This window comes from Convolutriloba macropyga, chromosome 1 (genome assembly GCF_964194025.1).
Source record: "Convolutriloba macropyga chromosome 1, txConMacr16.3, whole genome shotgun sequence".
Classification (NCBI taxonomy): Eukaryota; Metazoa; Xenacoelomorpha; order Acoela; family Convolutidae; genus Convolutriloba; species Convolutriloba macropyga.
Window position 1 is genome coordinate 88,921,819 of NC_134468.1, and position 144,179 is coordinate 89,065,997.

The 144,179-nt window shown below is 34.6% G+C and overlaps 3 protein-coding genes across 5 annotated transcripts; 2 read left to right on the forward strand and 1 right to left on the reverse strand.

The window, feature by feature from the left end:
- The first annotated feature begins 16,769 nt into the window (after positions 1-16,769).
- LOC142344116 (uncharacterized) lies at positions 16,770-45,716 on the forward strand. The gene is made up of 3 exons (XM_075395621.1): positions 16,770-17,177; positions 41,507-41,815; positions 43,330-45,716. Exons 1-3 carry the CDS (start codon positions 16,913-16,915, stop codon positions 45,063-45,065), a joined length of 2,310 nt encoding a protein of 769 aa, XP_075251736.1. The 5' UTR covers positions 16,770-16,912; the 3' UTR covers positions 45,066-45,716.
- Positions 45,717-49,385: 3,669 nt separating this feature from the next.
- Positions 49,386-74,731, forward strand: LOC142352954 (uncharacterized). The gene is made up of 3 exons (XM_075405116.1): positions 49,386-49,458; positions 51,071-51,273; positions 74,048-74,731. The coding sequence occupies exons 2-3, from the start codon at positions 51,087-51,089 to the stop codon at positions 74,449-74,451; spliced, it is 591 nt and encodes a 196-aa protein (XP_075261231.1). The 5' UTR covers positions 49,386-49,458; positions 51,071-51,086; the 3' UTR covers positions 74,452-74,731.
- A 12,878-nt stretch (positions 74,732-87,609) lies between these two features.
- Positions 87,610-142,148, reverse strand: LOC142352964 (uncharacterized). 3 transcript variants are annotated; one of them, XM_075405144.1, is made up of 4 exons: positions 142,022-142,148; positions 109,615-110,146; positions 108,367-108,664; positions 87,610-88,148 (listed from the first exon to the last, which is right to left on the reverse strand). In XM_075405144.1, the coding sequence occupies exons 2-4, from the start codon at positions 109,886-109,888 to the stop codon at positions 87,728-87,730; spliced, it is 993 nt and encodes a 330-aa protein (XP_075261259.1). In that variant the 5' UTR covers positions 109,889-110,146; positions 142,022-142,148; the 3' UTR covers positions 87,610-87,727. The 3 variants fall into 3 exon arrangements, with proteins under 3 accessions (XP_075261259.1, XP_075261243.1, XP_075261251.1); XM_075405128.1 differs by having other exon boundaries at positions 142,017-142,148; XM_075405136.1 differs by lacking the exon at positions 142,022-142,148 and adding an exon at positions 110,975-111,091.
- Positions 142,149-144,179: the final 2,031 nt, after the last annotated feature.

A 144,179-nucleotide genomic window follows, 5' to 3' on the forward strand; every position in this document is an offset into this window, starting at 1 on the left:
AATTTCTTTCGGCGAAGCCTTTTCACGTATCAGTGGAGCCGGTTGGCATGCCACGGACGGAGTCCATTCACACAAAACAAACTGTTCTAGTTCTGGCTTTAGGTCTAGCTCTATTTCCAATTCTAGTTCTCATTCCAATTCCAATTCTAGTTCTAGCTCTGATTCCAATTCTACCTCTAATTCTACTTCTAGTTCTAGTTCTAGTTCTATCCCCAGCTCTAGCCCTAAGTTTAGTCCCACATATAGTTTTAATAATAACAATATCAAATTCGATATAACAATTATAAAACAAATAACATCTTTTGATAAAAAAGAAATCAGTATGTGAGGAATGCAATTCAAGAAAGGTTAATTGCGAATATTGTTCTTCTAATTTTAGCTGTAGCGGATGAAAGAGTCATATAAAAGATATAGATCTGGCCGGAGCATTAATAAAGAAATAAAAGAAGAGCCAGAGTATTATAAACATTTTATTATATTTTCCAAATTAAAAGTCAACGGTATAGACATAGATAAATTATTAGAAGAATAAATTGTTAAACTCAACTGTGAAGTAGGCTCCCTGATTAGCCCTCTCATTAGTAATATTATAGGTCATATCATTTATAATATTATAAGCCTTGTCATTAGTAAAATTATAAGCCAGAAATATAATTATAATAAAATTTTTGAAAAAAATAAGAGATCAGCGCATGTCCGCATGCTTGCGCATAATTCTGGGTGGGAGACTATGCGCAACTATGCGTGTGCGCATGGTGTGCGCAATCATGTGGGTTGGGGTTTGTTTTTGATTTTTGTTTTGTTTTCGTTTGTGAGTATAGTAGTGGATAAAACATGGGTTACAGTCGGCAGATCGATTTGGCCCATTTCCCCTCATTCGTGAGGGGGAATGGGCCAAATCGGGCCCCGTTTTATCCACTACTTTACTTTACAGGTAACTCTCTGTACTCAAACGACGAGCAGAAGACAAACCATGAACTGAATTCTTTTATGAAAGCAAGTTCTTCATGAAAACTCATAAAATTAGAATTTCAGAAGTTTTTGTGCAATGAAAAATTATCCGAAAACCAAACAGCAAGATAGGCTACTGATTACCTGGCAAAAGAAAATTAAGTTGAAAAATTGCAATCACAACGAAACATTTTGTATTTTGAGGTAAAATAGTGCCTTAACTACTTTCACAGACATTTAATTCATCAACATTAGTAGTTACTTGCGTAACTGCAATATGGCAAAAAAATCAGGCCACAAAAAATTTCAGGTCATTTACGAGCCAAAGAATCTGATCCAAACACAAAAAGTGTTCAACACTGAAAACAGGTGGGGGAAAAATTTAGAGAACTTTTTAAAAATGCATCTGGCTCTACGGCTAACCTTTATTATTTTAGGGAGTATGAGCTCCAATAGATATTTGTTTAGCTTCTAAAGCTTGACAGGCACCTTGAAATAGATAATGGAATTTGAAAACAGATAAAACTTTCACATAAAAAATGGAAAAGCATTAAGGAAATTAATGAAAAGTTGCTCAAAATTGTATGTTTCTAACCACAATAGTTTATCTGGATTAGAAAAATATCAAAAGTTATGCAACCTCTCAAGTTTCGGCCTGAAAAGCGATGCATTGGTCAACAAACTACAAAAAAAAATAAGTTACTTCTTTCATTTTAAAAATTAGCAAAAACTTATTTAGCCGAGAAATTAGTTAAAAGTTGCAAAAGTTATTGATATCCAAATCAAACAAAAATGTTTTCTATAATTTGTAATAAATCCCACCTAAGCCATTTTTTGGCATGATAAAACTTTTTTTGCTTTGTGAGAATGAAAACATCTGAAAATTATAAAAGTTTTCACAAAAATAGAGGAATATGCTTTGTTTCTGGTTTCAAAAATGGCACAAAAACATATATTCCGCATAGCATAATACCAATTACACTATGGCTTTAATAACCACAATCTCCAAACTGATTGTTTCAAACTGAAAAACTGAAGACAATTGAGAAAAAAGTAAAAAAAAATTGAATTAAGAGCTCAGAAACCGCGAAAACTGAGCTTGTCTCATTGATATTAGTCTTTACAGCTTTTTTTACACAATAGGCATCCGGAAAGTTACCTCAGCTAGCCAAGGTCCTCCAATTTGTCTGCTCAGTTTTACCCAATTAAATCGTTTAAAGCGCGGGATCATGGAAAAAGTTGTGAGACAAAAATCTTACGAAATAAACATAGCAGGACGTGTCCTGAAATACAATCAATGAATTCAATGAAAAACTTATGAATGCTGTACTTCACCAGTGCACCAATTGAGTGTCAGACAAGCAGATAAAATTAGCAATTCAAATTCAAAGAAATAGAGAAATAATAGCTTTCAAAGTGCATAAAACTTCAACATAAGCGTGTTGGAAGCAAAAGTCTTGAAACCCAATATCCAAAAAAAGGTGCTGATGTCAATATTTTAAAACAAAATTTTCAATATTAAGGTTCGTGCATAGACACGGCACACTGCTCAATAGAAAATTCACTACTTGAGGTCGGAATATTCGAAAGTGACAAATCATTCCCAACATTTCCAAATGAAAAGGAAAATAACTACAATTCTGTCTAACTCTTTGTCTCAACTACTATTCTATCTCACCATTTGTTTCTTTTGAAGTTGGCACAAAATTAAAATACGGGCGAGCAGAGATCTTACGGCATAAAAAGAGGGAACAGAGGCAATATAGACAATCACCTTTAATTTTAAAAAAAGCAAAACTAAAAGTTTGTTTTCGTTCAGGCCTTGACGCTAATGTCCATAAAACGCAAAACTGCAGTCATTATGCATAACTGTTTTTAAATTCAACGTTACCCAAACAACATTTTTTTCAAGCGCCTTATGATAGAATGTTAAACAAAAATTTCCCTAAAGCTGAAAAGGAAGCAATTTTAATTGGAAAGTATCTAACATTTTTGAAACATTTATATTAAAATCATGTCAATATCACTACATGTATTCAGTAACCCATTGTCGAGATTAAAACAAAACTGGTCTTTTTCGAAAAAAATGCAAATAGTTGGAGTTTTTATGTGTTGAAATAAAGCTCATTTATCTCCAAAAGCAATCTGGCAAAGAGCGTCAAACTCATCAGAGCCTCAGCTTCATTAGCCCCAGAGGAATAAAATTTTCTAAAAATGACAAAAAGAAGTTTGAGAAAACCAAATTTGAAAAATTTTGCGGAACAGACGCTAAAAGTTTGAACATTAAAATCTCTAACGCCAGTTTTTAGTCTCTACAGATTATTAAACAAACCCCTTCAAGTCCTAAAACAGTTTGGTGGCCCTCAATTACTAAACATCGCAAAAATTTTTAAAAAAAATAAAATTTGCATTACTGAATTGTATACCATGCAAAAAACAGACATATAGAAAAATTAAGTCTTGCAAGGGATTTTTATGGTGTTTGAAAACCGGGCTTTTGTTTTTTACTTAACTGGCAAAAAATCAGACAAAGACAAAAAACAGCAGGACCTGATCTAAAATACAATACAATAGTCCAAAGAGAAACTCTTAATTACTGTACCTCACCAGTGAACCAATAGAACAATGTCAGACAAGCAGATAAAGTTAGTAATTCAAATTCGGAGAAATGCAGAAATAATAGTATTCAAAGTGCATAAAACTTTATGATAAGCGTGTTGAAAGCCACTGTGTTGAAATCGAATAAGCAAAAGAGGTTTTTGCCATAATATTTTAATTCAGAAATTATAATGTTAAAGTTCATGCATAGACACGGCACAATGCTCAATTGAAAATTGACTACTTGAGATCGAAACATTAGAAAGTGACAAAACGTTCCCAAAATTTCAAAAAGAAAAAAGAAATTGATCACAATTTTGTCTAACTCTGCATACTTGTGTATTCAAATCTAATTGTTTCCTTTAAAGTTTGCTTAACATTTCAAATACAGGCGAGCAAAGATCTTGCGCTCGTTTCAGAGGCAATCTGAAACACTCTAGACAAAAACTTTTAATATGTAATAAAAAAGCACACAATAAAATTTTTGCTGAGGTTTTGACGCTATTGTCCATAAAACCCGAAGTCTCAGCAACTATACATAACAGTGGTCTATTCAAAATTACCCAAACAACATCGTTTTGAATGCTTTATGAAAAAAAAATTTTATAAATTTTTTTTATAAAGCTAAAGTTTTCAATTTTTACTGAGAAGAATCAAATATTTTTGAAAACTTTATCTTGAAAAGCATGTCAATGTCACTACATGTAACCAGCAATCCATTGTCGAGCTTAAAAGTTTTCAATGGTCACCAAAGGTTACAAAACGAAAACCCTTCAAAGACTTTGATAAAAAATTATTTTTCGTCGAAACAAAAATGCAAAAATTTAGACAACACTTGAGACCATTTATACTTCCCCACATAATAAAATATGACGTCCTTTTGCTAAGGGAAAATCTTTTTAAATACTTGTTCGACTCAAAGGACTCTTTATTGAACAGAGAGAAATGGAACAGCCCTCTGAACATAGAAGCCGTTCATTGAAGTCTGTCTCTTTCTGTGCTTAATATGCATAAACAGCCCCTTTGATGATAAAACACAATCACCCACCAAAACAAAGACGACGGATCAAAATGCCGTCTTGTAGGGCCAATTGCTTGAAATATCAGCAGAAACTAAATTAGAATACTAGTACAATCCTGAAATCTAACTTTCCGAAAGACATTCAGACGTTTCAGTGGGTCTCTGATGTCGCAAAAAAATTGTTGTCTTTGACAGTCTGAGTTGCCAGATGTTACTCGGATGCGCATATCACTTTTGCTGATAATCTTAGCATCTCAATTGAGATGAAGACAGTCAGATTCTTAGTGGAAACCAGTTCTAGAAAAATTCGTGGAAGAATAGTCTCAAAAAGTAATATTTTGCCAAAGACCACAGAATCACTGGACTGGTTTAAACTCTCATTCAAACTATAAAAACACGACTAGCAAGTACCAAGAAAACCTCTGAAAATTTAATGTTAGAACTCGTTTAGAATTAGAGTAACAAAGATCAAACTCTTGTCAAGACCGATTTTGAAAGCAAGCAAAACTGGGGCGACTTCACTCAACTAAGCACTCATTACAAACAAACCATAAGTATTCCTGTGGCTATCGGGAGTTTGACTAAATCTTTAATCAAGTTTTGCTTGCTAAACTTGATTAAAGATTTAAACTTGATTAAAGACTAAATCTTTAATCAGTTTCAACCTTTAATCAAGTTGAAACTGACACTCACAACAAAAAAAAGCGTTGAAAAAAGATATCAGAAGCAATATAGATCGAGTGTTCTAAATGTTGCTTGTAAGTAGAGCAGTTCGCAGTCAAAGCAGAGCACAAAGCGTTACTGGACCTTTTGGTGAACATGTTGAATGAGTTTGTTTAATCCCAATTCTTTTATAGAGAACATTTGTCCGGCACTATAATGGTATCGTTGTAATGAGTTTCGCGAGCTGAAGCGGAATTTGAATCTGCCTCACTCTGTTAATTCAGAGCCTTTAATTGAGTAAAGAGAGCTAATAATATTCACTGTGAATCAGAGTGCCACGTGAATTGAATTGAACAACTGCATTGATAGATACTATTTGTTCTATACAGTTTAAGACTAATTCATTACTAAGGTTTAAACTAGACAATTTATTCAAAATTTAAATTAAATCAAATTGAACAACTGCATTGATCGATACTATTTGTTCTATACAGTTTAAGACTAATTCATTACTAAGGTTTAAACTAGACAATTTATTCAAAACTTAAATTAAATCAAATTGAACAACTGCATTGATAGATACTATTTGTTCTATACAGTTTAAGACTAATTCATTACTAAGGTTTAAAGTAGAAAATTTATTCAAAATTTAGATTAAATCAAATTGAACAACTGCATTGATAGAGACTATTTGTTCTATACAGTTTAAGACTAATTCATTACTAAGGTTTTAACTAGACAATTTATTCAAAATTTAAATTAAATCAAATTCAACAACTGCATTGATAGATACTATTTGTTCTATACAGTTTAAGACTAATTCCTTACTAAGGTTTAAACTAGACAATTTATTCAAATTTATTTCAAATCAAATTGAACAACTGCATTGATAGAAACTATTTGTTCTATACAGTTTAAGAATAATTCATTACTAAATTTTAAACTAGACAATTTATTCAAAATTTAAATTAAATCAAATTGAACAACTGCATTGATAGATACTATTTGTTCTATACAGTATAAGACTAATTCATTACTAAGGTTTAAACTAGAAAATTTATTCAAAATTTAAATTAAATCAAATTGAACAACTGCATTGATAGATACTATTTGTTCTATACAGTTTAAGAGTAATTCATTACTAAGGTTTAAACTAGACAATTTATTCAAAATTTAATTCAAATCAAATTGAACAACTGCATTGATAGATACTATTTGTTCTATACAGTTTAAGACTAATTCAATACTAAGGTTTAAACTAGACAATTTATTCAAAATTTAAGTTAAATCAAATTGAACAACTGCAATGATAGATACTATTTGTTCTATACAGTTTAAGACTAATTCATTACTAAGGTTTAAACTAGACAATTTATTCAAAATTTAATTCAAATCAAATCGAACAACTGCATTGATAGATACTATTTGTTCTATACAGTTTAAGACTAATTCATTACTAAGGTTTAAACTAGACAATTTATTCAAAATTATTTCAAATCAAATTGAACAACTGCATTGATAGATACTATTTGTTCTATACAGTTTAAGACTAATTCATTACTAAGTTTTAAACTAGAAAATTTATTCAAAATTTAAATTAAATCAAATTGAACAACTGCATTGATATATACTATTTGTTCTATACAGTTTAAGACTAATTCATTACTAAGGTTTAAACTAGACAATTTATTCAAAATTTAATTCAAATCAAAATGAACAACTGCATTGATAGATACTATTTGTTCTATACAGTTTAAGACTAATTCAATACTAAGGTTTAAACTAGACAATTTATTCAAAATTTAAGTTAAATCAAATTGAACAACTGCATTGATAGATACTATTTGTTCTATACAGTTTAAGACTAATTCATTACTAAGGTTTAAACTAGACAATTTATTCAAAATTTAATTCAAATCAAATCGAACAACTGCATTGATAGTTACTATTTGTTCTATACAGTTTAAGACTAATTCATTACTAAGGTTTAAACTAGACAATTTATTCAAAATTATTTCAAATCAAATTGAACAACTGCATTGATAGATACTATTTGTTCTATACAGTTTAAGACTAATTCATTACTAAGTTTTAAACTAGACAATTTATTCAAAATTTAAATTAAATCAAATTGAACAACTGCATTGATAGATACTATTTGTTCTATACAGTTTAAGACTAATTCATTACTAAGGTTTAAACTAGACAATTTATTCAAATTTATTTCAAATCAAATTGAACAACTGCATTGATAGATACTATTTGTTCTATACAGTTTAAGACTAATTCATTACTAAATTTTAAACTAGACAATTTATTCAAAATTTAAATTAAATCAAATTGAACAACTGCATTGATAGATACTATTTGTTCTATACAGTTTAAGACTAATTCATTACTAAGGTTTAAACTAGACAATTTATTCAAAATTTTATTCAAATCAAATCGAACAACTGCATTGATAGATACTATTTGTTCTATACAGTTTAAGACTAATTCATTACTAAGGTTTAAACTAGACAATTTATTCAAAATTATTTCAAATCAAATTGAACAACTGCATTGATAGATACTATTTGTTCTATACAGTTTAAGACTAATTCATTACTAAGTTTTAAACTGGACATATTATTCAAAATTTAAATTAAATCAAATTGAACAACTGCTTTGATAGATACTATTTGTTCTATACAGTTTAAGACTAATTCATTACTAAGGTCTAAACTAGAAAATTTATTCAAAATTTAAATTAAATCAAATTGAACAACTGCATTGATAGATACTATTTGTTCTATACAGTTTAAGACTAATTCATTACTAAGGTTTAAACTAGACAATTTATTCAAAATTTAATTCAAATCAAATTGAACAACTGCATTGATAGATACTATTGGTTCTATACAAATTAAGACTAATTCAATACTAAGGTTTAAACTAGACAATTTATTCAAAATTTAAGTTAAATCAAATTGAACAACTGCATTGATAGATACTATTTGTTCTATACAGTTTAAGACTAATTCATTACTAAGGTTTAAACTAGACAATTTATTCAAAATTTAATTCAAATCAAATCGAACGACTGCATTGATAGATACTATTTATTCTATACATTTTAAGACTAATTCATTACTACGGTTTAAACTAGACAATTTATTCAAAATTTAAATTAAATCAAATTGAACAACTGCATTGTTAGATACTATTTGTTCTATACATTTTAAGACCAATTCATTACTAAGGTTTAAACTAGACAATTTATTCAAAATTTAAATTAAATCAAATTGAACAACTGCATTGATAGATACTATTTGTTCTATACAGTTTAAGACTAATTCATTACTAAGGTTTAAACTAGACAATTTATTCAAAATTTAAATTAAATCAAATTGAACAACTGCATTGATAGATACTATTTGTTCTATACAGTTTAAGGCTAATTCATTACTAAGGTTTAAACTAGACAATTTATTCAAAATTTAAATTAAATCAAATTGAACAACTGCATTGATAAGATACTATTTGTTCTATACTGTTTAAGACTAATTCATTACTAAGGTTTAAACTAGACAGTTTATTCAAAATTTAATTCAAATCAAACTGAACAACTGCATTGATAGATACTATTTGTTCTATACAGTTTAAGACCAATTCATTACTAAGGTTTAAACTAGACAATTTATTCAAAATTTAAATTAAATCAAATTGAGCAACTGCATTGATAGATACTATTTGTTCTATGCATTTTAAGACTAATTCATTACTACGGTTTAAACTAGACAATTTATTCAAAATTTAAATTAAATCAAATTGAACAACTGCATTGATAGATACTATTTGTTCTATACAGTTTAAGACTAGTTCATTACTAAGGTTTAAACTAGACAATTTATTCAAAATTTAAATTAAATCAAATTGAAGAACTGCATTGATAGATACTATTTGTTCTATACAGTTTAAGACTAACTCATTACTAAGGTTTAAACTAGACAATTTATTCAAAATTTTAATTAAATCAAATTGAACATCTGCATTGATAGATACTATTTGTTCTATACAGTTTAAGACTAATTCATTACTAAGGTTTAAACTAGACAATTTATTCAAAATTTAAATTGAATCAAATTGAACAACTGCATTGATAGATACTATTTGTTCTATACGGTTTAAGACTAATTCATTAATAAGGTTTAAACTAGAAAATTTATTCAAAATTTAAATTAAATCAAATTGAACAACTGCATTGATAGATACTATTTGTTCTATACAGTTTAAGACTAATTCATTACAAAGGTTTAAACTAGACAATTTATTCAAAATTTAATTCATATCAAATTGAACAACTGCATTGATAGATACTATTTGTTCTATACATTTTAAGACTAATTCATTACTAAGGTTTAAACTAGACAATTTTTTCAAAATTTAAATTAAATCAAATTGAACAACTGCATTGATAGATAATATTTGTTCTATACAGTTTAAGACTAATTCATTACTAAGGTTTAAACTAGACAAATTATTCAAAATTTAAATTTAATCAAATTGAACAACTGCATTGATAGATACTATTTGTTCTATACAGTTTAAGGCTAATTCATTACCAAGGTTTAAACTAGACAATTTATTCAAAATTTAAATTAAATCAAATTGAACAACTGCATTGATAGATACTATTTGTTCTATACAGTTTAAGACTAGTTCATTACTAAGGTTTAAACTAGACAATTTATTCAAAATTTAAATTAAATCAAATTGAACAACTGCATTGATAGATACTATTTGTTCTATACAGTTTAAGACTAATTCATTACTAAGGTTTAAACTAGACAATTTATTCAAAATTTAAATTAAATCAAATTGAACAACTGCATTGATAGATACTATTTGTTCTATACGGTTTAAGACTAATTCATTAATAAGGTTTAAACTAGAAAATTTATTCAAAATTTAAATTAAATCAAATTGAACAACTGCATTGATAGATACTATTTGTTCTATACAGTTTAAGATTAATTCATTACTAAGGTTTAAACTAGACAATTTTTTTCAAAATTTAATTCATATCAAATTGAACAACTGCATTGATAGATACTATTTGTTCTATACATTTTAAGACTAATTCATTACTAAGGTTTAAACTAGACAATTTTTTCAAAATTTAAATTAAATCAAATTGAACAACTGCATTGATAGATAATATTTGTTCTATACAGTTTAAGACTAATTCATTACTAAGGTTTAAACTAGACAATTTATTCAAAATTTAAATTAAATCAAATTGAACAACTGCATTGATAGATACTATTTGTTCTATACAGTTTCATACTAATTCACTACTAAGGTTTAAACTAGACAAATTATTCAAAATTTAATTTAAATCAAATTGAACAACTGCATTGATAGATACTATTTGTTCTATACAGTTTAAGACTAATTCATTACTAAGGTTTAACTAGACATTTCATTCAAAATTTAAATTAAATCAAATTGAACAACTGCATTGATAGATACTATTTGTTCTATACAGTTTAATACTAATTCACTACTAAGGTTTAAACTAGACAAATTATTCAAAATTTAAATTAAATCAAATTGAACAACTGCATTGATAGATACTACTTGTTCTATACAGTTTAAGGCTAATTCATTACCAAGGCTTAAACTAGACAATTTATTCAAAATTTAAATTAAATCAAATTGAACAACTGCATTGATAGATACTATTTGTTCTATACAGTTTAAGACTAGTTCATTACTAAGGTTTAAACAAGACAATTTATTCAAAATTTAATTCAAATCAAATTGAACAACTTCATTGATCGATACTATTTGTTCTATACAGTTTAAGACTAATTCATTACTAAGGTTTAAATTAGACAATTTATTCAAAATTTAAATTAAATCAAATTGAACAACTGCATTGATAGATACTATTTGTTCTATACAGTTTAAGACTAATTCATTACTAAGGTTTAAACTAGACAATTCATTCAAAATTTAATTCAAATCAAATTGAACAACTTCATTGATTGATACTATTTGTTCTATACAGTTTAAGACTAATTCATTACTAAGGTTTAAATTAGACAATTTATTCAAAATTTAAATTAAATCAAATTGAACAACTGCATTGATAGATACTATTTGTTCTATACAGTTTAAGGCTAATTCAATACCAAGGTTTAAACTAGACAATTTATTCAAAATTTAAATTAAATCAAATTGAACAACTGCATTGATAGATACTATTTGTTCTATACAGTTTAAGACTAGTTCACTACTAAGGTTTAAACTAGACAAATTATTCAAAATTTAAATTAAATCAACTTGAACAACTGCATTGATAGATACTATTTGTTCTATACAGTTTAAGGCTAATTCATTACCAAGGTTTAAACTAGACAATTTATTCAAAATTTAAATTAAATCAAATTGAACAACTGCATTGATAGATACTGTTTGTTCTATACAGTTTAAGACTAATTCATTACTAAGGTTTAAACTAGACAATTCATTCAAAATTTAATTCAAATCAAATTGAACAACTTCATTGATCGATACTATTTGTTCTATACAGTTTAAGACTAATTCATTACTAAGGTTTAAATTAGACAATTTATTCAAAATTTAAATTAAATCAAATTGAACAACTGCATTGATAGATACTATTTGTTCTATACAGTTTAGGACTAATTCATTACTAAGGTTTAAACAAGAGAATTTATTCAAAATTTAATTCAAATCAAATTGAACAACTGCATTGATAGATACTATTTGTTCTATACAGTTTAAGACTAATTTATTATCAAGGTTTAAACTAGACAATTCATTCAAAATTTAATTCAAATCAAATTGAACAACTTCATTGATTGATACTATTTGTTCTATACAGTTTAAGACTAATTCATTACTAAGGTTTAAATTAGACAATTTATTCAAAATTTAAATTAAATCAAATTGAACAACTGCATTGATAGATACTATTTGTTCTATACAGTTTAAGGCTAATTCAATACCAAGGTTTAAACTAGACAATTTATTCAAAATTTAAATTAAATCAAATTGAACAACTGCATTGATAGATACTATTTGTTCTATACAGTTTAAGACTAGTTCACTACTAAGGTTTAAACTAGACAAATTATTCAAAATTTAAATTAAATCAACTTGAACAACTGCATTGATAGATACTATTTGTTCTATACAGTTTAAGGCTAATTCATTACCAAGGTTTAAACTAGACAATTTATTCAAAATTTAAATTAAATCAAATTGAACAACTGCATTGATAGATACTGTTTGTTCTATACAGTTTAAGACTAATTCATTACTAAGGTTTAAACTAGACAATTCATTCAAAATTTAATTCAAATCAAATTGAACAACTTCATTGATCGATACTATTTGTTCTATACAGTTTAAGACTAATTCATTACTAAGGTTTAAATTAGACAATTTATTCAAAATTTAAATTAAATCAAATTGAACAACTGCATTGATAGATACTATTTGTTCTATACAGTTTAGGACTAATTCATTACTAAGGTTTAAACAAGAGAATTTATTCAAAATTTAATTCAAATCAAATTGAACAACTGCATTGATAGATACTATTTGTTCTATACAGTTTAAGACTAATTTATTATCAAGGTTTAAACTAGACAATTTATTCAAAATTTAAATTAAATCAAATTGAACAACTGCATTGATAGATACTATTTGTTCAATACAGTTTAAGACTAATTCATTACTAAGGTTTAAACTAGACAGTTTATTCAAAGTTTAAATTAAATCAAATTGAACAACTGCATTGATAGATACTATTTGTTCTATATATTTTAAGACTAATTCATTACTAAGGTTTAAACTAGACAATTTATTCAAAATTTAAATTAAATCAAATTGAACAACTGCATTGATAGATACTATTTGTTCTATACAGTTTAACACTAATTCATAACTAAGGTTTAAACTAGACAATTTATTCAAAATTTAAATGAAATCGAATTGAACAACTGCATTGATAGATACTATTTGTTCTATACAGTTTAAGACTAATTCATTACTAAGGTTTAAACTAGACAATTTATTCAAAAATTAATTCAAATCAAATTGAACAACTGCATTGATAGATACTATTTGTTCTATACATTTTAAGACTAATTCATTACTAAGGTTTAAACTAGACAATTTATTCAAAATTTAAATTAAATCAAATTGAACAACTGCATTCATAGATACTATTTGTTCTATACAGTTTAAGACTAATTCATTACTAAGGTTTAAACTAGACAATTTATTCAAAATTTAAATTAAATCAAATTGAACAACTGCATTGATAGATACTATTTGTTCTATACAGTTTAAGACTAATTCATTACTAAGGTTTAAACTAGACAATTTATCCAAAATTTAAATTAAATCAAATTGAACAACTGCATTGATAAATACTATTTGTTCTATACAGTTTAAGACTATTTCATTACTATGGTTTAAACTAGAAAATATATTCAAAATTTAAATTAAATCAAATTGAACAACTGCATTGATAGTAACTATTTGTTCTATACAGTTTAAGACTAATTGATTACTAAGGTTTTAACCAGACAATTTATTCAAAATTTAAATTAAATCAAATTGAACAACTGCATTGGTAGATACTATTTGTTCTATACATTTTAAGACTAATTCATTACTAAGGTTTAAACTAGACAATTTATTCAAAATTTAAATTAAATCAAATTGAACAACTGCATTGATAGATACTATTTGTTCTATACAGTTTAACACTAATTCATAACTAAGGTTTAAACTAGACAATTTATTCAAAATTTAAATGAAATCAAATCGAACAACTGCATTGATAGTTACTATTTGTTCTATACAGTTTAAGACTAATTCATTACTAAGGTTTAAACTAGACAATTTATTCAAAATTATTTCAAATCAAATTGAACAACTGCATTGATAGATACTATTTGTTCTATACATTTTAAGACTAATTCATTACTAAGGTTTAAACTAGACAATTTATTCAAAATTTAAATTAAATCAAATTGAACAACTGCATTGATAGATACTATTTGTTCTATACAGTTTAACACTAATTCATAACTAAGGTTTAAACTAGACAATTTATTCAAAATTTAAATGAAATCGAATTGAACAACTGCATTGATAGATACTATTTGTTCTATACAGTTTAAGACTAATTCATTACTAAGGTTTAAACTAGACAATTTATTCAAAAATTAATTCAAATCAAATTGAACAACTGCATTGATAGATACTATTTGTTCTATACATTTTAAGACTAATTCATTACTAAGGTTTAAACTAGACAATTTATTCAAAATTTAAATTAAATCAAATTGAACAACTGCATTCATAGATACTATTTGTTCTATACAGTTTAAGACTAATTCATTACTAAGGTTTAAACTAGACAATTTATTCAAAATTTAAATTAAATCAAATTGAACAACTGCATTGATAGATACTATTTGTTCTATACAGTTTAAGACTAATTCATTACTAAGGTTTAAACTAGACAATTTATCCAAAATTTAAATTAAATCAAATTGAACAACTGCATTGATAAATACTATTTGTTCTATACAGTTTAAGACTATTTCATTACTATGGTTTAAACTAGAAAATATATTCAAAATTTAAATTAAATCAAATTGAACAACTGCATTGATAGTAACTATTTGTTCTATACAGTTTAAGACTAATTGATTACTAAGGTTTTAACCAGACAATTTATTCAAAATTTAAATTAAATCAAATTGAACAACTGCATTGGTAGATACTATTTGTTCTATACAGTTTAAGACTAATTCATTACTAAGGTTTAAACTAGACAATTTATTCAAAATTTAATTCAAATCAAATTGAACAACTGCATTGATAGATACTATTTTTTCTATACAGTTTAAGACTAATTCATTAGTAAGGTTTTAACCAGACAATTTATTCAAAATTTAAATTAAATCAAATTGAACAACTGCATTGGTAGATACTGTTTGTTCTATACAGTTTAAGACTAATTCATTACTAAGGTTTAAACTAGACAATTTATTCAAAATTTAATTCAAATCAAATTGAACAACTGCATTGATAGATACTATTTGTTCTATACAGTTTAAGACTAATTCATTAGTAAGGTTTAAACTAGACAATTTATTCAAAAGTTATATCAAATCAAATTGAACAACTGAGAAAGAATGGCTCCAAATTAAAATCTTTAGGTCCGAGAGATACGACATCTTTATGAAATGTCTTGCAAACTAAAACCTTAAGAATGACTACAGCCGACTTCCAATAGTTATCTTGCATAATCGCCATCTTGCCAGATTTGCCAGAGTCTTGCAGAGTGAAACGTTTTCTGGCAACATTCTCTTCCAAAGTCTAGCACGATCTTGTTTTCTCTCCTTTTGCGAGAAACTTTCAAGAGAACCATCCACCTACCAAATATACCAATAAATGAAATAGGATCGCAATTGGAGGAGTTATTTATTTTACATCACTCTTTCGCGTTATGGTAAAGATATACAACCAATAAATCATCAATCTATTCTTTTCTGCGCAAACTGAAGCATCAGATTTTTTCAAGAAGTTACCATTGTTCTGCATGATAAAAATTTCGAAATGAGAAAATGTAAAAAAAATATCAACTGCTTAAATTTTTTCACTAGAAATGTAATGTTATATTGGAAAATTCAAAAAACAAATGAACAAGTTGGTAAGAGTTCTCAATTTTGGTTTTCAATTGGTAAAATTATTTTTACAACTTAGTATTATTTGAATTAGTATAACTTAGTATAAATTGATTTTGGCTCCAAACTATTGCTTAAAACTCGTTCAAGTATCAATTGAAAAAAGTCTGCCCTAAGTTGATTGACTTAATGCCTTTTATTACAGCCAATGAGACAAGCTTGCCAGATCTTTCAAGATGACCATCGTCTTGCATGATCTTGCAGGATAGCCGTTTTACAATAATCGTGCACGATCTTGCAAAAAAGTCTTTTTGGTAGTTTAGTATAAACAATTGTGTAGGAATGCAGCCTTGCTGTCTGGTAGTTATTCCCGATTGCTACTTTTAATAGCAGGGATAAAGATGCTATTTTGTTCATATGCATGGATAGGAGGAAATCACTGTAATATTGTATAGATGTCTCTAGTGAACAAGGTAGTTTAATTAGCTTTCAGTATCCACCAACCACGCAGGGATTCACAACCAGAAAAATGCACGACTTTGATTTTTGACCCACTTCACATTTAAAAATCATTTCAGGACATCATGTAGCTTCTCGAATAAGAGAAACGATACACTAAAAACAGTCTCACTAGACGAACCATCAGCTCGTGTAACACATAGCAGAGCTGCTTGTAAAGCGCTGTTCTTTTTTGCTGATTTTATTTTTAGATTCTTTCGTAGCAACCACTTAATTAAAATTGTTGTTGTAGTCATATGACTATGACGACAAAATTGAAACTGCACATTTTTAACCACAAGGCATTATGTGAACACAGCTGTGAAACGCTCGTATCACTATGCTTAATTTTTCGTCTTATTAATTACAAAACAAAATACATCAAATTTATCAATCAAACGTGATTTGAGAAAAGAGTTTTGTTGCCTTCAACAGTTTTCAAGCTCTTAATACAAACATGGACGACAATCGCTCTCTCGGCGGACATTCTCAGCATTCAAATGGATCCTTCAGTCGGATCCACAGGGTCCGAAGTTCAGTCAGAAGCAACCAAACACTTGTCTCGGCCCAAGAATTGTTCTATGAGGAACAAAATCCAGACCAAGTTTCCATCGGGACGATAATCCCGGAAGGGAGTGACGACATGGTAGGAAGAGGTGGATTCCCTGACACTGTGGTGATACCAGCTATCAATCCCGACACCAGTTTCACACTTTCCACAGGTATTTAGTGCAGGTGAACCCTTATTGTGGGTTTTGTTCCCTGTAGGAATTCGTTTAACATAAGTAACCCGGGCCGAGGTTAGTAGTGGATAAAACAAGGGATTCAACCACCAGTAAATTTTGTCCCTTTCTCTTAACGCTAATCGCGCATGTCGAATCGGGCAAAATTTTACTGTTTGTTGAATCCCTTGTTTTATCCACTACTATATATTAGCTCTATATTCACTTCTTTTCAATTTTAAATCTATCATTTCTTGTCTCACTTAGTGCAAACCACTAGTACAGAGTTAAGCTGGTAATTAACTGTTATCAGACGGATAGTTTGGGTTCTATCCCCACCGACTCCGGTGGACGTCCCCAGATACTAGTATAAAACTAATCAGTGAAACTGCTTCGCAGATGAGACCGTGTGAAAAGCACGTAAAACCAACTTGCGAAAAAACTTGAACAAAAATTGAAAGAAATAATAAAATAATAAAAATTTTCATATATCCCCTAATCAATATTTAATCAATTTAAAACTAAAACTTTCTGTCTCACTTGGTGTAGTGGTTAAATCATCGAGTCTAGTTAAGTTGCTTTAGCAAACGGAAGGTTTGGGGTTCCTTCCTCACTGACTCCAGTGAACGTCCCCCGACTCTGATGAATTGCATTAAACTAAGTGACATAAAAAAAAACAAATTCACAGTTCTTAAAAAGGATGATCCCTGCTGTGAGACTGTATATGGGACACACTGTGATGGGTATACAGTCAAAAACACTGAGATCGGTGGAAACACAGTGATTAGTGTTTTTCTATGTCTTCTTGAATATTATACTTATAAACATGCTCTCTGAATTGATTTCTAGTGTGACCATATCTATATCTATGAAGATAAATAAATAGTCTACATTTCCTATTTCTAAATCTATATAATGATATATGTTTATAAACGTTACACATACTACATGTTAGATATTGATCAGGATCAGAATAATGATATCCCAAATGTTCTATATAAACTTTAACTTTAACCATATTTTTACATACATAACAAGAATATTCTAATTCTTTACAATTATTACAACATTCTTTCCAAGGTTTATTTATACACTTATCGCATTTCATTTTCATTTTTCGAAAAATTATTTTTTGATTATTTCCCTAAAAAAATACATCATGTCTCAATCAAATAATACTAGTGTCATAAACTTCTGAGATGTCTGTAATCTATCCTTTGAACCAAAGAAGGCTTTATACATGCATCAATCATACGATCTCAAACATAAGGAACTATTGGAGAAAAAGTTTGAGTATGAAGAAGATGAAATCTCGGAGAGGGTGTATAATTTGGATGAAGATGATTATATTATTATAACTAGGGCTAAAACTAAAACAGAAACTAAATCAGAAACTGAAACTGAAAACAATATCTCTTCTAAGATTAGGTTTATATGTAAAGAATGTCATGAAGAATTTAGAAGTAAAGTTGCTCTAACTACTCATTCATATAGTCACAATCGCATGTATCTAGAAAACACAGAAGACTTCGATATAAACTCAAGTCAGAACATGAGAGAATTTTATATTACTGATGAAGGTGGGAATTACATTGAAGATATAGATGAAGCAACTAATTACTCTTTGGAAGAAATTAAAAACTGTTACCAGTTTTGTAAAAATAAGAGTTTTAAATATAAGATCACGGCTGAATGTGATTATAAGAAGAGAACCAAAGAAGAAGTTAAAACTACTAAAATATTTTTCAATACTGATTATATTAATAATAAAGCAATCCGCGAAGCGGTTTCACCGATATATGAATATGGTGCCTTCAATCGGTGGCTAGATTTCGAAAAGAAAATATATGAAGATTATGGTTATGATTTTGAGTTTCTTGGAATAAAAAGTATTCAGTTAAGCATTGAACCAACTAAAGCATCTATTTGTAGTTATATAGATTTACCTCCAGATCTCAAAAACTCTAAATCGATATTAAATATACATAGTTATAAATACAATTGCTTACAACTAACTATAACTGCTTGGCTACATCCCGCCTCACACCATGCAACTCGAGAAAGTAAATATGTAGATAAACTAATTGAACCAAGACAACAACATGAGGATGATTTTGCTTATATCATAAGAATACAGAAATTGTATAATATTAATATTTGGGTATACACACTTTGTGGTAATGGTAAAATAGAATTGTTTAAACAAGTGGATGATTTTAATAAAGATAGAAAAGATGTAAGAATACTAGTTTGGAGTATTGGTCAAATAAAACACTGTGTCCTAATAAAAAATATAGAAACCCTCTTAGAACGACCAAATAAAAACAACATTAAATATTATTATTGTGATAGGTGTACCTATTGGTTTAACTCACAAATTAAATATGATAAACACGAATGCAACAACTCATTCAAACCAGAGATTGTTTGTCCTATGAAAAAACATATTACTTTTATAAATGAACACAAACGTCAGAATATAAAAAATATTATAACTGCCGATATAGAATGTTGCATTGTTGATCCACGAAGCGGATTCACCGATGTCACAACTAATGATTTAAAATATGTAATAGCTGAACATATTCCAATAGCTGTGGGTTACACCTGGCGAGGTAACTTCAAACACTACTTCGGTCTAGGCTGCATCAAAAGATTTGCTAGAGATCTATTAGAAATAGAAACTGAGAATAAATTCAAACTTAATGAAAAAATTATATTCACAGAAGAAGATAGATTATATCATGAAACTAATAACACTTGTCATATCTGCAGCAAAACATGTATTAATAAAGTAAGAGATCATTGTCATGAAACTGGTAAATATAGAGGAACAGCATGTAAAATATGTAATCTAAGATACAAACAACAAACTTCATTCCAGTAATATTCCATAATGGCTCTGGCTATGACTTCAACCTACTATACAGTGAACTCTTTAAACAGAATAATGATAAAAGAAAAGTAGATAACATACCACTAGCTGCTGGTAAATCTAAGATGTTTAGCATTGGTTGTCTCAAATTCTTAGACAGTTATAACTTCTTAGCTATGCCTCTAGATCAAATGGCAAAGATATACGGATGTAAAACTAAAACATTATATCCATATGAATACATTGGTTTGGATGATTATGACAGCGAAGCTGCCAATGGTAGCAAAGCTACCTACCAAGAAGTTATAGGTAATCTAAAAATAGAAGACTTTAAATCCTCTCTACATAATAAATTACCAAAACAAGAAGAAGTAGATAGCTTTAATAATGAAAACAGTAATAAAACTGGTAAAGATCTAACTATAGAGTATTTACAAAATGATTTGGAAATATTAGACTATTGCATGAATGGATATGTTAAACTAAGTATGAAAGAATTCAAGCTCAATCCACTACATTACGTAAGTCTCCCAGGTTCTAGTTTTGATTGTTGGTTAATGTCAAGCGGTGTAACATTAGATACATTACAAGATAAACAAATGCTAGATGATTTTGTTGGAGCAAAGAGAGGTGGTATATGTGGAATAATGGGAGATAGATATATAAATAATCAGGGAACCTGCTTCGCAGATAGTAATACTAATAATAATGCTAATATTAATGATAATACTAATACTAATCCTAACACTAATACTAGTACTAGTACTAATACTAATACTAATCAGGGAAGCTGCTTCGCAGATACTAATGATAAAGTTATTAATAGAAATATATGGTACATAGACGCAAACAACCTATATGGTTATGCAATGATGCAAAAGTTACCTTATAAGGATTTTGAGTTTACTTCTACTACTACTCTAGATCCGCTAAGCAGGTTCCTCGATGAAATATTGAATACTCCAGATGATAGTGATCATGGTTACTATATAGTTTGTGATATTGATTATATTAATGAATGTAAAGAGAGAACAGAACAGTTAGCACTAATGCCTAATAAGAGAAAGATAAATGGTAATGAATTGGGATACCGACAAAGAGAGAAAAGTAAAGCAAGATCAGGGAAACTGCTTCACAGATCAGAGAAATTAATCTTAGACCAAAACAACAAAACAGAATATATGGTTCATAATAGGATGTTAAACTTCTATGTTAAGATGGGTGTAAAGTAATTAAAATTCTTATAGTAATTAAATTTAAACAAGATTACATAAGTAGAGACTATATTGAAAAAAAAACCAATAAAAGAGCAACAGCTAAAACTGAAGTGGAAAAGGATGTAAGAAATTTAATGAACAACTCACTATATGGAAGAATGTGCTTGAATCCTCTACACTTCCTTCAAAAAAGTTCTTACACGATGAAGAAAAGATAATGAAAAGTATAAGTTAACCAGCATTTAAAAATATAACTAGTAATAAGGATTAAAGCCAAAATGATTATTTAAAAAAAAATAGAATATGATTCTCCAGTATATGTGGGTGTGACTATATTAGAATTAAGTAAATTACACATGTATGATAAATTCTTTCATATTCTTCAAACATCTCTCAAAGATTTACAGCTCCATTATATGGATACTGATAGTTTCATATTAAACTTTAGTGAGGGTAAGGTCCCTGATGAACACATGGATCTGTCCCATCTAGAAGCACCAATCAAGACTGATAATAAAATCCCCGGCAAATTCAAACATGAATTGGGAAGTAGATTGATAGAAGAGTCTATGGCCCTGTCATCAAAGAAATACAGCTTCAAAGATTACCCGAATAAAACTAAAGAGAAAGGAATATAGAATTGTAACAATGCTAAATATGAAGAGTGTTATAATGCAATAATGTATAACACACAGATAACTGTAGATGAATTTAGAATACAGAAAGTTGGTTATAAACATGACAGCAACAAAAACAAGGAAGATTAGTCTAAACATATTTGATGATAAACGATTTTATGTAAATAATATTAAAAGCTATCCTTATGATGAGAATCTATATCTATTCAAAAAAGATCTAGTAAATAAAATTAATGTTGCATTGTTAGATTTAGACAAAGACCAACTAACTAAAAGTATTCTAGAACAAACCATTAAAGATGATAGAGAGTTAACTAAGGCCTCAATTAATCTATATAATACATAGAGTAATTAAATTTAAACAAGACTACATATGTAGAGATTATATACAAAACAATACAAATAAAAGAGCAAGAGCTAAAACTGAAGCAGAAAAGGATGTAAGGAAATTAATTAATAACTCATTATATGGAAGAATGTGCATGAATCCTCTACACTTTTTTCAAAGTAAGTTCTTGCATGATGAAGAAAAGATAATGAAAAGTGTAAGTAAACCAACATTTAAGAATATAACTAGATATAGAGATTATAGCCAAATAGAATATATAAAGAAAAAAATAGAATACGATTCTCCAGTATGTGTAGGTGTTACTATCTTAGAATTAAGTAAATTACACATGTATGATGTATTCTATAATTTTTTACAACCATCCCTCAAAGATCTAACACTTCACTATATGGATACGGACAGTTTCGTATTAAGTTATAGTGAAGGTAAAGTTAGTGATGAGCATATGGACTTAAGTAATCTAGACATACCTATAAAAACTAATAATAAAGTCCCCAGCAAGTTTAAGCACGAGCTGGGAAGTAGGATTATTGAGGAATTTATAGCATTGCCCCCAAAACATAGAGCTTCAAAAATTATCCTAAAAACACTAAAGAAAAAGGAATAAAGAAGCATAATAATGCTAGGCACATAGATTATTATGATGCATTAATGAATAACACACAGAGAACAGTAGATGAATGTAGAATACAAAAAAATGGTGATGACAAGACAACAACAAAAACAAGTAAGATAAGTCTAAACACATTTGATGATAAAAGATTTTATGTAAATAATATTAAAGGCTATCCTCATGACGAGAATCTATATCTATTCAAAAGAGATTTAATAAAAATGATCCACCAAGCATCAGTGAACGAGCAAAGCTCGCGGTTTACAAAACTGCTTGGCAGATCATTAGATGGAGAGAAAGACCTACTGGTTAATAATATTCTAGAACTAACCATTAATGATGATAGAAAGTTAATTGAAGTTGCTATTATATTATATAACGAGCTTTGCTAATTTTTATAACAAATAATTATAGACCTAATTCATTCATTACATCCATATGGTTGGTATTTAGTATATTATAAACCATTATCTGAGCCATATATTTTTCCATGGTGTCTCCCATGATTGTATACTTATGTAGTGTAGCTCCAGCTATTATATTTTTATTATATTCTAGAAATTTTATTATCTTCCCAGCCCCATCTACATATTTAGAATAAGTTGAAATTATTAAATCATCATGATTTGGTTCCTTAATATGATCAATAAACTCATCTATTGTATTACAACGTCTTTTACAAGCTAAACATCTTTTTAGATTAAGAGAGAAGCTGTTTTCATTATCCATTTTTTACTCTTATTATAATTTTTCAATACATTTAAAATGACTAAACTAGATAAACTTATAGAATTAAACAATCTAGAAAAACAAAACAGAAGAAATAGATTAGAAGATAAATTAAAACAACAAGAATATTATGGTTAAATAGAAGAGTTATTTGATCCTCTAACCAAAACTATCAGTGAAAACAATGAACGGAATCTAGCATTAAGTGAACAAATATTAAGAGCAATAGATTGGCAAAATCAAGAGTTAGATAAACAAACTAAGATGATTGGTGAAACTGCTTCGCAGATCGAGCAAGCTGGTTCCCAGTTTAATGAAACTGCTTCCAAGATGGGCGAAACTGCTTCGCAGATTGGTGAAACGTTAAAAGGGACCATAAAGCAAACTCAAGATATAGCACCAGTTTATGTTGATACAAAAACAGCCAAACTTCTTCAAGACATGGGGGCTCAAACTAATCCTCAATTAAAATTAGACCTCGCAGATTTACCTAGTAGGAGATATAAAATGAATGGTGTTGATATAACTCTAGAGCAGGGTGCATTTTTAGTTAGGGATAATGTATATGAGTTTTCAGAAGGATTTACTGATTTTCTTACTAAAACAAATGTAACATATGATGATAAGGTTGAGGAAGATGAAAACAAAATTAAAAGGTTTTTAAAGGATATTAGATATGATTTAGGAAAATGGGATAAGAAAAGCGATAGATATAGAACAATAAAACGTATAATGGAGGTAAGAGATGATATATTTGGCAGGGGATTAAATGACAACCCAAATAATTTAGTAGAAAGACTAGAATTATTAAAACTAGAAACAAAAGCTGGTCATGATGGATTATATGATGAAATGCTAGATATATCTAAGCAACTATTATCTATGAATATTATTAATCAAGACCAACTAGATAATTTTGTTTTTAACTATGGTAAATGAATGATGGAAAAACAACAACAACTACTAGCTAAAGAAGTATTCAGTCCTCAAATAACAAAGTTTAAAAGACAAAGAATAATACCACTATATAAAGATGAAACATGGTCGGCTAATTTAATTGATAAGTCATCTCTAAGTAAATACAATAATAATTATAAGTTTATATTAACAGTTATAGATATATTCACAAAATATGCATGGGCTATTCCTTTAAAGAATAAATCTGGTTTATCTATAACTAATGGTTTTAAAACAATCCTATCAGAAGGACGAAAACCAGAAAAGTTATGGGTAGATAGAGGTAGTGATTTTTACAATAAAACATTTAAATCTCTACTTAAAGAATATGGAACCGGCAAAGCCGCTTCAGGGATAGAGCTATATTCTACTTATAGTGATTTAAAGGCTGTGTTTATAGAGAGATTTAGTAGAACATTATTACACATAATAAATAAACCAATGTTCATCAACGGTGATGGTAATTGGGTAAATATATTAAATGATGCTGTTGTAACATATAACAATAACATTCACTCAACAATTAATATGACACCAGTTGACGCTTCTAATAATCCTGATAAAGTTAAGTACTATATCAGCGAAACTGCTTCGCAGATTATTTCTACCAAAGCAACACCAAAATTTAAAGTTGGTGATTATGTTAGAAATGCAGATAAACGTAATATCTTCTCTAAATGTTACACTTCTAATTGGAATAGAGAATTGTTTAAAGTGAATGAAGTTCTAAAAGCACACCCACCAACATATAAAATAGAAGATATTAATGGAGAGATAATAGAAGGCAAATATTATGAACAGGAACTATTAAAATCTGAGTTTGATTTTGAATCTAATAATAAAGTTTTAGAATCAATAAATATAGACCTACGGTCCTAAGCCGGCAAGCCGGATTTATTTCTTAATATAAATAATGACAAGAAATAGATTTAACCGAGCGAAACGTCATATAGGGAATGGAAACAACTTAACACTAAGTAAGGCTCGTGGGTTTCTCCTAGAAGATAATGATAATATTGATATGAAGGATACCTATAAAATTACAAATGTACATCCTCCGATAGATGAAAAAGATGTTGTTAATAAAGAGTATTGTGACAATAACTTATTATCCTCTTCTAATAAAATAGACATTTTGAGTAGAAACATAACTGAACTAAGAAAGGGTGACTTTGATAAAGTTACAACTAAAACATTACAATTAAATGAAACACAAGTTAATGAAGAACTAATTATTGAGTTTATTGAATCAACAAATGAAGTCAGAAATACTGTTAAGTTTTGTAATAAAGTTGCTGCAGATACTATCTCTAAATATAATCAATTAAAGCAAGAATTTGATAATAATATGTTTAATCAGAATATAACTAACATACACTTAGATGAAATGTTTACTAACGGTCTGAGAGAAATGAAAGAATACAATAAATCTCTTAGAGGTGTTATAGTACAATATATAATTGCTATACTTTTACAAAGTAAGTTACTTGATAATAAAGAGAAAGATAGACTTGAGATGCATTATAGTATTAATCAAGAAGATATAATGAAAGAAATAAAAAGAATTTTTACTAATGAAAATAAGCAAAGCAATGACCAATCCAACAGCACCGAGTGAGAGATTACTATATCCATTTTTGTCATCAGCATCAGAAACATTGATGCGCGAAGCTGCTGCTGTCAATGAACAGCAGATAAACGAAAAGATTCAAGCTAATAATAAATTTAACAACAATATTAACATTATAAAAGATATTAGAAATTATTATGAAACTGAAACTAATAACTATAATAAGAAGTTAAGTAGATATAAAAATTATATTAACGTAGCTGAGAATTATATTAACAACATCAGTTTCATTAAAAGGTATAGGATTAGCTTATTCTATACCAACAGCTTTTGCTACAGCAACTGTTTGTGGTTCATTATCAAAAACAATTCATACTAAAATTAGAAATAAAATTATAAAGTGCTCACAAATGTATATTTTAAGTAAACAGTTTAGTGACAAGTTTAATAAACTATATACTAAATCAATTAACGATAATAAAATAGTTAATGATGAGTATAATGAATTAGTTATGGTATATGAAGAATATAAGAGGGATAAGAAAAGTAAATTGAGTTAGATTTTTTAAAACTAAAAGTATTAGTGTTTGGTTTAATAGCATGTTTACTAATAATAACATTTATATTAATATTTACTATTAGATATATCTATTCATAGTTATACCCATAGCTATAATCATAGTAATAGTTTTATTTAAACTCTAATATAATTATACTTAAACTCTAATATCATCAATAGTAACAACTGCAACATCAACATCAGTTGCAATAACGGGTATAGGTTTTGCCTTATTCTATACCTACAACTTTTGCTACAGCAACTGTTTGTGGTTCATTATCAAGAACAACTGATACTAAAATAAGAATTAAAATTATGAAGTATTCACAAATGTCTATTTTAAGTAAACAGTTTAGTGACAAGTTTAATAAACTATATACTAAATCAATGAATGATAATAAAATAGATAATGATGAGTATAATGAATTTGTTAAGTTTTATGAGGATTATAAGAAGAACAAGAGAAACAAGCATGAGTATTTTTTTAGATTAAAGATATTAGTGCTTAGTAATAACAATGTTTTTAGTAATAATAACTTTAGTATTAATATTTATCCGGGAAGCGGTTACACCGATCGATAAATATATAATCATAATTTTAGTTAAATTCATAATCATAAACATAATATAATCATAATATAATCATAATCATATCTATAATCATAATCATAATCATAATCATAAACATAATCATAATCATAAACATAAATATAAACATAATCATAATCATAATCAAATAATTATCTTTTCTTTGTACCTAAGTATAACCCTCTACCTTTTTGTACTACTTTATACATTCACCAGTAGTTGCAAATTTAATTAAATCGGGTGTAGCCACTAGAGCTGCTTTAGGGTTTCTAGATGCAGCTGCACTTCCTATTTTACTTGCTATTTCTAATGCTTTTACTGGATTATTAGCAACTTTCTTTCCAAAGTTAACTGTAGCCCTACCAATACTTTTAAAGAAATCTTTAAGTCCTTCTCCTTCTATTGTTGCATCAGATACTCTCATTGATTTATTCCTTCTATATAAAACACAATTACCTTTTAACATCTTAGTTCCTTTTGAAGTAATAGCTCCTCTTATATTAACAGTACTACTATAATGTCTGCCTCCAACACAGTATGAATTAGTTTTGAACTTATTTAAAAGACTCATTTCTATATATAAAAAACAATGGAAGTTAAAAAGTATAATCCCTTTGTTATTATTAAGCCTAAACCCAAGCCTAAGCCCAAGGTTAGACCTGAGCCTAAGGTTAAGCTTGAAGCTGGAGGCTTAGCTCTAGAGAATAAAAAGAAATTAGATATTATTTATGCTAAAGGTTTTGTTAATACTAATAAGAAATAGTTAGGTATTAACAAGAGTAACAATTAGAGCTGACTAGCTATAAGTATAAGTATAAGTATATGGTTATGTATAAGTAAAAGTATATAATTATAACAATAGCTATATTATACTATAATTATAAATTACCGCTAGAGTTATATCTAAAATTATAATTATCGCTAGAGTTATATCTTTGACTTAAATTATAACTATCACATAAAATCAACCATCTTATTACCATCACTATTCACACTAATAACCTTCCTAGTTAATACTAATGCATGAAATATAACATCTGCAACTGCAGCACTAAATTTAAAATTAAGTTGTATTGGTTGTGGACCTATATGATCCCTTTGATATCTAGTATCGAATACATATATTCTATAATTACTTTTGAATATTCTCTGATTTACATATGGTTTTATATTATGTGGTAGCCCATTATAATCTTTATTAAAGCTAACATTCTCTTTAAAAGCCTCATTATAATTATTGGTACCATAATTAATATTCATTCTATCCTCGGGATAAAACTCACTACCAATCTTACAATAACATTCAGTAACATTCATTACATCAAATGTACTTGCATCATGAGTTTGTTCATTAACATTATTATTTTCAAAACCAACTATAATATATTGTGGTCTTTCCATACCACTTTCCATACCAAGATCAAACAAGAAGTTAGTAGCATTGGGTACATTCTTATAAAATGTCTTTCTTTCATAATAACTAAAGTCTACATTATTCTTTTTATTTAATCCTTTCTGCACAAAAATTCTATGATCATAACTAGGATCAATACGAGGCACACACCATGATATATCTCTAATTTCTATATTACCATCATTAGCAACTGCACCAGGATTAGCGTTAACTCTATATAGAGCTCTATCATTATTACTTCGTTTTAAAATTAGTTTAAATCCTAAACCATATATAATTTTTTCTAAATCATTTACGAAACCAAATAGATCACTCATCTTAACCATCATATACATATGTCCTCGTTGTGCAGCAATATGGTCACTTTTAAGTTGACTATCTCTATTGGCCTGATTTTTAACAAAACCACTCTCATATTCATCACCAGTACTAGTTAATAACTTATACATCAATAGATTAGGATGACAATGATCTATATATTCAATAGTCCTACCACCACTAGTTTCAAGCTTAATTGAACTAAACAATGCCATCATACCATAATTAACTAATCTAATATTAGCATCATTAGCAAATACACCACCAGCATCATCTGATACAACAAACTCTATCTCTAGATATGAATCACGCAAATTTAAGTGATTCTCTTCTCTATTGAGTATGATATTAATGTTAGTATTAACCGTATTCATTGTTGACAGATTATTAGGTTTATATTTTATAATCTCACTTTTGTGTATATCATTATTATAACTATAAGTTGTATCCAAATTAAAATCCACTTTTATTAGATAAAAAATGACTGATTAACGAAGTGCTTTCACCGATAGTTTAATGTTAAGAGAACTACAAAATATACACGAAGCTTTAACTAAAACTAAAGAAGAGCATACACTTAACTTTAGAATGATAAAACCAACAGAAAAGTTTAACTTTAGTGAACCCATACTTAATACAACAAAATTAGGTTTAATTAGATTATCTGTTTATAATTCGGTGTTTAATGTGAATAGGAGAAATAATCAATCCTTATATGCTAGTACTGTTATAGAAGATGATGAAGCTTTACCTCGGGCTCTTAGCTCTGACCCTAACCTTAACCCTATCTCTACCTCAAGCCCAAACATTACATTTATACTTAATCACAATTATAAAGGAATCCCGTTGCTATATTCAACTATTACACCGGGAGCATAAGAAATAGCTGATATAGCAGAATTAATAAAAGAAGAAGCTGATGGTAATGTTATAATAGAACCTGATAAGAATACGATGAAATGTTTAATGGAAATAAAACAAGGAGCACTCAGCTTTGATATAGAAAACTCACTAGCCTCATTACTAGGATTTAGAAAAATAATTTATAAAAAAGGTAGATATAAATCTCAGAAAATTATTGATATTAAGGGTTTTAGTACTATTAATATTCATTATAATGTGATATCTGGAGCTAAAGATAATGGTAAAGATACAGACATACTATATACTTTTAATCTAACTGAACCACCAGGTTACTTGATAAATATTATACCAACTAATATCTTGTATCAAAATGTAACTAAAGATAGAATAGAATATATAGAATTTCATATTAAAGATGAGCATGGAAGACCTATAGACTTTAATGGTGATGTATTAGGTTTTACTTTACATTTGATTTAGAATTATACTTATACTTACACTCAGACTTATCTGTGAAGCAGGTTCCCTGATACTTAAACTTATACTTATCTGCGAAGCAGGTTCCCGATACTTATACTTATACTTATCTGCGAAACAGGTTCCCGATACTTAGACTTGTACTTAGACTTACACTTATCTGCGAAGCGGGTTCCCTGATACTTAAACTTAACTGCAAAACTCTCCGATCCCAATTAATTCTTAGTTTACCATTAATATTTTTATTTTTAGTTATATCAATGACAATATAATTATAAGGCTCTTTCCATACCTTATTACATATATTAGCAAAATCATTATAACTAAGTTCAGCATTATTAAATAAATCTTGATATATAGATATGAGGACTTTACCTGTTTGTTCAAATAAAATAAATAGATTACAGTTCTCTCTAACACTCTGCCTATCCAGAGAGAACAGGTTTTGATTAAGATATATCATATTGCAATTATTATGTCTACCTCTACAAAAGTATTCATTAATAACTGGTTCTTTGGCTCTAACATCATCGAATATCATTAGTTTCTTTAAGTCTTTCGGTAGTTTATCGGGAGATGGTAAATCTTTTATATCTTTAATAAATTCAACATCTGCTTTTGGGTTTATTCTTTCTATAGCATGGTACTGATCACCAGTAGGTCCAATGATGTATAGCTTATCAAAGTATATACTAGCTAGAATTAGTTTTTTCAATAAGAATGTCTTACCACATTCACTAGGACCAGATATTATACATCTAAAGTTATCTGGGAATGCGGCTTCAGTAATTATATCATCATCATTTAACCATGAATATAGATCATCATTTATATTAGTAGCAATAGGATTTGTTCGGATTATATTATTTCTTGGGGGTGATATATTCCCCTGATCGGTGAAACCGCTTCTCGAATTATAACTAATTCATAGATTAGGACTACTTCTCTGGTTATAACTACTTCTCCGATAGACAATCTCATCATTGTCATTATCATTAACAATATCATTATCCTTAACATTATCATTATCATAAGCATTATCATTAACATTAAAATTATCATTATCATTAACATAATCATTATCATTAACATTATCATTAACATTATCATTATCATTAACATTATCATTGACATTGACATTATCATTATTAGTAAAGCTACTTCGTAGATCATTATCATTATCATCATCATTACCATTATCATTATTAGCAAAGCTACTTCGTAGATCATAATCATTATCATTATCTTTATCATTATCATTAACCTCATCATTATCTTTACTACAACTTAAACAAAAACACTCATTATATATTCCTGGATATTTACATTGATTAACTAGAATATTCAAAGCACTTTTAATTCTAAATCCTCTATCAATAAGATAGATCATATATAAACAATAAGCCCCACAATAAGATTCATCATATTGTTGTATTCTCTCATTAGAGCCTAGACCAACATATTCTTCTAGGAATAATGGTGAAAATTCTACACCAAAACTATCAAAGTAATATGTTGGACCATCTTCTCTTCTTATAACTAAAACCCAATGTGTACCTTCAATTGGATATAGATTTACAAAAATGTTAGAGTTAGGTTAACTTACCATTTCTGGTTTATCATCTCTCATTACAATTTCAATTGGTGTTAGACTTATATCTTTACCTATATCTTTTATTCTGATATCGCTCATTGCATTATTATCAATATTAAATGTATTATTGAATTCCTCAAAAGTTAGGATGAGCATTTTTATATAATAAATTTATTAAATCTAAGTCTAATTATAAGTCTAAGTCTAAATCTAAATCATATCTATATTTATTATATAAAAAAGGAAACAGGTAGTGCAGTTTTTATTTTTATTATTATAATTGGAATTTGTTATATAATATATGATTCAAGACCAAGTAAATATACAAAACTAGAAGAAAGCTTTGGTGGATTTATGAATAGGAGTCTAGTAAGATTTGAATATGAAAGGTCACCACTACATACTATTGTTTATGGTGGAACTGGAACGGGTAAAACATATTTTATTAGACAATACTTAAAGTTATACTTAGACCATCGTCAAGTTCAAGATCAAAACCAAAACCAAAACCAAGACCGAAACCAAAACCAAAACCAAAACCATATCCAAAACCAAAACCAAGACCAAGCTAAAAATATAGTTATAGTTTGTAAAGATGACAAAGACTGGATAGATCCTGAGTCTAATAAGTTTTATACTGGGTTTAATAAATGTGATATAAATATGATCACAAAAAATAATATGCATAAATTTCAAAATTGTGCAATAGTACTTGATGATATGGGTGATAGGTTAAATAAGGATATAGGTTATTATTTTACTGAAGGTAGACATTGTAATATTTAAATGATTGTAATGTGTCATAAACCAGCTCAAATAATTAATACAGCAAGAATGAGTTGTGATACTATTTATTTAACAACTTATAATGGACCTGACCTATTTAAAAACTTTAATGAGATAGATATATAAATGTGAACATGACTTTAGTAAAATAATTAGTGAGTTAAATAGTAACTATTATAATTAAACAGATGGAATGTCAGATGAACTTCGTTATGGTATAATTAAATATAATAAAAACGAAAATACTTTTATTATTATTAGTAGTAATAGAACAATGATATATGATTCAAGAGTTGGTTTCCTTGATTTAAAAGCTCTTAGTTTAAAAGATAAATTAGAAAGTGAAGATAAAATTAAACTTATAGCATATATGAAACCACTCATGATAAATGCTACAGATAAAAATGTTACTAATCATGATAATTATCAGTTTTATTTTAATTAACTTCTTACTTTAAATAATATTAAAAATCAGAATGATGTTCTAACTAAAGAAATGATTATGGGAAATGGTATGAAAATTTTATCAAATATTGGTGGAATTATAGGCACAGGTTTAATTTTATTTAGTTATATTTATCCTGATTCAATATCAAGACATGCTGGAACTGTAGCAATGGGAGCAAGTACAATGTTGAGTAGAGTACATACATTAGTTAATGTTGGATATGGAGAAGAGTTGGAAGGTGAAACACGAAATACAATCTGCGAAGCAGGTTCCCTGATACAAGAGGAATATATAAACCAGTGTAACTATGACTTCCTCAATGAAGAGATGGGAACTTTGAAAAGAAAGGGAGGAAGGTTTTTAAACAAACTATATATAAATAATGAAGAATTTAGAGAAGAGATTATAAATTTTGTTAAAGATAAAAAAGAATTAGACCTTGATTTGATTTTAGATAAGAGATGTAAAACTAATACACTCAATACTTTAGGAAATAAATATTTAGCAGAGTGTATCACATCTAAAGATAATACTAAAGATTTAATTGAAATCATGGCTAAATATTACCCTGTGAAGGATTAGGTAAATATTATCTGCGAAGCAGTTTCACTGATAGTTTACCCTATTATAAATGCTTTTACAATGTTTAGGCTGTAACTATAAATGTGGAAACATTGCTGTTTTAAAGTATCATAATGAATCATTTCAAAAAGATAAAACTGATAAATGTATGTGTGGTAATATAATATTAAGCGGTACTTGTGCTAATGATTTTTCTCCATGGGGTTGTTCTTTAAAAAATGAATCTAGTTCTAGTTCTAATTCTAGTTCTAACCCCAGTTCTAATTCTTATTCTAATTCTAATTCTAGTTCTAACCCTAGTTCTAGTTCTAGTTCTAACCCTAATTCTAACTCTAATTCTAACCCTATTTCTAGCTCTAGTTCTACTTCTGGTTCTGGTTCTGGTTCTAACCCCAGTTCTAGCTCTAGTTCTGGTTCTGGTTCTGGTTCTGGTTCTAACCCCAGTTCTAGCTCTAGTTCTGGTTCTGGTTCTATCTATGACTATAACTCTAACTCAGATCCTAACCCCAACCCTAACCCTAACCTTATCCCCAACCCTAACCCCAACCTTAACCCCAGCTCAGAAGTATTAACTAGATGTTGTAAAAAGTGTAATTATATAAAACCACTAAATAATTTTGATGAGGGTAAGTATACAGCTAAAGTTAATTGTCCATATTGTACATCTGTTGTGAGATATGATGGGATACGGGCTCATGTAAAGAAACAACATCCAGATATAGAATTGACTAGAGGATTTAGTAGAAATCTGCAAAGCAGTTTCCCTGATATAACTGATCGGTGTAACCGCTTCGTGGATAAAACAATTAATCCTAGTTGGCAAAGTCCTAGACCTGTAAGTCCTTTAGTTATTAACCAAACAGAAGAAAGTTATTCATGTAAATACTATAATTTTGTATCATTTCTTATTAATAATGGAATAAATATAGAAAAAATAAAAGAAAATATAAATTTACTGAAAAGTATAGATGATTTGAAATAAAAAGTACAAAAAAATAAAAAAATATCAAAAAAGAAGGAATCACTCTTTAAGAGCGAAAAAGAGCGATCTTTTCTAATGGGGGATCACTCCGAATAAGAGTGAATAACTCTTTAAGAGTGAAATGTAATTTTTGCTTTGATTTTTTGATTTTTGCTTTATTTTTGGTTCCCATTTTTTAATTTTTATCAAATTTAGAGCTAACATATAGTAGTGGATAAAGCAAGGGATTCAACAAACAGTAAAATTTGGCCTGATTCGACATGCGCGATTAGCGTTAGGAGAAAGGGACAAATTTTGCTGGTGGTTGAATCCCTTGTTTTATCCACTACTGAGGTTTCAATGCTAAAAAACACAAAATTATGTATGATTGGCGTTGAATGCGTTGAATTTATGTAAGATCTTCGCTCAAGTGTAGATCTTACATAAATTCAACGCATTCAACGCCAATCTTACATAATTTGCGTTAAAACTTGACGTAGATTTTGCATTTTCAGCGCTTATTTTTAGCGTAGATCTTACATAAATTCAACGCATTCAACGCCAATCTTACATAATTTGCGTTGAAACTTGGCGTAGATTTTGCATTTTCAGCGCTGATTTTTAGCGTAATCTTACATACATTCAACGCATTCAACGCCAATCTTACATATTTTGCGTTTAAATTTGGCGTAGATCTTACATATTTAGCGTTGAATTTTAGAGTAGATCTTACATATTTAGCGTTCAAGTTAGCGTAGATCTTACATAAATTCAACGCATTCAACGCCAATCTTACATAATTTTGCGTAGAATTTTGGCGTAGATCTTAAATATTTAGCATTGAATTTTGGCGTAGATCTTATAAAGTTAGCGTTGAATTTTAGAGTAGATCTTACATATTTAGCGTTGAAGTTAGCGTAGATCTTACATAAATTCAACGCATTCAACGCCAATCTTGCATAATTTGCGTTAAAACTTGGCGTAGATTTTGCATTTTCAGCGCTGATTTTTAGCGTAATCTTACATAAGTTCAACGCATTCAACGCCAATCTTACATATTTTGCGTTGAATTTTCGCATAGATCATACATATTTAGCGTAGAATTTAGCGTAGATCTTAAATATTTAGCATTGAATTTTAGCGTAGATCTTACATATTTTGCATTGAATTTAGCGTGGATCTTACATAAATTCAACGCAATCAACGCCAATCTTACATCATTTGCGTTGAAACTTGGCGTAGATTTTGCATTTTCAGCGCTGACTTTTAGCGTAATCTTACATAAATTCAACGCCTTCAACGCCAATCCTACATATTTTGCGTTTAAATTTGGCGTAGATCTTATATATTTAGCGTTGAATTTTAGAGTAGACCTTACATATTTAGCGTTGAAGTTAGCGTGGATCTTACATAAATTCAACGCATTCAACGCCAATCTTACATAATTTTGCGTAGAATTTTGGCGTAGATCTTACATATTCAGCATTGAATTTTGGCGTAGATCTTACATAGTTAGCGTTGAATTTTAGAGTAGATCTTACATATTTAGCGTTGAAGTTAGCGTAGATCTTACATAAATTCAACGCATTCAACGCCAATCTTACATAATTTGCGTTAAAACTTGACGTAGATTTTGCATTTTCAGCGCTTATTTTTAGCGTAATCTTACATAAGTTCAACGCATTCAACGCCAATCTTACATATTTTGCGTTGAATTTTCGCATAGATCTTACATATTTAGCGTAGAATTTAGCGTAGATCTTAAATATTTAGCGTTGAATTTTAGCGTAGATCTTACATATTTTGCATTGAATTTAGCGTAGATCTTACATAAATTCAACATAATCAACGCGAATCTTACATATTTTGCGTTGAATTTTGGCGTAGATTTTGCCTTTTTAGCGTTGATTTTTAGCGTTTATCTTACTTAACTTCAACCCATTCAACGCCAATCTTACATATTTTGCGTTGAATTTTTGCGTAGATCTTACATATTTATCGTTGATTTTTGTCGTAGATCTTCCAAATTTGGCGTTGAATTTGGCGTAAACCTTACACAAATTCAACGCATTCAACGCCTATCTTACACATTTTGCGCTGAATTTTTGCATAGATCTTACATATTTAGCGTAGAGTTTTAGCGCAGATCTTTCATAATTTGCGTTGAATTTAGCGTAGATCTTAGATAAATTCAACGCAATCAACGCCGAGCTTACATATTTTGCGTTCAATTTTGGCGTAGATTTTGACTTTTTAGCGTAGATCTTACTCAAATTCAACGCATTCAACGCCAATCTGGCATATTTTGCGTTGAATTTTTGCGTAGATCTTACATATTTATCGTTGAAATTTAGCGTAGATCTTACACATTTGGCGTTGAATTTAGCGTAGATCTTACACAAATTCAACGCATTCAATGCCTATCTTATATATTTTGCCTTGAATTTTAGAGTAGATCTTACATTTTTAGCGTTGATTTTAACCGTAGCTCTTACAAAAAATCAACGCATTCAACGCCAATCTTACTTGTTTTGCGTTAAGTTTTGGCGTACCTCTTACATATTTAGCTTTGAATTTTTACATTCCATTTCAGACCACTTTACGATTTCAATAGTTTTGCAAATTATTTTTTTCAAAAAGTCAGTTTTTTCATTGTTTCGACCCCTATACTTCACAGGTGAGAAAAGTGAAGCCAGCAAAAAATCATTTTTTAGTGCTCTTTCATAGTGCACAATCCATTTCAGATCATTTTACGATTTTAAAGTTTTCTCAAGTTTTTTTTCGAGAAATCAATATTTTTCACTGTTTCGACCCCGATACTGCAAAGGTGAGAAACATGAAGTCAGCAAAAAAATAACCTTTGAGTTCTTTCTTACGGTGCAAAAACCATTGCAGACGATTTAAGGAATTCAAATTTTTTCAAAGTTTGAAAAAGAATTTTAACTTTTCCCAGTACGCCTCACAAGGTAAATGCGTTGAAAACGTTGAATGTATGTAAGATCTCGGCTAAATTCAACGCAAATCGTGTAAGATCTACGCTAAATTCAGCGCCAAATTTGTACGATCCATGCTGATTTCAACGAAAACTATGTAAGATCTCTGCTAAATTCAACGAAATGTATGCAAATTCTACGCTAAATTCAACACAAAATATGAAAGACCTAAGATAAAATCATGCGCAAAATATGTAAGATCAACGCTAAATTCAACGCAAAATATGTAAAATCTACGCCTTATAAGGATTCCGGCTCTTAATGAAACCAAGGTACTGTGGCACAATGGTAGAAGAGGCGACAAGCAAGCAGGAGGTCAGTTGTTCGAGCCCCATACGCAATCGGAGGTTAATAGTTCAAGTGAAGGCTTTGATTTTTTGCAAGATCAACGCTAAATTCAACGCAATATTATGTAAGAAAATTGCGGTGATTCTTCCAACATGTCAGTGCTAGATGCCGCTGATCTTACATAATTTTGGCCAAATTCATCGGCCCGGGAAATGTAAAAAAAAATTCGCCTGACCCACCTAGTTCTGTGTGAAAACTGTGAAATTTACTTTTCGGACAAAATTTAAAAGCATGTGTCTAATTTAATGGTAATATCATCATTTACGGATTAAAAAGTTGGTAGCAATAAGTTGGTAGCATTAAAGAATGAGTTGGTAGCAAGCTGAATTCACTGGCAAACCAAATTCAACTTGAAGTTGTAAACTTTTTTCCAGATCTATTTTTCTGTGGATTGTTTAGGATACTTCAGTTACCTTTAAAATTTAAACTCTCCGTTGACGTTCGGTTGGCCACTCAATGAAATCAAAATGACGTGTAAAAAATATAGAAAAATCAGCAGTATATTTTAGCTTCAAACATTTAAAAAAGCTCAAATCAGGAGAAATAATCGAGAAAGTAAAATATCATATTGTTCTGGTAATTGTTTGAACAAATTGATGTTATAAATTGTAGCTCTTCCTCGTTGTAACCAAAACAATTTAAAGAAGACCTCTCCATAAGGAGACATTCAAAATTATAACAGGAAGGCACCCACTTGAGAAAGGAACGAAACGAAAAGTCCCTACTCCTTACTTCAGACTTTAATTGACTTTGAGGCTTGCGATATAAAAATGATATCATTCTACTTAGAAATCCGACTTGATGTAAATTTTTTTGAACTTTTTTATGTGTTAACGTGAACACCAAATGACAAAAACATGTTGAGTTTTCTCTGAGGTAGAAATAGTAATTTTAGAATTGCCGAAAAAAAAACTGGCGAAAATGAAGTCCCTCAGTTAATAAAGGATTCCATGATACTATTAAAAGCCCAATTAATCACAAAAGATGAATTTGTACCAAAAAGATTATAAAAGATACAGTCATTCGCGAAAAACGAAGAAGATTATTTGCGTCAACATAGCAACCGTCTTCTTAATTTCAGCTTGATTAACAACAAAACGTACTTTGTTGAGTTGTCTAGACTTGAAGAGTTGTCAAATGACAAAATCACTTGATTCAGGTAATTAAATACACAAACCTTCAATATCTTGAAACGAAAAGGTGAAAAATTTCAAACTTATAATTTTCCCCGAGCTGACAAGTGAATAAACAATTGAGTTGTTTTGAATTAAAGTTGTTTGGAATTAGAAATTGCGAATTACTGCCTTTGTTTGTTCTAGAGAGTTTTTTCAACTGATTGATCTTCTTTGTGACAAATTTGCATCAACTTTATCAACGAAACGTGATTTGTGAAAAAAGTTTTGTTGACTTCAACGAGCTTGAAATGTGAACATGGTCAAATATCGATCTGTTGGTGATTTTTTGGCATTAAAGTTGAACAATTAGTCGTACCCAGGGTCTCCGAGTTTTCAGAAGCACGCAAACACAAAATTCGGCCCATGAACTGTCCTATGAGCAGAACAGGTCAATTTTCGATCCGATCAATCATCACTCTAGGGATTGTCTACAGTTTATCAAGTGGTTTTCCCAAGACTGTGGCGACAACTCTCACTCCCGCCAGCTTCACAGTCTGAAAAAGTATTTAGTGAAGATCAGACTTTATTGTTGATCATCATAAAATGCGGCAAAAAGATGAAGAGATCAACAGTTTGATTTTGCTTCAAACAAAAATCTGATTTCAAGAAAAAAACTTAAAATCAAATTTTTCTTAAAATTGTTTGATCAAATTGATGCTAGCATTTTCAGCCCTTCCTTATTGTAATCTTGCTCCATTTAGTTGCTAGTATGACTTTAAATATACTTGGATTTTTAGGAGAGCGTCAACAGACCATAACAGCAGGAAGGCAACCAACCACTTGAGAAAATAACAAAAGAACGTTTCTCATTTTCAGCTCTTTAATTCAGATCTTAAATAACTTTGATGCTGATCTTTTAAAAATTGACATCATTTTGATTGGCGGTCGGATTTGATTGAACTCCAATTTGATTGAATTTAGATTGAACCTTGTGATAACCTCAAAAGCAAATAATATTTGTTTAAATTGCTGCGAAATACTGACCAAGAGAAAGTCTATCAGTTAACTAAGGGTTCTATGCAACTAATGTTTGTCAAATAAACTATGTATGTTGAATTTGTACCAAGATCATTAGTAAAAAAAACTGTCAAATTACGAAACTGTCGAATTACGGAATCATTTAAGTGAGATAACTAAACAACACAAATCTTCAGTATTTAGAAAGAAAAAGTAGATAACTGCAAACTGAAACATTTTTTCGAGTTGAAAAGTGATCGGAGAGTTTTTTTTCTTGGTGAACTTTAGTTTTTTGAAATCAAAAATTGTTCAAATCTGTACAGGTGGGTTGAACATAACTTTAAACATATTTCTTACAGAAAAACTTCGGATAATCGATAACTGAAATTGTTGATGACATCTTGACATTCGGTAAAATTTCATTGAGAAAATTTCTCAATTGGCTGATCAGTCTAACTAAAGGATAACCAACAGATGGGTTTTTCTCCAATCCGAGAAACAAATAGATATGAAAAAGGTCACTAACTTCTTTTTTCTACTTCTAGAGTGTATACTCATTCAATGTTTTCTCCTTGCAAACTACTGTCTGTGTTTGCAGTTTTTCTTTTCGCGCGATTGATTTTATTGAACATCCAATTTCTTAGGAAAACTTTTAATCTTAAAATAATTGAAAATCGAGGTAACTCTGATAAAAATGTACCCGGGTCGAGGTTTGGCTGTGAAATTTTGTAAGAAATGCAGTGAAATGCGGTGAAAATTAATAATTTTTGTAAGAAATGTGGTTAAATGAGGTGAAATATTTATTTTCACCGCATTCACTGCAATTACCGCATTTCTTACAAAAATTTACCCAAAAACTTCTATCCGGGTATATAGAATGACTGTTGAGACTTTTTCAGTTTTCTTACTAGAAAAGACATCTTGCAAATTGAAACACTTTGTGCTGCGCACAGTCTCGCTTGAACGCTGTTTTTTGTCCCGGTGTTCTCGAAATTTTACATATTGAGATATGCAACACATACAGAGCAGAAGTCATCAAATACACCGCTTCCTTTCTGACGCTTCAATAATTACTCTTTCAGGTCATCAGCAAAAAAGTGGAATCGAACAATACATGCAATGTATTATATTTTACAATGACAAATTGATTCATAGTTTAGAAATTAAGTTTTATGTATCAAAGTTATTATACACACCCAAAAATTAATAATCCCAGCTATTTAAAAGATGGTTTGATTAAAAACAAACTGTCTATTAGTTACCAAAACGGACGCAGTCAATTCATTATTGGTTTGAAAACCTAAGGACATATTCCAGGACCACATGCAGTTGTTAGAGAGACGGAGGCAATTGATAGTCGAACACCTCTTGGATCTCTTCAAGCTCCTTTCTTTGCTGAGGAAAACCGTCTAAGAACTACAAACAGGACCAGTCATCAAAGTGATCTCACGCCAGAACTCCAATACGAACAGACAGCCTCCTTTTCTCCAAACATACCAGAAAACCACGCCAGTTCCCAGGCTGAAATTGTACATCAAGATTCTTCGTTGTTGCTTCAAGGACCAAGTAGCGATTCGCATCCTATCATATTTGGTGGGGAACCTGAAGAAATTGAATTGATTACAGGTAATGCATTATAAAACGAACTCTAGGTTATCATATTCACTTATCAAAATTCACAGCCTTATCAAAATGCAAATATGAAAAGTGGTATCATTGGATTAAAACCCCTTGAAAACATGAATCGGTCGCTCAATTTTTTTTTTCGTTTCTAAAGGAGACAGAGACATTAAGATTTAAAGTTTTCAAAACTTCTTCACCGTTTTTCATTTTTCAGCTTTTAATTAAAAGAAAACAATAATCTTTTCTACGCCGAATATTAAACAGTTTCTTGCTCTCTACTAAAATCAAATAATTTCAAATTGCTCGAATACAATATAATATTTTCATCAACTTCAACGTCTGCAGAAAAAAATGCCTAAAATCCCAAGGTCTTTTTACAATGTTTATCCAAAAAACTCTGTTTTTCTGTAAACGTATTTGCGAACAAGTTAAGATGTGCCTATGATTGGCATTGTTCCCTGTAATGTTCAGGAAATCGATTCACCTTATCAAAAAAACATTCATCGGACTGTTAATACTATCTTTTTTAATCAAGAATTAAAGCGTTGCTTATTTGCTGAAAAACATTAGTTAAAAAGTTTCTCAATGATACATCATTTTAACTCAAATTAACAAAAATTGCTCGGATTGAAAAGAACCAGTTTCAGTTTTTGTTGAAAACCCAACTAAAACGTATTGAGCAAAAAGAGCCCAAAAATTTCAAATTTTTTGAAAACTTGTTCACTGCTCTTGACAACAGATTGAAGATATCGAGCTGAACTTTAGGCCTTCAGATAAGCAGTTGTTAGGTACCCAATCAATTCATTTGTAGTCATATCTGTGCAATATTCCGTCATCAGGTATTATTGAATATGTAGTGTTGGTGATGCTGCAGCCGGACGTCACAGAATCAACACAATCAGCTTGTTTCACTGACACAAGTTTTGGTGGTGTTTCAAAAAAGATCCTTGAGTTATTTTTGCTTTGGTACGGTATGCCTGGCCTACCTTTTTGCCCACTGTTGCTCATTAGCATCAGTTGCAACTTGGCCAAAGGCGGATCTTTACGCGCTGTCAAAGTAAAAACGGCTTACGGTACGTACGTCCGCCACGTTACCTGTCTCGCACGTGTTTTGGCTGATTAGCCGTTTTTTCTCACTGTTGAAGGTTGATAATACAAAAGAAACTCTTCCACCAAAGAAGTGGGAACTTGACTTTGTACAGATAAAACGTGTAAAACAGTAATTCTACGATAAAAGAGGCTTAACCTGACTTTATATTTCTGAATTCACACTACTAGACAGAGAGTACAAGTAATTTCCCTTGAAATGTGTCCTTGAAATGTGTCCTGTTTGGCTTTAGAAAAACGACGAAAAAATAAGAATTTTTTCAGTGCTTTTCTTATCAGTGCCTTTTGGATTTTTGTGTAACGGGAAGTTGTAACGTACGAAAGTCTGAACATGAATGGACGAAAAAGTTGAAATAAAAATCGAACTAAGTCTGTGTGTGTCCAAACATCCTTTAGTTTCAACTTTTTAGGAGATTTGGAAACACGTGAGCTCTCTTCAACGAATAACTGCAGAGAACACGGAAAACCTCTCAAATACTTTTGCTCTAGCTGCAACATTTCAATATGCAAAACTTGTTGGAGAAACGATCACGGAGACATTAATCATCACCAGATTAAGTTATTCGAGTTCGTTTTGGAGCCTGAAAAGCACATTTGTGATCGAATCAAAGACTACAGGGAACAAACCACTCAATGTGTGAATAAGTTTAATAGTGTTTTTGAACAGTTTGTGAAAGAGGTTTGTAATCTGGAAGAGAGACAAATACAAGTGATGAAATCAAGGAATAATGAAGAGTTGATGAATAAAAGGCAAGTGGTTAGAGAAATGGTTGCCACACAAACTAAAACAGTCATTGCAATCCAGGCAGAATTAAATGAAGAATGCGAACGCATCAGAGAAAAAGTGACAAACTTGTTACCATCAAACGGTGATAAAGAAAAAAAAGAGAATATACGCGGGCAAACAGATTCGAGTGAAACGCTGAAGGAGAGAAGTGAAACTGTGACGTCACAGATAATGATAGGAAGGAGGAGGAGGAGGAATCTTAAATCAGTGAAGGCAAAATTCAAGTGTGAAGAGAGCTTTGACTGTAGGAGAGCAGTTTACAATTGGAGCACACAGCAAGTCATATGTTTTGGGAGGGCTCCAAATGCAGTTCTAATATTAGATATGAAGAGTGAGAAGAACAGTTTGACAGTTGGAGGTAGAGTGGAATGGGAAGGCGAGAGGGGGGATGAGAGTTTGTTGTGTTCTATAGCAATGACAAGTGACAACACTCTCTATGCTTCTGTACTCAATAGGAGAAATAAGAGATGGAGAGTGAGTGTGTTGAGACAAGAGAGTGACTGGAGGGAGGAGAGGGAGATAGACACAAGTCTCATCAGCAGGGAACAACATCAACAGAGAGCAGACAGCAGGGGTTTTCGTTATTATTATAATTCTTTTCATTGGGCATTGAGAGGATGTGGTAACAGAATGGCCATTGTGACCATGTCGGTTAGTGGAAATGATAGAAAATGTAGATGGGAGTGTGTTTACATCTACAGAGAAGAGAAATGTATTCACAGGGTGAGACTGGATATTGAAAGAGATTCTATGACATCGAGTGTGTGCTACATTGGGAGTCATTTGCTTTTGAGGACAAGAGGGAATAGAGTTGCAGTTGTAGCATTGGAAGCAGGTAATAATATTAGAGGGAAAGAGGAGAAGGAGAGACAGAAGACGAGTAGAGAGACTATGAATGGAGATGAAGAGAACTACTGCGATAATTCTAATCTGCAGAATAAGAGGAGAGAGAAGGAAAAGGATTGTGAAAGTGGGGAAATAGAAGAGAGTAAAGCAAGTGACATTAAATACATCACACTACAAGATAACAATCTTATTTGTGGATTAGTTTGGGTAAGAGGGAACAAAGATAATGATGAAAATGAAATGGAACAAGGAGGATCAATGATGCATACGACGACTAATTGCGATGGATATCTGTTTGTGGGTGATGGTAATTTCAGTGGAATAGGAAAGTGTTCAGTGTATGAGATAGATATGGACAGAGTGAAGGATGGAGACAGACTGAACAGCAGGAAAGATCTTGAAATAGATGCCATGTTGCCAATGTGCATCATAGACAACTCGGATTTTTTTGCAATCCAATTCAACCCATCCAATGAACAAAATCCAGTCATTTTGACACTGGAGTTCAGCTGAGATATTGACTAATTGCGGCATGGCTCTAACCAGCAGATTCTATCATGGATGTTGGCGACAAACTAATCCCCAATTTATTCATTGAGAGAAAAATGATGGGAAAAGGTGGAAATATTTTACTGCAAATGATACACTAGTGACTAAAACAATGCTGAATGATATCCATTAACAGTACCTCTTTTCACAATCTTCATAGCAGTTCATTAAATTTAACTTTTGAAGCTTTACTTCCCTCATCATTTGAACAACCCCCCCCCCCCCCCCCCCCCAATGCTAGCATTCCAAAGTCCCAGCTGGCTACTACCTAAGCCAAACGCTCGCTTGTTCTGTGAGATCAATTCCCCATGATTTTAAATATTCTTATTGTTTTCCTGATTAGATTTCAGGGAGTATTTTAACAATGGATAGATAATTTCCAATGCTTTGAGTCGTTCAAAATTTTCTCAATTTCAGCTGCTAACAAATGAAACGGGTTCAAACTGTTGCTGCGTGGTTCCTGCTACAAATATTGGTACGAAACTTGACTTATGCTGAATTGTAAGTCAAAAAATGCAGAATGGCAAAATAAAAATTTAGGTTTTGTGGAACAGAAATGGTATAAAAAATGAAAAACATGGTTTTGAAATGTTTTTATTTTACAATGATCATGAAATGTAAAATCAACGCTTGGGTACTTACGAAGTAACAAAAATTTTGGGATCTCAGAATAGAAAATAAAAAGAAAAGATGCTTTTCAGTAAAAATTAAAAAAAAACAAATTCTTGATTTGGATTTTGTGAGCTATGACATATAATATTTGCGCTCCATTCATGTTAGTGTTCATAGTAGTAGGTGCACAACCACAAATTTAAAAAAAAAGAGTTTTCAAGACAAGAGTTTCGAACTCCTAGGATGATTTCACATTTGGTGCCTTTGTTTTCGACAGAATCATCCTTGCGTGAAAACTTGATCCAAAAGTTTTTTTGTAAGATTTACTAAAAAAAACGAAGAACAATTTTATGCCAAAAATGCGTTTTCGATTTATTTTCGCGAAAAATTTGGAAACTCAATTGTAGGATTGGACTTACTTGTAAAGCTCGACGTTTTGGATAGGAAATAAAACAAAAGTTGTGGACTTCCGCAATGAGTTTGATTGGTCGCATAAAAAATTGACCAACCTGGATTTGAATGAACACATTTGGAAAGTATTGAGATCTTCAATCCACTTTTTTCCATTCTCTGAAAAACGTTAAGAGGACATTTTTCCGCGACGCATGAGAAGACAAATGGTGGAGTCAGATGACATGAAAAGTTGAATTCGTCTGCCGTAATTGTTCCAGTTCAACAGTTAACAATTCCTCAAGTTTAACAAAAAACGCTAGTCGGTCTTGCTTGTAACTATTCTATGTCAGTCCATCCTCAATATCTTTCACATCTAACCAGTGATTGTTAGTGATTTGATTTGTAGATCTTTTTCAGCTTTTTCAGTTGTGCAGTTACAATCACTGATAGTCTATCAAAATCTGAATCAGATGAAAATAGAGAAAGTGCATTATCTAATCTATCTTCTCAATTAACCAATCACAGACTGAGAAGACTCTATTCTCATTTATATAACACATGCACACCTTATTCCACTCAGTCTATAAGCTTGATACACTACTATGTGTATACCATTGAACCCGGTGCTTTATATTATAACCATCGTTATAATTAAAACTTTTCTTCAGTGTTTTACAGAGTCGGTTAGTCAAAGAGAACTAAGTAAGCCTACTTCGCGCGCAGAAATAAGTAGCCCTAACTCTTTATACCTTACGGCTGTAAAAGGAGCCCCACTAGGATCTGCTCTAAGTCTTTAGCAGCATTTTTCTTATGCTTGTTGGCACCTCGCTCTTGGGAAATTCACATTCCAGGTATTTTGGTATTAGTTTCTCCATTCTGCCTACCACTGAGGAATTTAAGCGACTAAGTTTTGTTCTGTGTGGTATGTTTTCGGCGTGTTTGATTGTGATGGACAGTGCAGACATTATGGCTATCAAAGGACACCTCCAGAGAAGTCTCTGATTATCATTTTATATTTGATAAACTATCAATTGTGTCTTGTGGGAACACGTATCTGACCCTAAAGCAAATTTAGCACTGTTTCAGAGGCGGATTCAGCTCACATTCTGCACTAATTTCTTCAAATTCAGAGCCAATTCAGAAATTCCTTATGAGTTGCTCCGAATCAGAGGAATTCAGAGAATATTGGTCCTGAATGTTGCTCTGATTCAGAGCATTTCAGACTCTTTGTAAAGACTGTTCAGAAATGTTTCGGATTCTAGACTCAAAATAAAGAAAGGTTTTCTGAAGATGTGATTCAGTCCTATAACTCACTGAATGTTAGCTAATGGAATAGCATCAGTGATTTTTTGCCAAAGTTGCCGTTTGTCGATGATTTGAGATCGTTAACCGTAATGTTTTACTTGGTATAGTTGTTTTCATTGTGGTCACTTCAACGTTTTGGTGACTCTAGTCAACTTCGGAGATGGATTCATTTGCATGGCGTGATGTTGCTTTTGTTCTGATACAAACCTTAACTACAAGAAATAAGCGCTGATTGTCGTTGACTTCGTTTTCTGCGGTACCGATCTTAGTATTGCATATCCGACTAATGACTGACTTTGTTCAATTCAGTATTACATTGCTCAATGGCTCGCCAAAAGATCACCTATCTACCTGGCTATGGTCGTGTACTCCATGGTCACTATGATCAGACTTCGGTTTGTTCAAAGTTGCCTATGTCCAGACCTTCGAGAGCTCAAAGTTATCTATGTCCAGACTATCGTGCGTTCATTTGTGTTTCCAGACTGTGTAATTTTCATCGCACGACACCCCATGTGGGTTCATTTCGGTCAGGACATATTGATTTTCAGTCTGGGACCTAGCTTGGGTAATACTACTGCTGTCTAGAAATCTCTGCATGACGAAACTCCACAGATTCTCGAGGCGTAGGCTGTCTCTTTTTGTTAGTGTATGCAATTTAATTCTAGCAGATAATCTCGATTGCGATGAAAAGAATTGGTCCAAGTGTTTAATTTTTACACACTGAAGTTGAGATTATTGTTTTCTTTTTCGTCCGACTTTTTTGTCTGGGTCAAATCAACTAAACTAGAGTTTTGCTAATTTTACAATCTGGCAAAACTCGAATGACAAACTCGAAAGTGTTCAACTACCAAAACTACCGACAACTTGAGAGCCAACTGATATTATTAACAATATCCAATAGTATAATAACAGTATTCAAAAGTATGTAAATAATTTGAGAAGATCGACAAGGAGTAACTTTCAAGTATGTCATTTTAATTGCCTTTCGCGGATCCGTCGCTTGTGTGACTCAATGACATCAAAATGTCATATGTAAATGTCCCGTAGTTGCACTCTAGCCGACTAAAGCCATGAATTTTACTGAGTAGCACTGAATGTATCGATATTACAACATTAGGAGGAAGATATTGGAAAAAAAACTAATGAATAAATAAATAACTTATTTTTAGGTTTTTAATTAACAAAAAACAAAAATGTCGCAAATTTGCATTACACTCTAAATTATTCTCGCGAGGGATGTTACAATTTTTTCTCGTGTGAGTATTGTATTACACGATTTTTCGTGTGATAGTCGCAGGTCGTGTGTTTTCACACGAGAAAAATTAGTTAGGTGGTAATGTTTTAAAATTTGGTCATAGTTTAACTATGACCTATGGATCCGTAGATGGCACTTAGGTACCATAGCTTTATGCTGTTATACCAGTATGCTCCATAGTGTCCTTAACTGGGAGTTGATACTCAATCTGCACGTTTTGGTCAAGACTTGGATTTCTAACAGCAGCGTCTCTACTAAGACGTGTTAGCAAATATTGTTGTTTCGACTTGTACATTGTAACTATGACTCTCAATTAGACCGGTGAGTTTAAACAGTGACATCATTTCAGCAGTGATATAGTACTGATCTAACAGGTGCAATTAGACGCGCCCAGTACTGATATTGAATTGGCTTACGGTTTGGGCATTGCTCAATGGGATCTTTTCCATTTGTGCCCCCCCCCCCCCCCCCAACTTAGTGGGTGCATATTATTTGCACCCCCCACGCACGTGCCATATTTTTACATGATAATTTACTGTGTGATATAGCACGTGCTATGTGACTGGGGGAGCATAACGTACTGGGGGGTGGGGGGTACAAACGGAAAAGATCCGCTCAATTTCTAAAATAGAGAGGCCGAGTGGTTGTTGAATTGCAACGACAACGATTTTTCCGTTGATGCAGAATGCGATTGATGCGATTTTTCCGTCTTATTTTAACACGTGTGCTCTCGAGGGTGGATATTATACCAACTAAGCTGGTTACACAAAGCAAAAAAAAAGTTCAGCTGGCGTAAGTGTTGAGCGTGCTGGTGTTGTATGCAGTATGCTATATGTAGTTAAAGTAGGGATAATTAGGCGTGATAGAGACGGAATTCAGCGCAAAAATCTTTCTTAAGCGCTGGAACTTTGTAAGACATGCGCCGAAAATTCAGCGCGTTTCGTACAAAGTTTCAGAGCATTTCAGCACATTTCAGCGCATTATTGTGGGAGGTTTCTTTGCGCTGATTCTTTGAAAATTAATCGCATTTCAGCGCAGTTCTTATATAATTTTCGAAAATTTCTTGACATTGGCATGGTTTGTAAATAAGTAATAGTTTTGATCTATAGACTGGAAGAAAAGTCTAAAAACCTAGCAAATTTTGCCAATTCGGTAAATTGAGCATGTTTTAGGAGTATAGTTATTGAGTGTGGGGGTGCGTTTTCTCGGCAAAAATGAAACCCAGTGGATGTGCCGTCAAATTTTTTTCCGGATCTATTTTTCCGGATCTTTCCCAGGGGGGGATGGGGTGAAGAGGAGTGGATCTATTTTTCCTGACTAAATCAGAAGTCACAACTTTTGCTTCGTGGCAGTGTTTCGTCCCAGGCTACTCCAATTCAAGCCTGCATATTATTTGCACCCCCCAGACGAACGTGCAATATTTTTGCATAATGATTTACTATACAATGACACGTGCTCCGTTACGGGGGGGGGGGGGGGGGGGTGGGGGTGCATAACGTACTGGGAAAAAATCTTTCGGCTATTTAAAACGTGCAAATTAAGCCAAGGTTAGGTGACTTGCACAAGTCACTTCAAAAAATTGACTAAATATCTCGAATAGGAACGCGGTTCTCCATAAAAGCCAGACGTTCTCAGTGACTTCAAGCAGAGTCACGTATTACCTATTACCCATACTATTTGCATAATTATTTGTTTAGTTGGATTTTTCATCCTTGATTTTGTGGACAGCTTCATTTCTTAAAGGTAAAAAAATATTGGATCGTTTCAGTTTGTGCCCCCCCCCCCCGCTTAGTGGGTGCATATTATTTGCAATGCCCACCCCCCCCCCCCTCCTCCGACGCACGTGCCACATTTTTATAATGATTTAACATGTAATGACACGTGCTCTGTAACTGGGGGAGCATAACGCACTGGGGGCACAAACGGAAAGGATCCTAAAGATTTTTTCGGAACTGCTCTTCGTTTCTTCGTATCCCCCCCCCACCACGCACACACACATTGAATGCTCCACGTTTGAATTGACTCCTTGATAAATGGCGTCTTCCCCATTATAGACTCCCCCCTTCCCCCAACAAATCTATAGTGAGCTCCCATTATGGTGTTTACCATGAGGGTCTATACGTTTTCTGACCACTAAGTTGGGGGCTATAATGGAAAAGAACCCCATTTGTTTCAGAACAAATCAAATTAAAATATCACATGTTAATATGGTGGGCTCCTTTTCAGATTGGGGGGTCATTATTGGTGAAAGTTCTAAATTTGAATTAATATTGATATTAATTTTTGTTTATCGTTTACTCACTTGTTAGGTTAACACCTAAATATGCTTTGAAATAGCTCGTTTCCAGCGTATTGGGGGATGTAGGTCAATAACGGAAAAGATGTCAATTCAATTTTTTTCTAGGAGTCAAAGGAGCAGCATGAAGCCAATGGCAGCCAAAGGTAACATGAATTCAATCATCAGTACGGCCTCAAGCGGACTCCACAACATCACACCGCCTCGATTGTCAGACATGTCATTTGTGAGAAGAGTTCGTGATGACAGTGATAGTGACATCAGTTCAGACAGCAGTTCAGATGATGAAGTCTGCGTTTGGAACAAAGACAGTTCGTATATACCACCCCCCCCCCCCCCATCCCCAAATTAACACGTCATTATGCCAAAGATAGCGCTTGTGGTTGAGGGTCGTCAATGCTTTATGGTCTATCCCATTATAGCCCAGCAAGAAATTATTGCCCCCCCCCCAATATTGTATGTTTTGATTACTGGGAGAGGGGGTAACATTATATTCCCACTAACTGGAGGACATGGTACTTCTAAGTGTTTGATTATTATGCGGACACGATTCTTGTAGGGACACTAGTGGACCTATGACAAGACGTAATGTAATACAATAATAAAGTAATTCATCTGCCCTAATTACAAGGTCAAGAGATGAAATAAAGTTGCGTCAATATCTTTTGACATCCAACATCGGTCAACCATGGTCATCTAAAATTTAGTAGTCAACATCAGTCGACTATTGTTTTGCACAAATCTCAATTAGGTTTTAAAATTGTTTTAAAGGTAGTTTTCGAGTGCTGGAATGCACACAAAGTCAGCTTTTCTGTTGTGAAATTTAGGATTTAGTTTTGCACTTTGTGACAATAATCGTAGAAAACAGCATAGAGAAAGAGACGTTAGGCTATATACTTGTTGCAAAAAATTCTTAGTTTTTTTAACACATTACGTGGCCGATGTCTGAAATGGCAATTTTAAATAAAGTTCGAAGCGAGTGACAATACTTTGTCACCATTTTCAATTGTCAGTAATCGTTTTCCACGATGGAATATGGTTACGCAACACGTGGAAATATGTTATTTATATAGTATAAAAAGGTTTACAAATTGTAGCTAATTAGTAATCATTTTCCACGATGGAATATGGTTACGCAACACGTGGAAATATGTTATTTATAAGTACAAAAAAGTTTACAAATTGTAGCTAATTGTAACCCAATTGCAAAAACTTGAGCATGTAATAAGCCTAAATCTTTGCATCTGGAACATAAACTGTTTCGATTTAGACTGAAGCATAAACATAAATCAAGCTCAAAATTGTAAAAAAAATTTGAATATTGCTTACGTTACATGCCTAAAGTTGCTTCCGAGTTTTCTAATTCGCTCTCCTCTTTACTATTTATTAGTCAAAACATGGATAATTGTGACAAAAGAACGTCACATATGTCCACAAAAGGCAAAAATTTGTAAAAGTGTACCTTTGCGGACGTAATGTGGACTAAAATCAAATTTTCACACTGGACCATAAAAATGTTTCGTGAAATTTAAAACTTTGAAAATTAAAAAATGCATATGACGTATTCAACAGGTATGACACATCAAAATTTTTAACGTTTTTAACTTAAGAATAGATTATGAATATATATATATATATATATATATATATATATATATATATATATATATATGCGTAAATATCTGTCATTATAAATATAAAATATATATCTATTTGAAACCAAAAAAAACTAAGCCCGCTAAATTGATTGCTGATTAAATGACGATGGTAAAGGATAATTAATTCGTAGACGAAAGAAAATCGTAACACAGCTGGTTATCGACAACTAATTTTTCTTAAAAAACTAATTTATCTTATGTTTTGTCAACAGCTTTTATTGTTTTCAGAGTTAGACTGCCGGTTGCAACGCCAGTTGTTGTTGCTCTTGAAATCTTGTGCATCTACAGAAAAATAAATAACGTTTAATCACACAAAAATCAATTCTTCGGCACTGGGCAATAAAAATTTCAAAGATTTTGAAAAAGTGTTTACAAATTTGAAGAAAAGCGAGTAGATGAAAAATCCCCAAAAACCCTAAATACATAGACAGTCGAATATAAAGGCTGGTAATTTTTTTTGTCAGATGCTCGTGCACTATTTGTAATTCATGTAGAATTGGTTTCATAACCTGCATCCAGGTTGATTTAATATACTGATGTGGTTCAGTACTGTCACCTTTTCTTTTACGCTTGTTAGTAGTATATCGTGAGCAGAGCTTGGGGAGGGGGGTAAAAAGACGTCCATATGTATAGAGATTATGTATAGCCTCTTTTCATCAATTTTCCAAAGACGTACCTAAAAAAGAGAGTGAGTACAATAGACCTGTCATCTTATCATAATTACCCAGGGGTAATTATCTTAATTACCCCAGGGAAAAGCATCCAGTTGGAATTTCCGCTCTAATGCACTTCAGCTAATCTTATCTATTTATTCTTTTTTTTCAAGGATTATGTTCTTTACGATCTTTTGGCAGTTTCTTTTGGTAGTTTCAGTTTTTTTTCTCGGTAGTTTCGGTTTCAAAACCCAAAACCGTAAACAAATTTTTCAAACAAAGTAGTTTTAATAATCGATTAAAGTTTTTTAACGCACGACTTCAACGAAAAATTCTAGAGCACAGAAAACAATCCCTGAAAAAAGTTATATGATCCAAAACATCTTTATATGGTTGTTTTACGTAATACAAAAAGACGAGAAACAATAGACCTGTCATCTTATCTCAATTAACCGGGGGTCCTTATCTTAATTACTCCAGGGGAATGCGTCCAGTTGCGATTTTCCGCTCAAATGCACTTCAGCTTATTTTATCTATTTAATAAAACATATCTGCAGAACTATTGCCTTCATTCACTTCATTAGGATTTTTTTAAAAAAAGGGTAGTTTTGATGTTTTATTTCTATTTTTCCATTTTTAAGCTTTTGAAGATTTTTATGTAAAATTTTTAATTTATTTTTTTTTTAAAGAAAGAATTGTTTTACTTAAATAAATTTCTTTCAAAAATGTCGTTTCTTACATAAGAATTTAAACAAAAAGGCAAATTTTGATGTTTTTTTTCTATTTTTCAATTTTCACTTTTTGAATTTTTTTATGTAAAAATTTTAATTTAAATTTCTTGAAAAAATTCACCTTACTAAATTTTTTTTTTCAAAAATGTCTTTTTTTACATAAGGTTTGCAACAAAAAATGCAGATTTTGTTGTCTTTCTTCTCTATTTTTTCAGTTTTTGAAGTTTTTTTTAAACAATCCTCTAATTTGTGTAATCTATTTTGAAATGAGCTAGGACCGAGAAACTCTGTTCATTTTTTGTCTTTTCTCAATTGAATTAAGTGGTCTGAAAAATGCGGAATAACTCCTATTCTTCCTTACTTCCTTCAACATCTTTTCTTTCGACACATCATTTTAATTTAGATTTCGTACCGAACAAGGATAAACCGAAATCTAAAACAACAGTAACCGATAACCACATCGAATTATCCTTTGAGTTGGATTGCACAAGAATAACAAAAAACACAGACTACTAGCTAAACATTTCCGAAGGAATTTTGAAGAACTTTAGAGGCTGCTAAACATCATAACTTCCAGCTAGCCGAAAAAAGTCACCAATTCAGTATTTTCTCTCCCCTTTTATTTTCAAGCCATTGAGAGAATTCAAGGAGAACATGGACTTCATCCACTGAAAAACAGTAAAAGTATTTTGTTCCCGTTCTCGCGTGACATAAATCACTACGGTGTATGGTGGGTAGAAGGCATGTTCTCCAAAAAGGCTGATCCATTTTCCACAAAAACAGAAATCACGATCTACCCAATTTCCATGACCTTATTTTTCCTCCTATCCAAGAAAAAGAAAATGATCAGAACAAATTAATTCATATCAAAGTGTTACTTTCTCGAGCTACAGTGCTCTCCAATATGTCTTAGCAGTTGCTTGTGTTCTCTGCTAAATTCTCCCTCACTTGAAATCATTTGTCACGTCACGGGATTATTCTAAAAACAGAAATAACATAACTATTACTTCAGTATGCATAGTCAATTCTCATTGGTTACAACTTCTTTTACAATATCTCATTAGGTTCAAAGTTTATTTTTCGCAATTGTTCTAGTTTATAATCGAATATGATTTGTTCGATTTATCGAGCTCTTTCTTGAACATCATTTTTTCATTTGTTGCTCTTCTTTTTCAATATTCAATTACCCTTGTTTACAAAATTTTCTTACTTTTGCTCGAAAAACTCATCTTTTACATACTTCAAATTCCCACAGATGAAACAAAGTTCATCTCAGCTGACAGCAAAAAAACCCTATTCCTTCCCCTTTTGCAACCAAAACCATAGGGGAAAACCAGTTATTCCTTCTTCCCAGTTTGATTACCATAATGACAGCATATATTGGCTGTTTACCGATATCAACGTGAATGTTGAGGACACTGGATACAAATCAAATGAGGATCGCCAAAGAAACAACAATTTTTGGACTTTCCAAGAATATAGAAACCAGAAATTTCGAATCCGCATCCCAGAAGAAACTATCAACACAAGTTCGAATTGACCCATATGAAACTCTTTCGCAAAAATGTCGCAGGTCAATTTGTTCTGCAACAACTTCTGATGTTGTCGGTCTTCAAATTGAAGATTTTCATTCAAAAATTACATGAGATGTCAAAAGAAGCACCACAATTTGAATCCAAAAAGTTACTGCAAATTTGGTGGTTGATGAAACCTTGTTCCAACCAACTGATGTGGAGGAAAAAGTAAAATTCGACGTGTTCTGGGAATTGAGTGAGACTGCTGGACAAAAAGTGTGTGTGACCAAAAAAACTTTTTCCAAGATGATCCAACTGGGTGTTATTTCACAATCAAGCTCTTCACTCGAGGGACTGAAAAGGACAGTTTTAGGAGGAAATGCTTTTTTTCGGTCAGAATTGGGGAGTTGCAGAAACTACATCGAGTGAGCGACCAAACTATTTCAGTGCTGAACAAAGTCATAAACCAAACAAAATTGCAAAGGACATAGAAGTAATTCTAAAGTTTCATTGTCTGTGATGTTTGTTTAAATTCATTCACTTTCCGAAATAATTTCCTTCAGAACAGTTGCTTGATATGAGTATTGAGGAAATTGCAGAGTTCAAAAAGGAAATCAATCAACTTTTTTGGAAAAACCGAAAGGAAAAATTATTTTTTGGCTTTCTGTCGAATTTTTGAGAAAAATGTCGATCTAGATAAAATCAACAGAAAATTTCTCTTTGGAGAACTAATAGGAGTTGGCGATTCATAGTTAATGAAACTTTTGAATTAGTCGTTTACATGCCGCATTTCATGATTCTATGGGATACCTTAAAACAAATCGCGGGTACTGTTACATGGCTCCATTCCTTAATTCAAAATTTAACGTCTGTTTCTTGGGACATATAAAATGTCTAGCATATTGTTTTTTTCTGAAATATTCTCCACGATTCCAATTAATCAAAGTGTGAATCATTATTTCGTAAACACGAACAAAAATCAGTTGCACTCTAATGACAGATCATAAAAATCACCCAATTGACTTTGTTTTCGATAATAACAATCAAAACTGACCTCTTTGAAAAATTTGTGACGCATTTGCTCGCGAACAGCTTTTTTGTCAATATTCCAATGCTTCATTGTATTATTACCTCTTTATTTTTTAATTATCAACCTTATTTTTGCCAGAACTTGTGACGAACGAAAAGTTTGGATTGCTATTCTTTCGAGTGCTGTAGGTTATATACTTCCTGATGCCAGAGAAAAAAATGAACAAGATCATTTCAATAAAGGAACGCGTTCTGATGTATCTTGTTGGTCCCTCCGGATGTGGACAAACTGTTTTCATTAATGATATGCTACTAATGAAAACTTTTCGACTCTCTTTTGATCGAGCTTTATAATTTTATAAGCACTTTCAGACAATTTACGATACAATTATGCAATCAATTGCAGACATAGTTTTCATTCAGTTTGCTGACTTTGAAATAATTTAGAATTTAGCCGCTGACAGCACAAAATTTTTATTTAGACTCGATGATTCGTTAGACATTCTTTCCAAGTAAAAAAAATCAACGAATTTCCCGCAGCTGGCAGACATCCAAATTTATATTTTGTATAGATCAAACATAATCTCTTCCACAAAAACCAAACTGGGCGTGATGCCGAGCTTCAGACTACTCACATTATTTTGGTCAAACCACCCAGAGATGTGCAGCAAATTGATATATCGGGAAGGCAACTGGGTCTGGGATAACAACTAAAACAGTGGTGTGATGACGCTACACAAGAACATTTGGTCATCTTATGATTTATTTGAGACCATCTACACCTGAATTGTTGAGATATTGTTCACAAGTATCACGTCATTCCTTCAGGATAATTCGTAATGAACAGTTCGTAATAATGATATTAAGGATAAACGCACAAAATTTTTATATTCTGAAGTTTTTTCGGAATCTCAACCAGTTTTACTACTACATTGTCCTAAACAGTTCATCAGATTTCTCTCTGGGTTGATTGTAAATTTGCTGGAAGGAAATCTCACAGGAGTACGAAGAGGACTTATATGGGGTTCAAAAGCTGAAATAACAATTTTAGGTTACATATATCAACCTTGTGTGAACACATTTTCAACTGTATTCAATGAGTGAGCTGAGAAAATTTGTTCTTGTTCCAAAAGAGCTATGAGGAAACTATTGGAACCCTACAGCGAGATCTAAAAAAGAAGACGCAGTTTTCCTAGTCATCAAAAAAAATAGTTCCGTAAAAACCAATTATGCATCTAAAGAAGTTAGGACTGACCTGGAATTTCACTATACGAACAGTTTTGAGATATTGAAAACTTTGAAACAGATATACGAAAACAAACGGTTGAAAATTTTACTTTCGAATACAATTATTGTCGACAACGTTGAGACAGGGGTTGATATAAAAGCATTCCTTCATTGATTTAAATTGAAAAACGCTCCAATTGATCAAAACTATTTCTCATTTCCTGAAATTCTAAACCTGAGACCGCATCTGGTTAAAAACAACATTTTGAGGACACAAAACATCTCAGACTGGATCAATTACAGATTTCAGATGAAATCAAATTGCAGAAGTTGTATAAAGAGAGGGGAACAGCAGCTTTTGGCTCTGTCATCAACCTAACAGAAGCCAGTGGAATCAGTCGCAAGAATGTAACAGAAATTTTACAGTCAAAGGACTCTCATACGAAGTACAAGCGATCCCAAAATGCACATGCTTGCTATATTGATGAGATTTGGTGCTTGGGCCTTGTACAAATGGATAAACTATCACGATGGAACCGAGATACCAACTTTTTACTTGTTACTGTAGATGTTTTTCTTGATATGTGTGAGTCTAATCATTGCGGAGAAAGGAAGCAGAGGCAGTGAAAGCAGCTTTCATCAAAATGTGTTTCATCAAGAAGAACGAGCTCAATTACCCAAAAAAAATTATGGCTAGATCAAGGAAAAGAGTTTTTTTGGGAAATATGGCCAATTTCTGCGAAGATGTGGGTGTCAAATATTATCACACTTAGTTAAATAAAAGTAGCGTTCGGCAAGTTAGCTATACGAACCCTGAAAAAATTAATACACCTGGAGGAAAACGACGAGGAAAACTTCCTGGAGGAAAACGACACATTATCCTACATCAAAGAATTGACAATGTTCTCTGACATTGTTAACTCAAGAATCAATTGGCATATTAGGTTGACGCCCATAGATGTAGCAAATACTGATTTTATGACTGCCATTAAAAAGCGAATTAAACTACAAAATAATAAAAAGTCCAAGTTTCAACAAGTAGGAGATAAAGTTAGGTTGGCATTAGCAGAGAACAAATTTCAAAAAGGATATAAGCCTCACAATAGACTTAAAATTTTCCTAGTTAAAAAACACCTTAGCGCCCTTCCCAATATATTTTGTTCTTGATCAGAAAGATGTTGTTGTTAGAATCTTTTACGAACCAGAATTGTCAAAAGTTGCATAATCATTTTTCGATTATTCGCTCCAGAAAATGGAAGGTTACAATCCTCTATCTTATTTTAGAGGAGTTCCTCGTCAGAGGGGGCGTGGCTTTGAAGCCTTGGCTAGAACAGTCGCTAGAACAACCCTTGGCATTCTCAAGAGACACTTTTCACCTGTAACACAAAAAATAGACGAGATCAGCGATAATCGAGTCAGCAAGTCGCGAAACGGGGTTTTTATATCCAAACAGATTTCAATTTAAAAAGCAGTAAAGAAAACTGCAAAATCAACAATACGGAATCGAATTGGTGGAGGTATAAAACAGAAGAAAAACACTAGACAAAGTATCCTTCGGCAAAAAAAATTGGAAAGACTTCCTGAAGAACGTTGACCAATCATTTTTCCCAAAAAATCGTTACGCACAAAACTCAAACATCATGAATTCGCTTTATCTAGAATTGGTATCCAACGCTTCTTCTCAAGTATATCCTCAAAACACAATGGCTACGTTCACTAACTTTTTTCCCGACAAATTTGAACTGGATGGATCTTGGGAAGTAGCTTTAGTCTAGAAATCGTTTCACGGTATATGTTACAAAATTGAAGGAGAATTGATGACATGTCACTATGATGAGAAATTCAAGCATGTCTTCACAATTCAACCAGCGGTTTTTAACTCTATGGATTAATATTTCGAATAGTCTTGTAGATACACTCCAAAAAGAACAACATCCCAAAAACTTAGGTACTCAATTTTCTATCAACATCGACAATAGAGGATCTTAAAATGTATCATTCAGCAAAAGTTTGGCTGCTAACTTGGGCGTTGAAACTGACAAACCTGTTTTGCTTTGTTCAAAAGGATTATTCGATATCAAGTCCTGGGCAACGGCAGATCTCCCTTTTGATATTACTGGAACACATACAGTTTTACTCTACTTGGACAAAGTTGAACCAAATTCAGTTGGTGATGTGAAATGTCCTCTTCTAAGCTCCTCTCCTTTCAAACACATAAATTCTATGATGATGAGATTTTTAAGAGATCTCAGGTTCTGAATTATTGCAGTTTTCAACACTTGTGATTCTCTAAAGTAATCACATTGAACTTCCACAGTATACAAGTAGAATTAAGAAACACAACTGGACACCTTGTTCCCTTCTTCGTTATTGATCAAGTTCAGCTAACCTTACTTTTCCAGAAAAAAATATTGAACATTTCCTCAATTATCTTTATAAAAAATAGTCGGCTAAAAGGCACAACCGTTCTGGGTAACAATATGAAAGTCCCACTTTCCTTAGTTCCTAGGTGCAAACTTTCTTGTTGTCAACAACTCTGAGGCCATGATTTGTTGAACCAACTTGCTCCTCGTCGAACAGAACTTTCTATTTGTTTAAGGGGTCCTCATTGTTGTTCTTGTTGAGTCCATTGCTGAATAATATCAGTGTATTTGTATTTGATTGTTCATCGTAATCGTAACAATTGTAAGTTTTTGAGCATAAACAATCGTCTCGGAACACCGAAATTTTTTCTTAATTATACCAGGTGTTCTCCTATTGGAAGCAGCAAGCTTATTGCAATATTCTTTTGGGAAAAAATTGCTGCTCGAGTTTGCCGCAAAATTGTCAGCGCAATCGATTTGCCTCATCCAATACCACAATGATTGCATTTCTGGTCTAATAATATTGTCAAGTTTTTCCTCACTAAGTGCCATGTATAGACTATCAGTATCCATTTCAATCAACTCATATTTGTTTGGATTGGAGAAAGAGGAGTAAAAATTGTATTTAAGTTGCAACATTTTAAGTTTGGCGAATGGGAGTACAAAAATCCAACAATTATTGGTTCCTTGTGTTCGATGCAGAACTTGCTCATTTCCAATTCATAAATCTGATCTGGCATCTCAACCAGCAGTTTTTAACTCTATGGATGAATATGCGAATAGTCTTATAGATACAGTCCAAAAAACACAACATCCCAAAAACTTAAGTACTCAATTTTCTATCAACTTCGACAATAGAGGATCTTAAAATGTACCATTCGGCAAAAGTTTGGCTGCTAATTTGGGCGTTGAAATTGACAAACCTGTTATGCTTTGTCCAAAAGGATTGTTCATTATCAAGTCCTGTGCAACGGCAGATCTCCCTTTTGATTTTACTGGAACACATACAGTTTTACTCTACTTGGATAAAGTTGAACCCAATTCACTTGGTGATGTGAAATGTCCTCTTCTAATCTCCTTCCCATTCAAACACCGTAAATCTATAATGAAGAGATTTTTAAGAGAACTCAGGTTCTGAATTATTGCAGTTTTCAACGCTTGTGATTCTATAAAGTAAGCAAATTGAACTTCCACAGTATACAAGTAGAATTAAGAAACACAACTGGACACCTTGTTCCCTTCTTCCCTATTGCTCAAGTTCAGCTAACCTTATTTTTCCAGAAAAAATATTGATCATTTCCTCAATTGTTTTTATTGAAAAAAGTCGGCTAAAATGCAAAAGAATTCAATTTTAGACCACATTCTTTGGTGCAATGAACAACATATCCTTCCAACAAATCCCTTAAACGAGTCAACAATCGGATTTCAATTGGGAACTGATCGTAACATTTTAACTGACTTGCAATCTACTCAAATATTCTTCAGAGGAAGGGGTGTTAAAGGCGATCGAGCAAGTTTATATAATACCGAAGAAACATTATTGGTAAACAATGCTCTTCATTCACTTTTCTGTAATTGTGAAGTGTATTTAAAGAATGAAAAAGTTCACAGTGCAAACTCTCCTTCTACCCATCAATTTTTGTCCCTGCAGAGTTTTCATGGGCAAAAGGAACGAAATAAAGGTTATCTCAATGCCAAGGATATCAATATGAGATTGAGCCAAATGATTTTACAATACGAGGATCTACAGATACTATTTTTAAAAAATATAAAGATGAATTTACTTTTTACGGTCTTAGCAATAGGTCTGTTTGCTTGTGAAACTTTTCTTCTCCCAAATGTCAATCTCAGAGTGAAATTGATCCGGTCATCTCTAGCGTTCTATATAATCGATACTGGTGGGCTGAAATCTAAAGCTTTAATTTTGAAGCTTGCCTTTTTAATAGATAGGCAGCAATCTCAGATAACTGGATGAGACGTTTATAAAGGAGACTGCTGCGAGAACCTGCCATCTTTTACTATAATGAAAAACTGCCAAAAACGTTTATTATTCCCACTGGACAGAATCAGTTTTTACAAGAAAACTTTTTTTCGAACAAAATAATTCGAATGATTGATATTACCATGAATCTGAATAATGAGTTCATCACTGGAACATAAAACACAAATCCATTCCATTTTCGAAAAATTTTGTCTGCGTCCAGTTAAAATTGTGCGCGGGAATCAAACTATAGTAAACTTTGAAACAAAGAGTCACGTGAGAGCTTGCGCTGAAACGATGAAAGCGCTCAAGTTTGATGATGACGGTCCCAACATTCAAAACAAAAATTTTTAAAACCATTTTCATTTATTTTTCGATCTAACAACACAGGAGGCCAATGTCGAAATGCATTTTCCTGATGTAATTGGAGCAGTAATTCGTTTATAGCTCTACTTTGCTAACAATTTGGCTAATACTGTAGAATTATTTGTTAGTGGTGAACGTATAAGTTCCATTGCAATTGATAAGGAGGGATCTGATACTGAAAAAAGATAGCCAAGAACTCTTAAATGTTGTCAACAAGTTCCCACACCTAAGATTCAAATATCTTTAATCATGCCCCGCTGATATTCGACCAAGATATTTACCTGCAAATACCTTTTCTATAATCAACACAGATCCATTTACTCAACAGGGCTCCCGCTGGATTTTGCTTGCGAATGAAAGTGGAGAGCTCTTCTACGGAGATTCGACGGGAGAAATGTTGCGTAAAAATGGATTCAAGACAAAATCAAATTTTGGCTCATTAGTAGAGGAGAAACTCAAAGATTCAGAATTGTGTGGTTTATTTGCTATATATTTTGCTCATGTGTTAATTTCTAAGGTCTCATCTAAATATTTTACAAAAATTCACATATTGAAGTTCTTTGCTGATGTTTTGTAAATTTTGAAAATCAAAATCTTTAAATGTTTAAACTGTAATCCGTAAAATGATCCAAATGGTTTTCAAAAGTTTCTGTTAGGTTTCTGTAAATTTTGTACTCGATAACTTGTATGTGTACTTGTATTTTATTCATTTATTTCAATAAAAGCGTTTGTTGAAAAAAGATTTTGGGAGGTCAACAGTGAAATAGAAAAGTATAATTAGAAAATATGTCCAAAAATTAAAGATGATGAGTTATAATATCTTAAGGAGTAGGTTTAATTCCGTCTTCACGGAATTTACGTTCTGGGTACAAATTTGAAACACCCACTTTCCTTAATTCCTATGTGCAAACTTTCTCGTTGTCAACAACTCTGAAGTCACGATTTGTTGAATCAACTTGCTCCTCTTCGAACAGAACTTTTCTCTATTTGTTTAGGGGCTCCTCAATGTTGTTCTTGTTACGTCCTTTGCTGAATAAAATCACTGTATTGGTATTTGGTTGTTCATCGTAACAGTTGTAAATTTTTGAGCATAAACAATCGTCTCGGAACACCAAAATTCCTTCTTAAAAATACCAGGTGTTCTCCTATCGAAAGCAACATGCTTATTGCAAAATTCTCGCGGGAACAATTTGGTGCTCGAGTTTGCGGCAAAATTTTCAGCGCAATCGCTTTGCCTTATCCAATACCACAATGGTTGCATTTTTAGTCTAATGATTTTGTCAAGTTTTTCCTCACTAAGTGCCGTGTGTAGACTATCAGTATCCATTTCAAACAACTCATATTTGTTTGGATTGCAGAAAGAGGAGTAAAAGTTCTATTTAAGTTGCAACATTTTAAGTTTGGCGTATGGGAGTACAAAAAATCCAACAATTATTGGTTCCTTGTGTTTGATGCAGAACTTGCTCATTTCCAATTCATAAATCTGGTCTGGCATCTCATTCAAGGACTTGAAAAATCTGTTGTTTACAAATTTATCCACTTGAGAACGTTTCACATATTTTTTGCTCGTATGTCGATTGCGGTTCATTATCTGATAACCATATGAACTGTTTCAATTCAACTTCATGGTTTCAGCAACCACAGTTGACTCTTTGTTCTGATCTTCTTCGCCGTGAGAATCAACAACTTTTTGAACAAACGATTCAAAACACCGGCGGGGAGTGTTTTGTAGGGACGTCTATGAGAATCAGTACTTTTTCCAGATAGTATAACAAAAGTAGCGTCATAATTGGCCCTCGTTAAAGTTTGAAACTGGAAATGAGCATCTTCCGTGGTTTCGGTAACAACTTGTTACGTTCAGCATACTCTTTCATGTGCTCTCCAATGTCATTTCGTCCAACTTCACAATTTATGAAAATAGGAGGAGAATCTTCAAGGTAGATATATAATTCCTCTGGGACCTCAAGACTGCAACCGAAAACACCAAATAGGTCTCCACACTTATTTGTCACATTAAGAGAGTTTTTGGAAATAGATGGTTGGAAAGAATAACAATAAATGATGAATTCTTTTACCCCCGATTGTGTTTTCGCTTCTGCACTTCTTCCATTGATAATCCCAGATCTCTTAACATTAAGCCCAATCCATGCAGGTACTCTCTTCTATCATTGTCACGTTCCGGTCTCATCAATTCTTTTTCAATGTCCTCTAAGAGAAGCTGTTTTTTTCTTAGCACAAAGAAATGGAAAAAGCAACCCATCGCCTCAAAAACTGTATTGCAATGGCTACAAAACCCATTAACTAAATAGGGTCTGAGAGTCCCCTGCTTCTTGTGTGTGAACCGGGTTTGTATTTTACAAATCGGATGAGTCTGTTGAAAATAGCACATCACCTGCTGTTCGAAGACGCTTCTCCAGTTCCTCTTTGGATGGAATTTGTCACTCTCTTCCCTGTACTCCCATTTTGTATAGGGCCCTGTTAACATCTCTTTTGACTGGGAAAAAAGGTACAGCTGAATTGCATCAATGCCCACTATAGATTTGCAAATTTTTTCAGACTCTCTGATCTTTGTTTCCAGGACATTCGCATAACGTGTAAAATTGATTGAGAGTCCCCCTGTTAGGCACTTTAGTATGTAGTTGTCATTTTTTGTCCATTCCTCAAAATGGGTAAACTGCAGCATCTGTTGAGGAATGGAGAAAGCTGTTGGCTAAATAAGGAAGATTGACACCCAATTTTAACATTTCTACTCGTTTTGAGTGGTAAACATCAATCATTTTTCTCATAGCTTCAAGTGTAGGTTTGACATCCTTGCTGTTGTACCTCCTGATGAAGGCGCTAAACGTCTGCATTCCTTCTCGCTCCCAAATATTTTGCAGCTCCGAGTAAAATTTATTTGCATTATCTGGAATGTTTATGATTCGCATCTTCTTCAAAATTGCTTCCTCTTGCATTCTACTGTTTTTCATTTGCATGAAATTGTCATACTCGACTCCAATTATGTAGTGGTTTTTCAGCTTGCTCCGAAAACTATCTAATGGAAATAGCTGGGACACATTCATTTTTTAACACTGTCAAACCACTCATAAGGGAAGAATCCTTTTTCTTCGCCCGTTTCATAAGCTTTGAGGAATTTATTCAGAGTTGTAACACCTCCAGGGACTTCAAAAGGTCGAGAAATAACAAGCCAAAAAAGTTCATTCCAATATATTTGTTCCCATTGGAATCACTATGGTGACAACGTTACTTTCTATTAGGAGATGATGTATAAGATATTCTTTTATCAGGTTTAACTTATACCGAGAGCTGTTGAACCCGAAAACAGGTCTGGTAGTGTAATAGTTTTCAAAGTCTTGTTTCAATTTTGATATCATCCTGAGCTGGCTTCTCTTTCTCCTATTTTTCGGGTCTTCGTCCTCCTCCTCGTCCGGTTCACCTTCGTCCTCAGATATATTTTCCGCGCTGGAGTGTCCCGGGTACCTTTCACTGGAACCAATTGTCGAATAGCCGAATTTTTCTCGTCCAGTTATAGTACAAAGTAATTTAGCTTTTCTCTCATTAATAGTGTGCTATTTACCGCTATATGTGTCAAACTGTATACGAAATCACGAAAGAGTTGATATGGATCTGCGTTGCAAATTAAGATTGGGTCTTCAAGCAGGCTGGAAGCTATCAACACGCTAATGGGAACAAGTTTTCTTATCCACGAAGTGAATTCTGTGATTCTGAGTGTATTGTCGGGGACTTTTAATGAATCGAAACCAAATGCGATAAGATGAGAAAACAACCTCAGCTCTTGCCGAACATTAATTTTTACTTCTTTCAAACGTTCAAAACTAGTTTCTGTTAACTGAAAGGTTCCTGTTAGATATTAGTGTTGCGAGTTTTTGAAAAATTTTGTTGCAGTAGGTTGAAGGATCTGTCAAAAACTGATCGCTTTTTTAGCACCGAAATGTTTTGAAGAATCTCTTTATGTTTGCTGTCCAACAATTGTGATTTTCATATCTCAGCAACAAAGTTGTCTTTGTGCGTTTCATCGAGAACCGACGAGTAAGTTCAGCAAACATTTCAGCTTGTTCATCAAGAAAAAGGTGTAAATTTGAATATTTCTGACAACTAGAGCTCCAAGAACAGGAAGATCGTCTTCATGTATTCCTGGAAAGGTTTTGCCATCTCTTCTGGTCGCTAAGAAAAACCTCTGGATGAATTCCATTGTTTTATATTTTAATTCACCATACGTTTTATATTTAACACTACCATACAAAATTTGTATGGTTTTTTTTACAATCCGAAACCAAACATTTAACTTGACCGTTTTTGAGCAACATAGATGAATTATTTTGAGTGGTACAGCCTAGAGGAACAAACTGAGGAGAAATACAAATAAAGCCTCCATTTTTTGTCTGGAACCTGATTAATAAAACTGAGTAGAAAATATTCACTTCTCAATTCTGATTTGACAAAATTGAGATATAAGTCATCAGAGAGAACAAGGGTATTCACGAATACGAGGTTGTTATCTGTTGCGTAACAGTATCGAAATTCGTCAGGGTTATGCAGACTTTGAAGTACGAAAACAAATGAAATGTCAATTTTAACCAATCTGGGTAAGTCGTTGTAAACAAAATCCAATTTGTCGATCACTGTTTCATGACTGAGTTCGACTAACTTGAAGTTATGCACTTTCTATCTGTATAATTCAAGCACCGAGTCTTGTAAAAAGTGTTTGATTGTTTCGAGCTCACTGTGAAGAGCGGTAGAGGCTCCGTAGATAGATAAATCAACGTCATCGTATGCGCTGGAAATCGAACTTGGTGACAGTTTCATTTGCGATGAAGATGTTGATATTACGTAGAAAAGGATAAGGGACAGCTACCACAAGAAATCTTTTTCTTGATAACCAGAGACGGTGCATTTACAGAAGCAATGTGTTTCTGCAATTTATGTTCGATGGGAATTGACTGTGAGCATTGTGAACAAAGTGTTTTGTGAAGCTTCTGATATTTGCTCATATTGAATAGCGAAATCAGCTTATCACAAGAAATGCAAAACTCTTTTTGGTCCAACTTTTGAAGCATTTCTTAAAATAGATTAAAATTTAAGATTACCAGCGAGGAAGAAGTAAACAAATGTTAAATAGAAAGTTGCGAAGAAATAAATCATTTGACAGCAAAGACTATTGTGCTCGACTGCACTCAATTATCTAAATCAGAAAAATGAAAATAAATGGAAATAAACAATCCTCTAAATAAGTATGACGAAATTATGACGCCACAATGACTCAATTGTGACGTACTATGATGTAATCGTAATGTTATGAGTAATTGTGGCGATAATAGAGTGAATTATTGTCCAACCAAGTGAGAATTGTATGATCATTAACAGACGACACAGTAGATTTGTTTTTAGCTATTCATCAGACTTCACAAAGCGGAGGCCATTTACCTCCAATCAAAATTAATGGGATCACATGAGATTGTTGTTTATTAAAATAGAGATTTTGAAAATTGTACAGCTCTGAATTCTGGAAATTGTGGGAATAATGGGAAAAAATTAGAACAATTTAGAAAAAATTTGAGTACATCTCTTTGAATTTTGGGTAGTTTCTCAAAATATGCTAAAAGTGGGTACTTCCAGCTCAAACTGGTTAATTTTATGCAAGATTTGTGTATATTTTGGTAATAATTGGGTACTTTTGCCAAGAATTGGGTATTTTTTGGCATGAATTATGTATTTTCTACCAAGAAACGGGTATTTTTTTAATATGGATTAGGTATTTTTAGCAATAATTGGGTAATTTTTTCGAGGAATTGGGTACTTTTTGCTAAAACTTGGGTATTTTTGTTAACAATTGGGTATTTTTTAGCAAGAATTGGGTATTTGCTGCCAAGAATTGATTATTTTTTGGCAATAATTTGGTAATTTTGGCAAGAACCGGTTATTTTTGGCAAAAATTAGGTAACTTTGGCAATAATTGTTTTTTTTTACAAAAATTGGGTATTTTTGACACGAATTGGGTATTTTCGGTTTTAAAAAATGTAAAATTGGCAAAAATTTACGTATATCAACACAAAATCGGGTGAATTCTAGTAAAAACTGACTGTATTGCAATGAAAAATCATAAAATAGTATTTTCTTTACGTAAATGAATGGAAGAAAATTATAATTGTGAAAACTATGCACGTATGAATAAAATGAGAAAAATATCAAAAATAAAATTTCTGCAGATGTAATTTATTATAAAGATAATATTACCTGAAGTGCATTAGAGCGCAAATTCAACTGGATGCATTTCCCTGGGGTAATTAAGATAATCACCCCTGGGTAATTATGATAAGATGACAGGTCCATTATTCTCACTCTCTTTTTTAGGTACATCTTTGGAAAATTGATGAAAATAGGCTATCCGTAATCTTTATACATAGGTACGTCTTTTCACCCCCCCCCCCTCCCCAAGCTCTGCTCACGATATACTACTCTTGTTCTTTTCGATTCTTTCTGTCCGGAATAAAATTCTATCTGTGATATATCGAGAAGTAGCGAACTTAGCAACTTAAGTTAAAACTTCGATATAAAAAGAAAACTTTTTTACCTGATGTTTGGTGAAGTCAAATAGAATAATGGCTTCTAATTTGAACCGAATCGTCAATTCAAATTTGTTCATACCACAAGTTTATCAATGTACATAAACCATAAATTTGTTAGATAGATTCGACCTCACCACCACCAAACACGATCAGTAACCAACTCTCTGACCCTCCCAGTAGATAGCAATGACATGTTCTCAAGTAGGGAGAACAATGCGTTAAGTGCAAAAAACTGCACTAGTACTTGCCATATATGACAAGGGGAAAAACTTGTTCACAACTAAGGTGCAAATTAACACATATCAGTTTATCTATATCCAGACGGATCTGTAAATTTTCATACTGATACGGATTATAAATACCTGTAAAATTTTGTACATTTAGGCCAATTTGAATTCAAATATTAAAATAAAAAAATTCTTGTTACTCGTGCTCGAGACCACGACAATGGTGTCCAGACCACCAAACAACCGACCAACCTCGGATCTGCAGAATGCTGAATCCTGTACTTCGTGGATCATGTCTTTTGTGGCGAAATGTCGCGCAGAGAAGAAAGAAGATAAAGTCAACAACGACGGTACGATCGTGGACCTACAGGTAACAAATCTCTTTCTTAGTATATGCGGCCAGGACGCACTTCTTAAACTTAGGAGCCTTATGAGCCCTAAAAAATTGTTAGACACTCCTTTTAAAGAGATCAGACTAGCTATTCAAAACTATATTTCACCTAAGGAGAGAGTAGTAACGGCAGAAAGGGCTAAATTTCTGTCCGTTGTCCAAGGCGTTGGAGAATCTGACGACGATTTTCTAGCGCGCCTTAGAAAAAAAGCACGTTATTGTGACTTCGAAAAACTTCGAAAAACCCTGAGGAAGAGTTGGTGAAAATAAATTTTATCTCAGGTTTGAGAGACCCTGAGGCCAAATTAAGACTATTAGACGGCATTAAAACTCAGCCAACGATTTCTCTGTCTGAGTTGACAGAAAGCTTACAGTTCAGAAGTCAAGCAATGGCTTTTGCGAGTTCCTCAACAGGTAATAGACCATTTGTATTAAAAGAAGAAGTGGGATACAACTTCAAAAAGACCTTCAGAAAACCTAGTGAAAAGATCACTGGTAATAAAAGCAATGGTAACTTGTGTAATAGATGTGGAGGTAAGCCACACAGCATCAAGCCGTGTCCGGCCTTGAACAAGAAATGTAACACCTGTGAAAATGTGGGGCAGTTTTCAAAAATGTGCAGAAGTAAAACCCAGCCTGAGTCAGGTAAGTCTGACCAGCATAACAACTTCTGCGAGGAAGAGGTTAAGTTGCCTGGTCAAACATCATCCGAAATGGAGATGGGAATGTACTATATACGGGAAAACGTGTTTAACCTGTCGGTGACATGGGAGTACATTACAGTAAAAGACCATAAAATAAAAATGCAAGTTGATACCGGTGCTGATAGCACCGTGATATCATCTTTAATCTGGACTAAGCTTGGTAAACCTCAGTTAAATGGGAAAGTCAGACGTCGTGAGGCCGATGATGGTCATCAACTGACGCTTCTGGGATCACGGACAAGTGATGTTGAGTGGAACGGAAACAAGTATAGGCAACAACAAATAGCAGTTGTGCAATCCGACAAAACATTTGGGCTACTAGGAAGAGACATACTACCCCAAGAAGGCATCAATGAAGTGAGTGATGAAAGACCACCTGCAGTCAAAGGATACAAAGCGCATGTGAAACTAATACCGGGATCACAGCCAATGTTCTGCAAAGCCAGAAAGATACCTCTACCTCTCCCAGACAGGGTCATAGGGAACCTTGAGACAATGGTACGACAGGGCATCCTGGAGCCAGTACAACCTTGTGGGGTCACAAATGCATCACCAGTAGTGTGGCAGCGGAAGAAAAATGGAGCTCTGAGACTATGCGTGGACCTCAAAGTTCACGTCATTGGCAAAGTTATGGACGAGGACTCTCCAATCCCAGACATGGAGACCATTTTCCATAATCTCCATGGGGCCTCTTACGTTGGAAAAATTGACTTATCAGATGCATATTATCAAATTGAGCTGGACGAGGATGCAAAGGAAATATGCACAATCAACACATCGCAAGGATTGTTCAAGATGTGCAGGCTTCCTCAGGGTCTAAAGAACTCTTCATCAATCTTCCAGAATTACATTAGAATTACATTGAGTCAACTCTCAAAGGAATCAAGGGGGGGAGATCATATTCCTAGACAACGTTCTGGTATGTGGAACAACAAAGGATTAATACGAGAAACGAATGATTGCAGTCAAGAGTCGGCTACGTGAAAAAAATTTCACCATAAATGAGAAGAAATCCAACTCAAAACCAGTTTCAAGCGTAAGTTTTCTTGGTTACTCTGTTTCCAAAGAAGGAATAGCACCCAATCCTAAACATGTTGAGAAAATCAAAAATGCAAAACCGCCATCAAATATGAAACAACTCGAGTCCTTTGTCGGCTTCGCAAATTTTTATGGTCGAATGATACCGGATTTTGCAACCAAAATGCTACCCCTAAACGAAATTCGAAAAGAAGAATTCAGATGGGACAAGGAAGAGCAAAATGCTTTTGAAAACATCAAAAACGATTTATGTGCTAACCCTCTTGTACAGCCTTACAGTTTGACGAAGGAAGCAACCGTGACAACAGACGCCTGAGAGAAAGCTATAGGCGGGGTACTCTCACATGAAGGACATCCTGTGATCTACGTATCGAGGAAGTTGTCACAAGCCGAACAAAATTACTCCAATATTGAGCGAGAGAAACTTGCAATCGTCTTTGTGGTCACAAGATTGAAACAATTCCTACTCGGAAGAAGGTCCACTCTACAGACTGACCACAAACCTCTCAAATATCTCTTCGCCCCAGACGAAGAAATTCCGAAAACAGCATCAGCAAGAATTACAAGATGGGCGATAGCGCAGATGGGATTAGACTTCGAACTGAAATATACACCCGGAGAACAGATCCCCCACGCTGATGCTCTGAGCAGACTAGACTTTGATGATGACGATTACAATGATCGAGTCTGCTTTGCTCTTGACAATATCTACTTCGTCCAATCCGACCTGGTAACCCAGTCAGACATCAAAACTGAGCTGGGATCAAATCGACTTTTTCAAGATGTCATCAAGCGAAAAAAAGCGGCATCTGGAAACAGTGCTCAGAAGCAGAGAAAGGATTTGAACAACAGAAAGACGCCTTGACCATCCACAATAGAATCATCTTTCGAGGAGTTGTGCCTTTCATTCCACCCAAACTAAGACCCATGGTGATGGCCAAAGCTCATGAGACTCACCCAGGCAAAAATGCAACAGATCGAATGATGGCTTGGTGGCCCGGCATCAGTCAAGATGTTTTTCGATATGTTAGTAAATGTAAGGAATGCCAAGAACACAGGCCTAGCCTGGGGAAAACAGTATCTACTTGGCCGGAAGCTGAAGATTGGGAAAGACTCCACACGGACTGGGGCTACGTTGAGGATCAAGGTAACATCTTAGTGATAGTAGACGCGGGATCAGGTTGGATAGAAGCCTTCCCTGCGGGAAATGGAACCTCACAAACAGTGAAGGTGTACTTGAGTCAAATCTTTGCAAGATTTGGGATACCAAGAACATTAGTATCAGACAATGGTCCTGAGTTTGTGAGCAGTGACCTAAAGCAATGGTGTGAATCACTTGGGATTAAAAAGATGGAATCTCCCATCTACCATCCAAGAGCAAATGGAATTGCTGAACGAGCGGTCCAAACAGTAAAACGGGCTATTCAAGCCCGGAGTCCAAATCTGAATGTGTCATTTGGTGTTTCAGCGGGCTCTGATGACACATCGGAACACTTCCAAAACGCGGGGCAAAACTCCTGTAGAACTGCTACTGGGACGCAAAATAAGACTTCCAGCAGTCACTGATTTTGATCTGTGTGAACGAGTCCTCTTCAAACCGACGAACAGTTCACCAACGGTTCCAGCTACTTTCATTATCCGTAAAAGAACGAACACTTCGTTCATCCAGCCGGAGAATTCAAACAAGACAGTTCCTGTTAGTGAAAACCAAATTGCACGGTTGGAACATGACGACATCAAGACTGAATCTACTGACTCGCAGTCTGAGAGCAGTAGGGACGACATAGACGTGGCATCACCCAACTCTACTGAAGAAACCTCAGAAGTTGAAGGGGAGCAACCTTCAGTGGCCACGAGAACTTCAAGCAGAAATAAAAAACGACCAGAAAGATTTGGAGAAGCTATTCCTACAAACTTGCTTAAAAAAGGAGGGAGGATGTGATATATCGAGAAGTAGCGAACTTAGCAACGTAAGTTAAAACTTCGATATATAAAGAAAACTTTCTTACCTGATGTTTGGTGAAGTCAAATTGAATAATGGCTTCTAATTTTGAACCGAATCGTCGATTCAAATTTGTTCATACCACAAGTTTATCAATGTACATAAACCATAAATTTGTTAGATAGATTCGACCTCTCCACTACCAAACACGATCAGTAACCAACTCTCTGAACCTCCCAGTAGATAGCAATGACATGTTCTCAGGTAGGGAGAACAATGTGTTAAGTGCAAAAAAACTGCACTAGTACTTGCCATATACGGCAAGGGGAAAAACTTGTTCACAACTAAGGTGTAAATTAACACATATCAGTTTATCTAAATATAGACGGATCTGTAAATTTTCATACTGATAGGGATTATAAATACCTGTAAAATTTTGTACATTTAGGCCATTTTGAATTCAATTATTAAAATAATAAAATTCATGTTACTCGTGCTCGAGACCACGACACTATCAAGCCCTAGCTTGGTTAAAATTCATGTCCGAAAACGTCAAGAGATGGCCTATAGTCAAGAGATTTCCTAATATTAAATGCACTTTTATATAAACTGTAGTTCGTCTTGATACGGATTGTGATGGATGATGATTTTTTGACAAAGAGTTATTTTTGCAGGAGATATTGTGGATATGTGTCACTGCTGGGCAAAAGACATGCTATTCAACGAGAAGGGTGGCAAGAAAGGTCGTACACACGCGTATAGTAGCTGCTGTGAAAAAATTGTAAATAAAGCGAAGTCAAAGAACTGTGTGGACTACAAGAAACACCTGATCTACAATAACAAAAATTGTACCTCCGAGTGTGAAGAATGGAAGGAATGTGCACAAGGTGGAGCTAAGAAGTATGAGCATGCAAACTATCACAGTACCTGCTACGCTGTAGACAATCCAGCAGCTGAGTGGCCCAGAAATGATGGAAATAAGGCAACTCCTCCGGGTGGGAATCCTCTTGGATGCATCCAGACGGTCATTTTCGTGTACCTGGTTATGTATGTTATCATCGGGCTGCTTTTACAATGAGAGATGACAATGACATCAGAATTAATTCCAATTAATTCAAAAAAGACTTGTTACTTCTGCGGAAAAGGTAAAAACACTTTTAGAGGAAAGAATTACATATGCAGGTGCTTACTGAGTATATTACAGGTTGAAATAGTTATAATAAATTGTTACAGAGATGAAAGGTTGCAATAACTATTTGATTGTTTATATAAGTTGAGTAAATAATTTTCGCTCATATTAACTATTTTGTATTTGCCTATCTGGCCTGACTATGTATTCAATACAATTTGTCCCAGAATGATATACAAAGTTGCATATAGATTTTCACTGTAGTGTCAAATCGGAGACTAAAACTGGTTTGGAAAACTGTTGCAAGGATTCCACTGTTATACATTCCAATAAATAAAGATCAATGCCAGAAGCCGCGCAATGCAGTGGATAGACTTTCCAATAGCGATTCAAAATTTGCCTTCCCTTCATTATGAAAAACATGCCATAATTGAAACGAGGGTCTAACTTCAGAAGAATTTAACAGGAATTTAACGGGAATTTAACGAGAAGAATTTAACAGGAATCACGCATCTACTTGCGATCCTCCAGCCTCGTGAAATTTTTCCGAATCTTTTTGCGCCGCAAATTTTATTGAAATTTGGCTCCATGTCATAATTTCTCCGAAGAAGACTGCTGTGGAAAAAATATTGCGGAAGGGGAAGCAGAAAATTGAGTGGATTGCAATACAATGAAGCGGGAGAGAGGTCTACAATAACAAAAATTGTTCTGATGAATATGAAATTTGGAACAAATTGTGCCTAGGGTGGAATTAGGGAGTGCAGATATGAAATCTATCAGGAGACTTTCTACGATATAGACTACTCTGTGGCTGAAGAGCAGGAGAAATGGGCCAACATAACAAGACATTTTTCCAAACTTAAAACCTTCTGCTGCCTCGTCTTCTGTTCCTACAAATTTCTCCTCGTTGTTTGCAAACTTATGAGAAATAAGAGATTTTTCGGCTTTATTTTAGCTTAAATCGAACTTACCCATATAATTTCTATGATATGAAAGAAAAGCTGATATTTTTCATCCAAAAAATGTTAAAACTGGCGTAGCAAGATGATAATCGGCTTCGTATATATACAATAAAATGCTGATTAAATCTAGGCCCTTATAGACAGATGTCTCAAGATAACATAGAGTTTTTTATATTGCCCGCAGCGGTGAATAAGCAAGAAGTGTTATTATTACCTAAATTGTTAAATTTTAACAAAAGTGGTTTTTGAAACAGGTAGTGCGCATGAAATAACGATGGAAGAAATTTTCTTGTAAAACAATTTAGTTTACTACAAAAAATGAGTATTCACCATGACGCTCAAAGCTAATCCGTACTGAAAAGAACAATTTAAAGAAGCCCACTGGAACATATATGCTTAACTGGGTATACTTATATTTACACAAAAACCAAAACAACACGCAAACAAACACATGCCAACAATTGGCTCTCACGCATGCACGTACACAGTCACCACACACACGCACACACACACACACACACACACACACACACACACACAGACACACATATCTTATACATGTTTGTCTTATTTACACTCATATATGCACTACTCATAACTTCTATAGCTGATTTTTAACTTGACATTGAGACTCTTCCGGAGGAAGTTAAAAAAGCTATGCGTTTGTTTTTTTCTGGTATCTTATTTGTACTGCTTTCTTGTTTTGTTTTGATCTCTTGTTTTATTTTGGAGAAAGTGTTTTGAGCCAGGTTTTTTGTACCTTGTGCTCTTCAAAATTCTCTCATAGCCGTTTCATGTTACTCTACCATTGCTGATGCCAATCCAGAAATTAAAAAAAGAGGAGAAAAAGATATATCATGCAGGAAAATCTGTTTATTATCTTCACTATGAGACCTTTTAATAGAAGTTATCAATGTAATGCGTTTTTTTTCTTTTGGAGAGAGCGTTTTCAGCCAGTATTTTCTTAATGCTCTGCGCAATTCTCCTATAGCTATTTTATGTAACTCTTCCACTGGCCATCCCGAAATGGAAAGGAAGTTAGAAAAACAGCTCGCGCTGAAAAAGTGGAGCAATCCATCGCATATTAGCAATATAAAGTGTTTTTGTTTGGCTGTCTTCTTTTAATTTGCGGCCCTGTTTTGGTTTGTTGTTGTGTTTTATTTTGTTGTCTTGTTTGTTTTGGGATCATATTTTTTTCAATGTTTTGTTTTGTTAAGCAGGGAGCATTTCGAGCCAGATTTTGTTCACCTCGTGCTTCGCTCAGTTTTCTTATATCTATTTTACGAAACTCCGCCACTGGCGGTATCAAGCCTGGAATGATAAAGAAGAGCAAAAATCAAATCATACAAAAAACAAATCAAAAGTCGGTTAATAACTAGGCTGTGAGACTTTCCGACAGATGTTAGCGATGTAATGCGTTTTGCTTTTTTTGAAGCGTTTTGAGCCAGGTTTTTTTAACCTAGTGCTTTGCTCAATTCTCCAATATCTATTTTCTGTAAGTCCGCCACTTCCGTTCCCAAGACCGGAATGAAAAACAACAGGTATAAAGAGGTCATACTGAAAAATCTCGAAAACTTGGTTTATTTTCTTGACCATGAGACTTTTTCGACAACTGTTATCAATGCTATGCGATTTCTCTGGTTTTATTTTGTTTTCTAGAGAGCGGTTTGAGCCATGTTTTTTACCTGGAGCTCTGATCCATTCTCCTTCGGCTATTTTTAGTAACTCTGTCACTGCCATTATCAAGCCCAGAGTGAAAAAGGAGATCAAAAAGACAGACAAAAATCTTAAAAAATCGGTTTTGTAACATAAATTTGGGACAATTCCGACAGAAAACAGCTGATCTTGTATGTGTGTGTGTGTGTGTGTTTAATGTGTACTTTTGTAGTTTGTATATGCGTGTTTGTGTTATTTGTTTGTGTTGTATTTGACGTCAGTGTGCGGTACACTTTGTGTCTGCTCTGTGTTTTTGATGTGTGTGGATTGGGTGCGTGTGTGTGTCTGGGGTCTGTGTGATGCGTGTGTGTCTGTTTGTGATGGTGTGCTCGCGTGCGTTTGTGTGTGTTTGTGTATCCCTGTGAGTACTTGTGTCTGGTGTGTGTTGTTAATGTGTGCCTGGTGTTGTATGTGTGAGTTTTTTGTATGTAACGTCTGTTCGTGCTTGCGTTTGTGTAGTGTGTGTGTGGGCTCGCGTGTTGTGTTTCTGAGTTCGTTTTGTGTAAGTGCGTGTGTGTTTATATGCGTGTTGTGTGAATATGTCTCATTGTGTAATTGTGATATGTTTAATTTTTTTTCCATTTGTGATTTTGTGTGTTTATTTTTGCGGTGATTGTGGTGCAGTCTGTATGATTATGCGGTTTGTTTTGAGTAATGTGTGTGTGGTATTTTTGTGATGTGCTTGTGTTTGCGTGTGTTTCTGCGTGTATGTGGGTTCTGTGTTATGTGTGTATTATTTTGTATGTGTGTTGGATTTATGTTTATTTCTGCATGTGTTTGTATGCTCTCGTGCGTTCGTTTGTTTTTAATTATATTTGCGTGTGTTATCTGTTATGTTTGCGTGTGTGGTATCTAATTTTTTTCTATGTGTGCTAGTGCGCGTTTGTTGTGTGTGTGTTTGTGGTTTCCGTGTGCTTGTGTGTGTGTATCTCTGAGTTATTTGTTGTTATGTGCATAGGTGTTTGTACGTGTGTGTGTGTATGGGTCTTTGTGTGTAGTTCTGCGTATATTAGTGTGTCTCATTGTGTGTATATCTGTTTGTAAGTGCTTGTATCTGTGTGTATATGTGTTTATCTGTGTGAAAATGTGCATAGTTATGTATGTGTGGGAGTGCGTGTGTGCTTATGCGTATATGTGTGTATGTGTGTATTTGTATGTGTGTGTTTGCGCAATTCTCCTATAGCTATTTTATGTAACTCTTACACTGGCCATCCCGAAATGGAAAAGAAGTTAGAAAAACAAGTCGCGCTTTCTCATGTTCTGTTTTGTTTCGTAGAGAGTGGTTTGAGCCATGTTTTTTACTTGGTACTCTGATCAATTCTCTTTCGGTTATTTTCAGTAACTCCGTCACTGCCATTGCCCAACCGAGAATGAAAAAAGAGATCAAAAAGACAGACAAACATCTTAAAAATTCGGTTTTGCAACTTGAATGTGGGACAATTCCGACAGAAAACAGCTAATCTTGTATGTGTGTGTGTGTTTGATGTGTACTTTTGTAGTTTGTGTATGTGCGTTTGTGTAATTGCTTTGTGTTGTATTTGACGTGAGTGTGCGGTATATTTGTGTCTGCTGTGTGTGGGGGATGTGTGTGGTGTGGATGTTGGTGTATGTCTGAGGTCTGTGCTATACGTGTGTGTCTAAATAATATGGTGTGCTCTCGTGCATTTGTGTGTGTATGTGTATTCCTGTGAGTACTTGAGTCCAGTGTGTGTTGTTAATGTGTGCCTGGTGTTGTATGTATGAGTGTTTTTTATGTATTGTCTGTTCGTGCTTGCGTTTGTGTAGTGTGTGTGTGGGCTCGCGTGTTGTGTTTCTGAGTTTGTTTTGCGTATGTGCGTGTGTGTTTATATGCGTGTTGTGTGCATATGTCTTTTGTGTAATTGTGATATGTTTAATTTTATATCCTTTTGTGATTTTGTTTGTTTGTTTTTGCGGTGATTGTGGTGTAGTCTGTATGATTATACGGTTTGTTTTGAGTAATGTGTGTGTGTGGTATTTTTGTGATGTGCTTGTGCTTGCGTGTGTTTGTGCGTGTATGTGGGTTCTGTGTTATGTGTGTGTATTCTTTTGTATGTGTGTTGTATTTATGTTTATTTCTGCATGTGTTTGTATGCTCTCGTGCGTTCGTTTGTTTTTAATTAAATTTGCGTTTGTTATCTATTGTGTTAGCGTGTGTGGTATCTATATTTTTCTATGTGTGCTAGCGCGCGTTTGTTGTGTGTGTGTGTGTTTGTGGTTTCTGTGTGTTTGTGGGAGTGTGTGTGTGTCTGTAATTTATTTTTCGTTATGTGCATAGGTATGTGTACGTGTGTATGTGTGTGTGTGTGTGTGTGTGTGTGTGGTTCTGCGTATATTAGTTTGGCTAATTGTGGGTATATCTGTTTATATGTGTTTGTATCTGTGTGTATGTGTGTTTATCTGTGTGAAAATGTGCATAGTTGTATATGTGTGAGTGTGCGTGTTTGTTTATGTATATATGTATGCGTGCTTGTATGTGCCTGTGTGTGCTGTGTGTATGGTATGTGTGTGCGTGTGTGTATGTGTTTGTGTGTATATGTGTGTATGTGTGTGTGCGTGTGTGTGCGTGTCCGTATATGCTTTTCTATGTGTGTTGTATTTTTGTTTATTTGTAGAAATTTGTTTGTATGCTCGCGTGCGTTCCTTGTTTGTACTTATGTTTGCGTGTGTGGTTGTTTTTGTAGATTGTGTGTGTTGTGTTTGTATTATGTTGCCTATGTGTGCTTGCGCGTGTTGTTTGTATCTGCTGGTAGTTTACGTGTGTTTTGGCTCTTTGTGTGTGTTTGTGCGTGGTGTGTGTTTGTGTGTCTCTGTGTGTGCGTATGGGTGTGTGTGATTCTGCGTATATTAGTGTTAATCGTTGTGTGTATAGCTGTTTGAATGTGTTTTTATCTGTGTGTATGTGTGTTTATATGTGTAAAAGTGTGTATCTTTGTTTATGTGTGGGTGTTTGTGTGTGTTTGTGTCTATGTGTGTATGAGTGTGTGTGTGTGTGTGTTTGTGTTTTCCATTTATATATATATATATATATATATATATATATATATATATATATATATGTATATGTATATGCATGTTTGAGTGTGTGTGTTCGTTTGTGGGGTGTTATTTTTTTGTATGTATTTTGGTGGGTGTGTGTATGTTTGTTTTTATGTGTGCATTTGTTTGTGCGTGTGTATACGTGTGTATAACTGCGCGTTTGTGTGGTATGTGTGTGTGCTTGTGTCTGCGTATGGGTGTGTTTCTATATATGTATTTTTAGGTGTGTGTTTTTGTGTGTATCTGTGTGTTTGTGAATGTGATTGTGTCTGTGTGCGTGTATGGGTGTGTATGTGTGTGTGCTATGTGTATGGTATGTTTAGCATGGTATGTTTAGCATGGTATGGTGTGTTTGTTTTTGCGTATTTGGCAGTTCGGTTGTTAGCGATTTTATGTGCTCTGATTCGTTTGTTTTCGAATTTGTTCTTTTTGGAGAGAGCGTTTTGAGCCTGGTTTTTTGCCTAGTGTTTTCCTAAGATATTCTATAGTTGTTTTAAGTATCACCACCACTGCCGGTCCTATGTCCATACTGCAAAAAGGAGAAGGCTGAAAAAAACTGGAAAAAGTCATATTCGGTTTTTAAAATGACTTGAGATGATTTTTTGACAAATAATTCTTTTTTAGTCTTCAGCGTTCATTTTCAGCTCAACCAGTTGCCCTCTGCAGCAAGGTAACGAAAAATTTAGATTCAAAATCTTGATAGAAACTTGCCAGCAGGGTCCGAAAACTTGCAAGAATCTTGCAAGTGTGATTCAACACTTGCAAGAATCTCCCCGGAATGGTTCACGAAGTATCTATTCTTGCAAGGTTCTTTCAAAAGTATAAAAACTTTTAATCACAGGGGTCCTAAAACGTATTATCATTATACAAGTCATTAAATTTGCCATCAGCACATCTTTTACGGAGTGACGTGCAAGGTTAACTCACTGCCAATTAAAAGAACTAGAATACTATCTTTTAATGAAAAGAGGGGCTCAATAATGTGCGCTTGCACATAAAGTTCTGACTCCATTCATCCACGTTACGGCTTATTGTACCAAATGAGGATGGGTTAGAAAACTATTAAACATTTAAGTTCTTCGAAACTAACTATTGTATAGGTACCGAATTGCGTCCAACTCAAATCACTCAGCGCACTAAAATCAATGCCGGTTTAAAAAGCCGAGGAGATTGAGATTTGCAATTATTTAGATTACGACAAACAAACAGAAAACGAATAACAACAAAACATTAATATCATCCAAAATTCGATGTCTTTCTGCATAAAAACTTAATAATCAAGTCCAAATAGCGGCAAGTAAAACTTAAACAAAACAAAAAAAATCTTGTTCATTGTTCATCACTAGAAGAGATTTATAACCAGTCCTTCATGAGACTCGGTAATAAGTAGACAAAAAACAAGAAAAGCTGCTAACATAAAAACAACGCTCGCTTTTTCTGAAAGCGCTTGGTTTCAATGTAATGAATTATCTTTTATATGTACTTAAATCACTGCGTTTGTAAAACCATCATTTATAACTCCATGGAGAAAGATATTTGGACATGTCAATAATGAAATTTTTTCATACGACTGCAAAAAAAACATCAAGTACCGAAAAGAAAGAAAAACTAATGTTTGGTTGCGCGTTTTTTGAGACTAGATAAAAGTAGACAGGAAAAGAGCAAAGTTAAAAACAACATTTCGTAGTTTCGGAATACGGTTTTTTTGAGTCTCTAATTTTGTCTCCTTTCGACGTCAAAATTTGATATATGCCCTGTGATTAATGAGATTGGTATCAAAAAACCAGAAATAACAGCAGATGAAAAATTAGTGGAAAAAACAATTTACGACAAAGTTAAAGTACACTCCACTGAATGAACACCAGAAAAGTGATAAGATAAATGCTCTTTCAAATTTCTGGTAACTTACCAAAACCATAACAAAATGGAACCTTAAAAATGGTCAAATGTCCAAAAATCAAATTATTTTGTGAAACTAGTAGTTTAGAAGCTTGAAAGCATCTACTTAAAGCGTAAATCCGCAACAAAAATCGAATTCAATAAAATTGAAGATGCACTCTGTCTTTGGCGAAAACACCCAGCAAGTCCACCAAAAAATAACTGAAAAATAGTGGCAATGCTCTATAATCCCTTGTTTCATTTGAAAACAATTGAGTTAAAAAGTCAAAACCACGAAAAAATGCTTTAAACCAGAAAATTTTGAATAATTTTACTGATAATTGTTAGTGAAAACAATCGGCTCTGACAATAATGAGCCTTGATATGGATAAAAAAAAGTACATTTGTTATTAAAAATGAAAGGACAGTCATTAAATACAACCCAGAAAAATTTTTGGTTTCTAGAATTACACGATCATGCCAAAACTTGCCCTGTTTTACTCTTCGCACAGTAAGTACATGTAATGACTCCCAGTTTATTGGATATAGATAATTTGATAAAAAATATTTTACATATCAAAGAAACTTGATGTTTTTACAACTATCGATATATTTCAGATGAAAACCGGCAAAAATTCCAACCCAGAAAATTTTCAAAGACAACGGAGAGGTAAATTAGCTCTCTCTATTTCTCTCTCTCTCTCTCTCTCTCTCTTTCTCTTGAGTTAGAGTAAAATGTGTCATTAATCTTTAGGTTTTTACTTCCGGTATGCTCAAGAAAAGTTGACTAAAGAGGCTTACATCTTGCAATTTTCGAAGAAAAAGCTGATTTTTTAAATTAAGTAGCAAAAATTTAAGCCAAAAAATAGATGAAAACTTTAGTGACCCTCATCTACCTTTAGAAAACAAACCAACAACAATTTCTTTGAACAATTGTAACATATTTTAGCAAAACTGACAGAAATACCCGCAAAAATTCCGGAAACAGATTATAAAAACAACGGAAATACGTCTATTATTCACCAAAATTTTAGGCCTTGTTAACTCCCTGAAAAAAGCAAAATCAAAAGAATCTATTTAAGTTTATATTCGACGCCGAACGGGGTTTCTAACGATACCACTCACAGATCTCCACGATGAATATATCAATCGGCCGAAAATGACTGAACAAAAAAACCCATTACAGTTTATTTTTTCTCCCCTCTCTAAAGTGGAACGGAATAATAACCAAATAGAAACAATGTGGAGAATAAAAGGAGAATAAAGGGAAAAACTTTTGCACTTGGAAAGCAGTGTCTTTATTTCATTTTAAAGAGTACAAGTTAAGTAGCTTGGAATATTGAAAAACATTGTTAATTTCCTCTGGTACACATAAGTAAAAAACGCAAATGGTAAAAGAGGCAATGTAAAGTTAAGAATATAACATTATGTAAAATTATAAAATCTTTAAATTACTTAACTAAAACTTTGACCTTACATTATTAAAGATGGCCTAAAATGCGAGCATAAAATGTTCTCACAATTTTATATGTATATCATGAAGATTAAAAAATAAAATTAAAATCTAATGCTCTCAATGTCATCTTTTATATCAGTTACTTCTGGGTCCTTCAAAATTTTTTTCCAAAAATATTCTTTCAGTTCTTTTTTTAAGGAAGCTTTCGATGTTGTTTTCAGTCTAATATTAGAAGGCAGACTAAAAATTGGCAGACTATAAATTGGAATGGCTTGTGCAATAAAAGAATCAGTTAAAAACTTATTGTTCTTTCTTATATCGAACGTTACTTTTTTGACCTGTCATCTTTATTCTCATGATAGAGAGAGGTTCAATTTTATATGCTGGAAGATCGTTGCTGAGTAAGCGAAAAAAAAGTTTTGAGCAATGGTATTTCAAGAGAAAAGAAACTGGTAGTATTTTGTTGCGAAGTTTGAGAGTTCTGTAGACCAATCGTATTTTCACCTATTAAAAAAGGATTTTATTCCCCAATTCAGTTGTTTTTCCAAAGTTATGAGTAATGACTTTTGCAATCCTATCAGAATTAGAGCGGAATAATGTAAATGACTCATTACTATTGCATTAAGTAATAAGACTTTCGTTTTCTCTGGTAAACTTTTACTTGGTGTATTCAAAACTTTTATTCCACAAACCATTCTCTGAAGAATCTTTTTCACTTCTCCATCAAATTTTAGTTTGCTATTAATAATTACGCCAAGATACTTCACACTAATGGATTCTGCTATTCTTTCATTGTCGACATTCAAAACAGTATTTGTTAACCTCTTCCTGGTGCCAAACACAATATATTCTGTTTTTTGTTTGTTCACTACTAACATGGACTTTGCAAAAAAGTCAATAATTTTTGAGATGTTATGTTCAAGTTTTGTTTTTGACGATATTTCATCAGTGTCCGATTTAAAAAGAAAAGTGTCGTCTGCGTACTGGACGACCGTGCAATCCTTTTCTACAATCTTTGCTAAATCGTTGACGTAAATGTTAAATAATAGAGGTCCTAAATTAGTACCTTGTGGAACTCCTCTTTTCAAATTTACCCAATCTTATTCAATTCCATTCAGAACAACTCTTTGCGTTCTTTCACTCAAATAATTCTCTATTAAACTGGTAGCATGTTTGTCAAAACCTATATTTTCAAGTCTCCGTAACAGTATTTTTTGGTTTATAGAATCAAAAGCCTTTGAAAGATATAAAAACGCCCCTGTAACATTTTTTTCTTGTTGAGTTCTAATCTTATTTGTTCTGTCGATTTCAGGATAGCATCAATTGTTGAAATATGTTTTCTATAACCAAATTGACTAGCAGACAATAAATAATCCCTCTCTAGGAAACTTTTGATTTGTGAACTGAACGCCTTTTCAAAAATTTTTGACAAAGCAGAAGTGACAGAAATAGGTCTATAATTGAGTGGGTCTTCGGGATTCCTTTTTTTGAAGAGTGGAGTTACACAAGCTTTTTTATGATCTTCTGTAATGAACTGATTAATGAGATAACATAGTGGTTCCGCTAGCGCTGCTTTTGCATCTTTTATTGCCCATGATGGTATTTTTGAATGACCGACTGGTTTACTTGTAATCAATGAATCTATGAGCACATTTGTTTCCTCGGTTGTCATATATCGGAACTTGAAACACTTTCTCGGAGCGGTTTTAGGAGGAATGTTGCTTGTTTGTTGCAAGCCAATGAACTCTCCTAGATTGGAAAATCTGTAATTTAGAAGATTTGCAATTTCCATGGGCTTTGTTATCTTATCACCAAAACTGTTTAATAAAGATGGAATTCTTGCCTGAGTCTTTTTTTTATTACGAAGATCTTGAATGAATTTCCATCTGGCTTTTTCACTGTTTAACTCCATAAAACTTGAAAGAAGTTGTTTTTCTTTTTGACGAATTACATCGTTTTTAGTTTCATCATCGCTAATTCTTGAAAACTGTCTTTTTGTTTCCTCACATAGCCATTTTTCTTGAAGCAAAAATTTTGGTTTATCTGTTCTAATATAACAGGCTTTAATTGGAGCATGTAGTGCTAATGCTCTTTCAATAGTTCTTTGAAATTCTAATAACATCATATCTCCTGGAATATGTATTGAACAAACACCTGGCTGTTGATCCCACTCCAGTGGTTCATTGATCTCACTTTTGCTATAAATCTAATAATTTTAAACGATATTTAAAGATGATGTCTTTTAACCAACATCAAAATCAATCTCTATTACTTAGTTTTTATTAACAATCACCAATTTTTTTAAATAAGTTCTCAAAATTCAGCAGAGATTAAAAATAGTGAACTATGGATAGTTAAAGCATATTTTTATTTTATTTAATATGCACTCACCAAACTTCTGTGATCTTTCACTGGTCACACATACATTACCGATTTTGGTCTCTTTCAGCGCTAAAGTGTTTGAACGTATGATAACTGTTCTGAGATCTGGCTGTATCAATACACTCAAAATGCTGAAATCTCCCTAATAAAAGCCAATTTCTCATTTTCAGTCACCTTGTTTCTTTTGCTTTTCGATTTTCCGAAACAGAAAAAATGGAAGCTGATAGACACCTAAAGAACATAAAGATTTGTTAAAAGCTCGATAAGCGATACCTTAAATTGGACATTATTTTAATTGAAAATTTACTGGACCTAATCTATCTCACCTCCAAAAATAACCAGCGAATATTTGTTTCTAGTTTTACAAAAATTCTATTCTTCGGCTGCTTTATTGGTTCCTGGTGAGAAATTTAACACTTTGCATTGAAGGAAATCTTGCAAGGGACTGCATAGCTCTTCTATATTGCTCGATACAATTTGCCAGATTTGCATCCTACTCGAAAGATTCTCCGGACATTTGAATCCATCTTGCGAAGTTGTTGCAAGATTTTGAGCTAACTTTTACTCTTTCGTCTTAGCACAGATTACCATTTTGCCCTGGCTGCTTTTGGAGGTTTGTCGTTAACCAACTGTCGGAAGATCTTCTAAAGTGATGTTAAAAATTTTCCATTCTTCATTGGCATTTCGTGTTTTGGACTGTGAGTAGCGAATTAACAGAAATAAAGTATAGGAGCACTGCTATAGTACTGCGAAAAACTGAAGTTTCCATTTCTCAAAAACAAACAAAGTAAGACATTAAGAAAAAATTGGACCAAATAAAAATTGTTGAGTATGAAGTAGCCAAGATTTTGTCTGAATTTTCACAAATTCATTTTAGTACTGTCTTTTTTAGACTTTTCCGAATACTCTCTGTGAACAACCTCTTCTTTTTAATTCCAGGTTTTAGTCTCGTAAAATATTCGATTAAAACTTATCAGCGTGCTTCAAATAAACTTTGATCATAGAAGGTGCCTTTCATGTTTACTAATGTTTTTTTTTCAAAAATCACAACAATACACATATGGAATTTGCTAACGCTTTCTACAAAATTTTAAAATAAAGATTTTACGTTTTCGTAAAAAGTGAAATAAAAATGCGTTAAGTTGTCAGCTGAGCTAAACAAAAATTAAAATTAGACCCTTTTGCATTATTTTCATCATGTTTTTATCATTCAGGCTTTTGCTGAGGCTCTGAAAAAAATTCAATCTCTTGCTCGAATTTTTCAGGAACCTGGCAATTTTATTCCAATATTTGAACTTCAAATTAGTCAACGTTATGAAAGTCATTTGAACTTTCTTTGGTTTTACAGACGTATAATCTGTTTTTAATCTCTTTTTCAGTAATTTACATGCTAGAAAAACTGCTTCGAAGAATTTTAGTAATGCAAAATCCTACAAGATTCTGAATTTCGCCGGGACATATGAGTCATAAAACCTGTCTAAAAATCATAATCTGGCCTTTAAATCACTCTCCAGGTCTATAGACGACCTTTTAATTTTTAGGCAAGATTTATTGCAAAATTTTTTTCTTGCTAGAATATCGTAGATTGTAAGATTTCTTGCTAGAAAATTGTAAAAGTTGAATCCGCTCATCACTGGGGCGAAGAGTGTTGCGAAGTAGAACAGAAACAAAATAGATTTTCGGCACAAGAGAGGGAAACTCAATTTTTTTGATAAAATGAATTGGTAATTTGTATACTACAATACTACAATTAGTTTGTAAAAAGTGTTAATGTCTATGAAGATAGGAGTGGGGCCTTATTGATGTAGTCAAAGTTTCCTCCACTCAAAATGACAACAATGTTATTGCAGCCGTAAAAGTACTTCTCAATGTTCTTCCTGTTCATCAGAACTGCTGCAGCGATTGCCCCTGATGGCTCAACTGCCATTTTCATTCTATACATGAGGAACTTGACTGCGTGTATGGACTCCTTGTCCGGAACTGGGATGATGTCATCCACGTACTCCAAGATGTGCTCCAGTGTCAGCTGGCTAAGATGGGTGTTGCCCAGACCATCGCATATTGTGGGGGGTAGATCTTCGGGTATGAAGAGCGACTTCTGGTCGAATGATCTTTTTGCGTTGAGGGCGTTGCTGTGTTCAACTCCGAACACTTTGATGTTGGGTTTTTTAACTTTCATCGCTGTCGCTACTCCCCTATAACAAAAACATCTGTCAACAAACAAACTATGGAGCCTAAAGGGCAGAGATCGAAGCCATTACAATGATTATCGAAAGAACTAGTCTCATGTTCATTATTTACCAGATTTCTCAAAGTTACAATTTTGATAGTATACTGCTGGTCCGTACATTAGATACTTAAACGACGGGGTTAATCGCGGGACCACATGTATAACTTGAGAGTTCAACCCCTAGTTCTACTCTTGGTATATAGTTAAATATTAAATAAAGTTAAATGCAAATATGAATTAATAAGTTATGTTAAACAGCATCAAATATGAACCGAGCATTAAGGGATAGAATAATTAAAGTTATAAGATTGAAATAGCACAGATTGAACTATTCTAAGTTAACTTGTAACTTAGATAGAGTTTGAGAGATGTTAAATTATAACTTAGAGAAGTTAAGCTGAACTTACCTGATTTCCAAATTTGTGCTAAGTTAAGATTTTATGACTTAGAGAGTTCTTAGTTAAGAACAAGTCACAAAATATTCTAAGTTAGAAAAATATCTCAAGTAAGCTGAGATTGAGCAAGGGAGCAATACGGGAGTATGATTTTAAATCAGAAGTTATCAGGGACCAAAAAGTGTTGGTGGTTGAGCGTGCAAGCTCCTTTTATACTTGCGGACACGTGGTTCTCTAGTATCCTATTGGATAGAGATAACGAGTGTCGACAGAGTTACCAAGGTTAACTTGGTGTTATCTGTGTGGCGTGATAATATCACGTCATAGTATTCTCAGTTTAGTAATCTTAAAATAGTAGCTTATTCAAAACTACTTAGTAATTTGTTCACACGTTAAAATGGACTTTGTCCAAATCAAGTTTGTGCTTCACGCACTATAACGTAAATTCTCAAAATAGCACTAAGATTATCAAATAGTGTTACTGAGTGTAGCACACTTCAGTACATCCCATCCCGGTCCATAGGTATTAAATCAAAACATCAAATTTTACATAATCGAATAAATTATTTAGCTTAATTTTATAATAACTAAGCATTTAAAGTTTGTGAGGTAGATTACTTGGTTAAAGTTCTAAAGTTCATCGTAGCTTCTTGTTTCTGAGTTCTCTCTTGAAGAAGGGTTGACGATGTCCTAAGATACAGGGCTGTACAAAATAATAGATCCAATTTTTTTGGCTGGTCGTTATAATAGACCTTTTGAAGTTTTTCTATAAAATTGTGCTGCTAGTACATCTGACGTTGAATAATAGAATAATATAAGTTGAAGAATATACTGGTTAAGTTAATGGTCTATAATGACAAGCGAGGTAAATGAATAGGGAAATTAAAATTACTGCGCACAACACCATAAAGGCTAGAGTTGCCGCAATGACTCCCCAAATAAAGAATTCCGTTTCGTAATTCATCTTTATTTGAGTATTGTTGAAGAATAAATCAATTGAAGTAAGCTTTGTAGCTATAGTTTAAGGAATTAATATTTAGACTTAGTTGATAATTATGAATTAGCTTTAAGAAATAATTAATCTTGCTTTTTGTCATCAGTTCAAAATAAATAACAATTTCTTTTTGTTCAAAGTCTTCAAGAAATAAAATGACTTCGCATTGAAATTCAGAATAATATAATTCGGAGATTCTGAAAACTTTATCGTTAAAAATAATCTGTTTAGAAAAGTTAACCCAAGCGGATTCAACATGATCAGAGAGTTGACAATAATCTTTAAACCATTCGATATCAACACCTCCTTCAAAATATGTGTTCATTGTGAATTATATAGTAATTCAATTTTTGTGTCAATGGGGAGAATGGAAGACCATTTAATCTTTGAAAAGAATTGACAGGAAGATCCAAATAGTACTTAAACTATAAAGGGCGGATGGTGATGAATGCAAACCCGTTAACGAAAGGTTGTAACATTTCTATATCCGTGATCACCAAAATATTGAAGACTAACATTTTAATTGAAATAAGTGAGCGGTCGAAAGTTTAGATTATTGATGTTAAGAATTTCTTCTGTATGAATAAGCTTTAGAATTTCAAATAAATCGTACTCAGGAACTTGATGAAAATAAACTACAATTTCATTAGAATTGTTATCTTGTAAGAATAAGATAATCTCTTGTAACTCAAATGTCCAATGAACTGACAATGGTGTATAGAATTTATTTCCAACTAAGAATGTTTTCGAAGTTTTAATAACTTGCGATTGAATAAATTCAGCGAGATCGCAATATGTTTTGAAATACTTAACGTCTACTGAAAGGTTGTAAGACATTAAATAAATTATGGAATTCGATGGAACAATCGAATGATGTCGTAAGCAAGATAAATCGGTAAAGATAAAGAACAAATCAAATCTGCAATGGACTCATTTTTCACCATAAATTGCGCTAATTGTAATCATTGAAGATTGAAGAAATGCGGATTATTTTACTTGATGTAAGTAATGTAATAAAGGAGAGTAAGGTAATCAAAATGGCTAATAATTAGGCGTTCGTTTAAACTAACGAATAATTTTCCTCACCGCGGGAGAAGGAAGAAGAAGTAATGAAGGAAGTACTGAACATCAACAACCACAAAATTATCTATTCCATTCCGTGAGTGCTCAACGTGATGAGCGGAGGATGTGGAGTTGATGCTTCAGATTTGCGATCTCCAGTTGGAGCTCAGTAATCCGTTGTTCGAGCTGTTGAGAGCGTTGTCTTTCTGTTAGAAAGTTTTGCTGTACCTGATAAGTGAAGGTATCAAGCTGAGGAGTGAGGTTTGCTGTAATATTATCAAACGGGACTTGTATTGTTTGTCCTTGAAGGTTGTGATTAGTTAGTAGATAAGAATTTTTGTTCGACAAATAACCAATGAGATTGAATCTATTGATGTTGGGTTGCAACTGGTAGATTAAATTTGTATCGTAGTTCGGGTGTCCACTAAAACCGGGGGTTTTAGCTTGTATCTCAGCTTGATGTTGTTTTTGTAGGCGGTCTTGCAGGGGGGTAGTTGTAAAATGATGAAGATTAAGGAAGTTTGGTCGTGACGATTGAGTAGTTGTAGTGTTTGCTAAGACGTTGGGTACCGTACTGTTTGTCTTGGGTATATTTACTTCTAGCGGTGTCGCTGGGCTGAATGTCTCTCTAATGAATTGTTTACGTGGTTGTTTCTTTGCAATTGTATCTGCAGTTTTAGTTCTCTTTTTGGATGATGTAGATGATGATGTAACTGTTGTTGATGAATTTGCACTAGTTGCTTGAGTTTGTACTGCTGAAATCTTGATAGCTGAGAGAAAAGTTGTAGATGGGGTAACGTGAGTTGTGGGTTGTACTAGTCTGTCAAGTTGTTTAACTCCAGATTGAGTTTTAGAAGTTGATTGTGTATTGTATTCGGGCCAACCACTTGAAGGTTCCTTCTGAAAGACTGGTATTAGTTCGTTAGGGATTGAAGAAAGTTCCTGAAATATCAAGTATTCTCTACTCTTATTCTATTCTAAGAGTATATTTTTTGAAGTTATTTTGCTAGTATTCTCTTTTTCTTATTTTTTTGTATTCTCTTTCAAAGTAAATCAGTAGTAATTTTGAAGTCAGTCTGTATTATCATCATATAGTTTGATGATATTAAAGTAATAGAGGAATTAATCCTATACTGGAGACGTAGGAACGTTGTGATCGTTTCTATTTTCGTCTTTATTATTCTCATCATGTAGGTTTGGATAACCACTTTTATTCTCATGTCTTATAGCTTGTAAGCCTGTATTCTCTGTATAAGGTGGAGTTTGAATAACTCTGGTTCTATCTTCAGATTTTGGAACACGCATCGTCCTTTCTCTATTTTTATCAGTATTATCATTCTCTGAGTTAGTTGCTAGATAGATAGAAGTCAGAATTGGAGCTGACATTAAATCAAATGTGGCAGCAAAGAGTGCTTTACCAAAATGAATAGATGCATCTGTAATTTTGTTAATTTGCATTGCTCGAATTAAGCATAAGACTATGTCGATGAGTAGCTTAATGAATAAGAAAGCGGCAAAGAATATTCCGCATCGCTCAATTATATATTGTATTTTACCAAAGGTTTCAACAAATTGATTATTAAAGAAGTCCGGTGAAATGAATGAATCTAGATAAATAGTTCTAGAGTTATAATAATTCGTGCCTGAAATATTTGAAAATGATTCTCTGCTATCTATTAATGACTTAGTAAAGTGTTTGAGAACTCCTTTCATATTGGAGTTGAAAGTTATTGAATTCCAGAATGACATCATTTCTTTATATGTGTAGATAGAAGCATAAATACTTGCAGTAATAACATTCGCAATTTGTTGAATAACTATATGTGGTTTAAAGAGTGCAGGTCCTCTTACTTTTGTGAATTGTGGGGTTAGTTCAACCCATGAATTATCATCGTCAACATCTAGTTGAAATAAGTTTGAATGTTTGTCAGAGCACAATTGTTCTTCGGCTTCAGTGAAAGTTTGTCTAGAAATCGGATCAACGAAATGAATTTCATCTTCATAAAGAATTGGTATTCGATTATAGCACTTATTAAGAATCTGTAAGGGTGAATGAAATTCAGGACAATTATATAGCCAGGCAACATTGCCATTTGTTTTGAGAAACATAGATCTGTTTCTTGTTAAGGTATATCCAGCTAAACGTGGATTTTCATGAGAAATCATTAAAGTGTTAAGAATAGTTGAGCGCTCTAATTCACAGTCATTTCTTAATAGCTCTAGAGTAGAAGTTTGAAGTTGCCGAAGATTATTAAAGTGCAGATAGTCAATTTTTGTTCCAAGATGTGCTTCGAAATCAATATTCTCATAAACTTGAGAATATGTTGTATCAACTGTTTTGTTGTCACTGGAATAGAATTTATTTTTCATAATTATAGCACCAGTATCGGGTTTAAATTTGTGAATGGGTTCTCCAGTGTTCATATCAAATCCGTCACGAAGACTAATGTATAGAGAATCATATGGCGTAGGATATACTATTCGTGGATGACTACATAAAGACTGTGGTTTATTATAAACTTGGAACATAAAGCTTTGTAAGTCGAAATCTGACTGAGCTGAAGTAAATTTAGGATCCTTTACTATGTAGTATTTGTCATTAGCTTTAATCATTTGAGCGTCAAAAGTGCGAATTATAGTGAAAAGACAATTATTGGGTTCATCCCAAGTGTATGCAAATGGATCAGTAGATGTAGAATCGCAGCCTCCGGCTGATAAAGGACAAGGTAGAGGTATATTTTGCCAGTTATTAACTGTGCCATCTCTAAGGTTTACATTCAGGCTAACATTTTGCATATATGTTTCATAAGTGTAGTGTGTAATCCAACTTCGGGAGTTACATTCATTGTTTCCAGTTCCAACATCGCCTGAGTTAAAGTTTGAGAATAAAGATTTGTCAAAATCGAATTCTACTGATTTAGAAGAAGAGGAAAGTTTTATCTTTTTTCTTTCCTTTGCAAGTTTGCATTTCTGAGCATCAAGCTTAACTGAAGTAGTAATAGTATTATGTCTGGCATCTATGCCGCTAGAGTCAAAAGAATCGCAAAACCAACGTAATTGCTGTTGGGTTGCTTTACACATAGTTGCTTCTAGTTTAACTTTATAATTTCTTTGGTAGAGAGTGACTCGTGCTTGATTAGTGCTAATTTTATCAGGGCGAATTTCGCAAGGTGCTACTTTGTTGAGAGAATACATCTGGTTTGAAATCATTTTTGAGCAATCAAAGTGGTTAACATGAAGGTTAGGAGCTGTGTTTTCATAGATACTCATCTTTTCAATTGGTCTGGCGTCAGTGAAAGACGTTAAGAGTAATAATGCAAGAAATATAATAAAGATCAAATATTTTGTATAGCAAGCAGTTATAACGCAGAGAAGTGCAAGAGGTATTATAGCAATAAGTTTAAGAAACTGAACAGAACGAATTTGGTTTCCTATGTAGGTAATAAAATATTCTACTTTTGAAAGAAGCGCTTTCTTATCAGTAAGTTTATCTTTAAAGAACTGGTCTTTAATCAGTGATAGTGGCATATGGACGTTACGTTTTGACCAAATTAATAGCTTTTCAGGAGGGTCTAGAAATTTAAGGTACGGAATTTCTTCAGGTAGACAATTATCTCTACTTACGACACATTCTATGAAGTGTGGATGAGAATCGTTATATTCAACTAGGAGTTTTAATTCTGCAATATGCTGAGCAATTTCAGATTCAATATCAGTTGTTACAGGTAGGAAGAGAGTTAAGCAAAGTAATATAAAAATAGGCATTTTGTAACTTACGTTTATTACTTCGTCTATTGCTGGTGATTTCTTGATTTCGCCGTCTTCCACTTAATAAACGAAGACAGTATAAGGTGAGTCTAACAGATTCAAGTTAATATTATCCGTGAAAGCAATCTGATATTTTAGCTCGTGAACGTGAGCGGGATTATAGGGTACCCAAAATATGACAAACTTTGCGTTATTTTCTGATGTTACGAAGAATGCAACTGTTCTCTGTTGATTAGAAACAAAACACTTGTCAAGTGTTACAGTTTTATTTCCGAATTTCAATATTTTCTGTAGGAGGAATATTCTAATATACGATAGTGGGTCGAATGCAAGGGCAGTAAGAACTTGTGTTTCAGGGGAAGGTGGTAACATAGATTAAGGGTCTACAGTAAAGGGAGCTTCGATGATATCAAGGTCTATTTCGTCTCTGTTGTTCAATTGGAAATGAAAGCGTTCAATATGTTCTGGTTTGTTAGGTGTCCAACTAACAATTATTTCTAAGTTTACAAACTGGTCTTTAACGAAGAAAATAACAATGTTTTCTTTATATGAAATATATGATCGATCAATTTTTGCTGACTTGTTATTATATTTCAGAATTTTATGGGGGATGTTATAAGGACTGTAGGAAGTTGAGAAAGTTGTTCTTGAAGCTATAACCCAATAATCGTTTAGCGGAATATTCATTGATCAGTTGGTGGTTCTAAAACCAAACAAGGGACATTTAAAATGTCTAAGTCAACTAGGCTTGAAGAATGAATTTGAAGTAATAGACTGTTAAGTTGTTGAGGATTGTATTTTCCCCAGAAGACAGCAATAGGGTCTTCGTTAGAGTTAGTAGCAAAGAATACTACAGTTCTTACTTCGTTAGAAATTTGACAACTGGTTAAGGTGTTAAATTCACTATTAAATTTCAGCTTTTGATTTGCCTTAATGGAAACTTTCACAAGTGTATCAGGGTTGATAGAAAGAGAAATAAGAAAACCGTTTTGGTCGAATGAGACTTCGGTCATATATTAGGATTGATTGTCTTTACGGTGTCGGTGTATTGTGGTGTGTTTAGCTGGTGATGAAAGTGTTTAGTGTAGGTAGTGTTTGTCGGGATTTAGAAACTTTCTGAATTGTCAATCTCTAAAGAGTTATGAACTCCTGCTATAGTCAGTGACTGAGAATTGAATTGAGAATCAATATTGAACTGAGATACCTGGTATATGTGTTGTGGAGATGTGTTGTTGCAAATATTTGGTGTTCACAAATTGAAATGCTTGAAAACTTTGCTAAGTTTTCTAAGTTTATTAGATGAAAGAGGCAAAATGTGAAAGATAGAATTTGGGACAGAGAGAAAGAAAGGGAGAGAGAGAGAGAGAGAGAGAGAGAGATGTTCAAGGTAGAGCTGAATTGTGAGAGAAAGAAGTGATTGATTTCAGAAGGTAACTGAGAAAAGTGATTTTGAATTTGGGTAAGGCTCTTAAATAGTGGTTTTCAGGGTTAAGTTACCAAAATATGCGTGCTCATTTCTGATTGGCCAATCACTAGCCGTGACTAGTACCATATAGCATGGTGTTAAACTGTCATATGATTGAAATGTTGCGCTAAGTTCTCTATTTTTATCACAGAGTTGCGTTTATTAGCAATTTGTTTGGGCAAAAATTAAGTGTTTTTGACCATTCCTGTAAAATGAAAACAAACAGTGTATTACGTGTTGTCTGTCGATAGTAGCTAGGTTAAAAGCTGGCATAATATTAATTTGAATATATCTTATATTGTCATTTATTTCATGAAGTTAGGTATTTAGTCTATAACCAATCTTAATACATGGGCGAATCGTGAAAGTTGAATTTATTCATAACTAAGATAGCAAGGTTGATGATTTTTGGGCTGAAGGTAGTTTGTGCATCAGAACGTCGTGTGATATAGAAATAATTAACAAAAAGTTTGCTAATTTCTTGGGGCTACCTTTTTTTGTCTATAGCCAATCTTAATACATGGGGGAAAATTTGATTTGGTCATTACTTTATGAAAAGAGCTTCAAATTTGAGCAAACTTGGCAGTGCAATAGCTGCTGTGCCGACACGTTATTTGAACCAAAAATAAGCGGGAAAAACAATTGGGACTTTCTAGGGCTACCTTTTTTATTCTATACCCAATCTTAATACATGGGAGAAAATTCGATTTGGTCAGTACTTTCTGACACGATTTTCAAAATTGAGCAAACTTGGCAGTGCAATAGCTGTTGTATAGACACGTTATTTGAACCAAAAATAGGCGTCAAAAACAATTGAGACTTTCTAGGGCTACCTTTTTTATTCTATACCAAATCTTAATACATGGGGAAAAATTAAAAATTGTTGTTGTTCTAAAGCTAAAGCTTCAGATTTACTAATCGCTTAACTGATCATTGTATGGGCAACTATTACGTGTATGAGACAGCGGAAAACAATTTGTTTTCAGTTTAACTCATTTTATCTGGGTTTTTCTACGCAAAAATTATAATTTCACCAATTTCATGTCCTTGTTATGAAATTGTGACGACTTTTTGGACGAAAATGAAAATTCTACTCTGAACACATTAACTACTAATACTTTGTATGTTCTATAACGAACTTTCACTTGTCTATCGTGTAAAACCTCTAAAGGGGAACACTTTAAAGATTGTAAGGTAACGATATAGAAAAGTTTCACTTTTCTTTTAAAACTCTTGCTAGCTCTCTTTTTTTTTCAAAAGTCAGTTGGTATTTCAGGGTATATCTGCTAATCACAGATTTTAATTTAAAAATCTGAAAGTTTAAATACAATCGGAATTGTTAATAAAAAACGCGAACAGAAATAAATTCACTAACTTTAACTTTTTTTGGGATTTATAGTACGGCCTTTCTAATTTGTGTGTTGTAAACTTTTGTGAACTATTAAAGCAAGCATGCGTTTGTGCAACTATGTGGTCTGAGTTGTTGAGCGGATAAATTCATCAAGTTATAGCTCTTCCTGACAAATGTGTAAGGTTTGCACTTAGGCGACATAATTCTTACGTGCGGAATTTAAATTTGCGGTTAGTTATTTGTTCTTGAGTGCTCTAATGTTTATTTTACACATTCCTTTGGTCCTTAAGCTAGTAAAGCTAGTTCTATTTGTTGACTATGTGGGTTGCTTAAATGTGCGTTTCCTGACTAATTGCGATTTTACGTGGGTTAAATATTTTGCAAGGGACAAATTTTTGCATTCAATGTAATTAACTTAGATAAAATATTTGCTCATGGGGGACTGGTTTCCACTTAGCTTTGCTTTGTGTAACATGTGTTTTCAGCGTTAGTTTGCAATAAGAGGTATGCATAAATGTTGAAAGGGTACAAATGTTGAACATGTATAGAAGTTATGTGTGTAACAGCTTGCAACGGTGATTAATTGCGTACTTTGTGTAAGATTTGTATTGAGTGGGCTATTTGCTTTTTGCCTTTAACTCTCGTTAACTCAAGTTGCTCTCTTGATTATTAGATTCCTTCCAAACTTTAACTTCTTATTAACTCTTAATATCAACCTTTGATTCTTCTTTAACTTTTTCCTTAACACTTCGTTTCAACTTTCATTTCTTCATTAAACTTAAATCTTTTTTATTCTTTTCTCCTTAATTTCTTAATCTTGTATCTTCTAATTTTTCTTTCTTTCATACATTCTTTTATTCACTTCTTTCTTCTTCATATTTTAATTCGTTTAGTCATGAACTGGTATACGATAAATTATTTGAGAGAGACCGAGGAAGTGCGAGAGGAGTTAGATGCTGCCCGATGGAGCATTGCTGTGCGGGGGATGCAATTGGAACAAGTGAGCGAATCGGTGGAGCAGATTCGAAGGGGGCAGTATCTACACTTCCTCTACTCTGATGTGGATGGGTTAGGGGCACAAGATTTCTTGTTCTTCTTCTCAACTAGGTACCGGACCTCATCATTGGTATTAACCGATGATGAAATTGATGGGATACTTCGAGCAAGAGGAAGTTTCTCTCCTTGGGAGAGGAGATTTACTCAATGTGTGACAGAAGACACGGCTGATATTATCAAGTTCTTCCTGGGGGATGATGTGAGTTTACTTTTTAATTTTTGGTTTCTATGTTTTAAACTCTAAATAACAATTATGATTTGGTTATTTGAGGCTTTCACCCGGGTAAAAGAATAGACAGAAATGTTAGGTGATATTAAGTGGAAATGTGTAATATTCAGGTGCATATTTTGGTTTCAGTTCTTCATAAGATTGTACGCAAGACGGAGGAGTGAGGGGGTTGACGAGTGGTGGGAAAGGGTGATACAGTTGGAAAATCGCTTGGTGGCATTGCAAAGAGCCTGGTGGGATCTGCAAGTGGGACCTGTATTGCAGGACTGTTACTTGCAGATAAGAAAATGGAACTATACGAAGTGCTTGGCATTCGAGGAGGAATCTTTAATGTGTCGAGTTGTGAGGGGGCTTTTGGAGAAGTTTCTCTGAGGAAGCAAACGAACTTATTGGTTTGTGCAGTTTTGTAAATATTATTTTTATTATTTTTATGATTTTGGTGCGCAAGGCGCTTTTAATATAAAAATTATTATTAAAAGAGATTTTGTTTCTCTATTTCTTTTTGAGTTTATGTATCAAGTCAAAAGGAATAGGTTCACCAAAGAATGTAGGTGCTTTTCTATTACGTTGAGGTCTGCTTAATACTTCATTTGCGTCAGGTAAATTAGATATATCAGGTGATGCTGTAGGTGTAGGATTATAAGGTGATGATGTGGGGCTATTATGCGTTGCTTGGGGGAATAATTTGCGTGTAGCTTTAAATTTACTAGTATTATCAGGTGGTGTAGAAAAATTTTCTTGCTGTGGGCTATTAGGTGAATACATATTTTGCATAGGGTAGGGGGTTGAAATGCGTGGCGGTAGGAAATTAGATGAGCTTGTGCCTTGTATATGCGTAGTATTATCTGCTCGTGTTTGTAGCGATTCTAAGCCTGAATCTTTTGTTGGAGTAGCCTCAACGTTAAATGTTGGCTGTAGTGTAGTACTAGGATTAACAGTATATTGTGTTTTTACTAAGGGCCACTGTGAAATAGCAATATGTTGTGCGCCTCTATAAGCATTAGATTTGGATATATTTTGCTTATTATATTGAGTATAATATTCATCCGTATCGTCTGGGATTATATAGTTCTCAACTAACTCTTGTATTTTTTCTTCTTTCGGGTAATAAGGTACTATATGGTTTCTATGCACTGTTTTCTTTTCATTTGTTTTGTCATGCTGTATTTCATATGTAGTATTAGTTAACATTCGTTGTACTGTATAAGGTCCTGAGCGTAGCTCTTGTAGCTTTTTGGATTTTAATAGTCCTTTAGAGTGATTCTCTAATAGTACTTTTCTACCTTCAGGTATAGGCTTTCCGAGTTTAAATCTATTTCTATACTTGTGCGCTTTATTCGTAGTTTGTCTACATTTAGTGTAGGTATTCGAGTATATAGTTTTAAATGTATTCTCTCGTTTTAACATTTCGTTAGATAATCTGTTTTGTAACAATTTCTCTATCTTTTTGTTATTACAAGTTTCTTCACTATGTGAGTGTGGTGGTAGATTACTACAATACTCTGATGTGCATTTCTTTTGATTATCTCGTAGTAGTCCTAACTTTAGTGATAAGGGTATTTGTGGTTTTGTTCCGAATAGTATTTCATAAGGGGTATATCCCGTACTGTAGTTTACTGCAGTATAGTGTGAAAATGCAAATTTACTAGTGTACTCGGACCAATTAGATCCACTTTTACTAATAAAATGTCTTAGGTAATTAGTCAAATGTTTATTTTATACTTCTACTTTGCCGTTAGTCCACGGTGAATATGCAGTTCGGGGGCATAGTGTAATTCCCATTTCGTTTGTGTAGTGAACGAAATCGTTACTAATAAAAGCATTGCCGTTATCATGTACTATTTGTTGCGGTATACCAAATGTAGTTATAAATTTCTCTAGTTGATTTACTGTTTCGAGAGCTTCGGCATTCTTGCTAGGGTATACTTGTATGAATCTAGAGAAAGCATCTACTATTACAAGACAAAATCTATTTCCTTTACTTGGTGGTCGTAGTGGACCTTTATGATCAATATGAAGTGTATGTAAGGGTATAGCTTCTAATTGTCCCCATGGTTCTAAGGGTGCTTCGTTCAAGTCTTTGCGTGCTGACTTATTAGTTTGACAACTTAAGCAATCTAACATTAACATTTCAATCCATTTAAACATACCGGGCCAATAGAAATATCGCTTAACTCTATTGTAAGTTGTGCTTTCTGCTCTATGACCACTAAGTTCATGCGTATGTGCGACTTTGAATATCTTTATAAATAGTGAAAGTGGTGCACATATCCTAACGTCAAAAGAGCCGTCTTCACAAGGTTCGGAATAACAGAGTAAATCATATTGATTCTCTAGAAACAACAAGTTGAAATTATTCCTATAAGTTTGTAGTGCTTTAGATTGTTTAATAATATAGTCCTTTTCTGGAGCTTTGCCTACTTTTAGCCAATCTCTAACTTTATTTATCACGGAATCGTTTACTTGTTCTTCAAGAATATTATCAGTGTCAAGATTAGCGTTTTTTGCAAAATCTGTAACTTTAGCTATTAAATCTAATGTATCTGTGTGGACATCCTTTTCTGAGATGTTTTGAAAAGCTTCTGGTTCAATAAGCTTCTTGAATTTTGTCCGTCTGATATAGTCGGCTTTAGCAGATTCTAATTGTTCAATAAGTGAATTTTCAATATTTCCTTCTACTAGATCTAACCAATCTTGGTCATCATAACCTTCTCGGTCATCACTTATTTCAGCTATTTCTTCTATCTCGGAATAGTAGTGATTATCATACTCGCTAGTTAGTTCTGAAGTTAATTTCTTTATTTGATTTATTTGTGTGCCGTAGCGAAAACAATCAGAGAAACTGTGTATAGCATTACAGTGTTCATTTATGTAGTCTGGTGCATCATCTACGCTAAAGTCACCTTCATCATTTATATTAATAAGTTTCCTTCTTTCGCCTTTGACTTGAGCAATAATTGGATAACAGTCGTTAGCTGATGCGTCCTTATCGTCTTGATGCAATACAGAGTAGTTAACTTCTTTTCCGTTAATATGAAACTTTATATCTTTAGGTATCACTTTGTGTTCTAGTTGATAAAGTTTAGCATCTGCTAAAGAAACGTTTCGGCTAAGAATGTCAGGGAACGCTAAGTTTTTGCCTTCAGTGTATATAATTTGCAAGTTTTGGAACTTAGTTATTACAACTTGATACTTAAAGAAGCGATGTGACATTTGTCCTCGTCGTGACCAAAGAAATAGAATTGGTCTGTGATCACAATATAGGTAAATTGGAAAAGGGGATCCAATCACATAAAATTCATATGTTTGTAATGCAGATATTATTCCGCATAGCTCTCTATGTTGAGGGGACATCTTTTGTTCAGCTTTATCAAATACTCTCGAGTTTGCTGAAATCATACGTTTTCTATCAGGAAAATCTTGTATAAGAACACAACCTGTTCCTAAATTAGATGAATCAGCATGTATATGAAAGGGATAGTCATTAGAAGGAAATGCGTTAGAAATATCGTGACAGAATCTTTGTTTAAGGTCTGTGAATACCTTTTCGTGTTCTGGTAACCACTTGAATAGTGTTGTATCTTTAGTTAAGTCATATAGAGGTTTTGCATCTATGTGAAAGTTCAAAATATAGGTATGATAGAAACCCATCATTCCTAAAACTCTTAAAACTTCTGTTTTCGATTCTGGTGTTTTTAGGTTTCTAATATCATCTATGCGCGAAGCAATAGGCGATAGTCCGTTCTTAGATATAACATGTCCTAGAAATCTCACTTTTCGTAAGAAAAACATTGTTTTATCGGGGGCTGCTTTAAGGTTTGCTTTTCGAAGCAAAGAGTGATACTCTTTTACTATTGTGAACATTTCTTGTTTATCCTTAGCTTGTAATAAAGTATCGTCTATATATGTTATGGCTTGTTTACGTTTTATAAGGGGTCCAAATGCATAACGCATTAGTTTGCTAAAGAAACTGGGTAATGGCTTAAGACCATAAAATCCTACTTGATAGGTGTACTGTCTGCCTCCTACAATAAAACTTGTAACCTTCTGTGTATCTTCAGTTAGTGGTACTTGATTATAAGCCGATGACAAGTCACTACTTGTAAATATAGTTCCGGTTATTCTTGTCATTAGAACGTTTAGTGGCTCGAGTGGCCAACTAGAATTACTTGTATCAGTTATAGAGTTTAGGTATCTAGCATCAATGACTAGTTTTACATAATCCTTCTTAGGTAATATGATGACGGGATTAACAAACCAACTATTCATATCATCGTTCTCATTGAGCTCTCTGATTATCCCTGCTTGAATTAATTCGTCCATTAGTTTTTCTAATTTATCTCTGAGATGAATGGGTATTTTGCTTGGTCGTTGCTTTTTAAAGGTTGCGTCTTTCTTTAGGGGTAAATGGAATTTATGTTTAGTTTTGCCAATATCATACTTATGATGTGAATAGACATCATTATCCTGAAGTATTATTTCTAGCAACTCAAACAATTCATCATCAGTCAAATCACTTTGCGTGAAATCAAAATTATCTAAGAACCTTTCTAGATACTCTATGTCTTGAACGGTATTTCTATTTTGCTTAATTACAAAATCACTAACTGCCTTATTTATGATTCGGTTGCTTTGTAGTTTATCTCTAAACTTAGGAAACTGTTCGTTGACTTTAGGTCTACATAACTCTTTTGCTTCGGTAGAGAAGTCTGTGGCTAGTTCTCTCTCATCTTCTTTGCATTTTTCTATTAACTCACTCTCAATAATTTCGAGCACCTCTTCCTGTTCTAGTGTATTGGTTTCTACTTTTTGTAGTTTATCAATATCATCTTTGCTTGTATACACATAGATAGTTATTCCTGAATTCTTAAATGTTTGTTCAATTAGAGAAGATATCTCTCTCCAATCCATTCCGTCTAAACCACAAGCTATTTTTGGCATCGCTATACAGCGTAAATTTAGTCCTAGTGCATGATCTCTCATAGCAAGTAGTGTTGTTTTGATTGTATCAATTGTTGGCTTTTCATAATGATTAGCCTTAGTGATGAGATTATATACTAAGTTATTATCTGCTCTGAAAGTTATTATGTCACCTATATCACAGTTTCTACTTTTACAGTAGTCCTTTAATAAGGGTATTCTTTTGGAGATTGTGTTAGCAAAACCTTTTCTCATTTCTGCATCTGAGGATATCGTGTGCGCTATAGGCATATTAGAGTCAAATATAGATTGGGTACGGAAATCTACATATTTAATGCAAGAATTAGTTTGAATATGCTGTCCTTCTTGTAGATTATTTACTACTGTGTTCAGTATGAAGCAACTGTTATAGTCCTCACTTTCGTTTAGTATTGTACTTGTAAATTCGGCACAGTTTTTGATATTGTATCTCTGTATAGGTTTGTCGGTTATATCACACATAGCATAACCTATTATTCCTCTATTTATCTGTATTGGGTGATTCTTTTGATTCTCCATTAATATGGGTAGGAATTCTTCAGATTGTGGACAAAGTGTGTTCACAAAGACTAGGTCAGTTTTTGCAACGTTAATATGGGGCATGAAATATGTTCCTGGTGGAAATAAGGCTTGACTGGGGTGCTTTTGTTTGTGCAATTGTGTACTTTTCTGTTGTAGAAAGATTGGTTGAGATATGTTTAAAGCAGTCATCTCAGTTATGTATGGGTAATCTTTCTCATTGTTGAGTGAGCCGTAGCAAATTAGATTTCTCTCAGTTTTTAATTCTACTGCGGGGATATCGAAGTGAAGTGCTTTTAAAAACAAATGACAAAAATCGATACCTATTATGTTCTGTCTCTGTTCTTTAGTAACGAATACTTTATGGGGGACTGTATATTTACCGTCAGTTTCGAAGCTAGATTGAATAGTTGTGTAGCCAAGCATTCTGATTGATGAACCAGTATATGTTTTTGAATCACAATTTGTATTTTGCAAATGCAAATTTTGTCCAAGGTTTACTAGTGCAAGGTATGTAGGATGATTGATAATGGTGCAGGTTGATCCTGGGTCAATCATGAATTCTACTTCTAAACCACTATTATTTTTAATGTCTCCGGTGGCAAAGTGATATAAGTTGAGATAAATTCTTGACTTAGTACTACTTTCTTTAGTAGCGTTCGGAGACTTCAAAAGTTTAAAGGAAAGAAGTCTGTTATAGCATTTACGTAGTCATCGTCGCCTTCAACGAAACTTATTTGATTTGGTTGTTGCTGAATATTGTTGGGTTTTGATTGTTTTTGTTGTAGATTGTTATTTCTACTTGGTGTATAGAAGCTAGCACTTTGTTGTGGCTGTTGCTGTTGTTGTGCTGATGGTGATTGTTGTTCAAGATTTGGTTCATTATTTCTATAGGTGTTTTGCTGAGGGAAGGTTTGTTCGTATGGTTGAGTGAATCTATTGCCATAACTGTTGAAAGATGTGTTTTGTGGTTGATAGTTAGGCTTGTTGAACCTAGGATTATAGTTTGAGTAGCCACCTCTTGGTTGATAGCCTTGGTTTCTAGGACCATTGAATCTTGTATTGCCTCGGTTATTCTTTCTATAATCATTAGAGAATGTTATATTTGGCCTTCTTGGTTCAACTAGTTCCTTTCTCAATTTGTTAACACTATCATCTATCTGTTTCTTTGTGCATCTAGAGATGGAATGACCATTGCTTCTGCAATAATCACAGAATCTAGTACTGTTAGGTCTACCTTTTATATTAGGGTCTCTTGGCCTAGAAGTATCTATAGCATTCACTTCGTTGCTTTTGAAAAGACTGGTTAAATCGTTAATTTTGCTCTCGAGTGTTTTAAGTTTATCTATTCCTGTAGCTCCACTAGATTCTGTTGTTACAGAAAATGTTAAGTCTTTCACGACTAAGTGATCAACAAACTGTGTCCAAGTTATTGAAGGATTCTCAATGAGTTTCTCGTGCGCTTTGCGTTTTAAACCTTGTGGTCTTAGTCCTCTTATAGCAAAATCTATGTATTTCTGACTTCGCTGTCTTTGTTGGATTTCTTTCTCTTTCCTGATATTGTCATCACCTTCAATACTTGTTGGTATCTTTTCTGGCCAAACTTTATCAACTCCACTCTTTATTCTATGTAGATAGTTCTTTATTAATTCTCCTTCTTGCCTAAATGTGTTCTCAACCTCAAGTCTAAATCTAAACTGGTCTCTACCGTCTGTGAATCTTTTTATAAATTCATCTTTTAAAGTATTCCAATCTGTAGCATCTGTGACTTCACTTTCAAACCATTCTAGTGCTGTATCAGTTAAAAGTGAGCCAAATAAGGACTGTTGCGTTTTATCATAGCTAGTTTGTGCAGCGGGTGCTGTAGGCCTAGTTCCTAGTGAAAAGAGTATTTTGTTTTCTACAGAGTTCCAAAAAGAAGTGGCATCCTGATTAGGATCATTGCCTGAAAAAGATACAAGTGAAAGATTTGGATGTGTTATGGGAGTTTCAGGTGGGGGTGTAACGGCAGGTGGAGGAGTACTACCACCAGGACTGGCCATTGTTTAAAGGACTGAAGTTATTGTATTAGAATTATTAAGAACAGAGGAATATTTTAAATCAAAATCAAAAAGGGATTTTAGTAAGAAGTCCTTTGACTAGTTAACTTACACAAGTTAATTTAATGGCTTTTCTACAATAAGTGAACAAGTTAAATTTATGCAGGCTTCTCTGATAGTTTAAATGAACAAGTTAAATTGAGAATGCCTTTTCTATATTAAATGAACAAGTTAAATTAAGTTGCCTCTCTCTATTAAATGAACAAGTTAAATTGAAGTAGCCTCTCTATATTAATGAACAAGTTAAATTGAAGTTGCCTCTCTGGGACCACCATTTATACTGCTGGTCCGTACATTAGATACTTAAACGACGGGGTTAATCGCGGGACCACATGTATAACTTGAGAGTTCAACCCCTAGTTCTACTCTTGGTATATAGTTAAATATTAAATAAAGTTAAATGCAAATATGAATTAATAAGTTATGTTAAACAGCATCAAATATGAACCGAGCATTAAGGGATAGAATAATTAAAGTTATAAGATTGAAATAGCACAGATTGAACTATTCTAAGTTAACTTGTAACTTAGATAGAGTTTGAGAGATGTTAAATTATAACTTAGAGAAGTTAAGCTGAACTTACCTGATTTCCAAATTTGTGCTAAGTTAAGATTTTATGACTTAGAGAGTTCTTAGTTAAGAACAAGTCACAAAATATTCTAAGTTAGAAAAATATCTCAAGTAAGCTGAGATTGAGCAAGGGAGCAATACGGGAGTATGATTTTAAATCAGAAGTTATCAGGGACCAAAAAGTGTTGGTGGTTGAGCGTGCAAGCTCCTTTTATACTTGCGGACACGTGGTTCTCTAGTATCCTATTGGATAGAGATAACGAGTGTCGACAGAGTTACCAAGGTTAACTTGGTGTTATCTGTGTGGCGTGATAATATCACGTCATAGTATTCTCAGTTTAGTAATCTTAAAATAGTAGCTTATTCAAAACTACTTAGTAATTTGTTCACACGTTAAAATGGACTTTGTCCAAATCAAGTTTGTGCTTCACGCACTATAACGTAAATTCTCAAAATAGCACTAAGATTATCAAATAGTGTTACTGAGTGTAGCACACTTCAGTACAATAGTTATATTTACAGATAGAGGCAGCTTTTGTTTGTAGGAAAACATATTTTTAAATTTGTTTTGCGTAGGAAAAAATTGTTGCTGAATTGCAAACACATTACAAAAACATGTTAGCACATTAGAAAAAATATCAATTTAGTAATTCAAAATTAGAAAAAGACATACAAAATATTCAGTCTACAAAATGTGCCACAGAGGTGCAAAAAGTTTTAATTGGAAGACACTGTAAACCAACAAGGCCTTCTTTTTCTATCCCCACGTACGTGAAATATTTTGTAATTTTCGTGAACAAAGTAATGGATGTTTTTGAATTGATGTGCGGAAATGCGTATAGTGGGCATTGCGATTTAAAATAGATACAATAGTCTGTCTCATTGTTGGGAGTGGGATTCAAAAAAGGTGGATTATTGATCGGATTAGAACAGTAGAGTGCATATTTTATTAACTTTTCCTGTCACCACTTTTGACTACAAATTAACATATTCGAAACTGAGCAGAATAACCTCTCGTATTATGGAATTCAAAGGAAAGACATGAGATAAAGGCAATTAGAGTAAAACCATCAAGACATTTTTGCAATTCTGAGAGAAGTACACTTTTTAAAAATTATACGAAAATATGCAGACAGGCTGGCAAGCGTGTATAAAAGCACAGCGTGTTTATAAAAATTAATTGAGGAGAGTGTTTAAGTCACTTTCCTTGTCTTGTTTTGGCTCTTTTATTTCCGTTTTCATTTCAAAATAACGGTGACAAATAATTGAATAAATTCGTCTACACTGATCATTGATGGAAACTGGATTGAACGTTGTGTTTGTCTGTCAGCATAAAAATACATCACATTGTATCATGAGTGTGTCATGTGTGCGTGCAATTTGTTCTTAACCCTTCGGTCTTTGAAGAAACGAATATACGCAGATAACTCGACAAACAAGACAAATTATTATAGATTATTACCCACTTGAGATTTTTCTGTAAAAGCAAAATAATTAACCGTTTTGTTGGGTAGAAAAAACTGTTATTTCTAATATTAAAATCTCAAATGGGCAATAGTCTATAACAAAAAAAATTGTCGTTTCGGAAAATTGTCAGGACGCTACGTTTTTTAACCGATATGACCGGATTTGGCATTTTTTGAGGTTAAAAATTTGATCGTTTCTGCCGCTTCAGCTCAAAGTGTGGTATACAGAAATATGTTTCAAATAGTATACCCCAGAAGACCCCCTCCCCCACATGGCACAATGACAGCATCCACCTCCGGCACCTGTTCCAGAATCTCCAGACCACAGGTACCCTGTCCACAGAGGGTGCTCTCTTGTGCAGAAGACATGATGTACTCTGCCCCTGTCTCATTCCTCACTTGTTCTATGAGAGCATCTCTCTCTGCGAAGGTAGAATTGTAGAGAGACACTGTGGCCCCATAACTCTCTGCTATCTGTCTCTTCAGCTCAGAGCCTCTCTTTGGACTCACAATGTAACAACTCAGGTTGTGTAACTTGGCCGCGTATGCTGAAATAGCAAAAGAGTGGAAGAGCATATTGGCTAACATTTCAACCTCAACCCCTAACCCTGCTCTTTCTCTCCCCTTGAGAACTTTTTTTTGTTTGCATATATCGCTGTCTGAACAAAGTAAGGCAGGCCATTGCACAAACAACACTGGGCTTGTGACAGCATATAAGCATTCGAATAATTTTTGATTTTGTGCAATTTTTACTTTGAGCACTACACTGATCAGGGTCATTCCCATCAAAGCCCCGCTCAGCTTAGTGTTCGTATATTCCCTCTTGACATAGGGTGAATATGCCCTCCTATCAAAGCCAAGATCTAAAATGTTTCACCACCCCCACCCCAAGCTTTATGGTCATATAACTTTTACGCCCCCCCCCCCCCCCCCCAGCTCTTAGCTCTTTTGATATTTTTTACGTAGTAAAACTGCTATATAACAAAACTTAAATTGTAATGGGAAGACAAATAAAACACTGGGGAGCAATAAAGAAAATATCTGTAAACCCAATTAGAAGTTTTTAAGAATATTTAGGCGTTGGTCACAAAACCATCGGAAAAAAAATCTCCCAAAAGTGTTTCTTTTTCCATTACTTAGAAAAAATGGATCTCTTCCGTTTATGCCCCAGTTACACAGGAAATGTCCGTACATAGAAAACCATATTGTAAAAGTATGGCACGTGAATCTGAGGGGTGCAAACAAACAGAAAAGATCCGAAACCTCTGCTAAACGTTAGACAGTCTAAGGGTGTGATGACGAGGTACTAGATATCTTTTTGGACTCGAAATGTTGCTGAGTTGTTTCTTCAAAATTGCCACCCCCCCCCCCCCTCATACCCAGTACCAAGTTTAGTTGTCATCTTAATACTAACGCATATCCCCCATTCCGCAATCATCGCACGGGGACCATCATTGCACGAGGGGGGTATGATAGAAAAAGACCGTGAATTTCTTACCAAGTCCACCCCCAAAGTTTCCACTGCTTCTTGTCATGACACTTCTGACATATGGTTTCTGCTGTTTGACCATTAGGACAGAGTTCATGGCTCCTCTGATTTTGAAACTGCCACACTTTTGCAGATTCTCACATTTGAAGAAGATCCTGCGTCCCTCCGCAAACAGACTGTCGAAAGTCAAACTGGTCTCTATTGGGGTTCGGTGGATGAAGGGCTTAATCCTCTTCTGGGCTTTCTCTATTTCCTCAACCTCCACTACCATTTTGGATGGCATCAATGATTGAGATTAAGACTATTTGTTTCCTTTCAAACTGTCGAGAAAACTTTTAAGAGATATTTTCTAAGCATTAATAGTTTTTTCGTTTTTGATGACTATTACTTCGCCAGTTATCGTCGGTTGTTGTTTGTTGTTTAGCACTAAGTAGTAACAGTAAGAGTGACAAGATTAGTTGGTTATGTAGACAGAAGTTAACTTCATTGGTAGTCTCATCGAGTCTTTTTTGGCTGTTTTTGTGGTTTTCTTCCAGTTCACCTGAAACAAATACAAGATCTTTTCCGCTTGTCCCTCCCCAGCTTAGTGAGTGCTTACTATCCCACCCCCCCCCCCCCCCCTGTTGTTATCGCCATCGAGAGGTTATCACACTCCGAGCCGAAGCTGGAACAGTTCGTTATTTAGATCTATTCTGTTTCGCCTACCCCTCCCCCCTCCCCCAGTGTTTTTTATGACACCCAGTTACAATTATGTGTTGTTATATAGCACGTTACTATGTAAAAATAATGCACGTGCGCTTGGGGATCATAAAACATATATTCCCACTAAGCTGGGGGCCAAAACAGAGTAGATCCCGTTACTGTTTAACTTGGAGAGAGATAGAGAGAACTAAAGAGAACCGTGTGGCAAAGTTTTTTATTCTTCTCGTGTTGAAATTACAACAGTTGCATAACTTTTGATTAGCAATTGGATCGATCTATTCTGTCCCCCCCCCCCCATAGTGAGTATTAATCTTTTATGACCCCCAGGCCCACGTGCTATTTTCTTACATAGTAACGTGCTATATACCAGCATATAATTTGTAACTGGGGCTCATAAAAAACACTGGGGGGGGGGGGGGGGGCGAAACAGAATAGATCCTAGCAATTGATTAGACTATCATTTCCCCCCACTCTTCATATAGTAACAGTGGCGGGAAAGGGTGGTCTGATAAAAAAGCAGAATTTGGACAGCGCATTGATGCATGTTTTTGTAGTTTCATTGGGCGCTTATTTCACTCGCAAGTTTTGCAACTGTTGTTATGGCAACGAGAGCTGACTAAAAATATATATCAAAACTAGCCAAGATACCAAATGCTGAGCAGCTTACCTAGAGGGATACATGATTCCAGTGTACTAACGCAGTGTACTTTTTGCACGTGCTGTAGAAATTTTGTAAATTTTATCAATAGATTGCATGCAAATCTAACTAGAATTTTAAGTTTCATTAAACATTTAGATTTTTCTTTAAAGAATGTACGCCCCACAGCAAGACGAATGTACGCCACCAGTAGTCAGAACACACGCCATTGCAAAATGAATCATTTTGAGTTACTATTGTGGTGGTCTGAGAAGTTAGCGCAAGTAACATGCCCACTAAACCAAGGGGCTGAAAAAGGAAAGGGATCTTTTCCGTTAGTGCCCCCACTACGTTATGCTGGGCTTTGGAGGGGGGGGGGGGGGGGGGGCTAATGGGAAAGACCCCGTTATGCACCCCCAGTTACAGAGCGCGTGTCATTGCACAGTTAATCACTACCCCAGTGATTCTGGAATTTTTATAGTGCAAGACCTGATAAGATGCTGATCAAAAATCTTTATCGTGTATGACATTATCTGGTCTTCCACAACAAAAATTCTGCCCTACGTGAATTTTAATCGCGTAAGATCTGATAAGACATGTTTTAATGATATCAATATCACCGAATAACGTAGTCAAGTTCCTATAAAACTAAAAAATTAGCGGTCAACTAAACAATTATGAAAAAAAATGTTTATTCTATTGTGGCGGCAGTTTTAATCTGAGTCTCCACTAGGTACTATGGCTCAACTTAGCAGTCCGAGGTGGTTTTGGTTTTTGAGAAAAAGATTTCAGCCTAGTTTGATGATCAACTCTTCAGAAAAAGCTCCTAATACTCGAATAATTTTTTTCGCAAAATATAAGTCTCAAAAGGCAATATGAGATCATTTTCTCAATGTTGCTCTGACACTTAAGTGTTGCAAGCTGTAACTTTTTGGCTACTGCTTGAAAGCAATTTTGAATTGTCTTCACTTTGAAGAACATGCCATAATGAAAGAAATTTTATCGCACATGATCTGCCAAAACTCTTATCAAAAAGATTGATGAATGACTTCTTTGTGCACGTATTGTTCATATTTTAGATATATTCTTAAATAAATCCCTCGCATTGTCTTTCTTGATCTATTCTGTTTTATCCCCCCCGTGATTTCCAAGCCCCCCAGTAGCAACTTATATGCTGTTATATAGCACGTTACTGTGTAAAAATTAGCACATGCGCTTGGGGGCGTAAAAGGGCAGCTAAGCTGGGGCGGGAGGGGGTAGAACAGAATAGATCCTGTTTTTTCATGCCGCCCACTTACAAACGTATGTATTGTGAAATGGAGCTTTACTAAGTTAGAGATTACACCACTGTAAAAATTATATGACCAGCAAAAGGGGTGTAAAGCAGAATAGGTCACCTATTTTTATACATGCTATCACACTTAATCAAACTTTCTAGAAAAACTAAAAATTAAAGCTTGCTATAGTTGTGCAAGTTACTGCACAAACTTCTGAGAAAAAATAAAATCCTTTTACACCTCAAGGCCAACTTCAGGGAAAAAATTGGTTTTAAATAGGTTAGAAAATGGTTCCGGGAATCTTTTGGCAATTTGAGCTCAGCTTCAGTAGTCACCGTCATTGGCGCTGAACTTCAATTGCCTTAGGCTTCTAGGGCTATATTCTAGCATAAACATAGATTGTAGGGCAGAATTAAAACGAAGTCCAGCATTCCTCAATGGGCCATTAGGCAGTTTTTGTGAATATATTACAAAAAAAATCTCAGTCACCCAAGGTAATTTATGTCCTGGCCAAAAAAAACGTATGCTACTAATTATTTGGATTTATGTTCTCTCGTGCTTAGATGGAAAACAATTGGGTGTTTTGTTAACAATTGAGACCTTTTGAGCACTGAAAGATTTAAAAAATGTAGTGAGGTTTTGATGTAAAGCGAAAGCAACAAAGTAGGGAAACTATGCATGGCAAGCACCTCAGTTACATGCAATGTAAAAAGTATTTTTTGAGTAAGTGTTTTTCCATATGCGTTACTAAAACTAAATTGCAAATCATTAGAATGAGCTGGGCTACCTCGCGGTTTTACAGCCTGACTAATTGTCACCCCTGTTTCTCCAAAATTGTTTTATATCCCCAATTCAAACAAAAAAAATTGGTCAGCCGTGATTTATGCAAAGTGTACTATTTTATTGCTTTCAAAGATTAAAAATTTTAACCTTTTTTAGTTTTTGCCCCCCCCCCCCCCCATTACGTTATGCAACCCCCAAAAACAGAGCGCAGCTGCTGACACTTGTGAATGAGAGAGAAACTTAGATCAGGCAAAACGAAAACGTCAAGGGTGCAGAAATTACTCGAAAAAGTCAAAACCACTATGAGAACATTTTAAGGATCTTTTTCAGTTCCCCAGTACGTTATGCAACCCCCAAATACAAAGCGCGTGTCATTACATAGCAAATCATAATATTAAAATATAGCACGTACATCTTGGGGTTGCAAATAAAAAGCACCTACTAAGCTGGGGTGGGGGGTCAAACTGACTACTATTTTTATTGTATGTACAATCAAGTTCAATCAATTTAAAAGGCACCAATAATTAAAAGAAAAAGTTTGATTAGGAAGAAGAGTATATGCTGCTGTTTTTACAGATTTTTTCCATTAAAACCAATTGATTGCTCTTGTTGCTGGGAGCCATTTCCAGCTGCGGGTAGGGCTTCTGCCGGCTCTGCTTGTTTTAATTCTTATTCTTGCTGTTCTTGACTAGCCCCGTTCGTCGTTTATCCATGCGTGGTATGATATAAAGATATAAACAAAAAATGAAGGAAGTGAAAAAAAAAGAAGTAAAAGTTTTTCGTGTGGTGGCGATTCATGTTCACATGACCAGATCACTGCGCTAGGAGTTGCCGTGTTAGTGGCGGAGATGTGTAATTGTGTTTAGGAGTTAATTGTTAATACGATATAAAAGCGAACGAATAAGTCTGTGCGCCTGGTGGGGATCGCACCAATGCGCCCGTTTGGTCAGAGGAATAAAGCACTACGCTACAGCACGCTGATGTGGTATTACAAATGTTTTGTTTAAAAAAAGGAAGAGTTAAGACGCTTTAAAATGAATTGATGGAAGGAACAGAATAGCCTTTGCGCTGCTGGGGACTCAACCTACGCTCCATTTGATTAGAGGAATAGAGAAGTGCGGTACAGGTCGCTATTTCAGTCACAGAGAAGTGTAATTAATTTTGTCTGTGATTTATTGATTAGGTATGAGATTGTGAGGCAGTTAAATGGAATTTTCGCTATTTTGCAACAGTTAATGACTGTTTCCAAAAGAAAGAAAATTGTAACAAATGGAATAAAAATAAGTGAAAGAAGGAAGAATAAAAGCAGTAAAAAGTGCTGTGCTTACCTAAACGATGAAACCACTGAACCAAATTGCGCATAGTACTTTATTTAGTGCTATGCGCGGTTTCGTTCAGTGGTTTCACTGTCTAGGTAAGCATAGCACCTTTAACTGCCTCTTCTTCTTCCTGCGTTATAACTTTCGTTAGTTGTATAACTGTAACTGAACTGGCATGAAGATATCGGAACAGTGATTGTGAAAAATAAGAAATTTTTCTTTAGTTAAAAATGAAGCTAATCGACTGAAAATGGGGGGGGGGAATGGGGGGGGGGGGTAAACGGAAAAGATCCTGGCATTATCATAATATTATAGTTTAGACGAGTTCATATTAATATGTAATAGTTCTTGTTTGGGATGTTGGGATGTAAACACGTATGGAAGTAGTACTACAAAGCCTCTCCGTGAGAGCTGACTCGAAAAGAAGGTCAATTCGTTTCATCGTCCCAGTCTAATTTGATTATCTAATTTGACTATGGATGAGATGGTTATTGTATTCTAGGGGCCATGTTGTATTATGAGCTAATACAGCGATGTTGCTTCTTCTTTTTATATATTGTCGTGGTTCAGGCGTCACCTCAACATGTCCTGGGGCCATGCTAAGTGCCGTTTCATTAAAAAAATTTCTGGCGAGGTTTCTCGTCCAAAGAGTCTATCGAGTAACTAGATATGAAGATAACTCTGGGCGTGACGGTAAAGGTGTCCAAAGGAGTATCGGAGATGTCTGCTTTAAGGGACGTGTCGTTTGTTTTTGTTCCTTTTTCTAATTTGCTTTGTGGTTCAGAATTCTCATAGTGCCGCTGCTTTAGACTACAAGGCAAACGCACAAGTCTTTCGAGTTTTGGTTTTGGGGTCATTGCAGGGGATTGCTTTAGGTTTGTTCATTTCCGTGTGCTTAACTGCTGGTTGTGTTGCCTGTTTCTGTTGCATTGAGGCTATTTGCGCTTTGTTTGTGTTCCCAATGACCTTGTGAACTCAAGAAAAGCATAAACTTTGCCGATGATTACTTTACCGCCAAAAATCTGAGAGTTGCTCTTTCCCGAAAACATCCGACAAGAAGTCGCAACCAAACAAGAGCAACCAAAAGTCTAGAATATATATGTTTCAGTACATAAATTCGAGACCTACCTCCGTGATTAAGAAACATAGTCTACCTTCTGAAACAGAATTTTTTTTACCAAAGAGGAAGACATTACCCCACCCCCCCCCCCCCCCCGCTGAAACTTAGTATCAGAGCGACAGGACAGAGGAGGATGCAGCGCATTTCTCAACAAGGTATTTCTGAAGAATAGAACAACGAGAGAGAATCAGAGCAATTCTCAAAAAGACAGATCACCCCCCACCCCCCACACCTGAAAGCTAGTATCAGAGCGATAGGACAGAGGCGGAAACAAGAAAACCCCCCAAGACGATTTTTTGGTCTCAGACGTCACCAAAGACGAGGAGTTTTTTTTCAAGGGTTCTAGACGTCACGCGATCAAGAAGGCCTGACTTTTTTGGTTGTAGACGTCAGCAAGAGATGATAGCCCGAGGTTCCACACGTCACCTCAGAAGTCCCTTCCCCGGTTAGAAGCATCCAAAAAAACTTGAAGTTTTTTTGCGACAAAAAATCTCAAAAAACAAGAAATATTGTCCCTCAAGGAGCTTTAATGATGATGTTTGAAAGAAATAGCCGTGAGAAACTACATGTCGCACTCAGCAAAAAAAAAACAAATTGCACGAATAAACGATTTAGCGTTTTTTACATCAGAAAAATTTAAAAACATTTTGTCGCAACAAAATCTACATGACAGTAAAATTACTAATTGAATAGAACACTTCAGTTAGACTTTAAATTGAGTTTTTAAAGTTGAATTCCTCATTAAAAATTTTTGCTCAAAAAACGAAAAATGAAAAATTCGCCAAAGAGCTTTTTTGAGCGTCAAAAATCAAAAAACGTTATTCCAACGTTTTAATGAAAATTTTTCAATAAATCCAAAAACTTTAATTGCCCCCCTGGGTTTGTTAGAAAAGAAGCTTCACAGTCAGTTTATCGACTTTACATTTTACAAAAGAGGCAACTTAATTTTGACAAAGTTGCGTCTTTGACTTTAAAAAATCAAAAAACGTTTTCTTGACGTTATGATAAAAACAACTAGTAGATCAAAGAAAACCTATTGATTGGGCCCTCAGTTTGTTATAAATCAAGCTTTAAAGTTCGTTTACGGTTTTTGCATTTTAGTAAAGAGGCAACTTGAATTTGGTAAAATTGCTACTTTGACTCAAAAAGTTTAAAAACGTATTCCTAACGTTTTCTTTAAAACATTTAATAGATCCAGGAAAACGTATTGACTGTGCCCTCTCAGTTTGCTATAATACAAGTTTTAAAGTTAGTTTATTGATTTTGCATTTTAACAAAGAGGCCACTAGAATTTGGCAAAATAGCATCTTTGACTTTAAAAAATTCAACGAAAATTTTCTTGACGTTATGATATAAACAATTAGTAGATCCAAGAAAACCTATTGATTGGGCCTCCTCAGTTTGCTATAATACAAGTTCTGAAATTAATTTATGAATTCTGCATTTTAACCAAGAAGCAACTGGAATTTGGCAAAATTGCATCTTTGAATTTGAAAAATTCAATAAACGGTTTCTTGACGTTTTGATAAAAACAATTAGAATATCCAAGAAAACATATTCACTGAGCTTCCTTAGTTTGTCTTAACACAAACTTTAAATTTAGTTTATCGAATTTCGATTTAAGTAAAGAAGCAACTTGAATTTAACAAAATTGCATCTTTGACTTAAAAAATTCAAAAAATGTTTTCTTGACGTTTTGATATAAACATTTAGTATACCCAAGAAAACCTATTCATTGAGCCCCCTTCGTTTGTTAGAAAACAAGTTTTGAAAACAATTTTTTGATTTTTGCTTTTAGTAATGAGGCAACGTAAAATTGGCAAAAATTGTTTCTTTTACTCAAACAAAAAATTGAAAAACGATTTCCCAATGTTTTGATTCAAACATTTATTAGATTCATGAAAATCTATTAATCGCAACCCTTCAGTTTCTTTCAAAACAAGCTAATATGTATTTTTATCACTTTTGCAGAACTGCAAAGAAGCAACAGAAAAGTGGCAATTTTGCTTCTCTGACTTAAAGAAATCAAAACACATTTTTTTCTAACGATTATTTAAATCATCAATAGAATTTTAAGAAGACCTATTGAATCAACCTCCTCAGTTCACTGCAAGAAAAACTGAGAAATTATTTAATCATTCTGCTAAACCGTAAAGAATGGAGACAAAAATTCCAAAAAACGCTTCTTCAAAAAAACCTACAAAGGAATTTGTGTTTTCTTTGACCTTAATTGCATACTACTAACCGCGAGCCCATTTAATGGGGTACCATGTATTCTTAACAAAACCAGACAATCACAATTTATTGTTTTCAATTTGTGCATACTACTAGCCGCGCGCCTAGTTAATGGGGTAGTATGCACTGAAAACGACTTCCAGAAAAAAATAGGAAAGTTGAGAACTCTTTTTCCTTAGCTCAAAAGCAAGAAAATCAAGAGCTCGAAACTATTCCCCGTCTAAATTTGCTCACGCAAAAATCCCATTGATGTGGAAAACTCAACCAGTTTTGCGATGCTTTCAAAGAATTACGTCACATTCACATTCACTTCCCAGAAATAGCTGAAGGCGAAATCGGTGCCCTTTTGGGAATAAACAATTTTGCTTTCACACACCTAATTGAAGTCATCCCAGCAACTAAAAACCAGCCATTCGGCGTAAAGACGAGGATTGGATGGACTCTAGTTGCAGAGTATGAAAGAGTGCAAAAGCAACCCAAACAGCGATCTCACCAGCAGAAACAGAACGTGTACCACGTATCACGACAAAGCTCCAACGATCAGCCCCTCGATTAGTTGCTTGATCAAATTTGGAAAATTGAAGCCGAAGGAACTCAACCCCAGAGTGAATCTACGAATCCCGTTGACAAGGAAGTACTTAAAATACTGAACAAGACAATCAGCTACAATGGGGAGAGGTACGAATTGGACTACCTTGGAAAAAAATTGAGAATTGAAAACAAATTTTCGCAGCTCTCAGCCAGCTGAAAAGTCTTCATAAGCGACTCAGTAATGACATTCAATTGTAGGAGTTGTATGATCAAACTCTCACAGCAGATCTTCAAAAATTTTGTGCCGTGCCAGTTGAAATGCAGCAGCCAGAACCCGAGAAATTTTGGTATTTGCCCCATCAACCGGTTGTTAATCCAAACAAGCCCGGAAAAGTGAGCACAGTAGCAAATGCTGCGGCAGAGTTTAGAGGCTAGTCTTTAAACTCCAATTTGATCACTGGACCAGATTTACTGAACGACTTGGTAGGAATCCTTCTGAGGTTTCCTGAAAACCCAGTTGCCATTCTCTCTTATATTGAAGGCATGTTCATGCAGATAGCAATAAGGCATGAGGACCAATCTGCACTACGCTTTCTCTGGCCCAATGAAGAGAAAGTTAGCCAATACCAATTCACCAGATTAATTTTTGGAGCAACCTGCTCCCCCTTTTGTGCAATTTTCGTGCTAAACCGTTGCGCAGAAGATAATGCAATTGAACTTCCAAAAGCAGTTTCTGCAAAAAAGCCTTTATATATGGACGACCATATCCGTTCTTTGCCGTCTATACAAGAAACAATTGAAATCATTAGCCAGAGTAAAAACAGTCTCCATAAAGGTAGTTTTCGCTTGACAAAATTTGTGTCAAACAAACATGAAGAACTAAAATTCTTTGAGCAAGAAGATCGGGATGAACCAAAATAAATCAATAGAGTCCTCGGTCAGAAATGGAACACCCGAACTGATTGTTTTCTAAGGAAGACATTAGAACAATTTCCTCGAAATGCGAGTTACTATACACAAAGAAGAATGTTCAGCTTAGTGTCAACCATTTTTGATTCCCTCGGAATATTGTCTCCGCTCACAATTAGAATCAAAATATTTTTACATCAAGTCTGGAAGCTAGGCAAGAAGTTGCCGAACTACTTTCTAACCTACAAAAAAGGCGTAATAGCTACTTCGCCTTTTTTGTAGGTTCCAGACTTCGCAATGCCTGGTATCGAAAACCCCCTGCTGGTTTAACACTTCAACAAATCAGGAGAATAATCACAAGATTCATCTCTTTGTTGATGCCTCAAATGTTGCATTTGCAGCAGTTGCTTACATTCGCACCCAAATACAGGACGAAAAATTTCAAATATCTTTTCTGCTTGGAAAATGCACAGTTGCACCAATTAAACAAATTAATGTGCGAAAATTAGAACTCGAAGCTGCTGTTTTAGGTACACACCTCAACACCTTGATACAAAACGAAATGACTTTAAGATTTGAGAAAATTTGCATATGGACTGATAGTCGTGTTCTCTTAGATTGGATCAGCTCAACTAAGAAACAAAACGTTCAAATCGACATAAGGAAACTAAAAAAGCAACTAAAACTAATGAGTCGAATCATGTCCCAATTAATTTTAATCCAGCCGACCATGGAACGCGTAGTCTTGGGGCATCAGAAATCTCCCCGAAATGGCTTACAGCACCACAGTTTTTGCAAAACACTGAAAGTTCTTGGAAAGATATTGGAAACATTTCAACCGTGGGTGCCGTAACCAGAAATAAAAAAAACATCAATCAAACCTATTCTAAATTCGAACCGCTTTTCAACATGGAATAAGCTCTTTTTAACACTCGCAATTGTCTTCAATGTTATTTACAGAGCAAAGAAGAATTGTTCCAACAAATATCAGTACACTAAAGATGATGTTTGTTTTCCTCATAATTTTCTGCTGAAGTTGTCTCAAAATAATGTGTTTTCTTCAACAATCAACGCATTAAAAAGAAGACAAAACTTGGACGCCAAGAGGAAATTGAGAAACTTGAATCCAATAATCAACCAAAACGGACTCCTACGATCTAGTGGCCGTCTCCTATTTGCTCCAACGGAATTGGAGATCAAAAAATGTCCAATAATCTTGGACGCATAGGAAAAGATCGCTAGGCTATACCTTGCACATTCTCACAGAATTTGTGCTCATTAAACAACGGAACCGGTCAAAGCATTTTTACAACAACGTTACTACGTCATCGGACTGCGACAAACACTCCTCTCAATAAAAAACCGGTGTTTTCCTTGTCGCTGTTTTGACACTCAGAATCTACAACGAATAATTGCCCCACTTCCTGCATTCATCTTCCCCATAGAAGAAACCAAATTTTCATTCGCCAACACAGGCTTGGACTTTTATGGCTCGTTTTATACTGAAGACAAACCAAATAAAATCGAGAAACACTATGGACTTATTTTTACATGCCTCGTTACCCGAGCAGTCCATTTAGAGACATGTCCAGATTTAAAAACAGACACCTTCCTCAATGCATTTTGACGGTTCACCTGCCGAATATGCCAACCTCTTTTATTGTACAGCGATAACGGAAAAATTTTTGTCGGCGCCTCCGAAGAGCTGAAGAAGTCGGTTAAGGCTTTAGACAAAGACAAGATTTATAAAGCCCTAGCTGCAATCAAAACTACATGGACATTCAACCCACCGTACGGCCTTCTTTTCGGTGGCGTGTTGGAGCGATTGATTCAGAACGCCAAGAGGACTCTAAAGATGATGTTTGTTTATCTCAAATTTTTTTGCTGAAGTTGTCTCAAAATATTGTGTTCTCTTCATCAATTAACGCATTAAAAAGAAGACAAAAGTTAGACGCCAAGAGGAAATTGAGAAACTTGAATCCAATAATCAAACAAAACGGACTCCTACGATCTAGTGGCCGTCTCCTATTTGCTCCAACAGAGTTGGAGATCAAAAATTGTCCAATAATCTTGGACGCATAGGAAAAGATCGCTAGACTATACCTTGAACATGCTCACAGAATTTGCGCTCATTAAGCAACGGAACCGGTCAAAGCATTTTCACAACAACATTACTACGTCATCGGACGGTTCACCTGCCGAAGATGCCAACCTCTTTTATTGTACAGCGATAACGGAAAAACGCCTCCGAAGAGCTGAAGAATTCGGTTCAGACTTTAGACAAAGACAAGAGTTATAAAGCCCTAGCTGCAGTCAAAACTACATGGACATTTAACCCACCGTAGGGCCTTCCTTTCGGTGGCTTGTGGGAGTGATTGATTCAGAACGCTAAGAGGACGCTAAAGATGATGTTTGGTTATCTCATATTTTTTTGCTGAAGTTGTCTCAAAACATTGTGTTCTCTTCAACAATCAACGCATTAAAAAGAAGACAAAAGTTAGACGCCAAGACGAAATTGATAAACTTGAATCCAATAATCAACCAAAACGAACTCATACGATCTAGTGGCCGTCTCCTATTTGCTCCAACAGAATTGGAGATCAAAAAATGTCCAATAATCTTGGACGTATAGGAAAAGATCGCTAGACTATACCTTGAACATGCTAACAGAATTTGCGCTCATTAAACAACGGAACTGGTCAAAGCATTTTTACAACAACGTTACTACGTCATCGGACTGCGACAAACACTACTATCAATAAAATACCGATGTTTTCCGTGTCGCTGTTTTGACACTCAGAATCTACAACCAATAATGGCCCCACTTCCTGCATTCATTTCCCCATAGAAGAATCCAAATTTCCGTTCGCCAACACAGGCTTGGACTTATATGGCTCGTTTTATACTGGAGACAAACAAAATAAAATCGAGAAACACTATGGAGTTATTTTTACATGTCTCGTTACCCGAGCAGTCCATTTAGAGACATTTCCAGATTTAAAAACAGACACTTTCCTCAATGCATATCGATGGTTCACCTGCCGAAGATGCCAACCTCTTTTTTTGTACAGCGATAACGGAAAAACGCCTCCGAAGAGTTGAAGAAATCGGTTAAGAATTTAGACAAAGACAAGATTTATAAAGCCCTAGCTGCAGTCAAAACTACATGGACATTTAACCCACCGTACGGCCTTCTTTTCGGTAGCTTGTGGGAGCGATTGATTCAGAACGCCAAGAGGACAATAAAGATGACATTTGTTTATCTCAAATTTTTTTGCTGAAGTTGTTTCAAAATATTGTGTTCTCTTCAACAATCAACGCATTAAAAAGAAGACAAAAGTTAGACGCCAAGACGAAATTGAGAAACTTGAATCCAATAATCAACCAAAACGAACTCCTACGATCTAGTGGCCGTCTCCTATTTACTCCAACAGAATTGGAGATCAAAAAATGTCCAATAATCTTGGACGCATAGGAAAAGATCGCTAGACTATACCTTGAACATGCTAACAGAATTTGCGCTCATTAAACAACGAAACCGGTCAAAGCATTTTTACAACAACGTTACTACGTCATCGGACTGCGACAAACACTCCTATCAAAGAAATACCGATGTTTTCCGTGTCGCTGTTTTGACACTCAGAATCTACAACCAATAATGGCCCCACTTCCTGCATTCATCTTCCCCCTAGAAGAAACCAAATTTTCGTTCGCCAACACAGGCTTGGACTTTTAAGGCTCGTTTTATACTGAAGACAAACACAATAAAATCGAGAAACACTATGGACTTATTTTTACATGCCTCATTGCGCGAGCAGTCCATTTAGAGACATGTCCAGATTTAAAAACAGACACCTTCCACAACGCATATCGATGGTTCACCTGCCGAAGATGCCAACCTCTTTTTTTGTACAGCGATAACGGAAAAACGCCTCCGAAGAGTTGAAGAAATTGGTTAAGACTTTAGACAAAGACAAGATTTATAAAGCCCTAGCTGCAGTCAAAACTACATGGACATTTAACCCACCGTACGGCCTTCTTTTCGGTAGCTCGCGGGAGCGATTGATTCAGAACGCCAAGAGGACACTAAAGATGACGTTTGTTTATCTCATACTTTTTTGCTGAAGTTGTTTCAAAATATTGTGTTCTCTTCAACAATCAACGCATTAAAAAGAAGACAAAAGTTAGACGCCAAGACGAAATTGAGAAACTTGAATCCAATAATCAACCAAAACGAACTCCTACGATCTAGTGGCCGTCTCCTATTTGCTCCAACAGAATTGGAGATCAAAAAATGTCCAATAATCTTGGACGCATAGGAAAAGATCGCTAGACTATACCTTGAACATGCTAACAGAATTTGCGCTCATTAAACAACGGAACCGGTCAAAGCATTTTTACAACAACGTTACTACGTCATCGGACTGCGACAAACACTCCTCTCAATAAAATACCGGTGTTTTCCGTGTCGCTGTTTTGACACTCAGAATCTACAACCAATAATGGCCCCACTTCCTGCATTCATCTTCCCCATAGAAGAAAACAAATTTCCGTTCGCCAACACAGGCTTGGACTTTTATGGCTCGTTTTATACTGAAGACAAACAAAATAAAATCGAGAAACACTATGGACATATTTTTACATGCCTCGTTACGCGAGCAGTCCATTAAGAGACATGTCCAGATTTAAATACAAACACCTTCCTCGATACATATCGACGGTTCACCTGCCTAAGACTCCAACCTCTTTTATTGTACAGCGATAACGGAAAAACGCCTCCGAAGAGTTGAAGAAGTCGGTTAAGACTTTAGACAATAACAAGATTTATAAAGCCCTAGCTGCAGTCAAAACTACATGGACATTTAACCCACCGTACGGCCTTATTTTCGATGGCGTGTGGAAGCGATTGATTCAGAACGCCAAGAGGACTCTAAAGATGATGTTTGTTCATATCAAATTTTTTTGCTGAAGTTGTCTCAAAATGCTGTGTTCTCTTCAACAATCAACGCATTAAAAAGAAGGCAAAAGTTAGACGCCAAGAGGAAATTGAATAACTTGAATCCAATAATCAACCAAAACGGACTCCTACAATCTAGTGGCCGTCTCCTATTTTCTCCAACAGAGTTGGAGATCAAAAATTGTGCAAGAATCTTGGACGCATAGGAAAAGATCGCTAGACTATACCTTGAACATGCTCACAGAAATTGCGCTCATTAAGCAACGGAACCAATCAAAGCATTTTTACAACAACATTACTACGTCATCGGACGGTTCACCTGCCGAAGATGCCGACCTCTTTTATTGTACAGCGATAACGGAAAAACGCCTCCGAAGAGCTGAAGAATTTGGTTCAGACTTTAGACAAAGACAAGAGTTATAAAGCCCTAGCTGCAGTCAAAACTACATGGACATTTAGCCCACCGTACGGCCTTCTTTTCGGTGGCTTGTGGGAGCGATTGATTCAGAACGCCAAGAGGACACTAAAGATGACGTTTGTTTATCTCATATTTTTTTGCTGAAGTTGTTTTAAAATATTGTGTTCTCTTTAACAATCAACGCATTAAAAAGAAGACAAAAGTTAGACGCCAAGACGAAATTGAGAAACTTGAATCCAATAATCAACCAAAACGAACTCCTACGATCTAGTGGCCGTCTCCTATTTGCTCCAACCGAATTGGAGATCAAAAAATGTCCAATAATCTTGGACTCATAGGAAAAGATCGCTAGACTATACCTTGAACATGCTAACAGAATTTGCGCTCATTAAACAACGGAACCGGTGAAAGCATTTTTACAACAACGTTACTACGTCGTCGGACTGCGACAAGCACTCCTATCAATAAAATACCGATGTTTTCCGTGTCGCTGTTTTGACACTCAGAATTTACAACCAATAATGGCCCCACTTCCTGCATTCATCTTGCCCATAGAAGAAACCAAATTTCCGTTCGCCAACACAGGCTTGGACTTTTATGGCTCGTTTTATACTGAAAACAAACCAAATAAAATCGAGAAACACTATGGACTTATTTTTACATGCCTCATTGCGCGAGCAGTCCATTTAGAGACATGTCCAGATTTAAAAACAGACACCTTCCACAACGCATACCGATGGTTCACCTGCCGAAGATGCCAACCTCTTTTTTTGTACAGCGATAACGGAAAAACGCCTCCGAAGAGTTGAAGAAGTCGGTTAAGACTTTAGACAAAGACAAGATTTATAAATCCCTAGCTGCAGTCAAAACTACATGGACATTTAACCCACCGTACGGCCTTATTTTCGGTGGCGTGTGGGAGCGATTGATTCAGAACGCCAAGAGGACTCTAAAGATGATGTTTGTTTATATCAAATTTTTTTGCTGAAGTTGTCTCAAAATATTGTGTTCTCTTCAACAATCAACGCATTAAAAAGAAGACAAAAGTTAGACGCCAAGAGGAAATTGAGAAAATTGAATCCAATAATCAACCAAAACGGACTCCTACGATCTAGTGGCCGTATCTTATTTGCTCCAACAGAGTTGGAGATCAAAAATTGTCCAATAATCTTGGACGCATAGGAAAAGATCGCTAGACTATACCTTGAACATACTCACAGAATTTGCGCTCATTAAGCAACGGAACTGGTCAAAGCATTTTTACAACAACATTACTACGTCATCGGACGGTTCACCTGCCGAAGATGCCGACCTTTTTTATTGTACAGCGATAACGGAAAAACGCCTCCAAAGAGCTGAAGAATTCGGTTCAGACTTTAGACAAAGACAAGAGTTATAAAGCCCTAGCTGCAGTCAAAACTACATGGACGTTTAGCCCACCGTACGGCCTTCTTTTCGGTGGCTTGTGGGAGCGATTGATTCAGAACGCCAAGAGGACGCTAAAGATGATGTTTGGTTATCTCATATTTTTTTGCTGAAGTTTTCTCAAAACATTGTGTTCTCTTCAACAATCAACGCATTAAAAAGAAGACAAAAGTTAGACGCCAAGACGAAATTGAGAAACTTGAATCCAATAATCAACCAAAACGAACTCCTACGATCTAGTGGCCGTCTCCTATTTGCTCCAACAGAATTGGAGATCAAAAAATGTCCAATAATCATGGACGCACAGGAAAAGGTCGCTAGACTATACCTTGAACATGCTCACAGAATTTGCGCTCATTAAGCAACGGAACCGATCAAAGCCTTTTTACAACAACATTACTACGTCATCGGACGGTTCACCTGCCGAAGACGCCAACCTCTTTTATTGTACAGCGATAACGGAAAAACTTTTGTCGGCGCCTCCGAACAGCTGAAGAAGCCGGTTAAGGCTTTAGACAAAGACAAGACTTCTAAAGCCCTAGCTGCAATCAAAACTACATGGACATTTAACCCACCGTACGGCCTTCTTTTCGGTAGCTTGTGGGAGCGATTGATTCAGAACGCCAAGAGGACACTAAAGATGACGTTTGTTTATCTCATATTTTTTTGCTGAAGTTGTTTCAAAATATTGTGTTCTCTTCAACAATCAACGCATTAAAAAGAAGACAAAAGTTAGATGCCAAGACGAAATTGAGATACTTGAATCCAATAATCAACCAAAACGAACTCCTACGATCTAGTGGCCGTCTCCTATTTGCTCCAAGAGAATTGAAGATCAAAAAAAGTCCAATAATCTTGGACGCATAGGAAAAGATCGCTAGACTATACCTTGAACATGCTAACAGAATTTGCGCTCATTAAACAACGGAACCGGTCAAAGCATTTTTACAACAACGTTACTACGTCATTGGACTGCGACAAACACTCCTATCAATAAAATACTGATGTTTTCCGTGTCGCTGTTTTGACACTCAGAATCTACAACCAATAATGGCCCCACTTCCTGCGTTCATCTTCCCCATAGAAGAAACCAAATTTCCGTTCGCCAACACAGGCTTGGACTTTTATGGCTCGTTTTATACTGAAGACAAACCAAATAAAATCGAGAAACACTATGGACTTATTTTTACATGCCTCGTTACCCGAGCAGTCCATTTAGAGACATGTCCAGATTTAAAAACAGACACCTTCCTCAATGCATTTTGACGGTTCACCAGCCGAATATGCCAACCTCTTTTATTGTACAGCGATAACGGAAAAATTTTTGTCGGCTCCTCCGAAGAGCTGAAGAAGTCGCTTAAGGCTTTAGACAAAGACAAGATTTATAAAGCCCTAGCTGCAATCAAAACTACATGGACATTCAACCCACCGTACGGCCTTCTTTTCGGTAGCTTGTGAGAGCGATTGATTCAGAACGCCAACAGGACACTAAAGATGACGTTTGTTTATCTCATATTTTTTTGCTGAAGTTGTTTCAAAAATATTGTGTTCTCTTCAACAATCAACGCATTAAAAAGAAGACAAAAGTTAGACGCCAAGACGAAATTGATAAACTTGAATCCAATAATCAACCAAAACGAACTCATACGATCTAGTGGCCGTCTCCTATTTGCTCCAACAGAATTGGAGATCAAAAAATGTCCAATAATCTTGGACGTATAGGAAAAGATCGCTAGACTATACCTTGAACATGCTAACAGAATTTGCGCTTATTAAACAACGGAACCGGTCAAAGCATTTTTACAACAACGTTACTACGTCATTGGACTGCGACAAACACTCCTATCAATAAAATACCGATGTTTTCCGTGTCGCTGTTTTGACACTCAGAATCTACAACCAATAATGGCCCCACTTCCTGCATTCATCTTCCCCATAGAAGAAACCAAATTTCCGTTCGCCAACACAGGCTTGGATTTTTATGGCTCGTTTTATACTGAAGACAAACCAAATAAAATCGAGAAACACTATGGACTTATTTTTACATGCCTCGTTACCCGAGCAGTCCATTTAGAGACATGTCCAGATTTAAAAACAGACACCTTCCTCAATGCATTTTGACGGTTCACCTGCCGAATATGCCAACCTCTTTTATTGTACAGCGATAACGGAAAAATTTTTGTCGGCGCCTCCGAAGAGCTGAAGTAGTCGGTTAAGGCTTTAGACAAAGACAAGATTTATAAAGCCCTAGCTGCAATCAAAACTACATGGACATTCAACCCACCGTACGGCCTTCTTTTCGGTAGCTCGTGGGAGCGATTGATTCAGAACGCCAACAGGACACTAAAGATGACGTTTGTTTATCTCATATTTTTTTGCTGAAGTTGTTTCAAAAATATTGTGTTCTCTTCAACAATCAACGCATTAAAAAGAAGACAAAAGTTAGACGCCAAGACGAAATTGATAAACTTGAATCCAATAATCAACCAAAACGAACTCATACGATCTAGTGGCCGTCTCCTATTTGCTCCAACAGAATTGGAGATCAAAAAATGTCCAATAATCTTGGACGTATAGGAAAAGATCGCTAGACTATACCTTGAACATGCTAACAGAATTTGCGCTCATTAAACAACGGAACTGGTCAAAGCATTTTTACAACAACGTTACTACGTCATCGGACTGCGACAAACACTACTATCAATAAAATACCGATGTTTTCCGTGTCGCTGTTTTGACACTCAGAATCTACAACCAATAATGGCCCCACTTCCTGCATTCATTTCCCCATAGAAGAATCCAAATTTCCGTTCGCCAACACAGGCTTGGACTTATATGGCTCGTTTTATACTGGAGACAAACAAAATAAAATCGAGAAACACTATGGAGTTATTTTTACATGTCTCGTTACCCGAGCAGTCCATTTAGAGACATTTCCAGATTTAAAAACAGACACTTTCCTCAATGCATATCGACGGTTCACCTGCCGAAGATGCCAACCTCTTTTATTGTACAGCGATAACGGAAAAACTTTTGTCGGCGCCTCCAAAGATCTCAAGAAGTCGGATAATGCTTTAGACAAAGACAAAACTTCTAAAGCCCTAGCTGCAATCAAAACTACATGGACATTTAACCCACCGTACGGCCTTCTTTTCGGTGGCTTGTGGGAGCGATTGATTCAGAACTCCAAGAGGACACTAAAGACGACGTTTGTTTATCTCATATTTTTTTGCTGAAGTTGTTTCAAAATATTGTGTTCTCTTCAACAATCAACGCATTAAAAAGAAGACAAAAATTAGACGCCAAGAGGAAATTGAGAAACTTGAATCCAATAATCAACCAAAACGGACTCCTACGATCTGGTGGCCCTCTCTTATTTGCTTCAACAGAATTCGAGATCAAAAAATGTCCAATAATCTTGGACGCATAGGAAAAGATCGCTGGACTATACCTTGAACATGCTCACAGAATGTGCGCTCATTAAGCCATGGAACCGGTCAAAGCATTTTTACAACAACATTACTACGTCATCGGACGGTTCACCTGCCGAAGACGCCAACCTCTTTTATTGTACAGCGATAACCGAAAAACTATTGTCGGCGCCTCCGAAGAGCTGAAGAAGTCGGTTAAGGCTTTAGACAAAGACAAGATTTATAAAGCCCTAGCTGCAATCAAAACTACATGGACATTCAACCCACCGTAGGGCCTTCTTTTCGGTGGCTTGTGGGAGCGATTGATTCAGAACGCCAAGAGGACACTAAAGATGACGTTTGTTTATCTCATATTTTTTTGCTGAAGTTGTTTCAAAAAATTGTGTTCTCTCCAACAATCAACGCATTAAAAAGAAGACAAACGTTAGAAGCCAAGACGAAATTGAGATACTTGAATTCAATAATCAACCAAAACGAACTCCTACGATCTAGTGGCCGTCTCCTATTTGCTCCAACAGAATTGGAGATCAAAAAATGTCCAATAATCTTGGACGCATAGGAAAAGATCGCTAGACTATACCTTGAACATGCTCACAGAATTTGCGCTCATTAAGCAACGGAACCGGTCAAAGCATTTTTACAACAACGTTACTACGTCATCAGACTGCGACAAAAACTCCTATCAATAAAATACCGATGATTTCTTTGTTGCCGTTTTGACACTCAGAATATAAATCAATAATGGCCCCACTTCCTGCATTCATCTTCCCCATAGAAGAAACCAAATTTTCGTTCGCCAACACTGGCTTGGACTTCATGGCTCGTTTTATACTGAAGACAAACAAAATAAATTCGAGAAACACTATGGACTTATTTTTACATGCCTCAATACGCGAGCAGTCCATTAAGAGACATGTCCAGATTTAAATACAAACACCTTCCTCAATACATATCGACGGTTCACCTGCCTAAGACGCCAACCTCTTTTATTGTACAGCGATAACGGAAAAACGCCTCCGAAGAGTTGAAGAAGTCGGTTAAGACTTTAGACAAAGACAAAATTTATAAAGCCCTAGCTGCAATCAAAACTACATGGACATTCAACCCACCGTAGGGCCTTCTTTTCGGTGGCTTGTGGGAGCGATTGATTCAGAACGCCAAGAGGACACTAAAGATGACGTTTGTTTATCTCATATTTTTTTGCTGAAGTTGTTTCAAAAAATTGTGTTCTCTCCAACAATCAACGCATTAAAAAGAAGACAAACGTTAGAAGCCAAGACGAAATTGAGATACTTGAATTCAATAATCAACCAAAACAAACTCCTACGATCTAGTGGCCCTCTCCTATTTGCTCCAACAGAATTGGAGATCAAAAAATGTCCAATAATCATGGACGCACAGGAAAAGGTCGCTAGACTATACCTTGAACATGCTCACAGAATTTGCGCTCATTAAGCAAGGGAACCGATCAAAGCATTTTTACAACAACATTACTACGTCATCGGACGGTTCACCTGCCGAAGACGCCAACCTCTTTTATTGTACAGCGATAACGGAAAAACATTTGTCGGCGCCTCCGAAGAGCTGAAGAAGTCGGTTAAGGCTTTAGACAAAGACAAAATTTATAAAGCCCTAGCTGCAGTCAAAACCACATGAAAATTTAACCCACCGTACGGCCTTCATTTCGGTGGCGACTGGGAGCGATTGATTCAGAGCGCCAAGAGGAAACTCTCGATCATTCTAGGATCTAAGCGTCTCTCCTTTGACATCTTTGAGACAGTAATGGTTGAAGTTGAATCAATCCCGAACTCCAGACCCTTGACAAACGTTGCCGACCAGCCTGAAAACGAAGAACCACTCACTCCAACCCATTTCTTGATTCAACGCCCATACAGTTCCCTGCCACCCGGAAACTTTGGAGATCAACAGCCAGCTAGTTTCAAGAACTGGAAGCTCGTTCAGCAGTTGATGAACCACGTGTGGCGACGTTTGATTAAGGAGTACCTGCCAACATTACTCAAGAGACGTAAGTGGACAGACAACAATCAGCCTCGTCTGAAAGTTGGAGATGTTGTGTGGGTACTCAAAGACTTGAAGCAGAGAGGAATTTGGCTCCTTGGAAGAGTTGTGGATATATCCCCTGGACGAGACGGTGAAGTACGAGTTACCAAAGTAAAAACGGCTTACGGCTCGTTCGTGCGTCCGGTAGCCGGCCTCGCACGGGTTTTTTCTCCGTAGTTTTTTTTTAATTCACACTTTCGCTCCGGTTTTAGGCAACATGAGCTACATCCACCCCCTTTGATATAATTGCCTTTACAGAATTTTCATTTCCATTTATATAGGTTCAAAGACATCGGATCAAACGACAATAAAGATGATCTTCAACCCCTGCCCTCCTTCACGGAGCATGTTCCCAATCACCTTGTGAACTCAAGAAAAGCGTAAACTTTGGCGATGATTACTTTACCGCCAAAAACCTGAGAGCTGCTCTTTCCCGAAAACATCCGACAAGAAGTCGCAACCAAATAAGAGCAACCAAAAGTCTAGAATATATGTTTCAGTACATAAATTGGAGACCTACCTCCGTGATTAAGAAACATAGTCTACCTTCTGAAACAGAATTTTTTTTACCAAAGAGGGTGACATTACCCCACCCCCCCCCCCCCCCCCCCTCTGAAACTTAGTATCAGAGCGACAGGACAGAGGAGGATGCAGCGCATTTATCAACAAGGCATTTCTGAAGAATAGAGCAACGAGAGAGAATCAGAGCAATTCTCAAAAAGACAGATCACCCCCACCCCCCACACCTGAAAGTTAGTATCAGAGCGATAGGACAGAGGCGGAAACAACAAGAAAACCCCCCAAGACGATTTTTTGGTCTCAGACGTCACCAAAGACGAGGAGGTTTTTTCAAGGGTTCTAGACGTCACGCGATCAAGAAGGCCTGACTTTTTTTGGTTGTAGACGTCACCAAGAGATGATAGCCCGAGGTTCCACACGTCACCTCAGAAGTCCCTTCCCCGGTTAGAGGCATCCAAAAAAAACTTGAAGTTTTTTTGCGACAAAAAATCTCAAAAAACAAGAAATATTGTCCCTCAAGGAGCTTTAATGGATGATGTTTGAAAGAAATAGCCGTGAGAAACTACATGTCGCACTCAGCAAAAAGAAAAACACACAAATTGCACGAAAAAACGATATAGCGTTTTTTACATCAGAAAAATTTAAAAACATTTTGTCGCAACAAAATCTACATCTAATTGAATAGAAGACTTCAGTTAGACTTTAAATTGAGTTTTTAAAGTTGAATTCCTCATGAAAATTTTTGCTCAAAAAACGAAAAATTCGCCAAAGAGCTTTTTTGAGCGTCAAAAATCAAAAACATTATTCCAACGTTTTAATGAAAATTTTTCAATAAATCCAAAAAAAAATCCTTTGATTGCCCCCCTGGGTTTGTTAGGAAAGAAGCTTCACAGTCAGTTTATCGACTTTACATTTTACAAAAGAGGCAACTTAATTTTGACAAAAATTGAATCTTTGACTTTAAAAATTCAAAAAACGTTTTCTTGACGTTATGATAAAAACAACTAGTAGATCAAAGAAAACCTATTGATTGGGCCCCTCAGTTTGTTATAAATTAAGTCTTAAAGTTCGTTTTGCCGTTTTTGCATTGACTTTGCACCAATTGGCTTTGTGGTTCGGAATTCTTATAGTGCCGCTGCTTTAGACTGCGATATGCAAATGCACAAGTCTTTTGAGTTGTGGTTTTGGGGTCATTGCAGGGGATTGCTTTAGGTTTGCTTATCTGTTTGTCCTCTAAATGAGCTGTAGCTGTTTTCAACTTGTTTTATACTTGGTTGTATTATCCTGCGTGTGTATTTTAACTCTACTTCTTCTATTGATCGGTTTGGGCCTGTATACAGCAGTTGATTTGTGCTTTTCACATATCACTACCTTTTTCATGCGGAGAATATATAGGGTTACAATATGGGGGCTACATTTCTTGATAGTGCTTTCTGAGATAATGGTCCGTGGAATTCTGAGGTTTTCCTGGCACTTGATTTTCTGGCAACATTCCGTTGTCACGTAGTCTAATATGGAAGTTTTACCTCTGATTTCTGATTTAAGTTTTGAAGTTTTAATATTGATGTATTTGCGTGGGTCGTTCAGAGTGGCATCTGAGGTTGAGATGTCAGTCATGGTTGGATTCTGACTCCCAGAGGACAATTATGAACTTTGCATATATAATTCTAACGTGAGGAGATTTTATTTGAGGCTTAGTCGATGAAGGTAAAACGGTTTGATAATCTGAAAAGAAGTACTTTTACTTCAAGGTGTTGTTGACATCTTTGTTACCATATTAGAATGTGAGCCTTTCACCTGTACTGCGCTTCAAACGGTTTTTTGCGTTGCAATGAAGTTGATTTTGTTTGAAATGGTTGATAAATGTTCAGTGATGTTAGCGTTGCTACACCTGGAGTCAATGTTTATCATTTCTATGTTGTATTTTACTGTTTGTATGACTTGTTCAACTATTCGTGATGCTCTGTGGTCTCCAGTTGAAAAAAATTTAATTATATAGGGCATCGCAAGTGTTTTTAACATGAAAAATTGTGTTCGTTTGCGCCGTTTTAAGACCGTGTGTTCTTATATTGTTTTCAAAATCAAGTTTGCCTGTATCAGCATCAATTTTTTATGCTCGGGCGTGTGGACATCAGTAATAGCAACAAACTGAAAATAGTTTATATAAGTTTTTGCGCTAGTCCAAGATTAGGCTGCCATTGTCTACTTTAATTTCCTCGTGAGGTTGTGATAGTGGTCTTGTTCATTGATGTTTTGTGCAACGTCCATAGCTCTGAGATCACAGGACAAGTAAACGATGGATGTGCTGAAACTTGCATAATTCATAAATCTTGATCATACCACTTCTTGCCTCAGCTGTGTGATATGTATGGACTCAACTCAACTATGTGGTATCTGAATTTTGCTGGTATTAGTACAGTCTGTGATACCTGAGTACATTGTACATTCAATATATTTATTTGGTGCAGTATATTTCATATGATGATTTTATTTAATTCATTTCATTTGCCCTTCAATTCTTATTTCATTCCTGTTCATACTTCATGTCACAAGTTAGTTTTATTTCATTTATGTTTTTTCCCGCTTCGTGATCACACATGCCTTGTTTGTAAGTACTTGAAGTTATACTTTCGCTAATCCAATTCAAACTCAGTTGCTCTTCTCGCTTCGCGAACTCGCATCGCAAGTTGAAGTAAAAGGACTAAGTTCCAATTTCGCTCCGTGAATCACAATTCTCGTAGTACAAAGCTAACGCACACCGCAAGTGCCTACCGAAACACAATAGCGTACGACATGGCGCAGCAATCAATTACGCGTACATCGCACGCAATACATGCATTTTGGGACAAACCGACACCCGACCCTCCTCTTCGCTGGGAAAAATGGAGAGTAAGATATAAGCTGGCACTTCTCGCAAAAGAGAAAAAACTAATATCATTCCGGACACTCTTTTTCGAGCAAAACCTGAGGTGGTGGACCTCCTTTTGAACCCATCTACGAGAAGACAATAGTTGGTTCTTCGGCACAATCCGAAAGAGACAGAAATGCTCGTAACGCACAGGAGAAAATAAATTGGCAGAACAATTGTCAACGTTTGATTGAAATCGGCATCATGTGCGGGGATAAGTCTTGGCCACTAGCAGACCGGAAATTAGTCTCTTTACTCTACTTGAGCATTGTAGTGGAAGGAAGACCGGTTTTGAATTGCAAGAACCAGCATATAATGGAAGAAGTTTGGAAGATTGTATAGGCTGCATTTATTCGACACCGGAACATAAAATTTGATCGCCATGTCTTCTTGAATCCAAAACAACTTCCGAGTGAAAATGTCAAACATTTCTATGGTAAACTTATAGAATTAGCAGAAAACTGCGAATTCGAAAAAAAGGAGGGAACCTTGATAAATGGTATATTCATCGCCAGTTTGACTGATCCTGAGATCCAAACCAAGCTCCTTAAACAAACAATAGAGCCGGGACGGGCGTTCGAATTGGCAATTAATATGGAACTCGGGATGCGAAATGAACATCAAATACAACAACACAATAAGACCCTCATCCCGGCAAGCTTGAACGCAATTCAATTCCCAGCTAGCTCGCGTTCATCGAATCGGTCACTCTCAAACAAATTCACAAACAAGGCAATTGCCCAACCCTATGTTGTTCAAATTGCGGCGGAATATGGTCCCCAAATCATCGTGATAAGTGCATCACCAAGGGCAAAACGTGCAACAATTATGCATTAATAAATCACTTCGCAGAGGTTTTGTCGAAAACCAAAGAGATCAAAGCCCCAAAAGCCCAAGAAAAGAACTGTGAACACAGTGGACAAAGAACCGCACTCTAAAGATTCGGTGAATTTTCTTCAATCGTCAAAACTATATGAATCCGACTACAGCAGCCAGGAGGACAATATGTTCGCTCTCATCCAAAACAATATTGCGAAAATAGAACCTCTAAACAAGCCACTCAAAACAGGCAATATTTCGGCTACACTTCTCGTGGACTCTAGGAGTGCGCGTAGTATTATCAATCGGTCTCTCGCGTCGCAAGTACTAAAAAAGCAGCGCACACGTTTTTCGGGTTCACGATAACGCCAGTCCGCAACTTAGGACCTTCTCAAATGAACCGATTCGCATTGAAAGTAAAGTACAGTCTCGTTTCCAGCAATGGATGAACTTCACATTCGGCCACTTTCTTGGTCACAGCCGATGGCCTGAAATCACTAATCGGTCGAAATTTGATCGATCAACTAGGACTAGCTGCAACGCAATCGGCCTCAGATGAAGATACGGTCACCCCGAGGTATTTTAGCGGACGATAAGTGGCTCAATGGCTACTGCAGCGACATTGAGGTCGAGAATGACTCAGGCAACGCAGGAGGCTAGTGAAAGGGAAAGAGAGAGGAGTGCGCGTAGTATTATCAATCGGTCTCTCGCGTCGCAAGTACTAAAAAAGCAGCGCACACGTTTTTCGGGTTCACGATAACGCCAGTCCGCAACTTAGGACCTTCTCAAATGAACCGATTCGCATTGACAGTAAAGTACAGTCTCGTTTCCAGCAATGGATGAACTTCACATTCGGCCACTTTCTTGGTCACAGCCGATGGCCTGAAATCACTAATCGGTCGAAATTTGATCGATCAACTAGGACTAGCTGCAACGCAATCGGCCTCAGATGAAGATACGGTCACCCCGAGGTATTTTAGCGGACGATAAGTGGCTCAATGGCTACTGCAGCGACATTGAGGTCGAGAATGACTCAGGCAACGCAGGAGGCTAGTGAAAGGGAAAGAGAGAGGAGTGCGCGTAGTATTATCAATCGGTCTCTCGCGTCGCAAGTACTAAAAAAGCAGCGCACACGTTTTTCGGGTTCACGATAACGCCAGTCCGCAACTTAGGACCTTCTCAAATGAACCGATTCGCATTGAAAGTAAAGTACAGTCTCGTTTCCAGCAATGGATGAACTTCACATTCGGCCACTTTCTTGGTCACAGCCGATGGCCTGAAATCACTAATCGGTCGAAATTTGATCGATCAACTAGGACTAGCTGCAACGCAATCGGCCTCAGATGAAGATACGGTCACCCCGAGGTATTTTAGCGGACGATAAGTGGCTCAATGGCTACTGCAGCGACATTGAGGTCGAGAATGACTCAGGCAACGCAGGAGGCTAGTGAAAGGGAAAGAGAGAGCACGGACAGGGAGTCCATATTCCTCCGTTCAGGTGTCTGCAGGTCGATACCACGTACATAACTAGCAGTACAACTCAAACTGGCCTGAAAGATTTATGGTAAAAGACGATCCATAAAGAATCTGGAGGGAATAAACAAAATTCTTGCTCCCGGCTCAAACATTTTAAAAGTGAGCCCCAAAACCTCGACGCGACGATGGAGGAGCCAAGAAAGCCAATAGTCGCAGTGCGGAACAGTGATATGGCCAAATTAGGAACACTTCAGGCGAAGCAGTCGCCACTAAAAGTTTACGCAGATCGACGTGGGCCGCGAACTTGCGAGAAGTTGGTGGACGAACAGATTCAGAGCCATGCGAAGAATTTCACCCGCAAACTAAAGGGTGACCAGAAGACGAAACAACGTAGGCGCGATCCCGGTAGTGGACTTTCATCTTCCCAATCATACATATCACGCGCGATGCGAGGGCGCATACCGAAACTCCCTAATTTCACATTAATTCGAAACCAACCTAACGAAGACCAAGCAGCTTCACACAGCGAACTGATACTACCGCCACAATTAGCATCGTTGTCAGCACTACAACAAGTTGCACCTGCAGTCCCCACAACGCAAGGCAAATGTGCATCAGACAGGAACCGCCGTAGTCCGTCGTATTACGGTTTCAACTATTCTTCTTCTGATTCGACTATCACAGCACCGCTGAAATGACCACGCCGAGCGGCAGACGTCGAAAACTCTCAGCTCTCACCCGCATCAGTTGTAGAGACAGTTCAGACAAATTCGATTCAACAACCCGATGAGGCAAACATCTCCCCTGTCATTAGTGCAGTATCACTTCCTGATCCGCGTGTTCGCCTCATAATCGACCATCAGACCCCGACCATGGATGACAGCGCTAGATAGATGTCAGTATAGGAAGCAGAAAATATAGAGATTCAGGAGTGAACCGTATCCGAATCACTAAACTGAGAAACTTTCGAAGTCGCAATTTAGTATTACTTAATTTTTAGATATGATAACCAGTACAATTTTATTTTCTATATATTTAACCGGTGACCAATTGTTAAGTTATAAATATTGTTATTACTATTATTCAGAAAGAAAAAAAATGTACAACAAGTACAATTTTTCGTTTTCACAACAAGGGGTATATGATACTTGAGTACATTCGATCTATTTATTTGGTGCAGTAAATGTCATATGATGTATTTATTTAATTCATTTCATTTGCCCTTCAATTCTTATTTCATTCCTGTTCATACTTCATGTCACAGGTTAGTTTTATTTCCCTTATGTTTTGTTTCCCGCTTCGTGATCAGACATGCCCGATCAGACGCTCATGCTTTGTTTGTAAGTACTTGAAGTTATACTTTCGCTAATCCAATTCAAAATCAGTTGCTCTTTTCTCTTCGCGAACTCGCACCGCAAGCTGAAGTAAAAGGCCTAAGTTCCAATTTCGCTCCGCTAATCACAATTTTCGTATTTCAAAGCTAAAGCGCACCGCAAGTGCCTACCGAAACATAATAGCGTACGACACAGTCTCATCAATTAGGAGGAGGCATGAAGTGTTATCATTGAATTGGTATCGTAAATCATATAACTATTGCTGCAATGGATTTTTAAATGAGGTTGAGTCTTGTTTGTGGAGAAAAATGTCTGAGTTTTTTTTTTCATTGTTTATCTTTCATGATGCGTTCAGAAAACATTTTGAGCACCAGCACTTTGGGTATGTTTTTTCTATAAAGGGGTTTCCACATCCGAAGAGTATGTTTCCAATAAATAAGTATAAGCAAAATATCTGCGTTGGGATTGGGTTCGTATTTATGTAATGCGATCATTGAATATTAGTTTAATCAAAATTTCACGGTTGCTGTTACTTTTGGGTTGTTGTTGGCGGAGTATAAATCCCAGGTGGATTAGTGCATCGCAAACTGTCAGGACTTTGTTTGTTTGAAGAAACAACGAGGAGGTATGTAGCAGATGGGGTGAAATTACGGTTTCTTACTTTTTATTTGATAGCTCCTGATGCAAATATATCCATTAGCTGAGGTAATATTGAGTTGATTTCTATGAGGCTTTTGGCATCTTTTTTCTGTTTTGACTCATTGCTGGCTTCCGTTATCAATAGGCTACCTTATTTTGCGTCTTGGGTGCTGGTTCGTATCCAGACTTCTTAAATGTGTTCCTATCATCCAATTGTTGGGATCTATTTAAAATATCATGTATGTGATTTATTGATTAATTATCAAGTGTTTCCTTTGATCCTCTTTGTTTGTGTCTATTACGCCATGCCTTGTGTTATTATGTGAGCGGGTGTTATTATGTGTTGGGACCCATCTCCCCACTTTAGCAAGATGGCCTTTCTTTTGTACTTTTTGGCATTTGTTGTCTTTTGCGAGACTTACTTCAAGCTGTCAAGTAGTGATAGTGGTCCCACTTTCGCAACAGCTTGGACTTTTTTTGGTCTTTAACATCGCTGGATTGGCCTTTGCTCTGTGTCATTCTGGTGTTTTGTTTGCTGTTAATCAATATATGTTTGCTGTCTAACACTCTCAGAAAAAGGCTTTTTTCATATATAAGTCTTTCTTTTTACTCTGTATGAGAGTTCAACTGTTATTGCTTATGGGTTTGGGATGTTAATGGTATTAGCTGTTTGTCTTGTCTGGAGCACTAATTTGTCGCACCTACTTTCCTATATGCATTACTAGCGTCCTTACTGCCTTCCTCAGCACCCGTTTCAACCCAACTGATGTATTTTAACCTGGTTGTTTTGAGTAGACTAAGTCTGTTGCGGTGAGTTTTTCCCTCTAATTCAGAGGTCATCAGACAAAGGTCTCTCCCATCCCAGCAAGAGTTAGACACAGATTATTGTCATTAATTCACAAGGTTCGCATACATTTTCCAAAACAGTATTAATCAAAAAAGCAAAGTTTAAATATAAGCGAAATATCTATTGCGAATCATATGTAATGAGATTAATATGGTAATTTAGAAAAATTGAAGCAACAAACCTTTCACACTGAAAAATTTTGTGAAGTGGAATAAGACTAGATATAAAACTTCAAACTACACATATAACTTAAACTGCACTGTTAAGCAAATGCACCCTGAAATTCATGAGACTAAGCAACATCAATGAATGCAGGAAGCTGAGCAAAGAGTGGCAAATATCGAAATCTTTTTTGAAACCTGATAACCGCAAAAAACATTTCGTCAATATTCTTTCAAATAAAAAATAAATTAAATTCTAATAGAAACCCTTGAGAAGCCAATGGGAGCTGTCTTTAGCGAGTTTAATACACAATAATACAAAACAACAACAAATACAGAAAAAGAAAGAAAAAACACAATAAAATAGCGAACAAAGACATTGTTGACGCCATATATATCCTTAAGCTGTTGGCTGAAATGATTAAGTACTTGGGTCTCATTTTGTTTGAACAGCAAAATGACGCTTATAAAAAAAGCCGTGTGAAAATCTATTGAAAAATTTTTAGGATAACAAAAAAGTTTATAACACAAAAACAGTTAAAATCAAAGTTTGTTTCACAACAAATTTGAAGGGACATTTACTTAATCAGATAAAGTTAAAACTTTATACAAAAAAGAAGAAGTAGATCAAAACTTTGTCAAAATTTTTCTAAACAAACAAACTCAAAATCATCAAAAGCATTAGCTATGCGCTGAAAATATTAACTTAGCTCACTTTTATCTGGTATTTTTTTGAGACTGGTCATTATTATGTATTTGGAGTGATAGTTATCTTTTTTTGAAGTGATAAAGATATTATGCATTTGCTGCTGTTGTATTCATTATTAGCCTGAGCTGACTAGTTGACTATTTTATATTTTGAATACTCGCCCAAACAGAGGAGAGATTGCTTGATCCATTGTAGTGTTATTGAGAACTTTTACACAAACTTTTTCTTACCTAATGAGGGGGCAGTAAAAAGTGAAGAAGTCAATCGTATGTAAGGTCAAAATACAGCATCATTGGGCCGTCTGAGAAATCATTAAGCTCTTTAAAAAAAATAAGTGCTCCCTGCCGAGTTTTTTGTTGTTTCTTTTCTTCTCAGTGACCAAAGTTCTCAAAACCTCATAATCAAGCTGATCTTAACAATAGAAATTTTTCGAAGGAAAAGAGTTCACCGTTTGTAATATTTTACGGCAATCACAAGTTTTATGGCTAAATTTATTTAAAATTTAAACATTTTAGCTATTGTGTGAGTTTAATTAAATCTTTAAAACCAACAAACCGGGTCGCGTTTTTGAGTCTGCCTTAACGTGCTAAACATTGACAATAAAAAATGAGAATTGACGATAAAAAATGAAAATGACAAAATCGGCTTCCACAGAAGATTGGAGTCGGATCTGGATGTTCAAAAAGAAACCTCTGAATTTGAGATGTAAACGAGGACAAGAAACAGATATATTCTGTGACCCTTTTACCAGCTTTTAAATTAGCTTTCCTGTGATGATTTTGGTGGTGCAATTTGATCAAAAATGATTTAAGCATGATTTTGTTTAAAAAGTCGAAGTTTTTAAACTGTGATTCTTAGTGTAGGCTTGCACCATCTCGAATGAGACAATCGCAGACCAAAATGACCTCTATCAGATTAAAGTCCACAAGAATCAGCGTCTGGCCATACTGTCCAGCATTTTTAAGGTCGCACAGCAATGTCATTTTCAGCGCAGAAAGAACAGATAGGTGAGCGGGAGTGACTCTGATCAGAGATCGATTCGGTCTTTGGCCTCAACCTGGGTTGTGTGTTGAAGAATTGGGAAAAATTTAAGGATGGATTCTTACTCTTCTTGCTTCCATTAACGGCGGTGGGGTGAGTATGGGTACGGGGGGGGGGGGGGGGGTCGACGAATTGAAAACTATTAAACTATACCTGACTTTTTGGTCGATCAGGTGAATGACATTTTGCCGGAACGAGTTTAATAAGAAAGTAAAAAAATTTTGTATGTTAATCAAGTTCTCAAACATTGACTCAAAAATCAAAGTTTAATCAACTAAACTGCAGTAAACTTTGGTAACTTTTCACATTATACAACGCAAAGAAATGTTCAGCGGCCATTCGATAATTTTTACTGAACTTATTATAAAAGCGAACGACTTTATTGGCATAACAAAATTGGCATACGCAAGAAGAATCTTGAGAGCTTTTTACTCTTTTATCGCGCTGGCTTACAACCTCTTTACTAGCTGTTATGGTCAACGAATCCATCATTATGAGGTCAAATGTACAAACTAACATTGAACCATTCAAAAAGATTACAACTAATGCAATAAGTTGAACTATTTGAAACTTCAACACCAGAGTTATCGAACAAAGAGTACGAATTTTATCTCCTTTTCAATCAATTAGTTAGGAATTGAAGTTGTAACTTATATATTTTTTGAAAAAAAAACTTGTTTGTTACAAGCCAAACTGAATCGTGCGAATTATATAAAATCAAAGCTAACTGCAGCCAAGTTTCAGTTGAAATTTAATTTGACTCCTTTCCATCCATTTTTTTTCAGCTCTTCCTGTTTAGAGGTCGCCGCCGGCAAAATGAGAAGAAGTGTTGACTTAGCAATTTGCATATATTAAAAATAGGTGGTTTTGAACGCACTTCCAGTATAACTGTTCAGTATTGCTTTATATAACTAGATCACGGTCGATTAAAATAATTTTAATATGCGTCTGTGTCGCTATGTATGTGTGATTGATGAGTGTTTGCGTAAGTTATTTTCTTTTGCGTGCTTCGATATTGTGACCTTAAGACTCACCCTCATTTAAATTTTTAAACGAAACTATTGGCCGGGCAACCAAAAACACTCTAATCTCATACGTTCAAGTAGCCCCCGGGTTTAGGTGCGCGACCCTAGACAGCTCTTATCAGACCATTTGGGTTGCTCACCACTGGCATGGTGTTACCCCAAATTACAGAGTATGAGAAACGCTTGAGTCGCACAATCGACTGGGCCACTGTGGTCCGATCGGAGCCCGGGTCGCGGTTTTACCGCTAAAAATCGCTAAAAGATGTAAGATTTGCGTTGAATTTGAGAAAAAGTGTAAGGTTTGCGCTCAATGCGATGAATGCAGTGAAAACTTTTAAGCGGTGAAATTGTTTTTTCACCGCTTAAGCGTTGAAAAAAATTTCACCGCTACCAGCAGAATGCGGTAAAAAAAATTCAGCGCTACCAGCAGAATGCGGTAACAAAAAATGTTTTACCGCCAAAATCGCAAATCTTACAAATATTCACCGCTTATTTCAACGCTTATCTTAAATTCACTGCAAATATAAACGAATTAATTGACGACAGATGGCGCAGTGGTATAAGAAGTGCATGACTTGCAGGAGATCAGAGGCTCGAACGCGTGTTCGGCGGTTTATTTTTTGTAAAAAACCCAGTGAATGCGGTGAAAAAAAGTTTCAACGCTTAAGACTTAACGCAAAAAAAATTACCGCTTTCACCGCATTCAACGCTAAAAGATTTGGGCGCTTCGCGGTGAAAAAAGCTTTTTATCGCCGCTATTCACCGTTAATCTTACATTATTTTTTGAGCAAAACTCAACCCCGTAGGACAAAGGTCTGGTGTGATCAGAGAAGACTAGGGTCGCGCACCTAATTCTGGATCTATATTCAACATATTTCATCCTCGATAATTAAAGGAGGCTCGGTAATGTGCGTTCACTCATCCACGTTTAGACTTAATAACCTACGAAATGACGAGAAAGAAAAGATTCAATAAAATGACATATCTTTCAACAAAAAAAAATCTGGATTAGAGAGCCGCTGAGACTTGCCATCAGTGAGAGCACTGGACAAGGCACACACAAAAAAAATAGCAAACATTAAATACAACCAAAATTCAATGACAAATTCAATCCCGATCTAAACCAATCAACCTATACTTCATTAGATGTTCATTAGATAAGATATGAGACCTCTCAATAATGCGACTCTGTGACAGGCTGGGAACTAAGACCAAAAAAGAAAAATCTCAAAAATACATTACTCTCTATGAAAACAACGAACTTCAAATTCATTGAAACCATTTCGTATCA

What these genes read in the sequence shown, in the direction of transcription:
- LOC142352954 (XM_075405116.1), top strand. Translation starts at nt 51,087, where the DNA reads ATGAAGCCAATGGCAGCCAAAGGTAACATGAATTCAATCATCAGTACG. An exon ending in CTGCGTTTGGAACAAAGACA is followed by an intron (nt 51,274 to 74,047) that starts GTTCGTATATAC and finishes TTATTTTTGCAG; the next exon opens with GAGATATTGTGGATATGTGT.
- LOC142352964 (XM_075405144.1), bottom strand. Translation starts at nt 109,888, where the DNA reads ATGCCATCCAAAATGGTAGTGGAGGTTGAGGAAATAGAGAAAGCCCAG. An exon ending in AAACTTTGGGGGTGGACTTG is followed by an intron (nt 108,665 to 109,614) that starts GTAAGAAATTCA and finishes TTGCTATTTCAG; the next exon opens with CATACGCGGCCAAGTTACAC. An exon ending in GGGGGAGGGGGTCTTCTGGG is followed by an intron (nt 88,149 to 108,366) that starts GTATACTATTTG and finishes TTTTTGTTATAG; the next exon opens with GGGAGTAGCGACAGCGATGA.
- LOC142344116 (XM_075395621.1), top strand. Translation starts at nt 16,913, where the DNA reads ATGGACGACAATCGCTCTCTCGGCGGACATTCTCAGCATTCAAATGGA. An exon ending in CAGTTTCACACTTTCCACAG is followed by an intron (nt 17,178 to 41,506) that starts GTATTTAGTGCA and finishes GACATATTCCAG; the next exon opens with GACCACATGCAGTTGTTAGA. An exon ending in AGAAATTGAATTGATTACAG is followed by an intron (nt 41,816 to 43,329) that starts GTAATGCATTAT and finishes TCAACTTTTTAG; the next exon opens with GAGATTTGGAAACACGTGAG.